The following is a 144179-nucleotide window of genomic DNA, read 5'->3' as shown; positions in this document are numbered from 1 at the left end:
GCTAGAAAGTTTTGCCCGTGGTCAGTGGCTTAGCCAGCCGAAATATGTGAGGGGCGAAAATTTTGAACTTGAACTAGTAAGAGTACTTCATTTGAAACACCGCTTCTTGAAGCAGAAAAAGACTAGACACCCTGAGTAGGCAAACTATCAACTTAAATAACTTGACACTAAAACTGTTACCTCACAGCGATAAACCGACTTTATATAAAACATAAACAAATAACTATTTACAACGAATCAGTAATGACACTACGATTAAAAGTCCATTAGTCGCTTCCCGCCAGCGAGGCTCGTTATAACTTGATTGCTTTGGCCATTGTATTAACTACCGTATCGAACACAAACAAAAATGCTAGCAAACCGTTTCGCGCAGCAACTGACTGAGTTTAACGCAATACTTAAAAGCCATTTAAAGGAAAAAAACAAAATGACTAAAAGTAGTAAAACTACATTAATGTATACAACAAACATAATAACTAAATAGTTGGTGACGTAACAGTGCTTGACAAATGGAGGTGTGACATGCTTGTAATCGACAGTCGTGTACTGCTCATAAAGGCTACAAAACAAATATTTAAGAGTAGAATATTCATAATTTCTTTGAGAGAAATAGCCCCTGTGTTCCCCTGGCTGCGCCTATGACCGTGGCCCCGCAATTACCTCTCCGTGGCCCCCCCAGGGGGGGCGAGGGCCACGGTTGAGAAACCCTGAACTAGAGCAATACATGAAAAGTGGGAAAGCGCTTGTACACGGACACAATGTTTTTCACAAAAAAATGAACAACCATACGGTTGTTCCCGATTTCTTTAGAGAAAATGTATTAGTTAATAGCAAACTTTGCTTGTGATCACTATTATATCGGAGATGTAATGTATGTGTGCTTGCCTATGGTTGCCAAAAACCTACAAGTTATTTGACTAAATAAAATATGCGTAGGTTTCTCTATGCTATAGATTGGATGGGATGCTCTATGCTCTATATCCTGCTTTTGCATCAACACTACCAAACGTTCAACAAAGAATGCAGATGCGAAATCCAGGTACCGCAGCCTATATGTTGTTGTCTTCACGTGCTTTGTTTGTGAATTCACCTGTTGTTTGACTAAATAAAATCGGCGTGGGTTTCTCTTTGTTGGTTTGCAAAACAACAGGGAATGGAAGGAATGACGTCTGCGAACGGATAAATCGGAAACTATAACAAAAAATTTTAATGAAAGCCTTTAATTTAAAACCAAGTTATCTGAAACAATGACTGAAGTCAAGTCAATTCATTTGAAAACAGTGACTTAAGTGCACTTAAGTCAAGTCATTGAAGTCAAGTCATTGACTTAAGTCATTACACACTACTGTAAATTATTCCATCACAGAAGGTCGAGTAGAGGGGAATCGAAGAGACGAAAGAAAGTGTTCTGGCCTAAGCGAGAGACGAGGTCGGTTTCTCTCGGAAAGAGGAAGTGATATAAGTAAAAACCTCTCACGAACTTTCCAACCTTCATTTGACACATAGTGATTCTGCTGGTTGAAACTTGTCCTGTTCTTTCTATACAATTCGGTCGCTACCCAGACGCGGTCTTCACGTGCTTTGTATGTGCTTTCACCTGTTGTTTGACTAAATAAAATCGGCTTGGGTTTCTCTTTGTTGGTTTGCAAAACAACAGGGAATGGAAGGAATGACGTCTGCGAACGGATAAATCGGAAACTATAACTCAACTAAATATAAAAAAACGCATTAAACAGCTAGCAAATTGTTTTATGTGTAAAAATTAAATTAAATAACCCAATTTAAATAAAAAATTTTAATGAAAGCCTTTAATTTAAAACCAAGTTATCTGAAACAATGACTGAAGTCAAGTCAATTCATTTGAAAACAGTGACTTAAGTGCACTTAAGTCAAGTCATTGACTTAAGTCATTACACACTACTGTAAATTATTCCATCACAGAAGGTCGAGTAGAGGGGAATCGAAGAGACGAAAGAAAGTGTTCTGGCCTAAGCGAGAGACGAGGTCGGTTTCTCTCGGAAAGAGGAAGTGATATAAGTAAAAACCTTTCACGAACTTTCCAACCGTCATTTGACACATAGTGATTCTGCTGGTTGAAACTTGTCCTGTTCTTTCTATACAATTCGGTCGCTACCCAGACGCGGTCTTCACGTGCTTTGTATGTGCTTTCACCTGTTGTTTGACTAAATAAAATCGGCTTGGGTTTCTCTTTGTTGGTTTGCAAAACAACAGGGAATGGAAGGAATGGCGTCTGCGAACGGATAAATCGGAAACTGGTGGGATTGTCAATATCTTGCACTTTCATCAACAAAGCTTAACGTTCGACAAACAATGTAGATTCGATATCCTAAGTAAAATGTGGTGGTCTTCCAAACCCCATAACTATAGGCTAGAGCAGGAGTTCCTAAACTTGGATTCGTAAACTAGTTTTAGGGAGTCCATGAAGGCCCCATTGAAATTTTAGTGTAATATTTGAAAAAAAGTAATACATTTTTGAGAAAAAATAAATAAAAACAAACGACTCGCGCATACCGCCAAACGATTGCATTTACGTAGTTAAAACAGGCAAACATTATAGTTAAGGGGTATTTTAGGGCATATCATATAACGTTTAAGCTATTGCCGACTACTGGTTTACTGTTAACTTGTATAGTTTAACAGTTTTGTAAACAAGTCATTTCAAAATGACTAAGTCCAAGTCAAGTATTTTGCTAAAATAACAAGTCAAGTCCGAGTCCAAGTCACCAGATGCCCAAGTCAAGTCCCAAGTCATTTTGAGAGCAAGTTAACTTCAAGTTATGTCATTGACATAATAAATTAAATGCTTAACTGTTAAAATTGGCAAGGTCGTCCAATTATATACAATAACTCAACTAAATATAAAAAAACGCATTAAACAGCTAGCAAATTGTTTTATGTGTAAAAATTAAATTAAATAACCCAATTTAAAAAAAATTTTTTAATGAAAGCCTTTAATTTAAAACCAAGTTATCTGACACAATGACTGAAGTCAAGTCAATTCATTTGAAAACAGTGACTTAAGTGCACTTAAGTCAAGTCATTGACTTAAGTCATTACACACTACTGTAAATTATTTCATCACAGAAGGTCGAGTAGAGGGGAATCGAAGAGACGAAAGAAAGTGTTCTGGCCTAAGCGAGAGACGAGGTCGGTTTCTCTCGGAAAGAGGAAGTGCAAGTGATATAAGTAAAAACCTCTCAAGTACTTGCCAACCTTCATTTGACACATAGTGATTCTGCTGGTTGAAACTTGTCCTGTTCTTTCTATACAATTCGGTCGCTACCCAGACGCGGTCTTCACGTGCTTTGTTTGTGCTTTCACCTGTTGTTTGACTAAATAAAATCGGCGTGGGTTTCTCTTTGTTGGTTTGTAAAACAATAGGGAATGGAAGGAATGACGTTTGCGAACGGATAAATTGGAGACTGGTGGGATTGTCAATATCTTGCTCTTTCATCAACAAAGCTTAACGTTCGACAAAACATGTAGATTCGATATCCTAAGTAAAATGTGGTGGACTTCCAAACCCCATAACTATAGGCTAGAGCAGGAGTTCCTAAACTTGGATCCATAAACTAGTTTTAGGGAGTCCATTTATGACGTCAATTTGTTAGGTCATCTCAAAAAATTTTATACCGACCATGGTGCATGATACCTAAAATTATTTTTAGGGTTCCGCGTTAATAGTTCAGCATCCCCTGGACTAGAACAGTAATCTTCATACTTGCATAGCTTCAACTTAATAATAACTTCGTATTCCTCACAAACAAAAATTTACAAGGGTATGACGTCACGAATTCACATCATAACGTGACTCCATAAAACCAATATAAGCTTAACCTGCTGTTCGCGGCCAAAATGGAGTCTAAATACATGAAAAAAGGGAAAACGTCTGCGCGAAACGATAAACATTTGCCAAATTTTTGTTTCATAAAAAGCGAAATTTATCGTATGAAAAATATTATTTGTAAGCCATTTACAAAAAAACACCGTATCAATTTTCTCCAGGCGCAAAGAATCGTACAATGCCTTTATCTCCCTAAATTTGAGAGCTGCTTAATACGATCAAAAGCTAGATTCTTGAGAAAAAGAAAAAATAGTAAAACTTACGCACAGCTGGGCTGAACATGTGTTCTTAATTTGTGTCGACGTATAAATAAAAATAAACGATTCGCTTCGGCTCTTAATTTCCTTAATTTAAAACCACGTTATCTGACACAATGACTGATGTCAAGTCAAGTCATTTTGGTCAAACGACTTAATTCAAGTCAAGTCATTTGAAACAGTGACTTAAGTGCACTTAAGTTAAGTCATTGACTTAAGCCATTATACAACACTGTAGTTTATTCCGTCACAGAAGGTCGAGTAGAGGGGAATCGAAGAGACGAAAGAAACTGTTCTGGCCTAATCGAGAGACAGGTCGGTTTCTCTCGGAAAGAAGAAGTGATATAAGTAAAAACCTCTCAAGTACTTGCCAACCTTCATTTGACACATGGTGATTCTGCTAGTTGAAACTTGTCCTGTTCTTTCTATACAATTCGGTCGCGACCCAGACGCTTCATACGTTCCACATTACAAAAGGCGCTATATTATCTTGCCCGGCACACGCGATTCTAATTACAGTAAAGGCTTGTTAGGTTGATTCGTCTGTTGTAAAACAAAGAGTTTTTCTTTTTCTTGTAAAACTGCAACGCAATTTAGCACCCTGGGAACTGATAGGGTTTATTAAATGAACAAAATGAGTCATCTACATACTGGAAAGAGTATAGGGCGGATCCAGAGGGTGCGTTATCTTGCTATGCCGAGAAGAAGGCAATGGATACAATACAGCAGGAGTATGACCTATGTGGTTATAAACAAACCTTGCACCAAAAGTAAAATCAGTTTCCGTAAAAGCTTGCTTGCGATCACTAATGGGTTTTAGGTGTGCTTTGTTTTCGAAGGGGTGGTTAAGTTTAAAATGGCGTTAACTAAGTTAGCGGTTAGTCATTTGTATAAGCCGGATAACTGTAAAGATTAAAAAAAATCACGGGCCCAATACCTGTTTTCACACAGACTTTACTAGCTTTTTCGTTTTTTATTGTTTACCTAAAAACAAAGCTGAAGAATGAAGATTATAGCTTTTCTGCTGGTTACGATTCTTCTGTGGGAAAGCACCCAAGGTAGGAACAATTACAGATTTTTGATTTTGTTTATTTTTAAGATATTTCAATTATGAGTTGCTGCTTTTTTAATACGTCACGTAACTTTAATTGAATGGCTTACTATTCAAAGATTATTCTCTAAATTTGTTGACCCACATTTTTAGATTTACCGCAACTTATATTATATCCGAACCGGAACTTTATGAACCGGTTTTAAAATAACGATGGTTGAACCGGAGCTGAACCGGAACTTTTAAATTACTCCGAACCGAAACCGGAACTGAACCGTATTCCTAAAAAATCCTTGAACCCGAACCGAACGTGAAGCGGAAAGTAGAAAAACTTTCTTACAGAAACGCAATAACATTTCAATAACGACGTCACAAAGTTACGTCATAAAAGGACGTCTAAAATAAGAAACTTACTAAACCTGAGGTTATTGTTTGGCGACGTGCACTAATACTAAATCTTAGTCTAAATACAGTCAAGTACGTGGAAGAATCATTTTTTATTTGAAAATAAAAAAAAATTGATAATTCGTTATAAAGATTTGTTTTAATAAATTTTAATAAAACCGTTCCGGACCGTTACGGCTCACTCGTTCCGGACCGTTACGGCTCACTTTCACCACTGGCAACCACAGGTAAAAAAACATCCTACTTTTTTCGAAATTAGTTCGATTAAATCCAAATAATGTTACATCTATCGCGTATACTGTTGTTAAAACTACAGGTGCAAAATTTGTTTCAGGTCAAACTTGTTCAACGACAAATACAGGACGGTTAAAAAGCACCTACAAGAGCCCAAACTACCCCTTTAACTATCCCCCGTCGACGCAATGCTCACTTACAATAACTGTACCAAGCGGAATGGTAAACTTCGTTTGTAGCTTGGTATCGTAACGTTTAATTAAAAAATAAATCAGCTGTAGGAGCATAATGGTTGGAAGTTGTAGTAAGACGTAGCCCTAATAAGAATATCAAAGCCCATACAGAAGTAGATAGCATTTTGAACGTTTCAAGAGTTATTCGAAACGTTCAAAATGTTACCTACTTCTGTGTTGGCTTGGATATTTTTAAACCTGCTGTAAAAACGTGTTTTCGGCGTAGGATTACAGTCTAAACAAGCATTGGTTTTAATTTTGATTTATAAATTATAGTATTCAAAGAATGGATGTGCGATAATATCGGATCGGAGCCGATTCTTTTATATTAGTAGGCCTACTCGTCCGACCAGGGTTCAGGGTGGTATCGGTGCTGATCTGACGCTAAGTTCATATATGCTATTCAGCCATGATTTTTAACAAATGCAGCGGTTCTACGCTAAAAGATAAACCAAACAAAACGAAAAAACTTAGATTTTTAACGCTAACGAAAATTTTGGCCTGATAACCTGAATTTTTTTTCCTTTGAACGTTTTAATTTCATGTTTTTGCTAGTTTGCAATTAGCTACGACGCCATTTAGTATTTTTGTCAAAATAAACTTTTGTCAAAAATATCGGTTATCAGTTTAGGAATAAAAAACATGTAAACATAGATAACTTGACTTGCTTTCATGATATTTAAGGGGTTCAACAATTAGGAATATAGACAAAAAGTAATAAAACATTTCGGTTGGTTGGTATAAATGTTTCCTAATTATCCATAGTCTTATACCCGTTGTGTTTACTACAAGCATCAGTATTGTACATAATTATGGAATGATGCACGAATAACTGTGAAACAATTTTTGGGTGGATCGTTTTAAATTTTTTATCTTTTTAATTATGAATGTATTATACAGTTGGTAACCGTCGGATTTGATTCGTTCATCTTGGAGGATCCAACTGGCCTGATCTGCCACGATTACGTCAAAATCTACGACGGTTTAACCACGGTAAGCTAACTAACATATTTCACTGTCGGGACAGTAAAGCAGGGCTGCGGAGTCGGTTAAAAACAACCCGAGTCCGACTCCGGCCAAATGTAAGATTTTGTCGAGTCCCGAGTCCAGCTCTGACTCTACAGCCTGTATTTTACCCATTTACGCAACCAAATAAAGGTGTATTTTCTGCAATCCACTCATATTGGTGTCATAATTGATCCACACGCATTACATGGTTTAAAAATATTTCACCATTTGCTATTACACTTTTACAACTTACATTTTGCCGCCTTAACAGTTTTAAAACTTGATACTGTGCATGCGCACGTCGGACTCGGGAATTGGGTAGTTTTACGCGGTCTTACTCGAGTCCCGAGTCTGACTCCGGCAAAACAAATCGACTCCGTCGAGTTCCGAGTCCGACTCCGACTCAGCAGCCCTGCCGTAAAGGGTCTGAAAAACCCTTTTTAGTAAACGACCACATGATCAATATATAAACTGTTGCTACCAGGAATAGTAATATTAATCAAAAACAGCTCCTCTGGTAACTGCAATTGTTAATCAACGCTTCGGTGACCTATTCGATCGCCTACGTTGGTTAACAATTGCAATTACCAGACAAGCTGTTCTTGACATTTTGACAATATTATCTATTAGTATAATTTTATTACCATGATATGAGCAATGTTTCATATAGGCCTACAATATAAACCAGTCAAATAGCGCGTTTGGTGTGCGGCATGTCCTAAAAGGGCGCCGACAACTTTGTGAGACAAATGCGTCAATTTAAAAATGATCAACCTAGTCTATTAATATTAGTTATTTACGTTGAATTCAATTTTTCTTTTATAAAAAAAGAATTGTCTGTCTCGCTGCAAATCGTGAATAACAAACAATTCTGATCGAACACGCAGTAAATAGAAAGATATTATAATGACATGCTTATAGGAGTCAAGTCCAATTAATCCTTTTAAATATAAGCAAATTAATTTATGAGATTTAAGTTTTGCCTTGGTTTGATATAATTTAGGTTTTTAGTTGTTTTTCTCTTTTTCTTTTTTTAGTGATTTTTTTACGTTGTGTGTCCCATTTAGAAGCAATGTGTTCTTTATTTTTTCAACAAGGTCGATATTTTGGGCGATTTTTGCATAAGGTTAGTTTAAAAAAAAGTTTATTATTTGAATAAAATTGACCTTTGAAAAGGTCGATGTTCGAGAAGGACGTTTTTTTTAAGAAGGTCCATCTTTGAATAGGGTTCATTTATACAAAAGTTGATTTTTAGTAAGCTCTCTTCGTTAGGCTACCTGTGTGTTTAAGCAATGTGTTCTGCTTAAATGGGTGTTCTTGTTACCGCTACCAAACCTCTTTTTTTGGATCGCTTATGCGTAGTAACCTGGTTATTCGACGATTCAAAGTTAAAAAAGCCAGGCAACTCTGTTTTTAGGTGCTTGGCACATTCTGCGGATCTGGTCTTGTACCGGCCCAGGTCTCAACTGGCCAGGTCATGAAGATTGAGTTTAATTCCGACTCTACAATCAATCGACAAGGCTTTCATGCCTTGTATGAAGCAACAGGTGATAAACTAGCGTACAAACAGAATTATATAAAAGGGCGTATCTTTATGGAATCCGAAACGATTTGAAACCAATTCTGCTTGACGATTATCATTACGCTAAAGAGAATGTAAACAATGAATTCAAAGTTTAAAAATTTAAGTGAAATGCAAGATCGTATTTTGTCGAACGAAATATATATTTGGCCTAAAACGGCATCTTCAGTTGCTGTAATGACAGTAAAATAGATGTAGGCTACATATGGCAAAGATTCTCATAACCAAGAAATATTAAAATTATTAGTGTACTTTAGTAACGTTAGTTTGGTTGATTTTAGTTTTTGTTTCATATTTAACCGCAATATGTAAGGCAAAGAAAGCAATCGTTTTCTTCTCACATTCCCAATCTTTTATTGCCTTTTGTCTACCAAAAAACAATATTACAGTACTTCAATCTTTTTTAATTTTAGTCTTAGCTGAAGTCTGATATTGCCATTTAGCCCACGTTCAATTTATTTTACACTGGTGAGACAACCTTTTTTTCTACTCGTGAATTGACTTTCCAAATGCAGATGCAACTTGCGGAAATGCAGTGTTGAGAGGATCGACTAGCGGATATCTCCAATCACCAAATTATCCAGGCTCCTACCCTGCCGGTTCCCACTGCGTCTGGAGAATCGAGGCAGCAGTGGGATCTGTGAGTGCATTTTTTATCATCCCTAGCTTTTATCGATATTTTCTATAAGTCCGCTTAGGTTTATATCAGGGTAAACCAAACATTTTCTTATAAAGCAATGGATAACTGTAGCGTATTTTTCAGCATTTTTAAGGCTACATTGTAAAATGAAAAATTTCTCACGCCATTTTAAATCGTCGTAAAGCGTGGGGCGGGGGTCAAGCAACGTGAACACTTCTAAACTCTGCCAACCACGCATTTCTATACGTACGCGCGCCTCCTAGGGGCTTGGTCAAAAATCGCGCTTAAAAAATCCTATTTTCATTTGTGGGGGGCATAAACCTACTCAACTACTTAACTTCGAAGCTACTGTACCGCATTGCTATGTTGCCTGGAAGTTTATTCGCTAACCGACTTGTTTGGCCGGAAAATATACAAATCATAATATTATGTTATAAGTTTAGACAAAACTTTAGCTGAGAAGGACATTAGCGTCAGAACTCATGTTTATATAATATAACTTTTAATAACGGTAATGTTAATAATAATATTATAATAAAAAACGTTATAATAACTAAAAGGCCTTACGATTACGGGCCTGATATAATATTTTATGTCGAACTTTATTAACTAGATAAAAAAAAAGGAAAAAAAAAGTTTTCTTCAGTTCTAAGAATGCCACCTGAACCTGCCTGTAACAAAAAATGCAGTTACCTTTAATAAATTGTTATATACAATTTTATCATAATTTTGTTGGAAATTGCACCGACAACATTTCAACTAAGCTTAATCTTAATTAGAAAACCAAGCTACTGGTCGGTAGAATTAACTCTGCGGACCGGATCCGGCCCGCGGGCTAAAATCCTAGCGGCGACGAAAAAATCCCGAATCCGACTCCGGTCAAAAAATAAACCCGAGTCCGACTCCGGTCAAATGAGCGATTTGTCGAGTCCCGAGTCCGGCCCTGACTCTACAGCCTGTATTCCAACAACTTACGTAACTAACATAACGTGGATATTCAGCAATCCACCTATAGGGGTGTCAAATAATTCATTCACTCAAAATACTTGGTTGGAAAATATTCCACCAAATAATATTCCACCTTTACAATTTGGCGGCTAAATCAGTTTGAAAATTTGGTACCGCGCATGCGCATGTCGGACTCGGGACTCGGGTAGTTTTACAAGACCTTACTCGAGTGCCGAGTCCGACTCCAGCGAAAACAAACCGACTCCTCGACTTCGACTCCGCAGTCCTGCTTGTGGTATAGGGCCAGAGTTGGACTGCGCATCGGCAGAATGTAAACATTTCAACATTTTTTATGGTGGAGGTAATAATATGAATATAATATGAAAAGAGTTGTAAGTGTTAATTTTTATTACAGTAAAGATCTGAGTATTAATTTTTCTTACAGTATAGATGTGAGTATTAATTTTTTAGTATCTACCGACAGAAAAAAGGGTAAATGAAAATTTGAATCACCCTAAACATAAAAATATAGATGTAGTTTGGTGAATTTTAATCAAAAACAGGCTAGTGCCGCGTTTTGAAACAAATTGGGAGGTGTGGTTTCTGCACGTTTGCCACACCCCCTTGGTGATGTCACCGTAATCTATTTCTGCCGTTCATGTTTTTCAGGTGATACAGCTGGAGTTCCTCAACTGGTCGTTGGAGTCGGGATGCTCTTTGTTTACAAATCGCGACAATGTAACAGTTTACGACGGAGAGACCACGGTAAGGCTACTGACAGTTTGGAGATCGAATAACTTTAGTAACTAGTCCAGTGGTTCTAAAACTTTTTTTCGAATTCCTCCCTTACAAGCCCAAATACTATTAATTCGTCCCCAGAAATAAACACAAGGTATTCTATTATTGCTATAATGTAATTTGGACGCGCTAATCGTCTGAAAGTTCTCCTTGTTTAAACGTATTACGTGGGTATTAATTTTAAACCTATGTGAAAACCTGCAGTGCCAGTGGTGTAAATTTCTTAAATGGCTGTAACTGTGAATAAACAATAGACTTAGTCTAAGACTATGAGCCTAATTGACTTTTTACAACATTAATCATTACAGTTAAATAAGCTTTTTATTGGATTTAACCGATTAAATAATATCTTTTTTATCCATTTTTTCTCCCCAATTCCTCCCTGGAATAACCTTCCTCCTTAAGGGAGCCAAGTGGCTCATTTTATAAACCACTAAACTAGTCATTCATCCGGTTTAATTACGCTTTAAATATCAAGGCTGTAGCCAAAAATAAGTACTCATATCAGTGAGAAACTTCTGTATAGTGAGCAAACACCATAGGCCAGGGGTCTTTTGCACACCACCTGAAAATATTTTAATTCCCATACGTTACAAACAATGTGACAGAGTCGTTTTTTGATCAACCATAACGAAATCAGTCGATCAAGGTTAATCTGTCGAAGGCTTCCGGTACCGGTACTGTAAATTCCCTTAAATACGAGGTTGCTTGTACAAACAGAATGTAGCACGCATTGACGTAATATCTGTTTCTCGACTCGCTCCTGTTTGAGCCTGGGTAGCTCAGTTGGCATAGCGACGGTCCCAGGATGACCGAGGTCATGGGTTCGAACCTCACTGCAGCTGGCCATTTGCCTAGCCTTGCCTTGCTTGTATCTGAAACGATCGATTCGTCTAGTCTGTCGAAAACTTATGGTCTTGTGATACGTAAGCCGTTATCGTTGATCAAAAAGCGACTTGAAAAGGGCTAGAGCACAGTGTTGGTAGACTTATACGTGCATGGATTATTTACTGACGCCTGTAGTGACTGTGTTGACGAAAAAAACAGGTTTTGGGAACCTACTGCGGCTCTTCAGTGCCACCTACTCTTTCCTCTACCGGTCGAACAATGAAAGTGATTTTCAACTCCGACTCTACGAACCACGAAAGTGGTTTCCGCATAAAATGGAGCGAAACATCGGGTATCAGAATAGAATGTCAAGTATCGGACATTAAAACTACAAAGTAACAATTTAGGCCTATCATCCATTTAAAACATGATCCTAAAATACATCCTAGTTTAAAGCAGTGGTTCCCAAACTTTTTTGGCTCGCCCTTAACACAAGATAAACTATATGTAAATGTCCCAATATGATTAATTTGCAATAAGTTGTGCGTATTCAAGTCTAAAATGTTTGCGCGTATGCCTATTGGTAATACAAATACTCTATTTTCCGAAATTACAAAAAGTTTTGCGGCACACTTGGTAATCTCTCGAGGCACACTAGTGTAAAAACTGACATTAAATTACATTAAATTGAAAACTGACATCAAATGGCGGCCATTCTTAGTTCGATTAAAGCCAAATAATGTTACATCCATCGCGTTTACTGTTTTTAAAACGCCAGGTGCAAAATTTGTTTCAGGTCAAACTTGTTCAAAGACAAATACAGGACGGTTAAAAGGCACCTACAAGAGCCCAAACTACCCCTTGAACTATCCCCCGTCGACGCAATGCACACTTACAATAACTGTACCAAGCGGAATGGTAAACTTCGTTTGAAGCTTGGTATCGTAACGTTTATTTAAAAAATAAACCAGCTGTAGGAGCATAATGGTTGGAAGTTGTAGTAAGACGTAGGCCTAATAAGAATATCAAAGCCCATACAGAAGTAGGTGTGAACGTTTCAAGATGTTGAAAATAAATCAAGAGTTATTTGAACCGTTCAAAATGTTACCTACTTCTGTGTTGGCTTTGATATTTTTAAACCAGCTGTAAAAACAGGTTTTCGGCGTAGGATTACAGTCTACAAAAGCATTGGTTTTAATTTTTATTTATAAATTATAGTATTCAAAGAATGGATGTGCGATAATATCGGATCGGAGCCGATGCTTTTATATTAGTAGGCCTACTCGTCCGACCAGGGTCCAGGGTGGTATCGGGGCTGATCTGACGCTAAGTTCATATATGCTATTCAGCCATGATGTGTTATCAAATGCAGCGGTTCTACGTTAAAAGATAAACCTAACAAAAGGAGAAACTTAGATTTTTAACGCCAACGAAAATTTTGGCCGGATAACCTGAATTTTTTTTTCTTTGAACGTTTTAATTTCATGTTTTTGCTAGTTTGCAAATAGCTACGACGCCATTTAGTATTTTTGTCAAAATAAACTTTTGTCAAAAATATCGGTTATCAGTTTAGGAATGAAAAACATGTAAACATAGATAACTTGACTTGCTTTCATGATATTTAAGGGGTTCAACAATAAGGAATATGAACAAAAAGTAATAAAACATTTCGGTTGGTTGGTATAAATGTTTCCTAATTATCCATAGTCTTATACCCGTTGTTTTTACTAAAAGCATCTGTATTGTACATAATTATGGAATGATGTACGAATAACTGTGAAACAATTTTTGGGTGGATCGTTTTAAATTTTTTATCTTTTTAATTATAAATGTATTATACAGTTGGTAACCGTCGGATTCGATTCGTTTATCTTGGAGGATATAACTGGCCTGATCTGCCACGATTACGTCAAAATCTACGACGGTTTAACCACGGTAAGCTAACTGACATATTTCACTGTCGGGACAGTAAAGCAGGGCTGCGGAGTCGGTTAAAAACAACCCGAGTCCGACTCCGACCAAAAAAATACACCCGAGTCCCGAGTCCGACTCCAGCCAAATGTAAGACTTTGTCGAGTCCCGAAGTCCAGCTCTGACTCTACAGCCTGTATTTTACCAATTTACGCAACCAAATAAAAGTGGATGTTCTGCAATCCACTCATATTTGTGTCATAATTGATCCACACGCATTACATGATTTGAAAATATTTCACATTTGTCATTACACTTTTACATCTTACATTTTGCCGCCTTAGCAGTTAAAAAAATTTAATACTACGCATGCGCACGTCGGAATCGGTAATCGGGTAGTTTTACGCGGTCTTACTCGAGTCCCGAGTCCAACTCCGGCAAAACAAATCGACTCCGTCGAGTTCCGAGTCCGACTCCGACTCAGCAGCCCTGCCGTAAAGGGTCTGAAAAACCCTTTTTAGTAAACGACCACATGATCAATATATAAACTGTTGCTACCAGGAATAGTAATATTAATCAAAAACAGCTCCTCTGGTAACTGCAATTGTTAATCAACGCTTCGGCAACCTATTCGATCGCCTACGTTGGTTAACAATTGCAATTACCAGACAAGCTGTTCTTGACATTTTGACAATATTATCTATTAGTATAATTTTATTACCATGATATGAGCAATGTTTCATATAGGCCTACAATAAAAGCCAGTCAAATAGCGCGTTTGGTGTGCGGCATGTCCTAAAGGGCGCCGACAACTTTGGGAGGCAAATGCGTCAATTTAAAAATGATCAACCTAGTCTATCAATATTGGTTATTTACGTTGAATTCAATTTTCCTTTTATAAAAAAAGAATTGTCTGTCTCGCTGCAAATCGTGAATAACAAACAATTCTGATCGAACACGCAGTAAATTGAAAGATATTATAATGACATGCTTATAGGAGTCAAGTCCAATTAATCCTTTTAAATATAAGCAAATTAATTTATGATTTTGAAGTTTTGCCTTGGTTTGATATAATTTAGTTTTTTAGTTGTTTTTCTCTTTTTCTTTTTTTTGTGATTTTTTACGTTGTGTGTCCCATTTAGAAGCAAAGCGTTCTTTATTTTTTCAACAAGGTCGATAGTTTTTAAGTTTATTATTTGAAATAAGGTTGACTTTTGAAAAAGGTCGATTTTCGAAAAAGACGATTTTTTAAGAAGGTTTATCTTTCAATAGGGTTCATTTATACAAAAGTTGATTTTTAGTAAGCTCTCTTCGTTAGGCTACCTGTGTGTTTAAGCAATGTGTTCTGCTTCAATGGGTGTTCTTGTTACCGCTAAAAAAGAAAGGCAACTCTGATTTTTAGGTGCTTGGTACATTCTGCGGATCAGGTCTTGTACCGGCCCAGGTCTCAACTGGCAGGATCATGAAGATTCAGTTCTATTCCGACTCTACAATCAATCGACAAGGCTTTCATGCCTTGTATGAAGCAACAGGTGATAAACTAGCGTACAAACAGAATTATATAAAGGGGCGTATATTTATGGAATCCGAAACCATTTGAAACCAATTTCTACTATCACCATTACGCTAAAGAGAAATAAACAATGAATTCAAAGTTTAAAAGTTTAAGTGAAATGCAAGATCGTATTTTGTCGAACGGTATATATATTTGGCCTTAAACGGCATCTTCAATTGCTGTAATGACAGTAAAATAGATGTACATATGGCAAAGATTCTGATAACCAAGAAATATTAAAATTATCAGTGTACTTTAGTAACGTTAGTTTGGTTGATTTTAGTTTTTATTTCATATTTAACCGCAATATGCAAAAGGGCAAGAAAAACAATCGTAATTAACCACATTCCCAATCTTTTATTGCCTTTTGTCTACCAAAAAACAATATTACAATACTTCAATTTTTTAATTTTCTTTTTCTTTTTTTCAAGTCTGATAATTTTCAAGTCTGATATTGCCATTCAGTCCACGTTCAATTTATTTTACACTGGTGAGACAACCTTTTTTTCTACTCGTGAATTGACTTTCCAAATGCAGATGCAATTTGCGGAAATGCAGTGTTGAGAGGATCGACTAGCGGATATCTCCAATCACCAAATTATCCAGGCTCCTACCCTGCCGGTTCCCACTGCGTCTGGAGAATCGAGGCAGCAGTGGGATCTGTGAGTGCATTTTTTATCATCCCTAGCTTTTATCGATATTTTCTATAAGTCCGCTTAGGTTTATATCAGGGTAAACCAAACATTTTCTTATAAAGCAATGGATAACTGTAGCGTATTTTTCAGCATTTTTAAGGCTACATTGTAAAATGAAAAATTTTTCACGCCATTTTAAATCGTCGTAAAGCGTCGGGAGGGGGTCAAGCAACGTGAACACTTCTAAACTCTGCCAACCACGCATTTCTATACGTACGCGCGCCTCCTAGGGGCTTGGTCAAAAATCGCGCTTAAAAAATCCTATTTCCATTTATGGGGGGCATAAACCTACTCAACTACTTAACTTCGAAGCTACTGTACCGCATTGCTATGTTGACTGGAAGTTTATTCGCTAACCGACTTGTTTGGCCGGAAAATATACAAATCATAATACAGTTTTATATTATGTTATAAGTTTAGACAAAACTTTAGCTGAGAAGGACATTAGCGTCAGAACTTATGTTTATATAATATAACTTTTAATAACGGTAATGTTAATAATAATATTATAATAAAAAACGTTATAATAACTAAAAGGCCTTACGATTACGGGCCTGATATAATATTTTATGTCGAACTTTATTAACTAGATAAAAAAAAGGAAAAAAAAAGTTTTCTTCAGTTCTAAGAATGCCACCTGAACCTGCCTGTAACAAAAAATACAGTTACCTTTAATAAATTGTTATATACAATTTTATTATAATTTTGTTTGGAATTGCACCGACAACATTTCAACTAAGCTTAATCTTGATTAGAAAACCAAGCTACTGGTCGGTAGAATTAACTCTGCGGACCGGGTCCGGCCCGCGGGCTAAAATGCTAAATGCGGCGACGAAAAATTTGAACCTTTCTTTTTTTACGAACTAAAAGAAAGTAAAATGTAAAGGGTAAGGGAAAAGTGGCCTTATCATTTTGGCCAAAATGTAGGCCGGGAATATTTGAACATGTCAGTGGTAAATAATGATCAAACCAAGTCGTAGGACAATGAGTCAGCTTTGAGGAGCTGGTGCTGCTACTTGTGGTCAGGGATGCGGAGTCGGTTAAAATAACCCGAGTCCGACTCCGGCCAAAAAATACACCCGAGTCCGACTCCGGTCAAAAAAATAAACCCGAGTCCGACTCCGATCAAATGTGCGATTTGTCGAGTCCCGAGACCGGCCCTGACTCTACAGCCTGTATTCCACCAATTTACTTTACTAAAATAACGTGGATATTCAGCAATCCACTTATAGGGGTGTCAAATAATTCATTCACTCAAAATACTTGGTTAGAAAATATTCCACCATATAATAATCAACCTTTACCATTTTCATTTGGCGGCAAAATCAGTTTTAAAATTTGGTACCGCGCATGCGCATGTCGGACTCGGGTAGTTTTATAAGGTCTTACTCGAGTGCCGAGTCCGACTCCAGCAAAACAAACCGACTCCTCGAGCCGACTCCGCAGTCCTGCTTGTGGTATAGGGCCAGAGTTGGACTGCGCATCGGCAGAATGTAAACATTTCAACATTTTTTATGGTGGAGGTAATAATATGAATACAATTGCGAGTATTGATTTTTATTACAGTAAAGATCTGTGTAGAAATTTTTCTTACAATATAGATGTGAGTATTAATATTTTAGTATTTACCGACAGAAAAAAGGTAAATAAAATTTTGAATCACCCTAAACATAAAAATATAGATGTAGTTTGATGAATTTTAATAAAACACAGGCTAGTGCCGCGTTTTGAAACAAATTGGTAGGTGCGGTTTCTGCACGTTTGCCACACCCCCTTGGTAATGTCACCGTAATGTATTTCTGCCTTTCATGTTTTTCCAGGTGATACAGCTGGAGTTCCTCAACTGGTCGTTGGAGTCGGGATGCTCTTTGTTTACAAATCGCGACAATGTAACAGTTTACGACGGAGAGACCACGGTTAGGCTACTGACAGTTTGGAGATGGAATAACTTTAGTAACTAGTCCAGTGGTTCTCAACGTTTTTTCGAATTCCTTCCTTACAAGCCCAAATACTATTAATTCGTCCCCAGAAAAAAAAGGTGTTCTATTATTGCTATAATGTAATTTGGACGCATTAATCGTCTGAAAGTTCTGTTTGTTTAAACTTATTACGTGGGTATTAATTTTAAACCTACGTGAAATGCCTTCAGTGGTGTACATTTCTTAAATGGCTGGAACTGTTGTTGGATTTAACCGATTAAATAATTTATTTTTTTATCCATTTTTCCTCCCCAATTCCTCCCTGGAATAAATTTCCTCCCAAAATTAAAAAATTCCTCCTTAAGGGAGCCAAGTGGCTCACTTTGTAAACCACTGAACTAGTCATTCATCCGGTTTAATTACGCTTTTCAATATCAAGCCAAAAATAAGTGCCCATATCAGTGAGAAACTTCTGTATAGTGAGTAAACACCATAGGCCAGGGGTCTTTCGCAGACCACCTGAAAATATTTTAATTCCCATACGTTACAAACAATGTGACAGAGTCGTTTTTTGATCAACCATAACGAAATCAGTCGATCAAGGTTAATCTGTCGAAGGCTTCCGGTACCGGTACTGTAAATTCCCTTGAATATGAGGTTGCTTGTACAAACAGAATGTAGCACGCATTGACGTAATATCTGTTTCTCGACTCGGTCCTATTTGAGACTGGGTAGCTCAGTTGGCATAGCGACGGTCCCAGGATGACCGAGGTTGTGAGCTTGAACCTCACTGCAGGCTAGCTATTTGCCTAGCCTTGCCTTGCTTATATCTTAACGATCGATTCGTCTAGTCTGTCGAAGACTTAAGGTTTACTATGATACGTAAGCCGTTATCGTTGATCAAAAAACGACTTGAGAAGGGCTAGAGCACAGTGTTTGTAGACTTATACGTGCATGGACTGTTTACTGACGCCTGTAGTGACTGTGTTGACGAAAAACAGGTTTTGGGAACATTCTGCGGCTCTTCAGTGCCACCTACTCTTTCCTCTACCGGTCGAACAATGAAAGTGATTTTCAACTCCGACTCTACGATCCACTATAGTGGTTTCCGCATAAAATGGAGCGAAATATCGGGTATCAGAATAGAATGTCAAGTATCGGATATTAAAACTACAAAGTAACAATTTAGGCCTATCATCCATTTAAAACATGATCCTAAAACACTCATAGTTTAAAGCAGTTGTTCCCAAACTTTTTTGGCTCGCGGCACACTGAAGATTTATAAAATATTTCGCGGCACGTTTGACAATAGCCCTTAACACAAGATAAACTGTATGTAAATGTCCCAATATGATTAATCTGTAATAAGTAGGGCGTATTCAAGTCTAAAATGTTTGCGTGTATGCCTATTGGTAATACAAATACTCTATTTTCCGAAATTTTAAAAAGTTTTGCGGTACACTTGGTAATCTCTCGAGGCACACTAGTCTAAAAACTGACATTAAATGACATTAAATTGAAATCTGACATCAAATGGCGGCCATTCTTTCACAATTAAAAAACTATTATCGGCAATTTCCCATCACACCGTTTAACGTCGACTAATGTTGTATTCTGTTATCACGGTGAAAAGTCGTTAAAAAATACGAAAGTCGCCTTTTTGTGAGAAAGGGCCTGAAATTAAAAAGATGACCACTAAATTAAATAAGGGCTATTTTCCTGTTGACTTAAAAAAGACAAGGTGTGTCATATAGTTCAGGATAAAAATCTTATTTTTAGCGTTAATATTTTCGCCTTCTTTTGTTTTCATAGGATCCGGAACTGGAGGATCCGGAACTGGAGGATCCGGAACCGTAGGATCCGGGTGCAAACTGCGCTGTAACGCGGTTGCCATGGTGATTTTTCTACTCGTCGCTTTCTTGCGCAATTATGTCGCAATGGAGTGAGGCGCCAGACTAACGAGGAAAACGTTCAGATGTTCGTCGTGTAATGTTCAATTGATTAAACCAAAAAGTATTTTTTGCCATCCTTTCAATTAATTATATGTAGAATGCAAATTTTGCCTAAACATCCCTGTAGCGTGTTTTTCTTGTCATTTTGTCAACTGCGAATTCTAACTTTAATTATTAATTTGCGCCTTACTTTAAAATAGGGTCTAGGGACTTGGGTTCATATTTCGAAATGTATTAAACTGTAATATTGATTCTTATTTTGGTTGGTATGTGTTTTTAGTTGTCTGTTTGTGCACACGGCCCTTTTAAGCCAGCTTATCATTCTCTGCACACGGGACATTTAATGATGTCTTTTTCGTGAAGCTATTTTTCTAATCTGACCTCTGGCGATTCTCCACTGGACTTTTAAATTTAATGACGGCCAATCTCGTAAATAATGATCGCCTTGTTCTGATCTAATCTGTTGGTCGGCGCCAGCCGTCCTCGGACTGAAGAGTTAATTTGTTTTTTCTGCATCGCGTGCCATCGTTATTTTTACTATCCTTTTTAAATTGCGTACTTTCCTATAACTGAGTTTTTTCCGTCGACGCCCTTGTCGGCATTTTCAGTTCTTACGTAACTGCTGTTTAGAAGGTGTCTATATTAATCGGCGTCTGAACGTCTTTTTTGTCCAGTATTTGGGAAGTGGGCCATTGCGTTTAGAGGTCAGCACGTTTGTGTGGTGTTCTGTCTTGTAAGTAACTTTTGCTCATGTATTATAAGCGTTGGTGTGGTGCTTGACATTTGCTCATCTAATACATTTTGGTTGCTTGGGTTAAGTTGTGTGGTCTGTAGAATAAACTTAAGTATTGAGGCAAATTAACTCCCGATTATCTTTTTAAGAACTCATTGCGGTTGCGTCCTGTCGGACAAGTATAGGTTAGGCGGTAGATTCTAATATACTAGGGCGCGGCAGGGCGTAACAATCCCCAGTATTGTCATTGACTTGACTTTAGTCTACTTACAAATGACTTGACTTGGACTTAAGTCATTGGGTTGTTTCAATTTAATAATTTGTCGTTGTTTTTTTCCCACGAATTTCGACCTGTGAAACAGCTTGCTTTTTTGTTTTTGATATGTTACGTTTATGTTACGTTTATGTAGTTTGCAAATCAAAATATCACTCATGGTTGGACGAGTGTGCGAATTTTAATAAAGTTAACATATTTTTTTGGTGAACTTAACTTGGCATTTCAATTATTTGGATTGGGTCCTGGATTGGTTGGTAGCGAATAAATAAAATGAAATAACATGTTTGGTACTTAAAGTCGGCAAAAGTACGTTTGTGGGCGAGGGGAATTAGATTTCGGTTGCAACAAGCAAGTAATTACTTTTATAATTAAATTGCAAACAGACCGGATTTTTCATTTATTCTTGTTATGTATTAACCTGACTTGAGGATATTTATTGTTACTCTTCTACTTCTATAATCGTATAAATATAAGTTTTTATTTCATTCCATGACACTGTTAGTTCCAAATCCCGACGTTAAAAAAATTGCCTGTAATTTTACAGAGAAAGATCCACACTACTCGTAATAAATGTCCACACGAAAAAGCTTGCTTGATTTTGTATAGGCTAATGCAGCAGATAACGTACTGTTATTTCAATGAATTTAAAAAGCTTTTCGAGTTGGTGTAGTTAAAAACCATGTTTTGGCACCTATACTGAAAAACGTGTATTCGGTCAGTGCTTGTTTTAATGATGTCGGTTATGATTTGTGTCCTTTTAACGGTGTATTCACGAACTTCTATTCCTAAAAATAAATGTTTTTTGTGGTCACATGCTTTATTTTGTTGTTTACAAAGCAATCCGTTTTAAACTATAGTCTATAGCTGTAAAAAGTCAAAAAAAAAAAGAAACATGAGTACACAAAAAGAAACAAGTATGTAAAATCAAATTTGTTGAAAAACAACTTTAATAAAGGACTTGAATTTTATAACTGAATAACGCTTTTTGTAACTTCGTCCGATACCTAATGGCGTGGCTTGGAAAGGCTACGGTGAGTAGCAACTCTACAAAAATCAGACGAGTGAAAGGCTCACCGCCTTGATCGTCCTTTAGCGCGGCTTTCTATAAAGAAAACGAAGGGGCGTCAACGACAAATCAACACATGTAACAAGTTAAAACAAATACGCACCAAGGGGCGCCCGCAGAAATGGGATTTGCAAGATGTCATAAAAAAAACAGAAAAAGCGATCACGTGCGTCGTCGAAAATCCTGTCAGGCGCCAGCTGCGAAACCACAGTGTGCAGTCGTTAACTTCAGGCAAAAAAACAAACCAAGACCGTAAAATATGTGTGATTAATTGTGGTAGAATCGCACATAATTCGACATCAGCAGCGTAGTTTTCAAGTTCCATGAACGGGACTAGCGCTAAATTACAAGCACGCCTTTCATCACCTGCATTACTAAACGAAGAACGTTTTTTTCCGGGTGTTATTATGCCAGAATCAGCGCAACATCTGCGCTGACAAATGCCAAGTCAGCTAAATTACAAGCTGCGGTTGAGGGGAAATAAGTTGTGTCCATAGCACACTTAGCACGTGGTCTTAGAGTATGCTTAAAAACATAATTTTGTGTTAACTATCATTACTTAAAAATGGAGACTTTAAAACGCGCATGACAGTCACCATTATACCTCCTTTTAATCATCTGCTTCAGTTAAACGTTACACCAACATTGGATATTAGCGCAGAGACCGAACAGTGAGCAACATACTGCGCCTAACTCGACGTTTTTTAGCGAGAAAAAAATGAAAGAATGTTTGACTTAGCGTTGTCCATTGTCGAATACACACTTAATCAGTCAACACAAACAAATAACGAAAGAGAAAAACTATCCAGGGTTCACGGTCGACCAAACAAAATGCCTTCCGTAATTTGCAACATTGTGACGTAACATAGAGTTAATGGTCTACTTTGGACTTTATCGTACGTCACAATGCTGCAAGTGTTGTGCCCAACTGTTTAAAACTAAGCTACAACTTGTTTTAGTCTTAAACTTTAAGTTGTATGTGAAAAACTTCAATAGAACCACGTATAACACGTGTGATATTAATAAGACAGCAGCAAATTTCTCATTACATTGAAGTTTTCGTTATTTGCTTTTAAGTTGTATACTTTTGTTTTAATTACATTTTGGGTTGATTTTAATTTTTGGTCCACCGGTCGGCAAAAAATGTTTTAGTATTTTACCGGTCCCTAGGCAAAAAAGTTGTTAACACTTCTAGTAGGGTTGTTCAGATTTTAAAAAAATTTGAAAAGTTTAGCTAATCGAAGTTTTTCCCATGGTTTGCCCCTTAGAACTAGAATTGACCCAAAAAATTTAAATTTTGGTCATGATTTCGCCCTCCGCAAAGCTCCCAAAGTATGGGAATTCCCCTATTACGAAAACTTGCTAAATTGGCTCTGTTGTTACTAAACGATTACAAATAGTATTGTAAAATGTTATTTGTAATACATCAACAACAAATACACATATTCAACACAAAGAAGCATTGAAAATTATCTAAAAATATTTTAGTCTTTTAAAGTCTGGAAACTATCACCGGTGTTCTAAGACTTGCAGGAGGCTAGCATGCTGCTGTCCATCATCAGTGATATAAGCTGGGTAATCAGTGTTTAACTTGACCATTCTCATCATTAACAACTTGACAGTATTTACAAAATGTTTTGCAACTTGGTAGTCTTTATCTTGCGGCCAGTCACATATTGTTACCGTACCTTACCGACTATTTTGTTCCTTATTTTCCGTCTTGCCTGGTTTAATTTTTTTTATAAGAAATTGTTCCCCCTTTTTTGGCTACTTCGTCGAGTTTTATGTATTGTCCACTACTTCATCTGTTGTCTGTTAAAATTATTCGTTGTCTTTCATGTTTATGCATTGTCTGCTAACTTCATTCGTTGTTTGTCGCATTTATTTGTTATATTTGATATATATTTAATATTTATAAACCGTGGTCTACTTACATTTCTTGTATGTTCCGTTTTCTTTTTGTGCTTTTTCTCTCATTAGGCGAAATAAGTGTTTTACGGTCAGGCCATTGGATTTATTTATTAAAGTAATATTTCGGAAAACACCTTACTTGCTTAACCCCTGTATGATTTTTGGGAAAATGTCCTAATTGAACTAGCTAATGCATGAATTCGCCGCACAAATTGAGATTTTTGATTCCTAACAATGTAATCTACTACCGTAGACGCCGACTTTTGTTTTTGACAGGGGTGCTTAAAATTTTGCGCTAAGTATGACGTCATAAAATGCTCACTGACAAAAAAAGTTGATGAAAGAGTTAAACTGTTATTAGGATAAGGGACATGATTGACTAACTGTCAGAATTTATATGGAAATAGTACCTTAAATCGTACACATCACCAGAAATATCAATTATTTTGCATGTTTTTTTATTGTTTTAGGGGACTGAGAACCCAAAGTTTGCACTAGGGGTTCTTTTGTCACCCTATAGAAAACTAAGCGTCCTTGTATCATATTTTTATTCATTTTTTCTGATTCCTTTTTTCCCCTCGTGTTGTGAAAATCCTGAACAAATTGATTGTAAAGGCTTTCTTATTTCAGCCATTTAAACTTCACACTTGCTTATACGCCACTGAAGATTAATGTTTAATGGTTTAGTCGACATAAAATTGTCGATGTTAGACCCATTGCCCCTGATAGTCCCACACCCTCTCCCTACTGCTTTAGATCTTGTTGTGTGCTCCTATGTTTCCGATTTGTACCGCATAACGACTTTTCAAAAAAACACATAGATTTGTCATACATATGTGAATGAAGAATAAATATTGGATCAATTTGTGTTAAAAAATTGCGTTAGTTTGGTTTTGGGCACCTCTATAAGCAGGGTTACGATACCGTGCTTATTTCTAAGATTTGTGCTTGTTTTTGGTCGCAGTGTCTTATGAAATACTAATGTGCTTATTTCTAAGATTTGTGATTATTTTTGGTTGCAGTGTCCTATAAAATACTAATGTGCTTAAAGAAACGTGCTTATTTTTGAGTCGTGTGCTTAGTTTGGTTTATTTTAGAGTTTATTGAGCCTCAACAGTTTATATTGCATGGTTTCTTATATTTCTTTCGTTTAACAATTATCAAGCTAAAGTTTGACAAGAAATAATATACCTGGCCCGCAATCGTAAATCCACACCCCGAGTTATCAGTAGCGTGCTTATTTTTGCGTAGAAATGTGCTTATTTTTTAGTCTTGGTAGATGGTAAGCCTGTCTATAAGTGTTACATTTCTTGTTTACTTGTCGACGTAACAATCACCTTGCTTACGTTTGTCATTGTTACGTTAACTGTTTTTGTTGCAGGTTTTTTTGCCAGGTTTAGGACAGTGTTTTGTACTGTAATGAAGGTTTGCTGTGTTCCGTAAACGAAAGTTTAAAAAATACTTTACATGTTTTATAGGTCCTAGGAAGTAATAGGCTAAATTTTTATAGTAAAATTGACGACGACGTTAAACTGCTTGGCCTGACATTGCCGGTAAGAACTTGTTTAATACTTTGTTTATATAATTATGATTTGAAATAGTGGCTAACTGCCATTTTAACGCAGCTATGGTTATAGTTCCTTGCAGGGAATACTTATGTAATTTTGAATGATATTTATGCTGTAGGCCTAGCCTACAGAATAAAATGTCGTGTAACGCTACTATTGTGCGAAAGCACTGCTTTTCTTTACTGATGTTGTTTTAACTGCTTTGATTGTATTAACTCCAACGTAGGTATTTTGTGGCTTGGCTGATCATAGTGGGTGCGTATATGTTTTACTTGTCAGCTATCACATGTGTTGATATTTCGTTGACTCCCTTCATTTTTTTACTTATTTCAACTCGTGTTCTTTTTTCAGCTGTAGGCTATATTTAGTATATAGTTCCAAACAAAAAAATCGGATTGCTTAGTTCAGCGTGGTCCAAACCCAGGCGTCAGGATTTTGAACTCACATGGCCACAGTGTCGCGAAATGAAATAAATAACTTACATATATACGACTCTTGAATTAACAAAAATATCCGAAAGTCAAGGTAATACATACCAAGAAAAACAGAAAAAAACAAAAATATTTTTCCCAATGATGGAACTCAGTCTGTTTACACCGGCTTAATTATAAAAAGTAATTACTTGCTTATTGAAACCGAAAACAAATTTCGACGAAATCGCACATTTCACAAAAATCCTTGATCCGTCTCTGGCGTTCACATGCCATTAAATCATAAATAAAAGTCGTCAGTTAATATTAGGGCTGCGGAGTCGAAGTCGATTTATTTTGCTGGACTCGTGACTCGAAAACGCTATCTGAGCCCGACGTGCTCAACACCGAATTCGAATAACCACCACATTTTAGTAAGGTATAAATAAGTGTAATACAGAGTATAAATTCGTTGCCGGACTCGGCAGTCAGACTCGGTTTGTTTTTAATGGACTCCGCAGCCCTGGTTAGTAGTGAATAAATATTTAAAAACAAGACAATAAAACATACTTAAATAAACGAGACAATAGACTAATGTAATAGTGGTTTTAGGTTGTATTTTTACCTGGGAACATTTAAAAAACGGTAACAAATATAGGCGCGTTCGTTAACTCGGCCACCAGCCACAGCAAGGTCTAACTAAGTTGTTTGGGCTCCGGAAAACAAAATTAAAATAAATTAAAAACACCTTGAATAAAGTCTGTAGGCCTACACACTTTACATTGAAATAATTAAGCACAGCTGTGTCAAAATCTGTAGTTTTTAAGAACATTCTTGTACATTGTGTGTTTGAGAAAATATCATTTCAAGTCCAGGTGTAACGACTTTTTAGTTATGTTGAGAAACTTATGGTAGTATCCTATATTCGTTTAATAAGTAACAAAACTTAAGTCGCTAAGTGAGTTCTATCCGGGTAATTATAAATTCTATTCTGTCCTTAGGAATAATCAAACACCACAAATGTATCTCTTCAGTATATATTGGTTTAAGTGTAAAGATGAGCGTTAATAACTATCACAAACAAGAGTTAGCATTAATATCGGCATTACACAAATCTACTTACAATATTATTGTCAAATCATAACATTTTACTGCAATAACCACGAATCAAAACTGGCCTATTAGAACCGAATCGTTCTCAAATATATAGCACAAAGCAACACAAGCAAAGTCATCACGCTCATAATTCTATTTCTGGCCAAGTTGGTAATTTAGAAACACAAAAGTCCATCAGTCATTCAAAGACCTGCAGACGAGGCCAGCAGGAAATTGCTAAGTAAACAGTACACGGGACTGGGCGCCCAATTATCTCGCCTGAGTGACCATCGCTTCGGGCAGCGAATTTCGCTCGCACGCACAGGGTACATTAACATTCTATGCTCTAAATGACCGAAATAAAGTCTTGGTAATGTACACCTGAAAAAGATAGAAAGGAACAGATAATAACTACATTGATTTCGAAATGCAAAAACGCTTTCGCCCTCCTAAACCTAATTTAATAAATTCGCAAATAATTCCTAGTATTGACTCAAGCTCAAATAAACATTTTGGCAAAGTCATAGTTACGGTTTGTAGCAACATAAGTACGCTACACCAGGTCAAGTAATTTTCATAAAAAAATATGTTAAATTTAATAAAATTCGCAAACTCGTCCAACCATGAGTGATATTTTGATTTGCAAACTACATAAACGTAACATAAACGTAACATAAACGTAACATATCAAAAACAAAAAAAGCAAGCTGTTTCACAGGTCGAAATTTGTGGGAAAAAAACAACGACAAATTATTAAATTGAAACAACCCAATGACTTAAGTCCAAGTCAAGTCATTTGTAAGTAGACTAAAGTCAAGTCAATGACAATACTGGGGATGTTTAGGCAAAACTTGCATTCTATATATAATTAATTGAAAGGCTGACAAAAAATACTTTTTGGTTTAATCAATTGAACATTACACGACGAACATCTTAACGTTTTCCTCGGTTGTCCGGCGCCTCACTCCATTGCGACATAATTGCGCAAGAAAGCGACGAGTAGAAAAATCACCATGGCAACCGCGTTGCAGCGCAGTTTGCACCCGGATCCTCCGGTTCCGGATCCTCCGGTTCCGGATCCTCCGGTTCCGGATCCTCCAGTTCCGGATCCTCCAGTTCCGGATCCTCCGGTTACGGATCCTCCGGTTACGGATCCTCCGGTTACGGATCCTCCGGTTACGGATCCTCCGGTTGCGGATCCTCCGGTTACGGATCCTCCGGTTACGGATCCTATGAAAACAAAAGAAGGCGAAAATATTAACGCTAAAAATAAGATTTTTATCCTGAACTATATGACACACCTTGTCTTTTTTAAGTCCACAGGAAAATAGCCATTATATAATTTAGTGGTCATCTTTTTCATTTCTTCCAAAAAGGCGACTTTCGTATTTTTTAACGACCTTTCACCGTGATAACAAAATACAACATATTGTGAAAAGAATGGCCTTTTTAAAAATTGTGAAAGAATAGCCGCCATTTGATGTCAGTTTCCAAACTGTGTGCCTCGAGAGATTACCAAGTGTGCCGCAAAACTTTTTGTAATTTCGGAAAAAAGTGTATTTGTATTACCAATAGGCATACGCGCAAACATTTTAGACTTGAATACGCACTACTTATTACAAATTAATCATATTGAGACATTTACATATAGTTTATCGTGTGTTAAGGGCTATTGTCAAATGTGCCGCGAAATATTTTATAATAAATATATATTTTTAGAAATCTTTAGTGTGCCTCGAGCCAAAAAAGTTTGGGAACCACTGATTTAAACTATGAGTATTTTAGGATCATGTTTTAAATGGATGATAGGCCTAAATTTTTACTTTGTAGTTTTAATGTCCGATACTTGACATTCTATTCTGATACCCGATATTTTGCTCCATTTTATGCGGAAACCACTATCCTGGATCGCAGAGTCGGAGTAGAAAATCACTTTCATTGTTCGACCGGTAGAGAAAAGAGTAGGTGGCACTGAAGAGCCGCAGAATGTTCCCAAAACCTGTTTTTTGTCAACACAGTCGCTACAGGCGTCAGTGAACAGTCCATGCACATATAAGTCTACAAACACTGTGCTCTAGCCCTTCTCAAGTCGCTTTTTGATCAACGATAACGGCTTACGTATCATAGTAGACCATAAGTCTTCGACAGACTAGCCGAATCTTTCTTTTAGGATAGAAGCAAGGCAAGGCTAGGCAAATGGCCAGCCTGCAGTGAGGTTCGAACCCATGACCTCGGTCATGCTGCGACCGTCGCTATGCCAACTTAGCTACCCAGGCTCAAAGAGGAGCGAGTCGAGAAACAGATGTTACGTCAATGCGTGCTACATTCTGTTAGTACAAGCAACCTCATATTCAAGGGAATTTTTAGCACCGATACCACCGGAAGCCTTCCACAGATTAACCTTGATCGAATGATTTCGTTATAGTTGATAAAAAAACGACTCTGTCACCCCTGGCCTATGGTGTTTACTCACTATACAGAAGTTTCTCACAGATATGGGCACTTATTTTTGGCTATAGCCTTAATATTTAAAGCGTAATTAAACCGGATGAATGACTAGTTCAGTGGTTTACAAAGTGAGCCACTTGGCTCCCTTAAGGATAAATTTTTAAATTTTGGGAGGAAATTTATTCCAGGGAGGAATTGGGGAGGAAAAATGGATAAAAAAAGAAATTATTTAATCGGTTAAAACCAATAAAAAGCTTATTTAACTGTAATGATTAATGGTGTGAAAAGTCAATTAGGCTCATAGTCTAAGACCAAGTCTATTGTTTATTCACAGTTCCAGCCATTTAAGAAATTTACACCACTGTAGGCATTTCACGTAGGTTTAAAATTGATACCCACGTAATACGTTTAAACAAACAGAACTTTCAGACGATTAATTTGTCCAAATTACATTATAGTAATAATAGAATACCTTTTTTTTCTGGGGACGAATTAATAGTATTTGGGCTTGTAAGGAAGGAATTTGAAAAAAAGTTTTAGAACCACTAGACTAGTTACTAAAGTTATTGGATCTCCAAACTGTCAGTAGCCTTACCGTGGTCTCTCCGTCGTAAACTGTCACATTGTCGCGATTTGTAATCGAAGAAAAAAGCGAAGAGCATCCCGACTCAAACGACCAGTTGAGGAACTCCAGCTGTATCACCTGGAAAAACATGAAAGGTAGAAATGCATTACGGTGACATTACCAAGGGGGTGTGGCAAACTTGCAAAAACCACACCTACCAATTTGTTTCAAAACGCGGCACTAGCCTGTTTTTGATTAAAATTCATCAAACTACATCTATATTTTTATGTTTAGTGTGATTCAAAATTTTATTTACCTTTTTTCTGTCGATAAATACTAAAAGATTAATACTCACAACTGTATTCAGAGTATTACCTCCACCATAAAAAATGTTGAAATGCTTACATTCTGCCGATGCGCAGTCCAACTCTGGCCCTATACCACAAGCAGGGCTGCGGAGTCGGTTTGTTTTGCTGGAGTCGGACTCGGCACTCGAGTAAGACCTTATAAAACTACCCGAGTCCGACATGCGCATGCGCGGTACCAAATTTAAAAACTGATTTTGCCGCCAAATGAAAATTGTAAAGGTGGATTATTATATGGTGGAATATTTTCTAACCAAGTATGTTGAGTGAATGAATTATTTGACACCCCTATGGGTGGATTGCTGAATATCCACGTTATTTTAGTAAAGTAAATTGGTGAAATAGAGGCTGTAGATTCAGGGCCGGACTCGGGTTTATTTTTTTGGCCGGATTCGGACTCGGGTTATTTTAACCGACTCCGCATCCCTGACCACAAGTAGCAGCACCAGCTCCTCAAGGCTGACTGATTGTCCTACGACTTGGTTTGATCATTATTTTCCACTGACATGTTCAAAATTCCGGGCCTACTTTTTGGTCAAAAGGAAGAATAAGGCCACTTTTTCCTTACCCTTTACATTTTACTTTCTTTTAGTTCGTAAAAAAAGAAAGATTTACTTTTTTCGTCGCCGCTAGGATTTTAGCCCGCGGGCCGGATCCGGTCCGTAGAGTTAATTCTACCGACCAGTAGCTTGTTTTTCTAATTAAGATTAAGCTTAGTTGAAATGTTGTCGGTGCAATATAAGGCAACATAGCAGTGCGGTACAGTAGCTTCGAAGTTAAGTAGTTGAGTAGGTTTATGTCCCGCACCTCAAACAAGAAATAGGATTTTTTAAGCGCGATTTTGGACCAAGTCACTAGGAAGCGCGCGTACGTATAGAAATGCGTAGTTGGCGGAGTTTAGAAGTGTTCACGTTGCTTGACCCCCGCCCGACGCTTTACGATGTTTTAAAATAGCGTGAGAAAATTTTCATTTTACAATGTAGCCTTAAAAATGCTGAAAAATACGCTGCAGTTATCCAGTGCTTTATAAAAAAATGATTGGTTTACCCTGGTATAAACCTAAGCGGACTTATGACAAATAATGGACTCACAGATCCCACTGCTGCCTCGATTCTCCAGACGCAGTGGGAATTGGCAGGGTAGGAGCCTGGATAATTTGGTGATCGGAGATATCCGCTAGTCGATCCTCTCAACACTGTGTTTCCGCAAGTTGTATCTGCAATTGGAAAGTCGTTTCACGAGTAGAAAAAAGGTCGTCTTACAAACGGAAAATAAATTGAACATGGGCTAAATGAGAATATCAGACTTCAGCTAAGATTAAAATTCAAAAAGGTTAAGTACTGTAATGTTGTTTTTTGGTAGACAAAGGGCAATAAAAGATTGGGAATGTGTGAAAAAAACGAGAATAAATACCTATTGGTTGGCCTATTAGCATCTTCTATAACGGAATAAGTCCTAAATCCGTCGGAATAACAAAAACATTAAAAAAAGCTTTAAAAATAATTAATTTTTTTTTTCTACCGCGTTCTTGGCTGTATTTAGACTAAGATTTAGTATTAGTGCACGACGCAAAACTATAACCTCAGGTTTAGTAAGGTTTCTTATTTTAGACGTCCTTTTATGACGTAACTTTGTGACGTCATTATTAAAATGTTATTGCGTTTCTGTAAGAAAGTTGTTTACTTTCAACCTGGGGATCGCTATCAGGTTTAAAACAATTTAATTCTTTTAAAAGATTTCGCTGCTACAAAATTTCAATTTAGGTCTATTTTTAGGAATATGGATTTGCGTATATCTTTTCTAGGAATGTAGCTATGGGCAGTGTTTATTATAGAAATACAAAGCCGTATACTTTAAACTATGAGTATTTTAGGATCATGTTTTAAATGTAGGCCTAAATTGTTACTTTGTAGTTTTAATGTCCGATACTTGACATTCTATTCTGATACCCGATATTTCGCTCCATTTTATGCGGAAACCACTATCGTGGTTCGTAGAGTCGGAGTAGAAAATCACTTCCATTGTTCGACCGGTAGATGAAAGAGTAGGTGGCACTAAAAAGCCGCAGAATGTTCCCAAAACCTGTTTTTCGTCAACACAGTCACTACAGGCGTTTGATCAACGATAACGGCTTACGTATCATAGTAAACCATAAGTATTCGACAGACCAGCCGAATCTTTATTTTAAGATACAAGCAAAGCAAGGCTAGGCAAATAGCCAGCCTATAGTGAGGTTCGAACCCATGACCTCGGTCATCCTGGGACCGTCGCTATGCCAACTGAGCTACCCAGGCTCAAAGAGGACCGAGTCGAGAAACAGATGTTACGTCAATGCGTGCTACATTCTGTTAGTACAAGCAACCTCATATTCAAAGGAATTTTTAGCACCGATACCACCGGAAGCCTTCCACAGATTAACCTTGATCGACTGATTTCGTTATAGTTGATCAAAACACAACTCTGTCACATTGTTTGTAACGTATGTGAATTAAAATATTTTCAGGTGGTCTGCGAAAGACCCCTGGCCTATGGTGTTTGCTCACTATACAGAAGTTTCTCACTGATATAAGCACTTATTTTTGGCTATAGCCTTGATATTTAAAGCGTAATTAAACCGGATGAATGACTAGTTCAGTGGTTTACAAAGTGAGCCACTTGGCTCCCTTAAGGATAAATTTTTAAATTTTTGAAGGAAATTTATTCCAGGGAGGAATTGGGGAGGAAAAATGGATAAAAAAAGAAATTATTTAATCGGTTAAAACCAATATAAAGCTTATTTAACTGTAATGATTAATGGTGTGAAAAGTCAATTAGGCTCATAGTCTAAGACCAAGTCTATTGTTTATTCACAGTTCCAGCCATTTAAGAAATTTACACCACTGCAGGCATTTCACGTAGGTTTAAAATTAATACCGACGTAATACGTTTAAACAAACAGAACTTTCAGACGATTAGCGCGTCCAAATTACATTATAGTAATAATAGAATACCTTGTGTTTTTCTGGGGACGAATTAATAGTATTTGGGCTTGTAAGGAAGGAATTCGAAAAAAAGTTTTAGAACCACTAGACTATAGTTACTAAAGTTATTGGATCTCCAAACTGTCAGTAGCCTTACCGTGGTCTCTCCGTCGTAAACTGTCACATTGTCGCTATTTGTAAACAAATAGCATGCCGACTCCAACGACCAGCTGAGGAACTCCAGCTGTATCACCTGGAAAAACATGAAAGGCAGAAATACATTACGGTGACATTACCAAGGGGGTGTGGCAAACGTGCAAAAACCACACCTACCAATTTGTTTCAAAACGCGGCACTAGCCTGTTTTTTATTAAAATTCATCAAACTACATCTATATTTTTATGTTTAGGGTGATTCAAAATTTTATTTACCTTTTTTCTGTCGGTAAATACTAAAAGATTAATACTCACATCCATATTGTAAGAAAAATTTATACACAGATCTTTACTGTAATAAAAATTAATACTCACAACTGTATTCAGAGTATTACCTCCACCATAAAAAATGTTGAAATGTTTACATTCTGCCGATGCGCAGTCCAACTCTGGCCCTATACCACAAGCAGGGCTGCGGAGTCGGAGTCGAGGAGTCGGTTTGTTTTGCTGGAGTCGGACTCGGCACTCGAGTAAGACCTTATAAAACTACCCGAGTCCGACATGCGCATGCGCGGTATCAAATTTAAAAACTGATTTTGCCGCCAATTGAAAATTGTAAAGGTGGATTATTATATGGTGGAATATTTTCTAACCAAGTATTTTGAGTGAATGAACTATTTGACACCCTTCTGGGTGGATTGCTGAATATCCACGTTATTTTAGTAAAGTAAATTGGTGGAATAGCCTACAGACTGTAGAGTCAGGGCCGGATTTAGGACTCGACAAATCACAGATTTGACCGGAGTCGGACTCGGGTTTATTTTTTTGGCCGGAGTCGGACTCGGGTTATTTTAACCGACTCCGCATCCCTGACCACAAGTAGCAGCACCAGCTCCTCAAGGCTGACTGATTGTCCTACGACTTGGTTTGATCATTATTTTCCACTGACATGTTCAAAATTCCGGGCCTACTTTTTGGTCAAAAGGAAGGATAAGGCCACTTTTTCCTTACCCTTTACATTTTACTTTCTTTTAGTTCGTAAAAAAAGAAAGATTTAATTTTTTCGTCGCCGCTAGGATTTTAGCCCGCGGGCCGGATCCGGTCCGCAGAGTTAATTCTACCGACCAATAGCTTGGTTTTCTAATTAAGATTAAGCTCAGTTGAAATGTTGTCGTTGCAATATAAGGCAACATAGCAGTGCGGTACAGTAGCTTCGAAGTTAAGTAGTTGAGTAGGTTTATGTCCCTCACCTCAAACAAGAAATATAATTTTTTAAGCGCGATTTTGGACCAATCCACTAGGAAGCGCGCGTACGTATAGAAATGCGTGGTTGGCGGAGTTTAGAAGTGTTCACGTTGCTTGCCCCCCGCCCGACGCTTAACGACGTTTTAAAATAGCGTGAGAAAATTTTCATTTTACAATGTAGCCTTAAAAATGCTGAAAAATACGCTACAGTTATCCAGTGCTTTATAAAAAATGATCGGTTTACCCTGGTATTAACCTAAGCGGACTTATGATAAATAATGGACTCACAGATCCCACTGCTGCCTCGATTCTCCAGACGCAGTTGGAATTGGCAGGGTAGAAGCCGGGATAATTTGGTGATTGGAGATATCCGCTAGTCGATCCTCTCAACACTGCATTTCCGCAAGTTGTAACTGCAATTGAAAAGTCGTTTCACGAGTAAAAAAAAAGGTCGTCTTACAAACGGAAAATAAATTAAACATGGGTTAAATGAGAATATCAGACTTCAGCTAAGATTAAAATTCAAAAAGGTTAAGTACTGTAATGTTGTTTTTTGGTAGACAAAGGGCAATAAAAGATTGGGAATGTGGGAAAAAAACGGGAATAAATACCTATTGGTAGGCCTATTAGTATCTTCTATAACGGAATAAGTCCTAAATCCGTCGGAATAACAAAAACATTAAAAAAAGCTTTAAAAATAATTAAATTTTTTTTCTACCGCGTTCTTGACTGTATTTAGACTAAGATTTAGTATTAGTGCACGACGCAAAACGATAACCTCAGGTTTAGTAAGGTTTCTTATTTTTGACGTCCTTTTATGACGTAACTTTGTGACGTCATTATTAAAAGTTATTGCGTTTCTGTAAGAAAGTTGTTTACTTTCAACTTGGGGATCGCTATCAGGTTTAAAACAATTTAACTCTTCTAAAAGATTTCGCTGCTACAAAATTTCAATTTAGGTCTATTTTTAGGAATATGGATTTGCGTATATCTTTTCTAGGAATATGGCTATATGTCATTGGGCAGTGTTTATTATAGAAATACAAAGCCGTATACTTTAAACTATGAGTATTTTAGGATCATGTTTTAAATGGGCGATAGGCCTATAGGCCTAAATTGTTACTTTGTAGTTTGAATATCCGATACTTGACATTCTATTCTGATACCCGATATTTCGCTCCATTTTATGCGGAAACCACTTTCGTGGTTCGTAGAGTCGGAGTAGAAAATCACTTTCATTGTTCGACCGGTAGAGGAAAGAGTAGGTGGCACTGAAGAGCCGCAGAATGTTCCCAAAACCTGTTTTTCGTCAACACAGTCACTACAGGCGTCAGTGAACAGTCCATGCACATATAAGTCTACAAACACTGTGCTCTAGCCCTTCTCAAGTCGTTTTTTGATCAACGATAACGGCTTACGTATCATAGTAAACCTTAAGTCTTCGACAGACCAGCCGAATCTTTATTTTGAGATACAAGCAAGGCAAGGCTAGGCAAATAGCTAGCCTGCAGTGAGGTTCAAGCTCACAACCTCGGTCATCCTGGGACCGTCGCTATGCCAACTGAGCTACCCAGGCTCAAAGAGGACCGAGTCGAGAAACAGATGTTACGTCAATGCGTGCTACATTCTGTTAGTACAAGCAACCTCATATTCAAGGGAATTTTTAGCTTCGATACCACCGGAAGCCTTCCACAGATTAACCTTGATCGACTGATTTCGTTATAGTTGATCAAACACAACTCTGTCACATTGTGTGTAACGTATGGGAATTAAAATATTTTCAGGTGGTCTGCGAAAGACCCCTGGCCTATGGTGTTTACTCACTATACAGAAGTTTCTCACCGATATGGGCACTTATTTTTGGCTATAGCCTTGATATTTAAAGCGTAATTAAACCGGATGAATGACTAGTTCAGTGGTTTACAAAGTGAGCCACTTGGCTCCCTTGAGGAGGAATTTTTAAATTTTTGGAGGAAATTTATTCCAGGGAGGAATTGGGGAGGGAAAATGGATAAAAAATGAAATTATTTAAACGGTTAAAACCAATAAAAAGCTTATTTAACTGTAATGATTAATGTTGTGAAAAGTCAATTAGGCTCATAGTCTAAGACCAAGTCTATTGTTTATTCACAGTTCCAGCCATTTAAGAAATTTACACCACTGCAGGCATTTCACGTAGGTTTAAAATTAATACCCACGTAATACGTTTAAACAAACAGAACTTTCAGACGATTAGCGCGTCCAAATTACATTATAGTAATAATAGAATACCTTGTGTTTTTCTGGGGACGAATTAATAGTATTTGGGCTTGTAAGGAAGGAATTCGAAAAAAAGTTTTAGAACCATTAGACTAGTTACTAAAGTTATTGGATCTCCAAACTGTCAGTAGCCTTACCGTGGTCTCTCCGTCGTAAACTGTCACATTGTCGCTATTTGTAAACCAAGAAAGAAGCGAAGAGCATCCCGAATCCAACGACCAGTTGAGGAACTCCAGCTGTATCACCTGGAAAAACATGAAAGGCAGAAATGCATTACGGTGACATTACCAAGGGGTTGTGGCAAACGTGCAAAAACCACACCTACCAATTTGTTTCAAAACGCGGCACTAGCCTGTTTTTTATTAAAATTCATCAAACTACATCTATATTTTTATGTTTAGGGAGATTCAAAATTTTATTTACCTTTTTTCTGTCGGTAAATACTAAAAGATTAATACTGACATCTATATTGTAAGAAAAATTTATACACAGATCTTTACTGTAATAAAAATTAATACTCACAACTGTATTCAGAGTATTACCTCCACCATAAAAAATGTTGAAATGTTTACATTCTGCCGATGCGCAGTCCAACTCTGGCCCTATACCACAAGCAGGGCTGCGGAGTCGGACTCGAGGAGTCGGTTTGTTTTGCTGGAGTCGGACTCGGCACTCGAGTAAGACCTTATAAAACTAACCGAGTCCGACATGCGCATGCGCGGTACCAAATTTTAAAACTGATTTTGCCGCCAAATGAAAATTGTAAAGGTTGATTATTATATGGTGGAATATTTTCTAACCAAGTATTTTGAGTGAATGAATTATTTGACACCCCTATGGGTGGATTGCTGAATATCCACGTTATTTTAGTAAAGTAAATTGGTGGAATAGCCTACAGGCTGTAGAGTCAGGGCCGGACTCAGGACTCGACAAATCACACATTTGGCCGGAGTCGGACTCGGGTTTATTTTTTTGGCCAGAGTCGGACTCGGGTTATTTTAACCGACTCCGCATCCCTGACCACAAGTAGCAGCACCAGCTCCTCAAGGCTGACTGATTGTCCTACGACTTGGTTTGATCATTATTTTCCACTGACATGTTCAAAATTCCGGGCCTACTTTTTGGTCAAAAGGAAGAATAAGGCCACTTTTTCCTTACCCTTTACATTTTACTTTCTTTTAGTTCGTCAAAAAAGAAAGATTTAATTTTTTCGTCGCCGCTAGGATTTTAGCCCGCGGGCCGGATCCGGTCCGCAAAGTTAATTCTACCGACCAGTAGCTTGGTTTTCTAATTAAGATTAAGCTTAGTTGAAATGTTGTCGTTGCAATATAAGGCAACATAGCAGTGCGGTGCAGTAGCTTCGAAGTTAAGTAGTTGAGTAGGTTTATGTCCCGCACCTCAAACAAGAAATAGGATTATTTAAGCGCGATTTTGCACCAATCCACTAGGAAGCGCGCGTACGTATAGAAATGCGTGGTTGGCGAAGTTTAGAAGTGTTCACGTTGCTTGACCCCCGCCCGACGCTTAACGACGTTTTAAAATAGCGTGAGAAAGTTTTCGTTTTACAATGTAGCCTTAAAAATGCTGAAAAATACGCTACAGTTATCCAGTGCTTTATAAAAAATGATTGGTTTACCCTGGTATAAACCTAAGCGGACTTATGATAAATAATGGACTCACAGATCCCATTGCTGCCTCGATTCTCCAGACGCAGTGGGAATTGGCAGGGTAGGAGCCTGGATAATTTGGTGATTGGAGATATCCGCTAGTCGATCCTCCCAAAACTGCATTTCCGCAAGTTGGAACTGCAATTGGAAAGTCGTTTCACGAGTAGAAAAAAGGTCGTCTTACAAACGGAAAATAAATTGAACATGAGCTAAATGAGAATATCAGACTTCAGCTAAGATTAAAATTCAAAAAGGTTAAGTACTGTAATGTTGTTTTTTGGTAGACAAAGGGCAATAAAAGATTGGGAATGTGGGAAAAAAACGGGAATAAATACCTATTGGTTGGCCTATTAGTATCTTCTATAACGGAATAAGTCCTAAATCCGTCGGAATAACAAAAACATTAAAAAAAGCTTTAAAAATAATTACTTTTTTTTTCTACCGCGTTCTTGACTATATTTAGACTAAGATTTAGTATTAGTGCACGACGCAAAACGATAACCTCAGGTTTAGTAAGGTTTCTTATTTTTGACGTCCTTTTATGACGTAACTTTGTGACCTCATTATTAAAATGTTATTGCGTTTCTGTAAGAAAGTTGTTTACTTTCAACCTGGGGATCGCTATCAGGTTTAAAACAATTTAACTCTTCTAAAAGATTTCGCTGCTACAAAATTTCAATTTAGGTCTATTTTTAGGAATATGGATTTGCGTATATCTTTTCTAGGAATATGGCTATATGTCATTGGGCAGTGTTTATTATAGAAATACAAAGCCGTATACTTTAAACTATGAGTATTTTAGGATCATGTTTTAAATGGGCGATAGGCCTATAGGCCTAAATTGTTACTTTGTAGTTTTAATGTCCGATACTTGACATTCTATTCTGATACCCGATATTTCGCTCCATTTTATGCGGAAACCACTTTCGTGGTTCGTAGAGTCGGAGTAGAAAATCACTTTCATTGTTCGACCGGTAGAGGAAAGAGTAGGTGGCACTGAAGAGCCGCAGAATGTTCCCAAAACCTGTTTTTTGTCAACACAGTCACTACAGGCGTCAGTGAACAGTCCATGCACATATAAGTCTACAAACACTGTGCTCTAGCCCTTCTCAAGTCGTTTTTTGATCAACGATAACGGCTTACGTATCATAGTAAACCTTAAGTCTTCGACAGACCAGCCGAATCTTTATTTTGAGATACAAGCAAGGCAAGGCTAGGCAAATAGCTAGCCTGCAGTGAGGTTCAAGCTCACAACCTCGGTCATCCTGGGACCGTCGCTATGCCAACTGAGCTACCCAGGCTCAAAGAGGACCGAGTCGAGAAACAGATGTTACGTCAATGTGTGCTACATTCTGTTAGTACAAGCAACCTCATATTCAAGGGAATTTTTAGCACCGATACCACCGGAAGCCTTCCACAGATTAACCTTGATCGACTGATTTCGTTATGGTTGATCAAAAAACGACTCTGTCACATTGTTCGTAACGTATGTGAATTAAAATATTTTGAAAGACCCCTGGCCTATGGTGTTTGCTCACTATACAGAAGTTTCTCACTGATATAAGCACTTATTTTTGGCTATAGCCTTGATATTTAAAGCGTAATTAAACCGGATGAATGACTAGTTCAGTGGTTTACAAAGTAAGCCACTTGGCTCCGTTAAGGAGGAATTTTTTAATTTTGGGAGGAAATTTATTCCAGGGAGGAATTGGGGAGGAAAAATGGATAAAAAAATAAATTATTTAAACGGTTAAAACCAATAAAAAGCTTATTTAACTGTAATGATTAATGTTGTGAAAAGTCAATTAGGCTCATAGTCTAAGACCAAGTCTATTGTTTATTCACAGTTCCAGCCATTTAAGAAATTTACACCACTGCAGGCATTTCACGTAGGTTTAAAATTAATACCCACGTAATACGTTTAAACAAACAGAACTTTCAGACGATTAGCGCGTCCAAATTACATTATAGTAATAATAGAATACCTTGTGTTTTTCTGGGGACGAATTAATAGTATTTGGGCTTGTAAGGAAGGAATTCGAAAAAAAGTTTTAGAACCACTAGACTAGTTACTAAAGTTATTGGATCTCCAAACTGTCAGTAGCCTTACCGTGGTCTCTCCGTCGTAAACTGTCACATTGTCGCTATTTGTAAACCAAGAAAGAAGCGAAGAGCATCCCGAATCCAACGACCAGTTGAGGAACTCCAGCTGTATCACCTGGAAAAACATGAAAGGCAGAAATAGATTACGGTGACATTACCAAGGGGTTGTGGCAAACGTGCAAAAACCACACCTACCAATTTGTTTCAAAACGCGGCACTAGCCTGTTTTTGATTAAAATTCATCAAACTACATCTATATTTTTATGTTTAGGGTGATTCAAAATTTTATTTACCTTTTTTCTGTCGGTAAATACTAAAAGATTAATACTGACATCTATATTGTAAGAAAAATTTATACACAGATCTTTACTGTAATAAAAATTAATACTCACAACTGTATTCAGAGTATTACCTCCACCATAAAAAATGTTGAAATGTTTACATTCTGCCGATGCGCAGTCCAACTCTGGCCCTATACCACAAGCAGGGCTGCGGAGTCGGACTCGAGGAGTCGGTTTGTTTTGCTGGAGTCGGACTCGGCACTCGAGTAAGACCTTATAAAACTAACCGAGTCCGACATGCGCATGCGCGGTACCAATTTTAAAACTGATTTTGCCGCCAAATGAAAATTGTAAAGGTGGATTATTATATGGTGGAATATTTTCTAACCAAGTATTGTGAGTGAATGAATTATTTGACACCCCTATGGGTGGATTGCTGAATATCCACGTTATTTTAGTAAAGTAAATTGGTGGAATACAGGCTGTAGAGTCAGGGCCGGACTCGGGACTCGACAAATCACTCATTTGACCGGAGTCGCACTCGGGTGTTTTTTTTTGGCCGGAGTCGGACTTTTTTCCTTACCCTTTACATTTTACTTTCTTTTAGTTCGTAAAAAAAGAAAGATTTAAATTTTTCGTCGCCGCATTAGCATTTTACCCCGCGGGCCGCATCCGGTCCGCAGAGTTAATTTTACCGACCAGTAGCTTGGTTTTCTAATTAAGATTAAGCTAAGTTGAAATGTTGTCGTTGCAATATAAGGCAACATAGCAGTGCGGTACAGTAGCTACGAAGTTAAGTAGTTGAGTAGGTTTATGTCCCGCACCTCAAACAAGAAATAGGATTTTTTAAGCGCGATTTTGGACCAAGCCACTAGGAGGCGCGCGTACGTATAGAAATGCGTGGTTGGCGGAGTTTAGAAGTGTTCACGTTGCTTGACCCCCGCCCGACGCTTTACGACGTTTTAAAATAGCGTGAGAAAATTTTCATTTTACAATGTAGCCTTAAAAATGCTGAAAAATACGCTACAGTTATCCAGTGCTTTATAAAAAAATGTTTGGTTTACCCTGGTATAAACCTAAGCGGACTTATGATAAATAATGGACTCACAGATCCCACTGCTGCCTCGATTCTCCAGACGCAGTTGGAATTGGCAGGGTAGGAGCCTGGATAGCTTGGTGAGTAGAGATATCCGTTAGTCGATCCTCCCAACACTGCATTTCCGCAAGTTGTATCTGCAATTGGAATGGAATTTGTTTCACGATTAGAAAAAGTGTCGTCTTACAAACGGAAAATAAATTGAACATGGGCTAAATGAGAATATCAGACTTCAGCTAAGATTAAAATTCAAAAAGGTTAAGTACTGTAATGTTGTTTTTTGGTAGATAAAGGGCAATAAAAGATTGGGAATGTAAGAAAAAAGCGATTGCTTTCTTTGGCTTTTTACATATTGCGGTTAAATTTGAAACAAAAACTAAAATCAACCAAACTAACGTTACTAAAGTACACTAATAATTTTAATATTTATTGGTTATCAGAATATTTGCCATATGTACATCTATTTTACTGTCATTACAGCAATTGAAGATGCCGCTTTAAGCCAAATATATATTCCGTTCGACAAAATACGATCTTGCATTTTTACTTAAATTAACTTTGAATACATTGTTTATTTCTCTTTAGCGTAATGGTGATCGTCAAGCAGAATTGGTTTCAAATGGTTTCGGATTCTATAAAGATACGCCCTTTTATATAATTCTGTTTGTACGCTAGTTTATAACCTGTTGCTTCATACAAGGCATGAAACCCTTGTCGATTGATTACAGAGTTGGAATTAAACTCAATCTTCATGACCTGGCCAGTTGAGACCTGGGCCGGTACAGGATCTGATCCGCAGAATGTGCCAAGCACCTAAAAATAGATTTGTCTTGCTTTTTTAACTTTGAATCATCGAAAAACTAGGTTACTATGCATAAGCGATCCAAAAAAGAGGTTTGGTAGCGGTAACAAGAACACCCATTTAAGCAGAACACATTGCTTAAACACACAGGTAGCCTAACGAAGAGAGCTTACTAAAAATCAACTTTTGTATAAATTAAAAAAAAAAAAAAAAAAAAAAAAAAAAACGTCCTTCTCGAAAATCGACCTTTTTCAAAAGTCAACCTTATTTCAAATAATAAACTTAAAAACTATCGAACCTTGTTGAAAAAATAAAGAACCCATTGCTTCTAAATGGGACACACAACGTAAAAATATCACTGAAAAAAGAAAAAGAGAAAAACAACTAAAAACTAAATTATATCAAACCAAGGCAAACCTTCAAAATCACAAATTAATTTGCTTATATTTAAAAGGATTAATTGGACTTCACTCCTATAAGCATGTCATTATAATATCTTCTTATTTATTAAGTGTTCTATCAAAATCGTTTGTTATTCACGATTTGCAGCGAGACAGACAATTCTTTTTTTATAAAAGAAAAATTGAATTCAACGTAAATAACCAATATTAATAGACTAGGTTAATCGTTTTTAAATTGACGCATTTGTCTCCCAAAGTTTTCGACGCTATTTGGGACATGCCGCACACCAAGCGCGCTATTTGACTGGTTTATATCACCCGATCCGTTAGAAATCAGTGCATTTCTAAGCAAAAAGGTCTACGACAATCAGGGCATCCAATGGCAGAAAAGTCTAGACTTTTAGACCTTGAGGTCCTGGCAATGCACTGATTTGGACCTTTAGGTAAACTCCCGGCGTAGATAAATTAAAAATATTCATTAAAAGTTCAGAAAAGATAACAAAAAGTATGAGATAGGATTAATAACACTTGACCCACCTAAACCCTAACGCTAACCCGAATCCTAACCCAAATAATGTGCGTTATTTTAATAATTCTTTAAATGCTGGGGAAAAAGCCCAAACTCGGATGGTTTCTCGTCCATTGTATTTAAGATTATTACGTCACAAATTGAGGTATTGGGGCCTGAAGCGTTATAATTATTAAATTATCGCACATTATTTGGGTTAGGGCGCTGGTTAGCGTTTGGGTTTGGTTGGGTCAAGTATTGTTAAACTTAATCTTCTTATGCACATTTGTTAATGCAAATTAGTGCATTGTCCAAGACCTCAAGGTCTAAAAGTCTAGACTTTTCTGCCTTAGGATGCGCTGATTGTCATAGACCTTTTTGCTTAGATATGCACTGATTTCTGACGGATCGGGTGTTTATATTGTATTATGAAACATTGCGCATTTCATGGTAATAAAATTCTACTAATAGATAATATTGTCAAAATGTCAAGAACAGCTTCTCTGGTAATTGCAATTGTTAACCAACGTAGGCGATCGAATAGGTTACCGAAGCGTTGATTAACAATTGCAGTTACCAGAGGAGCTGTTTTTGATTAATATTACTATTCCTGGTAGTAACAGTTTATATATTGATAATATGGCCGTTTACTGAAAAGGGTTTTTCAGACCCTTTACGGCAGGGCTGCTGAGTCGGAGTCGGACTCGGAACTCGGGACTCGACGGAGTCGGTTTGTTTCCCGGAGTCGGACTCGGGACTCGAGTAAGACCGCGTAAAACTACCCGATTCCCGAGTCCGACGTGCGCATGCGCAGTATCAAATTTTAAAACTCTTAAGGCGGCAAAATGTAAGTTGTAAAGTGTAATAGCAAATGGGAATTTTTTTTAAACCATGTAATGCGGGTGGATCAATTATGACACCAATATGAGTGGATTGCAGAAAATCCATCTTTATTTAGTTGCGTAAATGGGTAACTCGGGACTCGACGAAATCTTACATTCGGCCGGAGTCGAACTCGGGTGTATTTTTTTGGTCGGAGTCGGACTCGGGTTGTTTTTAGCCGACTCCGCAGCCCTGCTTTACGGCCCCTACAGTATAAATTTGCTAGTTAGCTTACCGTGGTTAAACCGTCGTAGATTTTAACGTAATCGTGGCAGATTAGACCAGTTAGATTCTCCAAGATGAACGAATCGAATCCGACGGTTACCAACTGTATAACACATTCATAATTAAAAAGATAAAAAATTGCAAACGATCCACCCAAAAATTGTTTCACAGTTATTCGTACATCATTCCATAATTATGTGCAATACTGATGCTTGTAGTAAACACAACGGGTATGAGACTATGGATAATTAGGAAACATTTATACCAACCAACCGAAATGTTTTATTACTTTTTGTTCATATTCCTTATTGTTGAACCCCTTAAATATCATGAAAGCAAGTCAAGTTATCTATGTTTACATGTTTTTCATTCCTAAACTGATAACCGATATTTTTGACAAAAGTTTATTTTGACAAAAGTACTAAATGGCGTCGTAGCTATTTGCAAACTAGCAAAAACATGAAATTAAAACGTTTAAAGAAAAAGAAAATCAGGTTATCTGGCCAAAATTTTCGTTGGCGACCCTGGTGTCGGACGAGTAGGCCTACTAATATAAAAAAATCGGCTCCGATCCGATATTATCGCAAATCCATTCTTTAAATACTATAAATTATAAACCAAAATTAATACCAATGCTTGTTTAGACTGTAATCCTACGCCGAAAAAAGTTTTTACTGCTGGTTTAAGAATATTAAAGCCAACACAGAAGTAGGTAACATCTTGAACGTTTTGAATAACTCTTTATTTATTTTCAACATCTTGAAACGTTCAAAATGCTACCTACTTCTGTATGGGCTTTGATATTCTTATTAGGTCTACGTCTTACTACAACTTCCAACCATTATGCTCCTACAGCTGGTTTATTTTTTAATTAAACGCTACGATACCATTCTTCAAACGAAGTTTACCATTCCGCTTGGTGCAGTTATTGTAAGTGAGCATTGCGTCGACGGGGGATAGTTCAAGGGGTAGTTTGGGCTCTTGTAGGTGCCTGTTAACGATCCTGCATCTGTCGTTGAACAATTTTGACCTGAAACAAATTTTGCACCCGGCGTTTTAACAACAGTAAATGCGATAGATGTAACATTATTTGGCTTTAATCGAACTAATTTCGAAAGTTAACAACCAAGTAGGATGTTTTTTGACCTGTGGTTGCCAGTGGTGAAAGTGAGCCGTAACGGTCCGGAACGAGTGAGCCGTAGCGGTCCGGAACGGTTTTATTAAAATTTATTAAAAAAAAAATCTTTATAACGAATTATCAAATTTTGTTTTATTTCAAATAAAAAATGATTCTACCGCGTTCTTGCCTGTATTTAGTCTAAGATTTAGTATTAGTGCACGACGCTAAACAATAACCTCAGGTTTAGTAAGTTTCTTATTTTAGACGTCCTTTTATGACGTAACTTTGTGACGTCATTATTAAAATGTTATTGCGTTTCTGTAAGAAAGTTTTTCTACTTTGCGCTTCACGTTCGGTTCGGGTTCAAGGATTTTTTCGGAATCCGGTTCAGTTCCGGTTTCGGTTCGGAGTGATTTAAAAGTTCCGGTTCAGCTCCGGTTCGACCATCGTTATTTCAAAATCGGTTCATAAAGTTCCGGTTCGGATATAATATAAGTTGCGTTAAATCTAAAAATGTGGGTCAACAAATTTAGAGAATAATCTTTGAATAGTAAGCCATTCAATTAAAGTTACGTGACGTATTAAAAAAGCAGCAACTCATTATTGAAATATTTTAAAAATAAAAAAAATCAACGTTTTTTAATCAATATTCAAATTTGTTCATAAAGTTTTCAACATGGCATAACTTGAGTCTTTAAAATACAAGTTGTGACGTCACGCTGGAGCGAACAGCTTTTATTAACAGGTTCTGGTTCGGTTAAGGTTCATGTTCTTTCAAATTATTCGGTTCAGTTCCGGTTCGGCTCCTTAAAATCGTTTGAAAAACGGTTCAGGTTCGGTTCGAAACAAAATGACCCAAAACTGGTTTATAAAGTTCCGGTTCGGTTCCGCTTCGACTCCCTGCTATCAGGTTTAAAACATTTTAATTCTTCTAAAAGATTTCGCTGCTACAAGATTTCAATTTAGGTCTATGTTTAGGAATGTAGATTTGCGAAATATGTGTTCTAGGAATATGGCTATATGTCATTGGGCAGTGTTTAGTATAGAAATACAAAGCCGTTTTTAAGGTGAATAAAAGCGGTAAAAGTATTTTCTAAAGCAATAATTACCTATTTGATGTTCACACTTAATTCTTTTTTTGTAGTTTTAATTACAAAAAACAAAGTTGTTTTGTAATTGTGATCATTTTTCAAGGAGGGGTTACTATTTTTCATAAAAACGTTCAAAATCACAAAAGGTTCAATAGTAGTTTCATAGCAGCAGAAGTATTCGCCTTAAAGTTAAATTATTAAAAAAATATCTGTAATTGTTCCTACCTCGGGTGCTTTCCCACAGAAGAATCGTAACCATCAGAAAAGCTACAATCTTCATTCTTCAGCTTTGTTTTAAGGTAAACAATAAAAAAACGAAAAAGCTAGTAAAGTCTGTGTGAAAACAGGTTTTGGGCCCGTGATTTTTTTAATCTTTACAGTTATCTGGCTTATACAAATGACTAACCGCTAACTTAATTAACGCCATTTTTAACTTAACCACCCCTTCTCAAACAAAGCACACCTAAAACTCATTAGTGATCGCAAGCAAACTTTTACGGAAACTGATTTTACTTTTGGTCCAAGGTTTGATTATAACCACATAGGTCATACTCCTGCTGCATTGTATCCATTGCCTTCTTCTCGGCATAGCAAGGTAACGCACCCTCTGGATCCGCCCTATACTCTTTCCGGACTCCAGCCATAAGACAGAGATAAGAACAACACCAACGTCAGAATAAAACACAGTTCGGAATAAGGCCAAAATAGGACTAATACCTAATGGTATTACTAACGTCTAAATCGGAATAAGTCGTAAATCCGTCGGAATAAGACCTAAAAGGTCAGAATCAGGCCTAAACAACACTTTAACTAACCCCAAACCCCACCCCTAAGTACATCACTAACTCCCCAAATAATTTCAACACTAATTCATTTTCTAACCCCACCCATTACCCACCAATAACCCCAACTGGACCGAAAATCCGTTGCCAAAACAGCGACGCCCTGACGGCGCCGGTCAGACTATGGCGTCCAAACCTTGGCACCAAAACGGCCGATGCCAGACCGATGGCCCCCGATCGTACCATACCCTCTACCCACAGGTTCTGGCGTTATTATGGCCATTTAGGTCTTCTTCCGGTGAATTTAGGCCTTATTCCGATAAATTTAGGACTTATTCCGATGAATTTAGGCCTTATTCCGATGAATTTAGGACTTATTCCAATGAATTTAGGCCTTATTCCGAAGAACTTAGTCTTTATTCCGATGAATTTGGGACTAATTCCGACGAATTTAGACTTTATGCTGATGAATTTAGGCCTTATTCTGATGAATTTAGACCTTATTCCGACAGATTTAGGTCTTATTCAGACGATTTTGATCTTATGCTGTACGGGATATTACTGCGTATTTGGCTATATTATGTCGTTGGTCTTAATACTATGGTTTTATAGATTTTTCTGCTTTAGGTATTTTTGCTTTTTAGGTCTTATTGTGTGTTCCCCTCTTTCCAGTATGTAAATGATTCATTTTGTTCATTTAATAAACCCTATCAGTTCCCATGGTGTTAAATTGCGTTGTAGTTTTACAAGAAAAAGAAAAACTCTATAGTTTACAACAGACGAATCAACCTAACAAGCCTTTGCTGTAATTAGAATCGCGTGTGACTTTTGCTATAATTAGAATCGCGTGTGCCGGGCAAGATGACATCGCGCCTTTTGTAATGTAGAACGTATAAAGCGTCTGGGTCGCGACCGAATTGTATAGAAAGAACAGGACAAGTTTCAACTAGCAGAATCACTTTGTGTCAAATGACGGTTGGCAAGTACTTGAGAGGTTTTTACTTATATCACTTCCTCTTTCCGAGAGAAACCGACCTTGTCTCTCGCTTAGGCCAGAACACTTTCTTTCGTCTCTTCGATTCCCCTCTACTCGACCTTCTGAAAGGTTATATTAAATTTTTTTATTAAAATTGGGTTATTTATCTTCATTTTTGCACATGAAACAATTTGATAGCTGTTTAATGCGTTTTTTTATATTTAGTTGAGTTGTTGTATATAATTGGACGACCTTGACAATTTTAACAGTTAAGCATTTAATTTATTATGTCAATGACATGACTTGAAGTTAACTTGCTCTCAAAATGACTTGGGACTTTACTTGGGCTTCTGGTGACTTGAACTGGGACTTGACTTGTTATTTTAGCAAAAGACTTGACTTGGACTTAGTCATTTTACAATCGACTTGACTGGAACTTGAGTCATTTTGAAATGACTTGTTTACAAAACTGTTAAACTATACAAGCTGACAGTAAACCAGTAGTCGGCAATAGCTTAACGTTATATGATATGCCCTAAAATACCCCTTAACTATAATGTTTGCCTGTTTTAACTACGTAAATGCAATCGTTTGGCGCTACGCGCGAGTCGTTTATTTTTATTTATTTTTTCTGAAAAGTTTATTACTTTTTTTCAAATATTACACTAAAATTTCAATGGGGCCTTCATGGACTCCCTAAAACTAGGTGACGAATCCAAGTTTAGGAACTCCTGCTCTAGCCTATAGTTATGGGGTTTGGAAGACCACCACATTTTACTTAGGATATCGAATCTACATATTTTGATAAACGTTAAGCTTTATTGATGAAAGAGCAAGATATTGACAATCCCACCAGTCACCAATTTATCGGTTCCCAGACGTCATTCCTTCCATTCCCTGTTGTTTTGCAAACCTACAAAAATAAACCCACGCCGATTTTATTTAGTCAAACAACAGGTGAAAGCACAAACAAAGCACGTGAAGACCACAACATAATAGGAAACTCGGGTTTCGCATCTGCATTCTTTGTTGAACGTTTGGTAGAGTTGATCAAGAATCAGGATGTTGACAATCCCACCAGTCACCAATTTATCCGTTCCCAGACGCCATTCCTTCCATTCCCTATTGTTTTGCAAACCTACAAAAATAAACCAACGCCGATTTTATTTAGTCAAACAACAGGTGAAAGCACAAACAAAGCACGTGAAGACAACAACATAATAGGAAACTCGGGTTTCGCATCTGCATTCTTTGTTGAACGTTTGGTAGTGTTGATGCAAAATCAGGATACAGAGCATCCCACCAATCACAACTTACCTTTTCATGTCGCTTCCTATTGTTTTGCAAACCAACAAAGAGAACCCTACGCAGATTTTATTTAGTCAAATAACTCGTAGGTGTTTGGCGGCCGTAATCAAGCGCAAACAAAGCACACCTAAAACCCATTAGTGATCGCAAGCAAACTTTACGGAAAATGATTTTACGTTTGGTGCAAGGTTTGTTTATAACCACATAGGTCATACTCCTGCTGTGTTGTATCCATTGCCTTCTTCTCGGCATAGCAACGTAACGCACCCTCTGGATCTGCCCTATACTCTTTCCAGTATGTAAATGATTCATTTTGTTCATTTAATAAACCCTATCAGTTCCCATGGTGCTAAATTGCGTTGAAGTTTTACAAGAAAAAGAAAAACTCTTTTTTTTACAACAGACGAAGCAACCTAACAAGCCTTTGCTGTAATTAGAATCGCGTGTGCCGGGCAAGATAATAGAGCGCCTTTTCTAATGTGGAACGTATAAAGCGTCTGGGTAGCGACCGAATTGTATAGAAAGAACAGGACAAGTTTCAACTAGCAGAATCACCATGTGTCAAATGAAGGTTGGCAAGTACTTGAGAGGTTTTTACTTATATCACTTGCACTTCCTCTTTCCGAGAGAAACCGACCTTGTCTCTCGCTTAGGCCAGAACACTTTCTTTCGTCTCTTCGATTCCCCTCTACTCGACCTTCTGAAAGGTTATATTAATTTTTTTTATTAAAATTGGGTTATTTATCTTAATTTTTGCACATAAAACAATTTGATAGCTGTTTAATGCGTTTTTTTATATTTAGTCGAGTTATTGTATATAATTGGACGACCTTGACAATTTTAACAGTTAAGCATTTAATTTATTGTGTCAATGACATGACTTGAAGTTAACTTGCTCACAAAATGACTTGGGACTTGACTTGGGCTTCTGGTGACTTGTACTGGGACTTAAATTGTTATTTTACAATCGACTTGACTGGAACTTGAGTCATTTTGAAATGACTTGTTTACAAAACTGTTAAACTATACAAGCTGACAGTAAACCAGTAGTCGGCAATAGCTTAACGTTATATGATATGCCCTAAAATACCCCTTAACTATAATGTTTGCCTGTTTTAACTACGTAAATGCAATCGTTTGGCGCTACGCGCCAGTCGTTCATTTTTATTTATTTTTTCTGAAAAGTTTATTACTTTTTTCAAATATTACACTAAAATTTCAATGGGCCTTCATGGACTCCCTAAAACTAGTTTACGAATCCAAGTTTAGGAACTGCTGCTCTAGCCTATAGTTATGGGGTTTGGAAGACCACCACATTTTACTTAGGATATCGAATCTACATATTTTGATAAACGTTAAGCTTTATTGATGAAAGAGCAAGATATTGACAATCCCACCAGTCACCAATTTATCCGTTCCCAGGGGGTCGCGCGAAGACGACAATTATATACCAATCGCTATTATGAGAATTCCATTTATTACCATAACAAATTCACTATAATGATATTAGTGAATGTTCAAACAGTAGAATAAAAGTTGAATGTTCAAACAGTGAGCAGCCTTAAGCAATATGCCTGATAGGACTATTTTTTAACAGACAGGCTTACTATTGAGTTCCCCGTATTAATCATAGGTAGCCTACGGCAATGCTTGTCAAGAGACCCCACTTCACGTTTACTGAAGCAGTGGCGTAGACCGCAGAAAAGTTTGGGGAGGGGCAAAAAGTTTGAACTTTTTTGTTAAGTATACTAATAATAACTACATCGGGCCATTCTCCCCCAAATATCTGGGTATGGAGCCACAAATAAAATATACTATTTTAAAACTATTTACACTTAAATGCATGTTGTGCCATGTATTGTACACTCAAGTCAGTCATAAACCTGTTCATTTATATTTTGTACCCGATCATAGGCTTATTGTATTGTGGTACATTATCTCGTAGGCTACACCACTTCAAAGTGGTACACCTTTTACATTTGGGTTGTTAAAAAGGGTTGCAGTATAAAAAAGGTTGAAAACCACTGCTCTATAGTTCAAGGTTTTTTAGTTTTTTTTTTAAAACAGACTCCTTACAAGATATTTGTGCTCGCGTGTAGTATGGTCGACATGGAATTTTTAGAGATTACGCAATAAAATGACGTCGTAAAACAGGGTTACTTCAGAAACCTGCTGTTTTCGATCCAAAAAATGTTAAATTGAAATAGATTCGAAATGTACTTTTACGGAAAAGGCGCAAATGCGTATTTTAATTAGTATTTTTTCCTTTTGAGAAGTTCATTAATTTTTTTAAGTTTTTATTAATATTTAAAACGACCTTCATGGATCCCCGTAAAACTAGAATCCAATTTTAAGAAACCCTGCTGTACAGTCTACTGTTGGGTGGGTTGTGAAGACCACCATAGCAATATACCAGCTTTGTTGATGCCATAGAAAATATTGAGCATCCCACCAGTGAGTAATTCATTCGTTTTTTGTTTTGTAAACTAACACAAATGAACCCACGCAGCTTTAATTTAGTCAACCAACAGGTGTTCAGGAAGAAAGCACACACTACACACCTCCGATATAACAGTGCTCGAAAAACTTTTAATTAACTGATACCTTTCCTCTAAAGCAGGGGTTCCCAACCTTTTTACGATCTCGTACCACTTGGACGCTCTGTACGGCCACGCGTACCACTTATTGCAGAACAACTTTTGCCTAGCCTTGCCTTGCTTGAATCTTAAAATAAAGATTCGGCTAGCCTGTCGAATACTTATGGTCTACTATGATACGTAAGCCGTTATCGTTGATCAAAAAACGACTTGAGAAGGGCTAGAGCAGTGGTTCTCAACCGCCGGTCCGCGTCAACTTTCCTGCCGGTCCGCCAAATATATTACAATCTTAAATCTCAACTACAAAATGCAAGATGCTGAAGGCTTATCTAACAAATTTAGAACTTTTCCAGCTTCGTAATTTGCAACATTGTGACGTAACATAGAGTTAATGGTCTACTTTATCGTACGACACAATGCAAGTGTTGTGCCCAACAGTTTAAAAGTAGGCTACAGATCGTTTAAGAAGTCTTAAATTTTAGGACCAGTTGTATGTCATAAACTTTAATAGAACCACGTATAACACGTATGATATCAAAGAGACAGCAGCAAATTACTCATTGGATTTAAGTTTCCATTCTTTGCTTTGAAGTTGCATACTTTTGTCATATTTGCATTTTGGGTTGATTTTGATTTTTAAGGGTCAACCTGTCCGCAAAATTTGTTATAAAATTTTACCGGTCAGTGAGATAAAAAAAGTAGAGAACCACTGGACTAGAGCACAGTGTTTGTAGACTTACGTGTGTAATGGATTTTTCATTAATCTGTAACGACTGTGTTGACGAAAAACAGGATTTGGGAACATTCTGCGGCTTTTCAGTGCCACCTACTCTTTCCTCTACCGGTCGAACAATGAAAGTGATTTTCAACTCCGACTCTACGATCCAGGATAGTGGTTTCCGCATAAAATGGAGCGAAATATCGGGTATCAGAATAGAATGTCAAGTATCGGATATTCAAACTACAAAGTAACAATTTAGGCCTATAGGCCTATCGCCCATTTAAAACATGATCCTAAAATACTCATAGTTTAAAGCAGTGGTTCCCAAACTTTTTTGGCTCGCGGCACAGTAAAGATTTCTAAAAATACATATTTATTATAAAATATTTCGCGGCACATTTGACAATAGCCCTTAACACACGATAAACTATATGTAAATGTCCCAATATAATTAATTTGTAATAATTAGTGCGTATTCAATAAGTAGTGCGTATTTTATTTAGCCTATACCTAACTAAAATAGGGTGGATATTCGAATTCGGTGATGAGCACGTTGGACTCAGGTAGCGTTTTCGAGTCACGAGTCCAGCAAAATAAATCGACTTCGACTCCGCAGCCCTAATATTAACTGTTACGACTTTTATTTATGATTTAATGGCATGTGAACCCCAGAGACGCATCAAGGATTTTTGTCAAATGTGCGATTTTTTCGAAATTTGTTTTCGGTTTCAACAAGCAAGTAATTACTTTTTATAATTAAGCCGGTGTAAACAGACTGAGTTCCATCATTGGGAAAAATATTTTTGTTTTTTTCTGTTTTTCTTGGTATGTATTACCTTGACTTTCGGATATTTTTGTTAATTCAAGAGTCGTATATATGTAAGTTATTTATTTCACTTCGCGATACTTTGGCCATGTGAGTTTAAAATCCTGACGTTAAAAATTGCCTGACATTTTACAGACAGAGATCCACACTGCTAGTAATAGATGTCCACAAGAAAAACTTGCTTGATTTTGTATTATGCTAATGCAGCAGATAACGTACTGCTATTTTAATGAATTCAGAGAGCTTTTGGAATTTGTGTAGTTGAAAACCATGTTTTTCTTCTTCTACTTTAACACGTTCATTCCGTCAATGCTAGTTTTAATGATGTCGTTTGAGATTTTTGTACTCTTAACGGCGTATTCACGAACTCCTGTTCCTATAAATAAATGTTTTCTGTATAAATGCTTCATTTTGTTCATTAACTAAGCCCGCAAGTTCCGCTTTTTTGGCCCGCGAACTGATAGTCAGCTTTGATTCAATCTGGCAAGTATTTTGACCCCCCCAACCACCACCATTATATCCCGATAAGCCCAAACAGGGGGACAAATCCGGTGCCAAACTAGGGCGCCCAAACGTTGACACCAAAACGGCCGATGCCAGCCCATGGCCCCTATCGTCCCATACTAACTACCAACAGTTCCAGGCGTTATTTTGGCCATTTAGGCCTTATTTCGATGAATTTAGTTAGTCCTTATTTTGATAAATTTAGGACTATTTCTGGACTTATACAGGTTTGAGGTCTTATTCAGACAATTTAGATCATATTCTCTACTGGGTTACTGTGGCTTTATTATGTCGTTGGTCTTAATACTATAGTATTACAGATTTTTCTGCTTTAGGTATTGTTGCTTTTTAGGTCTTTTTGCGTGTTCCACTTTCAAACTAGATTGACATTACGTGCAGTTTTAGTAGTGCTCAAAGTTGTAGAACAGACAGCTTTCAATCCGTAAACACTACACAATAATTCCCCGGATATAACTATATTTTAGTTCGTTGAGAAAAAATGAAAAGAAAGTTCGAACGCAAAATCTCAAGGCACCGATGCACTTTCAGTGAGCAAATTAAAGTCATAATCTGTAGATTGTCACGATGCGTTTCAACCTGTTGCACCATTTCCACGTTCGTTGTGAAATTAAAACGTGATAAACACTACATGGGATGTTTAACTGTAAAATAAATCGTCGTGAATTGTAAGTAAAGTGTATCAGTAAACGGTGTGAAAGAAATTAATAATGTGAAACTTAGAAATGTTGCAATAATGATGTGCAGTTGATTTAAACCAGCGTTTCTCAACCTGTGGTTCAAGACCCAAAATAGGATGGCCGTTTATTGACTGTAGTAGCTTTATTCGGCCAGAATCATTAAGAATAGCAATTTTTTTTCAAATTTAGGAAAACTATAGGAGAAAGACATGTCCCACTTTAATTAAATTCGATTTTTTATATGCATGCCACTTGTTCAGCGTTCTGTCCCCTTTTAAAAAGTTCAGCGAAAAGATTTGGTTTGCCAAACCTTCGCTGTATTTACCTTAGTATTTGGAACAAAAGGTTGAGAAACACTGGTTGAAATCAAATCGCAAATCGGCCTTGTCGAAAAAAACAACAACAAAAAAGCCCACTAAGAGTGACAACAATAAAATAGGTCATTGCAAAATGAGCCTTGTGTGTAAAGAAAAACATTTTTTAAACGAAAAAGGAAAAAAACGTCTACAACAAAGACCAATAGGTACAATAACAACACAAGGGTACAACCGCAATAATTTACTACAAGTATAATCTCCACCAGGATTAAGTCAATTCACAACGTATCTCTATGGATCAAACTACAAATTAACGCAAACTTTATCCAGTAAATCGCATCAATTATTCTACACCAATACCAACTTTTTGCATATCGCATATACCTTGTCTTGCGGCTTAAGCGTGCATATAAGACAGGACAAAAACTAAACCATTAAACATTAATCTTCAGTGGCGTATAAGCAAGTGTGAAGTTTAAATGGCTGAAATAAGAAAGCCTTTACAAAAAACTTTTTGTTCAGGTTTTTCACAGCACGAGGGGAAAAAACGAATCAGAAAAAATGAATAAAAATATGATACAAGGACGCTTAGTTTTCTATAGGGTGACAAAAGAACCCCTAGTGAAAACTTTGGGTGCTCAGTCCCCTAAAACGATACAAAAAACATGCAAAATAATTGATATTTCTGGTGATGTGTACGATTTAAGGTACTATTTCCATATAAATTCCGACATTTGATCAATTATGTTCCTTATCTTAATAAAGTTACTCTTGCACCAACTTTTTTCAGCGGGCATTTTATGACGACATATTTAGCGCAAAATTTTGAGCACCCCTGTCAAAAACAAAAGTCGGCGTCTACGGTAGTAGATTACATTGCTAGGAATCAAAAATCTCAATTTGTGCGGCGAATTCATGCATTAGCTAGTTCAATTAGGACATTTTCCAAAACATCACACAGGGGTTAAGTAAGTAAGGTGTTTTCCGAAATATTACTTTAATAAATAAAAACCAATGGCCTGACCGTAAAACACTTATTTCGCCTAATGAGAAAAAAAGCACAAAAAGAAAACGGAACATGCAAGAAATGTAAGTAGAACACGGTTTATAAATATTAAATATATATAAAATATAACGAATAAATGCGACAAACAACGAATGAAGTTAGTAGACAATGCATAAACATGAAAGACAATGACACCACCTTGACAGACAACAGATGAAGTAGTGGACATACATAAAACTCAACGAAAAAGACATCACCTAAATACAACCACAAGTAATAGGAAACAAAGAGGTTTCAAAAATCATATCTGAAGAAACAAGATGGTTGCTTTATGCATATCTGTGGCTTGAAATCGTTTAGTACAGGGGCTAGCAAACTTTTCTCGTCAAGGGCCAGATAACTGTAAAGCATGGCCATTGTGGGTCGGATAACTGTAGGGCCTGGCCATTGCGGGCCAGATAAAAAAATTGTTGAACTTTGTTAACTTAGCTATTGCTATACGAGGAAATATAAATAACTATGCAATAACAACCGTAGTGGACCGTAATTAATTGTGCTACAGTTAAAAATTTCATAAAATTTAGATTTGAATTGCTCTCGACAACATTTCAACTGTATTTCGTCTGCATTAAGGAAATATGTTGAGGGCCGGATTAGTTGACCCAGCTGGCCAGATCTTAAGCTAGATGATTTGCGAAACTTACCCAGAAAGATAAATAGATAGTCAGAAAAAAAAGGAAATTCAGAATAACAAATGGGTGTGTATGGAAAGTAAATCTTCCTGAAATTTTTCAATTCGGTTTTTGTGCAAAAAAGGTAGTAGTTGGTGTATTTAACATAAGGGTTGAGTTTGAAATATAAACTTGATTGTTTCATTAAAAAAATCAATTCGTGCTGTGATTTGTAATCTGGTGAACAAGACATCGATGTGTATCGAAAGGGGAGCAATTGTGTCACAGTAAAGCAATGAAACAATTTAAAAACATGAAAGATACAACAATAAAAACACCGAAAGCGTATTTTGAACACTGTAAAAGAAAAAAAAAATGTATGTCAACCTAAGTTTTGTCGAAAGCTTCTTATAAGCAAATTTAACCGTGAAAATGTAAAAATAAAGAAATAAGGAAACATAATAGTCCAATGTGAAATAATTGTGCTTTCTTGTATACAAAGTGAACTCACAATGAAATAGAAAACCCTTGGCTGATTGGCGTTAGTGCTTCTTATAAGCAAATTTAACTGGGCAAGATGGAAAATAAGGAATAAAATTGCCTGTAAGGTAACTATGAGAAGGCTATACCCTAGGGACTCTTAAACTGGGGGCAATTGACCCCTTTGGGGGTACATGGACTTGTTTTAGGGGGTCGACAAAGGCATGATTGAAACATTAGTGTAATTTAATAAGTAAACAATTTTTCGACAATTAAGTTCAATTAAAAATAAAAAAAATTTTTCTTGAATGTATGAAGAGTCAACTTTTACATTTTTTGAACAGGAAACAGGAGATTTTTCAAATCTGTTTAAATAGTGACGTAAATTTATGAAGTAATCTCTAAAAAAGTCTTGCCTACCCTGGTCCATATAAAGCACAATTTTTTTTAGGGGTTTGCGGTAAAAAATAACAACCCCTACTATACCCTAATAAAGTATGGAATTTGATCCAAGTTTGCAGAGTATTTTTTGATCCACGTTCCACCAGTGAGGAGCTTATTGTTGATGACATCTTTCCACTTCCCAGGAGGAACAAAGATGCTACGCTCTTTTGTTCCCACCACAAGGAGAGGAGCAACAAAGAGATCTGGCCCAACCATGAACTGATCCTCCAACATCACAATCTTCCTCCGATCTGCATCACTCCTCCTGCTACAAAGGTGGTTGTTTTAGCAGCGTCAGAATCAGATTTAAAAACGTAAAGCATTACAACAAGAATATGTAGAAAGCTTTTTTTAAGGTTACAAAGAGCTACCACGTCTGGAGGTATTAAATCAGGTGAACGAAGGAGCCACAGACCACGCAGGAAATCACCCGATGCCCACAGACGTGACGAACTGCATCTTTTACTTGTGGGGCAAATTTAAAGGGTCTGTGTAGGCAGACAATTCCAATACCACAGGGCAATTAAAGGACAAAGAGTCATCCCAAGAATTAAACCTGATGATTTTGAACGTGTATTTGACATTATGCAGAAACGCTCCAATTTGTGTCAGCAAGTTAACGGCACACTTTCAATAGTTATTGTAACATAAGCACTTGATTGTGTATGATATTTAACCTAATGAGTTTACGATTCATAAGAGTAAGGCCTGTCTGTAATTTTCGCAATAAATAATTTGTTTCTGGGAAAGTTTATTATATCTCACCTCATAACATCAGGGGCCATCCACATTGGTGCAACCACAGGCTTCGTCCCATTAGTTTCCGCTTCTAGAATTGCCTTCCGTATTTTAGCTCCCACCTTGGAGTCTTGTCGGAGGGAAAGATACTTTTTTATTATCGTCGTAACTTCAGAGACGTCAACACCAGTTTTATTCATAACATTGTAATCCCAAGGAATGTGCATGACTGGAAAGAACGAAACCATCTCAATCCAACGAATTAGAGTCTCCTGTAATTGGTCGGCGGACATGACGAGCTGTTGGCCGTGAAACGGATAAGCTGGCACAACAAACGGATATCCGCTTAAACCTGCTGCTAAAACAGCCGACAGAGTTCCGTTTAAAGTAAGCGCTGGACTGAGCCGTAGAAATTGGTGCCGCGACTGCGAATCGTATGCGACATCAGTGAAAGTGCATCGCCCCACTGAGTAAGCAACATCGGTGCACAACGTCGAAAAGTGAGCCGGATTGTGAAGCGGATATGAAAGGTGGTGGTGCTCTGGCATCCAAGAAGACTGGCCGTAGTAAAAGTGGAAATAGTCGACTTTGCTTTGCGAGTGAAAATTCCTCATTTCCCTCCGAAACCATTCGGCTGCTGGCGGGTTTGTGAAATCCAGGACAGCCGGAAACAAGGTCTTGTTGCCGATGGTGACTCGGGTTAGCGCCGGGACTTCGTCGTCGAATATCACGAGTTTGCGATTCGCTACAGTTGTGAAACTTTTAGCGTCATAGTTCACAAACGGTGTGACCGGTAGCATGACTTTAAAATTTAGATCGTGAGCCCTCCTGACAAAATCTAAAGTGGAATTGGTGAGCGCATAATCCCCGACCCTCTTGTAAATACCATCGATAGAACCAAGATGTAAAGTGCCACCAATCGGTTGCAACACACTCAAATACGCATTTGTGAGTAAATTGTTCTGCTGTGGCAGCACTATGTCCCACAAAGGCAGGGTTAGAATAGACGAACAGCTTTCGGTAAGTGTGATGCTTGGAAGTTGCATTGGCGCAGTGTCAGTTAGAATTTGCTTCTCAATTCCACCTTCAAAATAAGCCCCGTCATTTATCATATCCTGAGACTGTACAGGAACTTCATGAGACTCTGTTACAGGTTTAACAAAATGTTCCATGGTTTCTTGGTGCGCGGCAGCCAGCGTGTCTCCAACGCAGATCATGTAGTCCAGGTGGAAACCTTCTTCTTCATCGCCATGGTGATGCTCCTCTTGGTGGAAATTATCAGGTTTTGAGGTGATGCAAATTCTTGGAGCGTCGCGGCAGATTTGCTGGGCAACTAGTGCAGTGTGATGAGTGCTTACTTTCACAGCGACTCCTTTCGAAGAAATCCACATGGGTTCGATAACATTTCCACCTTGATTTTTCAAGACGGTCTTAGATGTTTTTACTGAGAATCCTCCCGGTGTGTATGGAATCAGCGTGTCATCACAAGGATCTTTTTGCACGTCGGAACGAGGGTAAACACGATATACATGGGATCCAAACCAAACCGGCTGCTCCGCTTCTGGAATCCCGGATTGAGTAAGTTCGACACAATCAAGCGGTGTTCCCGATTGAGACATATTCCATTGAACCTTAACACAATGCATTTTATCGACATCGTCCGAGTCTCCGAAGCGAAATGCTGTGATGGACAACGAGGTGTTCCTTTGCGTCCAAGTCAGACAGGCACTGTCTGCAGTGGGCTGGTTACACATGTGCAAGTGCTGAATGTGTCCGGACACAGTTTGGTCAGTATCGAGGAGCAGAGATACAGCTTCGTTACCTTTATTATCGAGCACGGAAAGTTGACGTGTTTTGAAGTTAAACCTTGCCACGGTCTTGTACTTGTCTTTGATTTCCAGGACATGCTCGAGATGGTTGAAGTGCCACACTATTATTACCAGCAGAATGATGAGGAAGGCAAGCGTGACGACGAGGGCTTTGATGCGCCGATTGTTCAACCGACGTGACTGCTCGAAAGTCGGTGCTTTAACACTACAAGAAGAAAAAACAGTGTGTTTGCAAAAATGTTTTTTTTTTACAAAATTTACACTTGTAAACTAGTTTTAAAATTGAAAAACATCATCATATTAATGATAAAAGAGCTTTATCATTTTTTCTTTCGGCCCAGCTAATGTATACCACAGTAATTTTACGATAAATCAATTATAAGGCCTATAAAATACAAACTTGCAAGCATTTCAAACGAATTGCCTGTCTAAAAAAAAACTTCACTTTTAAGTGCGCCACAAGGTTTTAAAAGTACAAAGATATTAATAACAAAAAATTTGTACTTTAAAGTAAAAAGGAAGAATTGACTCAAACTTTACTTCAGTTAAATTTTGAAAAAAAAAATTCAAATTTTACTTTAGTTATGGTATTTTGGGAGATCGCTGTTTTTAGTTTATTTAGTTTTTTGAATTGACCATTTCAATTGTAGTAAGAATATCAACACCCATACATTTCAAGATGTTAAAAGTCGATAAAGAGTTATTATTTGAAACGTTCAAAATGCTACCTACTTCTGTAAGGGTTTTGAAATTCTTATTATATCTTGATGCACTGTGAGGCAAAAAGACTGGGTTCTAGATATGCCTATACAGATTGATTTCCAAAGCAATTTCCAAATGTTTACTCAATGGCATCACAAAAAACTCATTTGTATAGTGACACAAATCTTAAATTTCAGCTACCAACACAATATACTTGGCTAGCTTGCAATTATATATAGCAAGTTAACTAGTTGCGATACAGGAAAGAGCACAGCAAGCTAAATACTGTGTGGTGCGATGAGAGCTTGATTAGAAAAACAATGACACACAAAGGCTTGTGCTAATTAACATTGAATGAAGTGCTTACTCCATTCAAGGCAGTGTACCTAAGGTGTAATATAAAACCAACGTATGTAGCATTGTGTGCCAATGCAATTGGAATTGAGACAAAACAACGGAGGCAATGGAACAGATTATTTATTCCTTTAGAAACATAAATAAATTAATTAGGAAATAAAATACTGTGATCAATCCATGACACATATATATGCCTTCAGTAAATATATTAGTAAAAAACTAATTTTCTTAGAAGGGTTTTACACAGAAGCCTTCGACTAGATAAAAATCACCTGTCGTAAGATTTAAATTCACAAGCTCTACCAACTTTAAACTCATAAGCTCTACAAAATATTTTATGATAAATATATAGTATTTATAGTTTTTAGGGCATTATTGCAAGAAAAAAAAGGTGAATGCTGGCTTGAATAAAAATCAATGAAGAACAGATATATTCAATTTTGGAGTTTTAAATACAATATACAATGTTTTTACCCATTTTGTATTTGCTGAGAAGAACTTGGAGCAACAACAGTGTTAGTAGTGGGTTTCGGATAACTGAATTCAAGCCGAGATTCGGTTAATTCTTCTTTGTCCGGAGGATACTCTTAAAAAGGCACAAAAGTTTAAAATGTTGAATAAATGCACCAGGGTAAACGTTGAATTGAAGTCATATACATCACTTACTTAAGTTATAAAAATATAATTTAAAAAACTATAAAATACCAAAATAGTTTTTTAATATAATTTCTTCGACACACACATTTTTGAATATAAAATAAGTTTAAAGACTATTCAATGACTTTTGCAAAAACATAGGGTTAGTCGAAGAATTTTCAACGACTAAATCAATACATTTAAAGGTCAGAAGACTTTTTTGCATTAATGGAACATTAACATTTGCCTGAGTTTTTGCTATTTTTAAAAATTAGTAATATACAAAAATTTTAATAAACAGCGACAGCATGTGTAAATTTCGATAACAAATTTTTTTTTTTGCTTTCCTTTAAACATAGCAAGTGAATCTATCTGGTGTGGTGCCAGTCTGATTTGTTTGTCCGTCTTTAATGCCTGTTTTCAAATTCAGTACGAAATTTTCAGGTGTGTAGGTTTGCAATCAATGTTTTATGTTTAACTGAGATTTTGGTAAATACCTCAGGCAGTAAGCACTGATACTAACAAATTATAACATTGCTTTTAATTTGGCTGTTTGATTACCCTATTCAGGTGTGACACAATTACTCTGAAATATTTGGTTTGCACCTGCCAATGAATACAGAGTAGGTGGGGATAGCCATAGCCATACGCGGAAAACTTTTTAAATTTTAGGGCACTATTTGCTTGACAGTGCAAAATTGCTTATTAATTAGACGTAACAGTAATTTGACTGAACGAACAATAATTAGAAAAAAAAGTCCTACGAGAAATCCAGGGCGTCTAAAAACGCTCTGCACAGCCACGTTTGGCGCTTATGGATATATCAGTAGGAGGATAATATATTGCTTTTCAGACATAACTTACAGATAGCAGTGTGAAACTCTGCATTCTGTGACAGAAGCACACTAAATATTTTTTTAAGTAATGTGTATGCAAACCCCGGTAGGTTGATTGCCTGTGCAGGTAATTATGCCTGGTAAGCATAAAACATAACTAAGTGTATATATATAAAACTTTAATTGCACACCTCAAAGCTAGGCACTGCACATCTGCAAAAACTGCCATAAACTGCAAACTGCGCTGTGTGCCATGTGACAGACATATATTAACCAGCGAGTCATGTGTAGGGTTTAGTATCTTTTATTGTTAACAGATTAGTCATGTTACTTACCACTTTCAATGAGACCCAAATCATCTTCGTCTTTAGCAGAATTTAAAGGAGAAAATTTCACAAATCCAGAAGCCATCATAACATAACCACAGTGATGTTGTTTTATTTAACGGCTTACACCAGTTATTGACTGGTTTGTAATCAATTCCCACTAACACAGTGATTTTGCTGAACAAAATTTTGAAATCAAACAGAAATACCTGTCTAAAGCAAAACAAAAATACCATAAGAATACTGCATATTTTTTTAGGATATGTAAATATATATGTGTGTGGTTTGTGGATATCACAAATATAAGGACTGTATAAAAATTCAGACTTGTTAGCGGCACAACTTTTGGAGATATTGCTCTACAAATATCTCGGCACGCAAAGTTTGCCCAGTTTTTTGGGTCCTGGGTTTATATTGCTAACATTATTGGGTTAGGGTTGATCAGGCGAGTTAGCGTTTGAGTGGGTAAACTATTATTTTATATATATTCTTGTTTTGTTACTCAAAAAAAGTGGAATAATTCTGAATTTCGACCAGCGCCGGGTTTCGTTGTTTGCTCTCCGACATATTGCTGCAAATCAAATAACTTACTAGTTTTTATAGATTTAGGAAAGGCTACCCTACTCACCCGGAGACCATTTAAGTAATAGTTCAAATCAACATATAATCATTAACGGGTGAAGGCGTAAAAGAGCGATGCAATAAAGTAGCACTGATCTCTATAAAACAATAGTACAACAAAAATATACTTTAATGAAATAAAACCTAAATAGCCTATAGACATCTCCTGAGGCCATTTACTCAGCTAACAAAAGAATTAAAATCGACTCCTAAAAAAATCATTTAAATTGTGCAAAACTTGAAAAATTAAATCTAATAATACCACCACCCAAACCAAAATCAATAAATAATGAGTAATCGCTGCAGGGGTAAAAAAGAGAATCCGGTCAAATAACCACCTCCATAAATTTAACCAGAAGCTACACAGCACAAAAGCCAGCACAAAGAAATACAAAGGCAAAAATAAACATATTTACGACAAAAATTTAAAAAAAAAAAATTATACCACGATACTAAGAATTGTCTATACATTATAAATTTAATAAAAAATTATAAAAATATAAAGAAATATTAATATTCATAATTAATATTTGCAATAAAATAAGGAAAAAAAGCTTGATCCATTATTTTAACTAACAAATTCGGGTTGCGCAAGAAAATACCTTTCCAGTGATATAAAACTTGCTATAAGTTTAAGGGGGGAAAGTATTTAATAGCGCCGATAACCGATATTAATATTCATAACCGATCGCGGCCATCTTGATACTGCTCCAGACTGCTCGATTCTAATCTTTATCGCGGCGATTTTTAAACGGCTCCAGTCTAGTCAATTCGACTCGGAATCGAACAAGATTTTTACACGCTGCTTCTGTCTACTCTATCTTCTTAAGGAAAGGAATTTTGAAGAAAAAATTAAAGTTTAAAAAATTCATATTTACAACTACACAGACGAAATATCGTGATTTTTCATCCTGGTAACATCCGGCCAAAACGATTCGATATTGCCAACTGCCCCAATAATGACCTATATTAAGAGGAGGACAGTGGTCACACCTTTCTAATGATACCCCATTTGTTATAATTTTGGCTTGGATAAGTGGTTCAGTCGGCGATAGACGATAATCGATATTAATATTCATAACCGATCGCGGCAAATTTTCAAATGGCTCTAGATTGCTCAATTCAATTTGAATTTGAACGAGATTTTCACACGCTACTTTTGTCTACTCTATCTTCTTAAGGAAAGAAATTTTGAAGAAAAAAATTAAAGTTTAAAAAATTCATATTTACAACTACACAGACGAAATATCGTGATTTTTCATCCTGGTAACATCCGGCCAAAACGATTCGATATTGCCAACTGCCCCAATAATGACCTATATTAAGAGGAAAACAGTGGTCACACCTTTCTAATGATACCCCATTTGTTATAATTTTGGCTTGGATAAGTGGTTCAGTCGGCGATAGACGATAATCGATATTAATATTCATAACCGATCGCGGCAAATTTTCAAATGGCTCTAGATTGCTCAATTCAATTTGAATTTGAACGAGATTTTCACACGCTACTTTTGTCTACTCTATCTTCTTAAGGAAAGAAATTTTGAAGAAAAAAATTAAAGTTTAAAAAATTCATATTTACAACTACACAGACGAAATATCGTGATTTTTCATCCTGGTAACATCCGGCCAAAACGATTCGATATTGCCAACTGCCCCAATAATGACCTATATGCACGGGCATGTGCTCCTTCGACCAGCGGGCCGAAGGAAGTGATACCCACACCTGCGGTAAGTGTTTTTTGCAAAACTATTATTGGCCAAAACATGTTTTTAGTGGATCATCTAACTTTTTTTCTTGTAGAAGACCGTTGGAGCACGGGTGTCGGCTCCTTCGAGCAGCGGGTTCAGAAAGGAGGGCCCCAAGCCTGCGCTACCGGTAAGTGATGTTGCAAGTCTTTTGCTAATACTTGGTAGTTTGGATGCTACAACGGAATTTATTTACAGACGAACGTTGGAGTACTACCTTCGGCTCCATCGAGCAGTGGTGTAAAGAAGTTGGTACCAACCTCCGCGGTATGTGTTTTTTGTTTTTATATCACCTCTTACTTTATTGTGGTGGGTCATCTAACACATTTGCTTTCAGGCGATCGTTGGAGCACTGCCCTCTGCTCCATCGACGAGCGGTGTAAAAAGGTTGGTACCAACGCCTGTATTAGTTAAGAAGCGTATTTATGGCGGAGCTCATGTGACAGATGCCACAAGTTGTAAAATTTCGTCAATGAAAATCGCCATCGGATCATTTAACTTTGATCCTACGGTTGGCAGTTGTTGGAAAACTTTTGTAACAAAAATGAAGGCTAAAAAAATGTCGCAAAAACAACTTAATGACGAAGTTCGTGGTTTAAAGTCTTTTTATGCAAAACATGCCAATGAATTTAACAAAATCCGAGTAAACGATACCTTCTCATTTGAAAAAGCGCTCGATAAAGTACCATATATCAAAGCTGTAGACAGTGTTTCGCGTGTAGGTAGCGGTGGTAGTAATAATGTTTTGTCAGACGCCCAAATTACTGATGATGTGCCAGACACGGGTAGTATGAATATTGCGTTGATCACAGCGTTGCTTTAGTTCGTGAATTTAGAGATAACATTCGGTTGGCGCAAAAATCCAGGCGTAAGAGGGCAGTCGTCCAGCCACAGGAGGAGGAAAGCTGGGCAAAGAAACCCAGAATCGCAGGGCCAGATAGGACGGTTGGAAAATATCTTCGAGCTCCTTCAAAGGACTTGAGAAGCTCTAGTCCTAAAAGGCGCGGAAAGGCGCCGGAAAATACTAAACAACCTACAGACCACCAATGTAATTCACACTTACCTGTTAGTTGCTGGGGACGCCGTTGCTGTGGTGTAAAATATCAACCCAGTTTCAACATGGATCAAAATGACCATATGGAGTTATTGTCAAAAGACACTTGGCTAAGCGACAGGCATATTGATTCACTAATGCACATTATGGCCAAACAATATCCCGAAATTGGAGGGTTACAAAGCATTCATGCTTATGAGACCCCGTTTAATTTTCCTTCGGTACATTCTCCAGTTGGAAAGTTTGTTCAAATTTTAAATGTACATTCTAATCATTGGGTAACGGCGTCTAATATTTTTTCAACCAAGTGTAATTCTGTACAAATATATGACAGTTGTTATAGCGTATATAGTTCAGACGATTTATTTAAATTGTCAAAACTTGTTTACTTTAAAAATGATAAAAACATCGAATTCGAATTTCCCAAGGTATGCCAACAGAAGGGAAGCTCCAATTGTGGTCCTTTTGCAGTAACATTCGCAGTTGCACTACTATCCGACATCAAACCGAAACAGGTAATATTTAAAGAGGTAGCACTCCGCAGTGAGATTCAGAAAATGGTTTTTAATCGCACTGTTGCCCCTTTTTTACGCGTAGGAATAGATCAGGTTTACAAAGAAAGCCTTTAGCTATACAGACTAACATTTACTGTAATTGTAGATTAGCCGATAACAGAGCGCTTTTCTTAATAGAATGCAGCAGTTGTAAGGAATGGTTCCACAGGGAATGTGTTCAAACACATGTTCCTCAAGGAGCAATTGATAACAACGACGAACCCTGGTTTTGCAAACAATGTTAAAAAAACAACAAACGATGAACAAATATTTGGTAAGATTCTTCTTTATGAATTGTTTTAAAAAAATTGCCTAAAAATATTAACAATTTTTCATTTGGCTTCACAAAAAATAACAATAACCCAAATTTAAAAGTATGTTTGCTTATTTCTGTTAATATTTGGAAATAAGTGTAATATATCTTTTATATTTGTGGGAACTATCTTCAAAAATATAGACAGCAATCTAGAGCCATTTGAAAATTTGCCGCGATCGGTTATGAATATTAATATCGATTATCGTCTATCGCCGACTGAACCACTTATCCAAGCCAAAATTATAACAAATGGGGTATCATTAGAAAGGTGTGACCACTGTCCTCCTCTTAATATAGGTCATTATTGGGGCAGTTGGCAATATCGAATCGTTTTGGCCGGATGTTACCAGGATGAAAAATCACGATATTTCGTCTGTGTAGTTGTAAATATGAATTTTTTAAACTTTAATTTTTTTCTTCAAAATTTCTTTCCTTAAGAAGATAGAGTAGACAAAAGTAGCGTGTGAAAATCTCGTTCAAATTCAAATTGAATTGAGCAATCTAGAGCCATTTGAAAATTTGCCGCGATCGGTTATGAATATTAATATCGATTATCGTCTATCGCCGACTGAACCACTTATCCAAGCCAAAATTATAACAAATGGGGTATCATTAGAAAGGTGTGACCACTGTCCTCCTCTTAATATAAGTCATTATTGGGGCAGTTGGCAATATCGAATCGTTTTGGCCGGATGTTACCAGGATGAAAAATCACGATATTTCGTCTGTGTAGTTGTAAATATGAATTTTTTAAACTTTAATTTTTTCTTCAAAATTCCTTTCCTTAAGAAGATAGAGTAGACAGAAGCAGCGTGTAAAAATCTTGTTCGATTCCGAGTCGAATTGACTAGACTGGAGCCGTTTAAAAATCGCCGCGATAAAGATTAGAATCGAGCAGTCTGGAGCAGTATCAAGATGGCCGCGATCGGTTATGAACATTAATATCGGTTATCGGCGCTATTAAATACTTTCCCCCCTTAAACTTATAGCAAGTTTTATATCACTGGAAAGGTATTTTCTTGCGCAACCCGAATTTGTTAGTTAAAATAATGGATCAAGCTTTTTTTCCTTATTTTATTGCAAATATTAATTATGAATATTAATATTTCTTTATATTTTTATAATTTTTTATTAAATTTATAATGTATAGACAATTCTTAGTATCGTGGTATAATTTTTTTTTTTTAATTTTTGTCGTAAATATGTTTATTTTTGCCTTTGTATTTGTTTGTGCTGGCTTTTGTGCTGTGTAGCTTCTGGTATAAATTTAGCATAGTTTTGATACCAATAGCCATGATTAAACTTGGAACTGACTTGCTATGGCCTATAACAATGACTTTACTCGTTAATTATTAAAAATAACTAGACTTGCAATTATTATGCAAATGACTTGTCTCTGGGACTTTATTTTGAAACAACTCGTTTAGCTGTACGCAAGAGGGCAATGGAATGCAAAGTGGCAATCCAGCATCAATGTTAAGGCCCGTTTACACTACAGCTGTACTGAGCTGAGCAAAGCGTAAGTTGCATTTAAATTCTATCGTGGAGAGCGTTTCAAGCTTTGCTATACTCAAGCCCAGTGCAGCTATAGAAACACGTTTTGGAGCGATTTTTACGCCCAGCGCAGCTCACTGCAGCTGTAGTGAAAACAATTTCACTCCCAATGCAGCTGCAGTGTAAACAATTGCACGCCCAGTGCAGCTCAGTGCAGCTGTAGTGTAAACGGGGGCGCTGGTCTAGAATCCTACCACTTTTTTTTTTTTTTTTTTTTTTTTTTTTTTTTAGCGGAAAAAGGTACAGTAGCAAAATTTAATTTTTAAATGTAAATTCCAAAGGTAACAATAAAGCTGGTTAGGCTGGCCATATTTTTCCCAAAGGCGAAAGATTTTCCCAATAAATTTCTACAGGGGGGTGTTATCTTGCAAGTGGCGACACCTGGCGTATTTTATTGAAGGTCACGGTCATATATGTTTGCATTTTGCCCGAAAATTTAGAATTGTGTAGCTGCCCTTGTGCTGGGTCTACCCTAATGATAAACACACCGTCAGAAAGAGCCAACCCTCTTCTGTACAGCGAGAGCCAAAATAAACCCCTATATGCATGGTGCGACGCCTAGCGGAACTCTTAGCGTACCCTATATTAGAAAATACTTGCCACTAGGTGGCAGCACAGAAACTCTGGTCGAGTCTTGGGGTAGCCTTATTCTATTCCTAAAACGTAACTATGAGTGCTTAGTGCATTAGCCTTTCTTTACAGAGTCCATTCTTTGACGGTAATTTGGCTGGAATATCTACGGCCGCCTAGCATAGGAAATTGCATTGACGTGCGCAAGTCTAGAATCCTACCACAATATTTCGGCTTTTTGCCCGAATTTAGAATTGTGTAGCTGCCCTTGTGCTGGGTCTACCTTAATGATAAACACACCGTCAGAAAGAGCCAACCCTCTTCTGTACAGCGAGAGCCAAAATAAACCCCTATATGCATGGTGCGACGCCTAGCGGAACTCTTAGCGTACCCTATATTATAAAATACTTGCCACTAGGTGGCAGCACAGAAACTCTGGTCGAGTCTTGGGGTAGCCTTATTCTATTCCTAAAACGTAACTATGAGTGCTTAGTGCATTAGCCTTTCTTTACAGAGTCCATTCTTTGACGGTAATTTGGCTGGAATATATACGGCCGCCTAGCATAGGAAATTGCATTGACGTGCGCAAGTAAAAGTATTTTGAAGTTTATACTAAAATGTCTGACTACCTTATAATGGAACTTAGCTGTTGGATTATCTGTTTGACAGTGAAACAAAATTTTGCACATTTAAAAACTGTATTTAGGATTTCTGGCGATGGCTGCCAAAATGTCCTCAAAATAGCGATCCGGGTCGCGCTGCCGGCGCCACATAAACTCATCTAGGTAGCCTGGAATGAGATGTGCCGGAGCGCCGTTCACACTTTTTATGTAGCGTTTTGTTGCACACCACAAACTTTCGATATGGTTTGTGTGAACGCCAGCTGGTGATACAAATTCTATTGAATGGTTCACCGTCTCGTGCTGGAACCCTATAGCTGGAAAAAAGTATTATCTCATCAATTATTTTTTTATAAACGAATATAGCGCAGCAGCTAAAGCTAAAAACCCTACATTGTTTTGAACTTACAGGACAAGTTGTCGTAGGCGCGCCACATGTCGGACCATATTGTTGTGCCTTGGTCGATGTTTTCCAATATAATTGGCTGTAGGGTGGCGCGGTCCCGTTTTTCGACAATTTGCATGAAGCATTCTCTTGAAAAACATGAATAAAATGCAGTGATATCGCAACAAACATGTGTATACGGTAAGTTGATGGTATTAAATGAACTCACTTGGTATCAATGTCGACGCCGCCAAATACCCACAATTGGGGTATTGGCCGTGCCTGCGCATTGGCGCTTGGCTTACGCCGAGCCACCAGCGATTCGTCGATTGCAACGACGTGGCCGACGCCGCCTATCATGGTCCTTGTAGCCATTAAATCTTCTGAACAAATCTGTGAAAAACATAATTTTCATAAAACTTTAACACACACACACACACACACACACACACACACACACACACACACATCCAGACACACACACACACATACACACACGCAAAAACACACAAAACGATAAACATAGTAGTTATACTTCTCTCAAGAAATTTCGCCAATCTGTAACAGTTTGTTTTGACAGGGCAGTGTGGCGGAGAATATCTATAGTTGAAGCTTTAAATGACCAATGGTACACCAACTCAAAAAGTGTTTCCAAGTCGACGTTGGATCCTTTAAAAAAGGATCCTTTTCTCAAAGAGAAAATTGTTCTACAATTCTATAAAAAAAAAAAATTTGTTTACACTAACAAAGCGTGGTTTCCAAAGTACAGGTTTTAAAAATATAGTTTGGATACCGATGTAATTCATAACAAATTACTAGATATCAAGAACATAATAACATCGTTTAACAAAAGCATCCATGTTTTATTAGGATAGTGTGCGTAATCTCGTTATATCTAATGACAACCAATAATGCAGTTATTTGACACAATTAAATCAAGTTTAAAATATACGCTTGAAGAGTCTAACAACCACGGGCATTTAATAGTTATCTTATTAACTAACTTACTCGTTTTGGACAGCGCCAAACCAATCCGTCTTGGGACGATCGCAAAACTTTTTGTTCCATTTGGATCTTACAGCTTGGACATTCCATACGTTCTGCTATAATGCCCTTGCTCCGCGCCCACGCCAAGGCTGAATCGAAAGTTCGGAGAGGTCCATTAGAAAAAGAACGTAAGCTTAACATTGAACGATCCATGGTTCAAAATGTTTTTAACAAAATGATCGTCCTCGTGAAAAATAATTCACAAAGTCGTGTTTTAACTGTGACGTAATAAATGCTTATCGCATAGGTTTGAAATGCCGGATGCGTCCACAAAGAGCATTGTTGGCGATCTGTCTATAAACTCTATACCTAATAAACCCTGCAAAGCTAAAGTGACTACGATGCACATTTTTATAACCTCATTACACCGAGGCCTACCATATTTTCATCGTTCCAAAAGAAGGCAATTTTGCCAGTATGTAATCTTAAATACGAATAGGGTTTTACGTTTAACGAAATCTAACACTTTTTTTAATTAATTATATACATAGAGATCAAAAGTAACAAAATAAAAAAACAAAAATAAGACAACTCTTTTTGTAAGATTTAGACCAGGGTGGTCCAAACCCAGGCCCGCGGGCCACATGTGGCCCGCGACATCATTTTTTTATGGCCCGCGAAAAACTGTTAAATTATTGTAATACGTAAAGTTCAGGGTTTAATCAAAGAAATATAACTGACCGACGATCAGTAAACATATTGCAATTGTTTGGTTATAGGCCTAGTTACATTATTAAATAAATTAACCGGTTTACTATCGCCCATCAAGTTTTAATCCAGTGGTGCCAAGAACGCCTAATTTTGGTATTGTGTTAAACCGGTTAGAAAGTCGCAGTACGCATGGAACTTTCTGAAATAGCTGTTTTGCTAACTTGTAGGTTACGTTAGCGTTTTGTTTCACGTCTTTTTAAAGTACCGGTAAACATAATATAAAAAGTTCGACCCTATATAAATTTTTTTTTTGCCATTACTTTAAGGTAAATGAACGATGAAATATATAGCGCTTCGGCAAAGTATTGTTTTACAGGATTTCACTGGCATGTGACTAAAGCAGTGTTTCTTAACCTTTTTTACTTGGGGGCGCACCTAGAGACGTATGCAAAACGTGGCGGCGCACCTTACGAGCGAAGCGAGCGCGAAATTTTTGAGGTGTACCGATATTTCTCTCAAATTGCCTGCATTTTTTATTATATGGGTTTTACAGTTGCATATCTTTAAAGGGTCTTAAAGCATTTGGGACTAAAAACGCTATGTTGGCCATTAAAGTCTTATTCCGATTAATTTTGGACTTATTTCGACATGCTTTCTCCCTTCGCTCGCGGCGCACCTAGCAGCCTTCCATGGCGCACCACGCTGGACTAAAGGTTAACGCCCTGGACATTTCCATCGTTCAATTCTAAACAAATTTATCCAGTTAAAAAACATTGTACGCTTATAAATGCAGTATTCTGTTTCGTCAAATACGCAATTTTTTCGCGCCTCGCGCGCACCATTTTGCCAGTAGTCTCCTTATCGCATTACTTTTTGACGATGCTTTTTGTCGTCATCTTTAAACATTTCATGACCTAACGAAAATCGTCGATCGCTCCTAGCACGCATGCCGCATATATAGAAATAGCGAAAGCATTCTTAGAATTATATTTTTCCTCATGAAAATTATTTAGTGTCTTTACTTGACGAAGCTTCGAAGAAAAAGTATCTATTTCTTACCTCCTTGGTCGGTTCCAAAAGTGGGTCACGAATTTCCATTTTCAGGCGGTTGTACATGCATTACAGTCGCCTGCTTCAAAACAGCTAAATCGTAGGATAAAAAGTGGGTTTATCACATCAAAGTCAATTTTAGAGTAACAAAAGTACTACGAAAACAAAGTGTTGGCCAAATACCGGGTTATTTTATTTAACTACAGGGTTATTTTATATTTACATTAGGGTTGTTTGGTTCTTCGCATTTTTATTCGCGGTCTATAGTTTACTGAACAGCACGGTAGCGACCCAGTCTCGACTCCGCGTCCCATAACCCAACTGCGTGCATAACTTAGCGCAGGACGGCTTTAGTGTGTCGGCACCCGTCCCCTAGAACAGGGGCCCGCAAATACCTTTTGGCGCGACACAAAATTACTAGTACCGAGGTCTCGCGACCCGAATACTTCGGGTTCTTTTTAATAATATAGCTTTGCTAAAAAAACACAGTAACTTATTGTGTTTCTATTTATAAAGACAAATCTGTGTTATGCGTTTTGTTCATTTTAAAAGAGAAAGGGTTGTGCAACACAACTGAAAAAAGCCTTGGGCTTGACTACTTGCGATGTCTCATTCGGATGAAAATTTAGCAACCAATATGTGTTCCTGGGGTTGCAGCCCCACCAACTCCCAAAAGTTGCAGAGGTCGGCAACCTTGACCTAGTCGCGGGTAAAACCAAACTCAGCAAGTTCATGGCGGTCCGTATTAAATTTCCATTAAAAATTTTATTATAAAAATTTGTTATAAAGCACTTATAATTATTCTTAATCGGGGACGGCCTAAATGTTTGATCAGTTAAAAATGAGTCTAGCTATACTAAAACAAAAGGCAACGCGCGCATCGCAAAAAAAATGCGTTTGTTTGATTTAAATCGGCAAACCTTTTAATTTACAAAGAGGCGTAACGCAGTTGGCACACAGAAAACGAAACATCAGCATATTCATTATACTCTTTTTGTTAATGTTGAACACGATAGAATACATCAGCGAATTCATTTGAAAGAAATTTATCATGCGCACGTCACCTTATAACTCAAAGTCAAATTAGATACGCGCGGGGCGCGAACATTTTGTGCATTTTCGTATAGTTAAATTAAGACAGTTGAAAAGATCGGGCATGGCCTCGTGTACAGTTTGTAAAAAAGTTTGCCGGCCGGATGATTTTCACCGGTGGGCCGTAGGTTTCCGACCTCTGTTTTAGACATGAAGTTACATTAACACAAGGACGTTAAACAACCCTGCTTTGTACGGCCTAACTATATGCGCCAGGCGCAACCAGATTCGAAAACCTGTAAGTGTGCGCCCTAGTTGATACGGGTTCAGCAGTTACCATCATTACGAGAAAAATGTGGAACTGTTTGAAGGCAAAAGTTAAACGTAACTTGTCGAAGTGTCCCGAAACCCTGTCATTCGCCAATGCTGACGGCCACAAACTAAATATGGATGGTTTACTTCCAGTACAACTTACAGTTGCTGCTAAAGAGTTACGTATGAATGTTTTTGTTTGTGACTCTATTTCATTCGATTGCATTCTTGGAATAGATTTCCTAGAAACGCAGGAGTGCGCCGTTTGTTACCGCAACAAGACCTTGAAAATCGACAACAGCCGCGCACCTCTGCTCGATATGCCATTCAAGCTGGGAAGACGAGACGTCTTTTTTAAAGATAAAGTCCTGAGCTTACCGTCCACAGAGGTTTGTGTCCCAGCCTATTTTATTCATAGTTCTGAACGTCTCCAGTACCTACCCATTCTGTACTTATTGAAGGGAAACCCGAGATAATGGATAAATATGGTACAATGATTGGGTCATATTTAGGGACAACTAAAGGCTGTTTAGTCCAGACTCGAATAGCGAATTTTACCGACGACGCAATCGAGCTGCCTGAAAGCACTCGCGTTGCCACACTTTCGCCCATTTTAACATCCGGGAATGTCGCATGCATTCAAAGTGGTACTTGTGTCACAGTCGAGTCGTTACACACACATGTTATTGTAATGACCAGAGATGCGTTGACTTTTCTTGTCCTGCCCAACAGAGCGTCAGCTCCGTATACCGAACTTAAGAAAACCTGAAGGATTTTACAGACGAAATTGAAATTGGTGGCGGTCTTACAACAAGCGAGCTCGCACGGGTACAGACCTTGCTGCAACAATATCGCAGATCGTTCGCGACCCACTCAACAGAAATAGGACGGACTGATCTCGCCGAGCACGTGATTAACACCGGAGATGTTCGCCCAGTGCGACAACCCTTTCGTCGGATGGCACCACCCAAAAAGAAGAAAGTGGAGGAAATCGTCCACGAGATGAAGACCCAGGGTCTTATCCGTTTATCATCATCCCCATGGTCAAGCTCGATCGTACTTGTGAGGAAAAAGTCAGGTGAAACTCGTTTTTGCATTGATTATCGGGGCCTTAATAAGGTGACAAAGAAAAACAGCTACCCTATACCACGAGTAGACGAAAGCCTCGATCTTTTGTCTAACTCCACCTATTTTAGTACACTCGATTTAAAATTTGGGTATTGGCAAATTCCTGTGGATAAAAGTTCCCGCAAAAAGACCGCTTTCGCGAGCCACATGGGTCTGCTTGAGTTCAATGTGATGCCAATGGGTCTAATGCGTATTGTTTTAAATGGCAAGGAGTACTCGCTTAATTGGATGACACCATAGTGTATGGGCGCACCTTTCAGGAGCATCTGGTACAACTGGAGGGCGTGCTACAACGGCTTGCCGACGCGGGCCTGACACTCAAGCCCAAGAAGTGCGCCCTTTTCAAGAAAGAGGTATACATTTTTTTTTCAATACGATTTTAATCTAATGCATCGCCCGGGTGTCAAACATAAAAATGCAGACGCTCTTAGTCGAATAGGCGAAGACCAGTTGACCGATGCGCCGAAGGTTGCCACTATCGATGTTCGTGCCTCTAGTGGTTTGACAATGGGCGAGATTGCGTGTTACCTTGCGTGAACTAAGTCTCAAAATCCTTGCCTTACTTCACGATGCTAAACTAGGCGGTGGTCACCTGGGGATCCGTAAAACATGCGCCAAGGTCGCGGAACGACACTTCAGGCCAGGCTGGCGCGAGGAGACTGAACGGTATTGCATGGAATGTCGTGAGTGTGAATTCAACAAGAAACCCTCGAAAACACCAAAAGCCCCATTGGTACCATCTTGCGAAGAAGTCGACATCATGGGGCCGCTACCTTTAACCTGCCACGGGTACCAATATGTCCTCGTAGCATGTGATGTGTATAGCAAATATATTTGAGCTTGACCCCTGCGTACGCAAACAACAACATAAACGGCCAGCGTATTGTACAACTGCTGGATGACTTCATGAAGTTCCCGACATCATCCATTCAGATCGCGGCGGCAATTTTGAAAATACAATAAGTCCTCCTAAACGGGAATTATCATAACCTTAATATATTTCATTAGGTATATAGTCTCTGTTCTGCTTACAATAGATAGCATAATAAAAATCAATGTTTAAATAGATTTGCCATTTCCACTATTACCGCCTTTTTGTAAAATTCTTGAAGTTACAAATACCAAAAGTATACCCCCTTAATATTTCAGTTTCGTCATGTAGTTGTGGACCGCGTGATAGTGTTACATTTACTGTACTAGAGAGATCAGGTGGCACTGTATAAAGACAAATTGTATTTGATTCTCGACAAGCTTTCGCACATTTTCACTGTACTTTATTTTTAAAATGGAAAAAATGGACAATGTTTGACTGCCACAATGTTTGTTGAGCAACGTTTGTTAAAACTAAATAATACCATCATTTGTGAGCCAATGGCGAATTCATGATTTTTGTTTGGGGAAGCCATGCCAATGTGAAGGAACATCGTTACAAAGATACGTAAAGACACTTTCGTGCGCAGATAGGCAGTAGAAATCCAGTTTAATTGCACAAAATCTGAAAAAATTGCTTCTGTTTAGTTTAATTGACAAAACTTTCAATATACGTTAGTACAAGACTTTTCCATATTGCTCAACATAACGCCAATAATAGTTAAATTTATCAAAAATTATGCTCTTTAGAGTTTATATGTCACAAGGCGCAACATTCCGTGGAATGTATAATGCCTTAGGGCTAAATAGATTTTTAAAAACAGACTATAAACAAAGTATAAAGGCTAAAAGTTATTTTTTGTTGGAGCTATAGTCCTGGTGTGCTCTGACCATGTTTGTCACAATATTTAAAAAAAATCACTGTATGTTGTGACTCACACAAAAAACTAATCTGCAGACTCTGACGTAGCAAAAGCACGTCTGCGCATATTTAAAATGAAATTTTTAAATCAAAACACGTTATAACATGCTCGCGGTGCTCGGGCGTACGAAGAAAGCATAAAAGGTTGTGCAGCCGTATGTTGTGTTGACCTCGCCGCAAAGCATCCGGATTTTGTAACAGGTCTATTTGGACTGTATGCAAAAATTTGTTACTTTTCAAGTATTTAAACTTTTTCCAACCTAAGTTACGTTTTAACCAGCGGTAACCCAACTACCGTCCGAGTAAGTTCTCTCTCGTGGTTTAAGGCTAAATGCAAGTTGTGTTACTGTACAATAAAAAAACTAAATTTCGATTTTATTGTGAACTGAACGACATATTTGTAAAGCACAAAATATATGCTTTACATTTTTTATGTGTGTCAAGTTAAGTAATAATCAAGTCAATAAAATACGATACAAATTTTAAATATTAAGCAATGTTTTCCATTATTATACTAAAACAGCCTTTCATAAATAAAAACGTTTAGTGACCCCTTAAGAGGAGTTAACTTTAAGCGTTTTTTTTTCAGATGAACATTAAGCGCAAGAATACAAAACAACTTAGTACAATAAAAAACATATTTTTTTGCATTGAATTATAAAACATTGCTGTGCTCTCGGCTGGTTGTAATATTAGCTCGTTTACTTACCTGGTGCATTTCTGTAGGTTTTCCACCAAAAACGTTCAATCCTGACGGAGGGCATTTTGATTTTTCGTCAGTCCTTTTTAAAACATTGAAGTGTAAAACGACAAAATAAGCAGGAGAATTACTAATCAACACTTTTAGCGTATTTTAGCATATTTTTTAATACGGGTGTTGCAAGAAAACTAGATTTTATTTCTTTTATTTAAAAGACGTTTAAGCTTCACAAAATAGAAAATATGTTGTGTATTTATGCGTCCCTTTCCATATCCAAATTCTCTGAACCTGCACAATAAATACAATAAACCAAGGCTGCTGATTTAATATTGGACTTGGGACTACGGATTTCAGTTAAGATACGTTAGGCTACGTACGACTGTAATGCGAATTTATGAACTTTACTTTGCTTTGTTATTTAGGCCGAAAACTTATTTTTGGAACATATCTTGTTTTTGTCGCTATTCCTTTTTGGCTTGCTATCGCTTGTTTCAGACCGAGTTTTGTCCGAAGCTTTATAGAAATGGTAGACATCGCCGTACTTTCAATATTTAAGACATGACGTAGAATGGTATCCAATGGTAGGATTAGACTTGCCCATGCGTCGATGCAATTTCGTATGGTAGGCGGCCGTAGATATTCCAGCCAAATTACCCTCAAAGAATGGATTCTGTAAAGAAAGGCTAATGCACTAAGCACCCATAGTTACGTTTTAGGAATAGAATAAGGCTACCCCAAGACTCGACCAGAGTTTCTGTGCTGCCACCTAGTGGCAAGTATTTTATAATATAGGGTACGCTAAGAGTTCCGCTAGGCGTCGCACCATGCATATAGGGGTTTATTTTGGCTCTCGCTGTACAGAAGAGGGTTGGCTCTTTCTGACGGTTGTTTATCATTAAGGTAGACCCAGCACAAGGGCAGCTACACAATTCTAAATTCGGGCAAAAAGCCGAAGTATTGTGGTAGGATTCTAGACTTGCGCACGTCAATGCAATTTCCTATGCTAGGCGGCCGTAGATATTCCAGCCAAATTACCCTCAAAGAATGGACTCTGTAAAGAAAGGCTAATGCACTAAGCACTCATAGTTACGTTTTAGGAATAGAATAAGGCTACCCCAAGACTCGACCAAAGTTTCTGTGCTGCCACCTAGTGGCAAGAGATTTATAATATAGGGTACGCTAAGAGTTCCGCTAGGCGTCGCACCATGCATATAGGGGTTTGTTTTTGCTCTCGCTGTATAGAAGAGGGTTGGCTCTTTCTGACGGTGTGTTTATCATTAGGGTAGACCCAGCACAAGGGCAACTACACAATTCTAAATTCGGGCAAAAAGCCGAAGTATAGTGGTAGGATTCTAGACTTGCGCACGTCAATGCAATTTCCTATGCTAGGCGGCCGTAGATATTCCAGCCAAATTACCCTCAAAGAATGGACTCTGTAAAGAAAGGCTAATGCACTAAGCACTCATAGTTACGTTTTAGGAATAGAATAAGGCTACCCCAAGACTCGATCAGAGTTTCTGTGCTGCCACCTAGTGGCAAGAGATTTATAATAAAGGGTACGCTAAGAGTTCCGCTAGGCGTCGCACCATGCATATAGGGGTTTATTTTGGCTCTCGCTGTATAGAAGAGGGTTGGCTCTTTCTGACGGTGTGTTTATCATTAGGGTAGACCCAGCACAAGGGCAACTACACAATTCTAAATTCGGGCAAAAAGCCGAAGTATTGTGGTAGGATTCTAGACTTGCGCACGTCAATGCAATTTCCTATGCTGGGCGGCCGTAGATATTCCAGCCAAATTACCCTCAAAGAATGGACTCTGTAAAGAAAGGCTAATGCACTAAGCACTCATAGTTACGTTTTATGAATAGAATAAGGCTACCCCAAGACTCGACCAGAGTTTCTGTGCTGCCACCTAGTGGCAAGTATTTTCTAATATAGGGTACGCTAAGAGTTCCGCTTGGCGTCGCACCATGCATATAGGGGTTTATTTTGGCTCTCGCTGTACAGAAGAGGGTTGGCTCTTTCTGACGGTGTGTTTATCATTAGGATAGACCCAGCACAAGGGCAGCTACACAATTCTAAATTCGGGCAAAAAGCCGAAGTATTGTGGTAGGATTCTAGACTTGCGCACGTCAATGCAATTTCCTATGCTAAGCGGCCTTAGATATTCCAGCCAAATTACCCTCAAAGAATGGACTCTGTAAAGAAAGGCTAATGCACTAAGCACTCATAGTTACGTTTTAGGAATAGAATAAGGCTACCCCAAGACTCGACCAAAGTTTCTGTGCTGCCACCTAGTGGCAAGAGATTTATAATATAGGGTACGCTAAGAGTTCCGCTAGGCGTCGCACCATGCATAGAGGGGTTTGTTTTTGCTCTCGCTGTATAGAAGAGGGTTGGCTCTTTCTGACGGTGTGTTTATCATTAGGGTAGACCCAGCACAAGGGCAACTACACAATTCTAAATTCGGGCAAAAAGCCGAAGTATAGTGGTAGGATTCTAGACTTGCGCACGTCAATGCAATTTCCTATGCTAGGCGGCCGTAGATATTCCAGCCAAATTACCCTCAAAGAATGGACTCTGTAAAGAAAGGCTAATGCACTAAGCACTCATAGTTACGTTTTAGGAATAGAATAAGGCTACCCCAAGACTCGATCAGAGTTTCTGTGCTGCCACCTAGTGGCAAGAGATTTATAATAAAGGGTACGCTAATAGTTCCGCTAGGCGTCGCACCATGCATATAGGGGTTTGTTTTGGCTCTCGCTGTATAGAAGAGGGTTGGCTCTTTCTGACGGTGTGTTTATCATTAGGGTAGACCCAGCACAAGGGCAACTACACAATTCTAAATTCGGGCAAAAAGCCGAAGTATTGTGGTAGGATTCTAGACTTGCGCACGTCAATGCAATTTCCTATGCTAGGCGGCCTTAGATATTCCAGCCAAATTACCCTTAAAGAATGGACTCTGTAAAGAAAGGCTAATGCACTAAGCACTCATAGTTACGTTTTAGGAATAGAATAAGGCTACCCCAAGACTCGACCAGAGTTTCTGTGCTGCCACCTAGTGGCAAGTATTTTCTAATATAGGGTACGCTAAGAGTTCCGCTTGGCGTCGCACCATGCATATAGGGGTTTATTTTGGCTCTCGCTGTACAGAAGAGGGTTGGCTCTTTCTGACGGTGTGTTTATCATTAGGGTAGACCCAGCACAAGGGCAGCTACACAATTCTAAATTCGGGCAAAAAGCCGAAGTATTGTGGTAGGATTCTAGACTTGCGCACGTCAATGCAATTTCCTATGCTGGGCGGCCGTAGATATTCCAGCCAAATTACCCTCAAAGAATGGACTCTGTAAAGAAAGGCTAATGCACTAAGCACTCATAGTTACGTTTTAGGAATAGAATAAGGCTACCCCAAGACTCGACCAGAGTTTCTGTGCTGCCACCTAGTGGCAAGTATTTTATAATATAGGGTACGCTAAGAGTTCCGCTAGGCGTCGCACCATGCATATAGGGGTTTATTTTGGCTCTCGCTGTACAGAAGAGGGTTGGTTCTTTCTGACGGTGTGTTTATCATTAGGGTAGACCCAGCACAAGGGCAGCTACACAATTCTAAATTTTCGGGCAAAATGCAAACATATATGACCGTGACCTTCAATAAAATACGCCAGGTGACGCCACTTGCAAGATAATACCCCCCTGTACAAATTTATTGGGAAAATGCTTTCGCCTTTGGGAAAAAATGGCCAGCCTAACCAGCTTTATTGTTACCTTTGGAATTTACATTTAAAAAACTAAATTTTGCTACTGTACCTTTTACCACTAAAAAAAAAAAAAAAAAAAAAAAAGTGGTAGGATTCTAGACCAGCGCCTAAACGGGCCTTTACTGTTTAAACTTCAATTTAATAGTTTAAGTTTGGAGTTTAGGTCTCAAAGCGAGCTAAAATGTTAATTAATTTACAGAACAATTAAATTGGCGTTTGATTGTAAAAAACGAATTAACAACACTTATATTCGTTACGGGCCAATAGTTTTGCTGGAATCGCTTTGGTTTGTGATTTCAAGTTTTCAAAATGCATTTTTTTCCCCTAGCGGCACTTGCCATTATGAACGACCGATTTCTAAATCTTAAGATAGACAAGTAGAAAAAGTTAAACCAAGAACCCTTTTATTTAAATGTGCCCGGACACTAAATAGTAGGCTAAATAAAAAATGCTAAGCAGCAAAGTGGGTAAATCCAATACTGTATGATGCAGACCAAAGAGATTTAAACCAATGAGTGGAAAGTTGAGGAAAATGGCGAATTCGTTTGGTCGTCTGTCACGCGCTGAAGCATATGAAGAAACAACGAAGTTTCAAGGTCGTAGAGTACACTCGTAGTTCCGTTTTATGTCATAAACAGCCTCTGATTGGTACAGGGTTAAGCACCTTTTTTGCCTGGGATCGCCAAAAATTGTTGAAAGCTTTTCAACCCTGATTTGAGTTTAGGCTAAGTCATTTAGGAGCGGTCTAGAATCCTACCACAAGTCTACAACGAACAATATTTGGGTTAGGGTGTGGTACGGGTTAGCGTTTGAGTTTGGGTAGGTTAATCAGCAATATTGTTAATTAATGAGAATACCGTAACACTTAACACGCCATCAACCAAACACTAACCGACACCCTGATCCAAATATTGTGCTTTGTAGAAATAATTGTTTTAACGCTGTGGTAGGATTCTTGTCCAAAACCGTACCACATCAAAACGAGTTAAAATGAAAATAAAAATAATCTTCCACAATTTTGTCCGGGGCCAGGGGTTATATTGTTAACATTATTTGGGTAATGGTGAGCGCTTTGTTGGGTGTATTTTTAATATATTTATTCTCCCATATTTATTTCTTGTTGCAATTTTTATTGCCCAACTCGTTTCGTTACTGTAAAAAACTGGTAGGATTCTAGACCAGCGCCCATTTTTTTCTCAAGAAACTGTTTTAGTTCAATATATGTAAATAGTTTGTCGTGGAAATACCTCACAGGCTCCAAGTTGACTACCTAATCGAAATGTGTCTTGGCCCTGTAAAATAGTTCTCAAATAAACGCTGGTGTACGGCACCAATAGTATGTATCAGCAGAATATACCCTAATGTTACTTTGTATGATAGAAATATTCACATTGAAAAATTATGTCACAAATGTGCTGTCTGCCAAACTGTGACAATAGAACACCTGTTGTGTCGCTATTTTATGTCCCTTGCAAAAAAAATTGTAAAAATGATCAAGTTGAATGGGCTGCTAACCTGGAAAAGATCATACGGTATTAGGATTTCGGAACGACTGTCATATCTTGGGTTTATATAAACGAGATGCTGTAAGGATTTGTTCTAGTCACTTTCATTCATCTGATATAATATCAAAGTAAGCAAGCTTGTTTTTTCGGTAATTAAATTTTTTTATCAAAAATTATGTGTAATGTAAATAGGATCTTAGACATTTGCTAATCTTTTTGAGTTATAAAATCAATTAATAATATTTTTTACTATTATCTAGGAGAAAATAGAAGGGAATTGAAAAATGGAGCCATTCCAAAATTACAATTGCCAATAAAACAAATTGGTAATTCAGTACCCAAAGAACGACCTGCTCCTAAGGCGAGAAGCACTTTGCCAACTATTCATAATCATACGTTTGCTAATCTTGTTGGTAAAACCCAAAAAATCTCCTATGGTTGGAAAAAGTTTGTGGAATCTGATTTTGTTTCATTTAAATTGGAGATGGCCATGGTCAGTTTAAGTTTTATGTTCAAGTTGACATGAACCTAAATTTATATGCCAGTTATTATGGGTGGGGTGCATCACCAGAAAGTAATGTCAGACTTATTTATGTTACAAAAAACACTATTTACGATTTTTGTACCCTGTTTCGGAGTATAAAATATGTAAAGGTGTCACTCTTGAGTCTGATATTACTGCCCATCATATCACAGTGGCGGACAAACCATGTGGACCGAAACTATCACCAGAAGTTTCAATAATACTGTTTGATTCAACACTGTATAATGCAGACTACATGGTATGTGTTAGTAAAAACTCTGTACCTCTGTCTAGCGGTTACTTTATCTACCGAACGATGTTCCCATATATTATATACATTGCGTTCTTCTTGTGTCTGCTTATATCAGGGGGGTTCCAAACCAGTGGTGCGCGAAGGTTTTTCAGGTGGTACGCGAGTAGCTTCGTTTTTTCACAAAACCGTGGATTTAGAACTTCATATTTTGTTCATCTGTCGATAAGGAGCGCAGTTGCTTTGTAAAGCGTAGAACGCTGTGGGACAGTGGGCGTTAAATATGTCAAACGATTGCTCTTGATAGATATAATCTACTGTCTTATAGCTTAAGCTACAAATGGGGTTAAATAATGCTAGTTGTAAGCTAAAAATGGATAAAAATATGATTCGATCAAATTAGTTGTTCTGTAAAAAGTGTTACGCGTGATATTACAGAGCGTCCAAGTGGTACGAGATAGTAAAAAGGTTGGGAATCCATGGCTTATATGCTCTATCTACTGTCTCTCGCACAGAACAGAACAAACACCTTTGGTATCTCTCTTTCCCTTCTATTGCGACCTTCTGTTATGGAATAAACTAAACACATGTTCTTCAGGATGAGTTAATGATTACTCGAAACTTTAAGTATCTTTATTTGTTAAAGTCAAAAGCTGTAGATCGGATGACACTTTAAAGTTTAAACAGACAAAGTTTGACAAAGCTTCTTGAAGATGACAAGATTTCGAACTTCGTTGCCTAAAAATGAAGGGGTGAACGTAATGGGCTACTGTTTTCTAATTCGTAGCGCAAAAACATTACTGTTTTTCGTAATAATCTACAGTCTAATTTCTGCTTATTTACTGGCATTTAATTTTCAGGGTAGCGTTTTTGAATTGTGATGCACCTGGGGGTTTATAGATTTCGACCACCCAAACTATAAGTACCTTGAAAGACACCTTGAATGTAGTTAAGACCAAATTGTGCCAAAATTCCCTATCCTTGACGAATGCGTCGTATGTGCAACAGGCGCAACGATTTGAACAGTCCAAAACCCAAGGATGACTGTTTATATAATACAAATATAAAAAAATAAAAATATCTTTTTCATTATTTACTTAGGATTTTGAAATTTGAGTTTTTCATGTTCAAACATACGGGATAACATTAGCAGGCAGAAACCTTCTGTCAACGGCTTGAATTAGTCATACAAAGACACAGTATTACACCGCTCGCAAGGTAGGCTATGCCACACCGGAAATATTACAGTCGCGCAACCACGTAGGCTATTTCATCTCATACAAATCACATGTTGGTTTGCTTGTAATGAACAAATCGGTCGCTTAAAATGGGCGTCGAGCCGTCGACGACATGAGGAATTCTGTATCTCGGATTGGATGTGGAGCTTTGACTGAGTGGAAAATACAACGGGCCGCTGGCTGACAGCTGCGTTGTTAAGTTTGGTTGAGCTACTCCGCCATTTACTCGATTCGAAAGGTAGTCCTCGGCCCACGATGAACATGAATCGTAAGGTAGGTTCAAAAGGCTTTTACAAGTCGCCTCGTTATCTACTTTGAACATTTCCAGTTCGGGGAGGTTCTGTGGCCGCTGCGTGAAACAGGTCGAAGCGGTCGAATCGTCCCCATCCCGGTGGTGAAAATTCGGCTCCACAGCGCCACCGCCGTCCGAAAGCACGGTCTCGGTCATGCGCAGGTTTCGAATGTTCCCGCCTCTTTCGGTCGCAGACAGCTTTCCTTTTTCGCACGCGTTCTTGACTTTGAAAGACGACGGCTTTGCCAACAAGGGGTTGCGAGCCTGGTAGTATAATTAAGGATTAATCTAATATGCATTGTTTTTTTAAAATCAATTTAAATTTACTTAGGTATACGTCAGTGGTCGGCAAACTGTGGGCCGCAGAGCCATTTTTAGTGGACCGCGAGTTACTTTTGAATAGTTTAGTGTTATAATGTAGTTGTGGGCCGCGTGGTAGTCGTACATTTATTGCACTTTATATTTAAGTTAGAGTGGCATAGAATTCTTAAATTGTATACCGAAAAGCCATCGTGTGTGTCTTTCATCAATTCTCAAATTGGTTCATCTTGGAAAGGCTCACCAAATGTGGTACTGGGAGCCTAACGAACTATATTTTTTGCCAACTTAAAGCTTGTGTCATTACATTTTTTATGGCAGTGTTTTGGGCACGAATGCGGTGTGTAATATTTTACCTTTAAATCGAATATCCTGAATACGCCACTTTTTTGTAGTGGGCCGATAGCTCTGAAAAGATTACTTTGGGCAGCAACGAAAAAAAGTTTGCCGACCACTCGTCTACGTCAAGTTCATTTTTAACAAATAACAAAAAAGTTCTCAGACTACGTTCCTACTGGCATTTCAAGTAAAAACACTTGCATTTCATTGAGTTTAAATTGTTTAGAAGCAGAACTCTTTTATTTAAGGCAATTTTCTAGGCATAAACTTAAACTAATAAATAAAGCAAAAATCTATTCTTGGCTACAAGGTTAAGCAAGTAAGACACTTTAACAAAAAAAAATAAAATCAATTTAGTCAAGTCATTTGCCACATGTCCAGGGCAAGTCATTTGCTGAAAGTTATTTGATTAAATAAGCTGTGGCTTAATCGCACGTAAATCACTGGATATATTTAAATCATTAATGACCGCTAACTTTACAGAATAATCAATTTAATTACGTTCAATATGGTACCGATTTACCACTATTTTCAAACTGTCGTTTTTTTTCTTTCTTTTGAATATTCTTCGTGGCCAAACGTTGGGCAACGTTTCTTCTGTCTTTATAACGCTATCCTCGTCTTCTCCAAGGTCAAAATTTGTGACCTTGGAGTCTTTCTTGCAAGAGCAAACGAAAGAAACCCTTTTGCTTATCTTAGGTTCTTGGTTATCCTGGAATACAAAGAGCTTTATAAAACATGCATAACTTTGCCAACTCAATTATATATAGATAACAAGAACTAATCGATAAATAGGATAAAATAAACGATTATTGTTTCGCAAATCGAAAAACATCTGTTACAACGTAATAAAGTATATCAAGAAATTATACTATTTATCTCCCTCAGTTTAAACTCTGATTGTTCTTTACTATGATGACCCCAAAAAAGTGTTTGAATGTTCTTTAAATATAATTTATGTTCAATGAAATACTTAATTGAAACCACTTCTATTACTCCCGAAAAAAAGTGTTTGTTAAATCTCCCATCAAGATAAGAAAACCAGTCCCTAATGAAAACATGTGTGTTTAAGGTAATGGTAAATCTGTAGGCCTGCAAAGCTAAAGCAGTTATACAAATCATAAAACAGCTCCTCTGGTAATTTTATTTCTAAAAATTACCAGTTTTTTTATTTGTATTAATATGCCTGGTAACAACAGTTTATATATTAAAGCAGTAAGCCTTATATTTAGACTCATGCCAGACTGCCTGTAGAACTAAATACCTCTTACAACACTAAACGAAAACCCTTGTCCTTTAAAGTGTTTAGTAGAACGGGTATACCTTTACATCTCAGTGATGCTTATATCAAAAACAGAACAGCCAATGGCATGACGTCACTTATGACGAAACTGACTTACCACTCGTTTATGTACGAAGACAGTGGCCTCAATTAGGGCGGTAAATATGGCTGCCAGGGCCCCCACTACAAGAAACAGGAAAGCCCCTCCGAGGTTAGCGATGGTCAGTGATTGGGTCGTTGACTTATTTTCCTGCAACACAAAAAGGGTTTTTATTTTGCGATCGTTTTGAAAGACGGCTGGTGATTTCTGTTCGGGTTCGGGTGGGTCAAGTATTATTAAATTTAATCTTCTTATTCAAATTTGTTAAGTCAAATTAGTGCATTTTGCAAGACTTCAAGGTCTAAAAATCTGATTTTTTTAAACCATGCCCTGATTGTCGTGGACCTTTTTGCTTAGAACTGCACTAATTTCTGACGGATGGGATACCATGATAACCCATTGACGTTGAAATACGTAATTTAATTCAGCTGAAGTGTTTGAGGGTAAAAATCGAAAAGCGCTCTGGACACCATGATATTGAGTTATGGGTCTGTTAACGAGTCCTAATCTCATCCAAATAGATATATTGAGATTAACCACAGTAACTTAACAACGATTACTTGTTTTATAAAATCTAACCAAAGTTTTTAATAGTAAGTACTGGCAAAGATTCTCCTGCGAAAAGAGTAAAACCTGAAGTGTTTCCGTGAAATAAAAGATTAAAGCTTAAAATAATTTAGTAAAATAGCAAAAAAGGAACTACCCTAAATTTTATAAGTTTGCACCAATTTACAAAATAAATGACCAAATTAGTTCGAATTACATCAATTTGATTTTTTTTAGAACATTTAAAAAAACTACTTTATTCAAAAAGCGTAAGTCGCCAGAACTTTCACTCCTATCCTTATTTCAGTCAGTCTAAACGAGCCGAAACGCAACACTTTGCCTTATCTCAATTGTTTTTAGTCGTAAACTCACAGTTGGGCATTGCGAGGAGTTGTTCTTCCACCATTTGTGCTTAAGTTGATCCAAAACTCCATCTTCCTGCAGCTTAAGAATCGAAACGCTCAACCTATCTCGAAGGACAGGGTCTAGAAACAGCAAAATGTGAATCCAAAGAGAATGCGATAAACATACCACTGTTTAGCAATGCTTCTGTTCTGAGTTTTCTGTTCTTTCTATGATTATCCCGTCTGGAGTTGTACTGACAAACGACAACGGCGCATATTTGCAACTTTACTTGTTTGTCGTGGAGGAAAACGGTCTTTACTTTAAAGTCAATGCAGATTTGTATAAAAGCTGTGCATGGATGCTTTTTGAATAATTTTTTGTGAATACACGCTAAGTTTAAATGATGGTTTGCCATTATTATGTTTAAAATACAAATTTAATTTCTGGTTAGAGTAGAGCTTAATTCTGATAAATTCTTTCGTTAATCTGTTATTTCTGCTATTATATCTCGTCTGCCATGAAGCAAGCACTACCAGTCTAACAGGTCGATCTTTATACAAAATAGCTCTAACAAAAAGTATATAAACAAAGTAAAACCGGTAATCACCTATCGTATGGCATTAAACGTTGTCTACTATATCATGTTGGTAAACCTAGCCTTTGGTGAGGTACTTAGCGATGGAATTAACTTGGGAATAACTGATATTTCCAACGCGAACTCTATTGGCGATGCGGGAAATGTCAAACATGAGTCTTGTTTTTTCCCAATATTTACAATCAATTGGTTTTATTTACTAAAATCTTTGATTGTGAATGGGTAATCTACACAAAGTGCTATTTAACCTAACAGGCAACCTTCTCATTTAAGGTTTCTGTATGGCGATATTGCGTCTGTAATACCTTAACGAAATCACTATCGTGTTTAACTTTTTTTATAAAAACTTTTTACCAATAGGTTGCTTACCAGCACATCATTTTATTATTTAGATGCGGAATTGAAGTATTTTGCATTCCCAGATATAAAACCAATTACCTTAAATGACAATTTTATGACCAAAATTACTCTTCAAACTTGTTACTTTTATTCGCAAGCATAAGTCGAGTTTAATATGCTGTTGCTGCCAGGCAGTTTTTCAATTGTATAAATGATAAATCGAGTTGTTTTTTATTCGGATTTTCCAGTTTTGGTTAGTCGGCATTACAAAAGCAAAAACGCTCGCAAGAAAATAAATAACCACTACAAAGATAAAAAAAAGAAGCAAGAACTGAACACCTCTCACCCATGGTGGCGATTCCGTAACCCCTGGCGTCCAACAGGCCCCCTACTTGGGTTAGATTGCAGTTCTGCTCGATGATATACTCCAGGGTGGTCGACTCCATTAAAAAGGCATAACCTCCTACACATAAAGCAACTACATCATATCGTGGTCCCACTGTACCAGGTTGTTCCACGTTTCAATTACAAAAAAAGTGAAAATAATTACTCCGTGCTTCACATACACATTATAGCAAGGGTTCTTAAACTTTTTTTACCGCGGACCCCTAATTTTTTTTTTTGCTTCACATGGACCCCGGTAGACAAGAAATGCTTGAAAATTACATCATAAATTGACGTCACAATACAAATAGACTTCATAAATCTGTTTATTTCGATCCGAAAAATGTGAAAGTGAAAAAGGGTCTAACTATACATTCAGTGCAAAGCGTTTTATTTTTAATTAAACTGTTTTCTTTGAAAAAATAATTACTTAAATATACACCAGTATTTTAATTAGGCCTTCATGAACCCCCAAAACTAGTTCACGGACCCCCAAGGGGTCCATGGACCCCAGTTTAAGAACACCTGCACTATAGTCAGGCTAACGGCCACGTGATATCTCATCGCTTCCCAAAGAAAACGAACAACGTCGAGCATTATTGAAACTTTAATTTTCTCAATATCAATGTATTGAGCCAAAATTTTAGCAAATTACAATTAGAATTGCACAGAATTAAAATGCCTCAATTACATTACAATTTCATGAAAAAAACTACAAAGTTTACAATTGATTCAATTCTTTTTGAAAAGGTAACAGATTTGCAATAATCTAGACCAGTGCTTTTCAACCTTTCTGCTGGAGTGGAACCCTATGGAATCATTCCACTGGCTCGAGGAACCCCAGTTCAATCATTTCACTGGCTCGAGGAACCCCAGTTCAATCATTCCACTGGCTCGAGGAACCCCAGTTCAATCATTTCACTGGCTCGAGGAACCCAGTTCAATCATTTCACTGGCTGGAGGAACCCCAGTTCAATCATTTCACTGGCTGGAGGAACCCCAGTGTAATAAAAACACCTCAATTAGTTAAACAATTTAGAAATTGTGGAACCCCTGGACTGTACTAGCGGAACCCTGAGGTTCCGCGGAACCCTGGTTGAAAAGCACTGATCTAGCCAGTAATGTCGTCGGTCAAGGCGTTTCTTCAACGCTGAAGCAATTTTTTCCAGGAACCTTGATAAAATTATCTTTAACTGTTTCTATTTCATATATTTTGCTTGTTTTCACATGGTAATGACGTCATTTGTTATGGGGTCGGATCGCGATAATTTTTGTTCAAAATATCGGGTATCAGTATCGGGATAATTTGTCAAGTACCATCCATCATGTTGGGGCGGAATTCGTTAGAAATAACTAGTATACTTGTGAAGTAATCAATTTATACAAAAAAAAATTTAAATAAAAACAAAACGGTTTTGCACTGAATGTATTTAGACTTCATTTCACTTTCCCATTTTTGGACCGAAATCAGCAAACTTATGAAGTTTATTTGTACTGTGACGTCAATTTATGACGTCATCTTTGAATTTAGTTGCCTACAGTGGTCCGTGCGAGCTAAAAGAAAATTTTAGGGGCCCGCGGTGTAAAAGTTTAAGAACCCCTGAGATAACACGTTAACCAAGCAGTCAAAGGGTAGATCAGTGGTTCTCAACCTTTTTTCTTTCGTGGCCCATTTACGTTGCAAAACAATTCTGTGGCCCAACAAATTACTGTAAAATAGGTTTAGAACAAAACACAGCAGAACATATTTGCAAACAGATTATTTATTCAATCGTGCATTAATGAGATAGTTGCGGCTGAACAATAAATTTACATTCCTTTTTAATTCCTCCTCAAACCATTATTCCTGTAAAATTAAATATAGTGACAAAAACGAAACTGTAAAAGTAAAAAAAAATAGGTAAGTGTAGTGGCTGGGTTCTTCCCATTGGCTAACAAGGAGGCCGAGAATTTCTGATCTTTAACCCAGTCTTCTGGCAACCTCCAGCTACAGAGGTAGGCCCCAGTTAAAACTGCTCAAGGCAGAAGGTAAACATTTTAACCTTGTGTTTTTGGTGGTGGGTAGGTAATAAGTAGTAGGTAATTTTGAAATGTTGTCGGCTGGCTACGCTACCGGTGGCTGTGCTTAAAAAATCTCCTTTTGTGGTTGTTAAAGAAAAACGTGACTTGAAAAAATTAGTGCAATTGTGAAAATGTTTAATTATTTTGGATTAAAGTTATACTCCCCCCCCCCCCCCCCCCAAAAAAAAATGGTTTTCCTAGGAAAAAAATGAGGATTTTTCTGAATTAGATAAGACTCAAATGAAGCCAGTTACCTCATTCAAATGGAATAAAGCTATCTTCTGGGTTTCGCGACTCTTCTAACCTGTAAGATATTTAATGTGGTTTCGTACCTTGAGTAACACGCTCCACCCCATCATGGTTGGTCCTCACGAACGCATCTTCACTCTGGTTGATGTAATGCCACATGGTGGCGTAAGTCTTTATCTTGGAGTTCTACGAAGAATAGTTCACGATTGGTGATGATAATTATAGATGTGCCGGCATTTATTTGATCATTAATTATGTTTGATCGAAAATCATAAAAAAGAGATAAGTGTTGGAAATTTAGTTTATCCTTCATCTTGTCAAAACAATATAGGTTACATAACTCGTGAAGACGATATAATAAAGACGAAAAGGCTTTTGTTGGAAATTCCAAAACGGATCTTTGTTTGATAATAAATTGCAAAGCCAAAAAGGCATTATTTTGACCTTCAGGTGTTGAACAGGTACAGCGGTGTTGATAAGGTGTCAACGTTCAGTTTACAAGTTCGTATCGAAACGTCTTTATCAAGATGCTGTCGATTTACTCGACCTTTTTGGCTTTGCAATTTATTATTAAGCTACATTACAGATCCGTGCATAGTGTACCCAAGTATATTTGGATCTTTGTTGTTCTGTTATTCGTGAAAGTTAAAAGCAAAAACAGAGCCTACGTAGCATAGTTGGTAGAAAAAAGGTCCCGGTATGACCGAGTTCGTGAGTTCGAACCTCACCACAGACTAGTTTTACAAACAAGATGTAGTAGGAAACGGTGCTATGGTTGTTACTAGACTTGTTCCCCTCTGAGCCTGTGTAGCTCAGTTTGTAGAGCGACGGTCCCATTTATCACTCCCCTAGTTGAAATGACAAGATGTAGGGTTCATTTGGTTCCTAGTGAAGTGATTGATGTGATTGTGGAAGCGCTTGTCACCACTGAGCTTTCAACAAGGCTTGCTTTAGAGGTCGTCGGGAAAGCAGGTTGCGTTATCAAAAAGATGCAACAAACGGTTGTTGAACCTTACTGCAGGCTAATTGTTTTTCTATCCTGCCGTTGCTTGCATCATTTGATAACGAAATCCTTAACTGATCAACTGATTTCGGTGTCAGCCCTAATAATTGCTCCCGGTGTGTACAACTAGTCAAGTAATAAAAGTAAAAGTATGTAAGAAGTAACAAAGATAAGCTAACCCGGAGGAAGGATGCTGTCGATCCGCCTTTTTGCGTTCCATACTTGATGGCGGTCTGCGCGGCGAGGTCTTTAGCAGAAGAGATGTCCACTTCCATCCGTGTAACGGTGAGGAAGGCCGCCAGGTTTGCAGTGTAAGAAGATATAAAGATCAGACTGAAGAACCACCACACTATCGATAAGAGTCTGCAACGCAAGGGTTAACACAATCTATGAAACTTTGTTTTATGATTCGATAGCGATACACACAAAGCCGTACGAAATATAAAATTGCCCCATTGCATTCATTTAATTATTAGGGTTAAACTAACTTAATAAGATAAATTAGGATAAATGTAGGGTTTCGTAACCATTTTATTGACATATCTGTTTTCGCGTTGAAAAACTTTTTTTATCGTCAGTTGTAAACTTACAATTTTTTCAAAAACTATTATTAACTATTTCTTTTTACACTGTGGATAAATTAGAAAAAAAGAAAAGGTTAAATTAAAAGTAAATGTCGCGTTAACAATGCGATTCATCCTTAGTTTTTTTGTGTTTGGAGAATAAGTAGGCTTGGTATTAAAATTACTTTTGACAAGCAAATAATGTATTTGATCCTCACAGAATTAATATCAACTTATTTAAGTCACATAATCTCTTTTGCTATTTTTTGTATTTGCCTCGTAAATCCATGAGTGTCAAGACACCTCAAAGTTAGATCTAATTTAGAGTGAATATAGCTTTTAAAATTTAAGCTCCGCTTTAAAAAAAAAATAAATCTCTATACATATGCATTTCCCTTACAATCAGTCACAATTTATTTAGTCAGCGACAACGAAGGTTAGCTTGTGTTAACACATTTCAGTCGCCCATAATTTTACGAAAACACCCAATAATTTACCTTGACGACATTGACTTTGGACTTAGCTCAGAACCCTGCTGCATTAGAGCACCAGCCCCGTACCACAAACTGTTGAGCAGATTGAAGGACTCTGATTGGTCGGTCGGATGGGTGTGGCTCTCATACGGACTCAACCTGACAAAAAAGAGAAATACGCAATAAACGACGAGACACACGGGACTAATTCGACCATTTTAGTCCTAATTTTATCAGCATCTTGTACGTATATAGCAGATTAGCAGTGTTGCAATGATCTCAGTCAATGACTTGACTTTAGTGTACGTAAGTCACTGTTTTCAAATGACTTGACTTGACGTGACTCTTTTACGCAAAATTACTTGACTTGACTTAAGTATTTTGGACACTGGTGTATAATTGTACATATGTGTAGACTATGCAATGTGTCCCTGCGTTGATCAAAGGTTTTATGTTTTATCATACGTAGCGTATAATGCCACTTTTACGACTTTATTTTACGAAACTAAATCTGAACGTATACTCAAACTACGCAAAAGTAAAATTGATTACATCTAAATACGAAAATTGCAGTTTATGTGAGCAAATTTTTGTTTAACAAAAACGCAAAAAGGTAGAACAATATACAGACAAATGTCAAATAATATTATCGTTCATGATTCAACAGGAGATATCCAGGTTTTATCTTTGTAACGTGAACAACTACCTAAACAAATTACCTTGCTATAAAGTACATTGTGAATGAGACCGCCAAATACGAGGCTAGAACCAGCAGCCAGATCCGGAGCGACAGGGGACTGAGAAAGGCAAACAAAGCGGGTCCTCCGGCTGTGGGTTTCCGGTATAGAATGCTCACACCGAGACTCATGTAGGGTTTTGTAAAGCTAGTTGCTCGTTCTCTATCAGAGGTTATTGTCAGCGGGGCAACGGCCACGTCAGCGTGCTGAAACAAACCGCATTGTTGCGTCATAAACATTGTTGTGATTTAAAAATTACGTTTGAACTTAAATGGCCATTACAGGTTTACCGACCGTAAGTGTGGCTTTGTAGAAAGTTTTCTCAGTAGTTAGTAAGTTAAAATCATATCAGAATGCAAACTAAGTATATTAACAGTTAAAGAAAATAAACTAAACAAGATATAACTTCGCGTGAAAGTTACAACAAATTACCTAACTCTTCTGTCTTTGAATTAAAACACATCTGTCTTTGAATTAAATATGTCGAAAGTATGAACCTCAAATACGCCTGTTTCTAACCCCATACCCAATATTCCATAGTACTTTTCTGTTTGCACAGTATTTTGTCCTTACCCCGCAATTTCAATAGAAATCCACTAAATTCAATCCCAAATCAAGCTACACACTCACTGCTAATATCTCTAGTCAAAGAGTTCGCATAACCCTGGATTTTGGGGCTTACTTAAAATGAATCAACTTTTTGTTAAGTTTTAATTCGTTTAATTCATCATTTAAAAAAGTAACATTTGTTAGTTAATGACCTAACGAATTTGGGACTATTTCCTTTTTGTGACTATTTCCCTTTTAACAATTGATCCCTGTTGTTCAACTAGAGTCGTAATACGTTAACAAAAGATTAATTTATAACGAAGCTGATTACCCCGAACATTCAACTCACCCCATTCCTGAGTTCCCCAATCATTCCGTCCCAGCTTCCATCTTGCCTTAGTGAACCATACTCTCCATCTGGGACCTCTACTATCTCGTAAGCGAAGCCGAGATCATCTGAAAGAGCCTGGAAAAAAGTTTGAATGCTATGAGGTAAATTCCAATGTTTGTTAACCTGACAGTGAACGTGTTGCAAGCAAGGCATTTTGAAATGACTGAAGTCTTTTTAAAAAATAACAAGTTTCAGTCCAAGTCATCAGTTACCTTAGTCAAGTCCTAGTCAAGTCATTATTAGGGCCAGTCATTTCCAAGGCAAATCAGTGATATCAAAATAAAACCTTCAAAAATCGGCGAACTATTCCGAAAGCAAATCTGGAGCAATAAGTCAACAAAAAATAAGAAAAATACTTATAGTAATTTGATCGTTTTACGCGCAACCATTGAGATGAATAACTGAACTATTCAACAAAATGTTAAATAGAAACACTTAATTTCAACCACAGTCATTTGTCTTAACTGACTGAAGTCCAAGTCAAGTCCTTTGTCCGAAAGATTTAAGTCAAGTCAATTTACCAACACGACTACTTAAGTCACTCCAAGTCATTTGAAAACTGTGTTTTAAGAACACCTTAGTACACTAAAGTAAAGTCACTGTCAAGTCACTGTCGAGTCACTGTCAAGTCACTGTCAAGTCACTGTCAAGTCACTGTCAAGTCACTGTCAAGTCACTGTCAAGTCACTGTCGAGTCACTGTCAAGTCACTGTCGAGTCACTGTCAAGTCACTGTCAAGTCACTGTCAAGTCACTGTCAAGTCACTGTCAAGTCACTGTCAAGTCACTGTCGAGTCACTGTCAAGTCACTGTCAAGTCACTGTCAAGTCACTGTCAAGTCACTGTCGAGTCACTGTCAAGTCACTGTCAAGTCACTGTCAAGTCACTGTCGAGTCACTGTCAAGTCACTGTCAAGTCACTGTCAAGTCACTGTCAAGTCACTGTCGAGTCACTGTCAAGTCACTGTCAAGTCACTGTCAAGTCACTGTCAAGTCACCGTCAAGTCAATGACTAGTCTCACTTAAGTCATTACAGCACTGTGGCCTGAGTCAATAACTTGGTGGGAATAACTTTTTTCTAATTACTCGAAATTACTGTAGTAATTTGGACAAACAAATAAAATGAGTTAAAATTGAAAACAAAAATTGTGGCAAATGCCCAAAAATAGACTTTATTTGACATGGCAACGGTTTCTTAGACTTATGTTGCAAGTTGTTTACGACATGACTTGGACCAACATTCCATTGTAAATATTTTGGCTATTTAGGGCGTAAATTATTTTTAAGTGGCATTTTTACAACACCGGTGAAAATTTACTTTATAAGTATATCTTATTGTGATGAATCGGGGTGTTAGTGAAATGCAACATGGTGTTAATACAAGATGCGTTAACCACCACCTTAAGTAGATCGATGCAGTATCCGGAATAGACCGGACCATCCGCTGTTTCACTTTTAAAAACGTACGGACTCTCCTGTAGCAACATACAACCCAGGTTAGGCAACAAACATGAGTTAAATGTTGTCGATTTACAGAAAAATCTGCAGTGTTTTTGCATTGTTTTAGAAGCAAAGGTATATTAAAAAATAACTCAAGCACATTAAATTGTCGCTTATGATATTTTTACATTTAGAGCAACTCTTAAAAAATCCGCGGTAAAAGTATTAAAAAAAATAATTGATATTTATATATTTTTTTGTACTTTACAATATACATATATTGGCAAATGATCCGTAAGTGTCCTTTAAATTAACTTATGTTTGAGTGCTGTTGTTAATACGTACGACAATGGTGGTAATGATAAAGCTCTTGTTTTGCAAGGCCCATGTTGCGTTGGCTGGTGCTCGTTCGACCTCCAGCGACATCCTCAACCGTTGTGACGAATTGGAACTCTCCAGATCGACCCAATCTCCAACCTGAGAGTGAAGCATTCGGGGTACTTCGTTAAAACTAACCAATGTTGTAAACAAATTTCTAAATGACTTAAGTTCCAGTCAAGTCGTAATAAGAATATCAAAGCCCATACAGAAGTAGGTGTCATTATGAATGTTTCGAATAACTCTTATTTATTCGAGTTGAGATATTGCCAATAAATCTAGCGAGTCTATTAATTTTTAGTAGTTCAAGTTTTTTTTTAAATGACTTGAATTGAAATTGACTTGCTGTAAGTATGACCTGACTCGGACTTGTCTTGTGATTTATTAAAAAATACTTGACCGGTTTGTTTTAGCAAATACGATTTATAGTGAAAAGCGTAAATCAACGACGTTTGGCTTTCGAGTTAGGATCGCAATTGTGTCGTTCCGCCAGGACAGCTTGATTTACGACAGCCAAGCCTAAAGGTCCATTTGTTTTTCGTTTCAATAATGTAATACATCTCGCCGTCTTGAGTTTGCGTAAAACTTAAATCATTTTAAAGTGGCTTGTTTAAAACGCTGTTCAAAGCAAACGGACGCAAAAAAGGTCGCCAAACTTTCAAACCGCTTTCAATCCACTGTGGGTCATTTTACATAAAACAATTTGCTTAACGTATGTTGCATTTTTGTTATTTCAAGTTATTGCTCGCAATTTTAAGTTTTATGAAAGGGAATTGACTTGTGATTTATTTAACATGACTTTTTGACTTCGACCTAAGGTATTTTATAAACGACTTGACTTTGACTTAAGTAATTTTACGAATAACATGACTGAAACTTAAGTCATTTCAAAATGGCTTGCTTACGACGCTGTTTACAACGGACGCAAAAAAAGGTCCCAAATTTCCAAACCTTCTTCAATCCACTGTAGGTGACCTTCATCACCTCAAGCCTGACGTTTCTCCTCGTGCCTCGATCATTGAAGCGAATTGGTCCGGTCAGGCCTTCCATGTCAGTCTGAATTTGCAACACAAAACGTCAGGAGGGCAGAGCGATGGGCTACACACCACTGCACACGACGCGGGTCGATGGTTACATTGTTACGTCAATAAGGGTTACGAGCACGTGGTGTCGGTGTGTTGTAGCACACCGAAATAAGTAATGCTGGTGTTTTAAACATTAATCACATCTATGGAGCAAAATGCTTGGAGGTTTCATTAAGACGTAGTAAGAATATCAAAGCCCATATAGAAATAGAAAACATTTTGAACGTTTCGAATAACTCTTTATTGCCCCAAAATACTTCTCATATTGTTACATATAATGTGATACAGTTGATGTGAAAAAGTTTCCTAAGAGTTTTGTTGATCTATATGGCTTATTCTGTTATTCCAGCTATTTTTAATTGTTAGACTTTGGCTTTTCCAAAACTTCCAAGCTTGGTGTAACGCACGGGTAAGAGCCCGCAGTTTTTACGCCGCATTTCGATTCTAGCAGTGCCGCAAAGACACCGAATCCGTGTTGAGGCGACGGACAACAGGATCCAAGATCGATCGCTACATCGCTTTCTGACAAGCACAAGCCTAAACCCCCGGCGTCGAATCAATAAAAGCAGCGAAAAATCAAAGTCTCGATCGGGAATTTTACCGACAGTGTCATAGCTTGGGTTTTTATTAAGGGGGCTAAGGCTGAGTTACATCATTACAGCGCTCCCGGGGGGTTTGGCGTGTTACGAAACGTCACAGATGTTGTTCGGTAAAGTGCCACTGAGTGTCGCAATCAAGCCCAAGTTGTACAAAGTTTTTGTTGCAGAGCTTTGGTGAAAAATCGTACAAGATTGAACTTTGAAGCATAATAGTTGGGAGGTTGTAGCAAGACGTAATAAGAATATCAAAGCCCATACAGAATTAGGGAGCATTTTTGAACGTTTCGAATAACTCTTTATTCATTTTTCTCTTAGAGTTATGCGAAACGTTCAAAATGATACCTACTTCTGTATGGGCTTTGATATTCTTATTACGTAAAAGAATGATTTATAACAAAATGTTTTGGTTTGATAAAATGAGTCACTTTAAAGTTTAGTTTAAAGTTTAGAAATTTTCATTCAAAATCTGTATAGTATAATCAAAATACTTTTGACGACAAAAATTGTGTGTTAAAATTACGTGTAAAGGAGCACCACCAAGCAATATACATTTAAAAAAGACTATTTTAACAGACGTAGAATGAATTATACAATCCTATGTCAAATTATTTATTCGAAATGTCAACATGCTCCCTACTTCTTTCTGGGCTTTTATATTCATTTTACGTCTAATTACAACCTCCAGCCATTATCTTAAGATTTATTTGAAACGTTCAAAGTGCTTCATACTAAAACTAGTCCACGTACCACCAAAGGGTTTACGGACCCCAGCTTAAGAATCCACCACCGATATAAGCACCATTTTATTATTAGCAAAACGATATAAACATTTTGTAAAATTAACGGTAGAAACTTTTGTGTTTCAAGTTATTAAGTACATTATGTACTGATCTGTATAATGTAGCCTTGTAATGAATGACAAAGCCGAAATAGTCGAGTAAATCGACATTATTGATGCAATTTTTGGATGTTGAGAAAAAACGTTTTACTTTTGGCTTTGCAATTCATTACAAGGCTACATTACAGTTCAGTGTATAACGTACTTAATACCTATACACAATTTTTCTTCCGTTTACTTTACAATATGTTGGTTTCATTTTATTAATAATATTTCGAAGCTAACGGATGGTTGATTTTAATACATCTGCTTAACCAAAGAGGAATTTTTTTGGAATAATACCGAAAAGAAACCACAACAAGAGAGCAACGAATAGGGCCAATAAACAATTAGGTTATTAATTTCAAACATTTATCAAAATGATATCCATTTACACGATTTTTTTGGCTTTTTAAGCTACATTCCAGATCCTTGCATAGTGTACTTAATAACTTGTTTATAACACAAAATTTCCTTTGCATCATTTTACAACATGTTATTAATTTAACCATTTACTGTTAGCATAAAATTGCTGTACTCACCATTGCAATAGCTTGAGCCAATTTGGGCCCAAAGTGCCAGCTCTTATCTCCCGAGCAGGGCAGACTTCTGTGGTTGAATGTGAACGTGTTGCTGTTGTATATGCGAGCCAGGGCGCTTGCGTAAACCTGCAGTGCGTCGTACATGAGCGCCACTCCCACCTGTCAATCAAATCGAATGCAGATTAATATGTAACCTTACATTTATCTTCGTAGGTTGTTCCTTGCTTGGGGAACGGCGAAAAAAGATCTGCAAGTGGATCATTGTTGAAAGGGAAAACTGAAGGAGGCGACACATCGCTCAACAAAATGTATTTTCGAGCAAGGGTCTTGACATTAATCTGCTAACTTTTTTACTGTACTGTTGGAAACGAGTGGCTGGTATTTAGCTTTAGTTGGTGTATCTGTGTTTAGGAGACGTGGTAATGACTTCGCGACAGAGTTAATCTTACTATACCGTAATTTCCCACTTACGTGTACTTGAAATAAACATTCCTCGATTCTCTGAAATGGGAAGGAATTTTTTGTGTTTATGTAAACTAGTTAACTAATTCAGTAAATTAAATACTTAGGCCTTATTCAGTTATTTTCAATTAATTCAAACGCCCTTCAAAAGATTCATTCAAAACGATGAAAATTCTGCCTATTTTTGTAAGTTCTCGACAGGACGGATTCTCTGTTAGAGTAGTGTAGCGGCCCTGTAATTTCCTACTTGCGTGTACACCAAGGGAACATTTTTCTCTTTTCGCTGAATTTCGAATTTATGAAGGGGATTTTTGTATTTTTGTAAATTAGGTAAATTTAAATACTTTTCGTCTTTTTCATTAATAGCTTGATTGAAAGTTATTTTCAATCAATTCAACCGCCCTTCAAAAGATTTATTCGAAACGTTCAAAATGCTACCTACTTCTGTATGGGCTTTGATATTCTTATTACATCTTACTACAACTTTCAAACATTATGCTCCAAAATCATAGGTTTACTTTCCCAATCATCGGACCATCCAAATTAAATATTATGGACTATTTGCCTGTTTGTTAAGTTTGATACATAAATTTAAAGTTTTACTTGTATTACCGTAAACTGGTCATCCTTGTCAAAAGCCATTCCAGACAGGACGCGGAATTTTTCCTGAGCCTAAATAAAAACAGAAGTTGAAAACAAATCTTTCGAGATTTAAACTGTATAAAAAACAGACGCCAAGTCTTGTATCTGCGTGTCTTGGCAAAAAGTAAATGTATTTATGTACGCTGTATTATAATTTTATAAATCGTAATGGTATTTTAAACAATATTCTTTGGTATGTACACACATGTCGTTTAACAAAGTGTTTACGGTGTTTAACTGCAAAACTTTGACGACCCAATTATATTCGCCTAACTTTTAATCGGTGAACAAAACACAAGAAAAATAGCATAAATAAATTCGATATTAATTAATAAGAGTCATGTCGAATTAAACATGAACACACATATGTGTGTTAACAACTGAAATCTAGCCCTTCTGAAGCTGCTTTTTGACCAACGATTACGGCTTACGTATAATTAGTACACCGAAAGCCATTGCAGACTCTTCACCGAATCTGTCGATCAATGATGCGGGCAGGGCAGGCTAGACCGGAGGTCGTGAGCTCGAACCTCACTGCAGGCTAGTTGTTTTTCTAGTCTGCCCTGCTTGCATCATAGATCAACAGATTCGGTGAAAAGTCTGCAATGGCTTTCAGTATACTAAGAGTTATGTCTTCATATTTCTTCCACAGTTTTGTTAGATAAGAAATGTTCCTCTGGGCCGTTCGGAATAAATCTAACCATGGTGACTACTTTAATTGGCGGCCCAACCAAATAAAACGTAGTTTTATGTTGCGACGCATTGCTTAAGAAACACTTCTTTAACAATTTTGCATGAATACTTATAACGTGGTTTTCTGAAATCTTTTAACCCTGACTCTTTCGGTTATCTACTTCGGTGTTTAGATTTGTGCCCCAACTAAATTTCGACTATTACATTTCAGTATCAAGTATATTTCTGGAAAATACTTGATAATAATAAATGTAAAAAAAAAAATTTTTGTACGCCGCTTTCAATTTTGTTTTATATGTTTTACTGTGTTAAAATTATAACCTTAGTTGTATTTGTTTCAACACACAATTCTAGATTATCGACATTAAGTCAAAAAACTTCAGAAAACGAATTTACTCATTCCGGACACGAGAAAATTCACAAAAATCAAAATTGGCAAATAAAATTGACGAATTTTTGACATTTTTTTTTAATTTTTAAGAATCATAATTATATGAATCCTTTCTGTCTAAAAGTTCTGTTTTTTAAATTTTATATGAACATTTTTTAGTTTCTAAACTATAGTTAGACTCACAACTCTAGCGCTGAGGAATGCGTTCCAGTCGGACTTGATTTGACCAAGTTGGTTCACGCCACTGCGTTGCCCGGTCACGAGGTTTAGGCACGTGATGTTGCAATGACCGAATATGTAGTTGTGTCGACGCAAGAGAGCACAAGAGTCCTGTAAAAAATACAAGTTCGTTAGGACTTGGTTGTTCTCACGTTGGATTGTTTAATGCCTGTACTAAATGTTACTATTCATGTTTTCCTAATCTAATTGTTCTCATTATTCAAATATGTGCAAATCAAATATCTAGGACAGTGGTTATCAACCGGGGTGCCATTTCTAATGCCCAGGGGTGCCGAGGGATATTTGAGAATCTTAAAGAATTTGATTTTTGCTCTACTCTTACAACTTTTGTGTAAGATTATAAAACAGTGGAAAACTTCCAATGTTGTGTAGAGTTGATATACGTTGTTCCAGTTCCGCTTATTGTGACAGTCGAGTGATTTACCTGCGGAAAAATATTGTAGGGGTGCTGCAATCTATTTGTTATTCCTGAGGGGTGCCGCTAGCCATGAAGGTTTTCGAACAACTGATCTATGAGCTTGTAGGCATCTTACTGACTTGTTTGGGAGTGATAATACAAAAGGAAAATAACCAAGAAATGAGAATAAGAAAATCTTACCAAGTCAAAAAGCATGTATTGGTGTGTCAGTTTGAAAAGATCCAACTCCAGCGCCTAAAAAAACACAGCCATAAACATTTACAAATCTGAAGTTAAATAAACTGATTGGTTGAAGACAACATTCTGGGGTTTAATCATTTGGTTCCAGAAAAATGATTTCTGTTTTAAACCCTAGGTTTGATACCACAGCCTATATATAATGTATACTTAACCTTTCACTATATTTTGTAAGAGTGTTTCAACAACGGAAAATACTTCTTAAACGGTACAAAGGTTAGTAGATGAAGTATGAGGTACAAAAACTCCCAGGATAATATAGAAGTAGGTAGCTTTGTTTAAACCAGGGCTGCGGAGTCGGTTAAAAAAAACCGGAGTCTTACTACGGCTAAGTGTTTGAATTCGTCGAGCCCCGGGCCCGGATTCCGACAGTAGCATTATCGCAAAATAAATTTAAGATATTTAGATGCACCTTAAAACTTCTTCACAGACCCGAGGGTAAGAACAACTTCACTTCTAGGTCGCGAATCTCTTTCTGGAAGCATCCTACTAGGGGTGGGCAACATTTCCTATAGCCGTAGCCCAAAACCAAACTAAAAAAGGTCTTCACCAATAAACGTTACTTAATTAGCTGGATTTTCAGCAATCTCCTCATAATAGAAGTAAATAATTTACTCACTCACAATTCCACCTTTACAAATTACAGTTGACGGCGATATCACTTAAAATTTGGGACTGCGCATGTTGGACTCGGGACTCGGGTAGTATTACGTAGTCTTACCCGAGTCCGACAACAGCAGACCAAACCGACTCCGCCAAATTTCGAGTCCCGACTCCGACCCGCAGCCCTGGTTTCAACCATTTTTGTGAGGAAAATTTTCATATACAGACAATTTGTCCAATGTTTATGAGGTTCAAGAATGTCAAGAAAAGCCTGTGGGTATAAGCTAAGGACCATATTAGGTCAAGAGCGTTTGTACAACATTACAGAAATCTTCATTCTATAGCAGGGGTGGCCAACACGCGGCTCTTTACCCAGATATATGGGGCTCTTATGTTCATGTTGCATTTATGATTGGTTAAAATGTTTCGATTTCCTTTGGTTAAGTTATGGAATATTGCCGGTTCCGACTTCGACTGTTCGTCTAAAAAGGCTTTTGTATTTAACACTTTTTAAACAAGATAAACTCAATATACCCAAATAACATTGGTAAATGACATTATATCGAGAAATTTGTATTTTTTTATTCAGTGTGTGGTGTTTTCTTTAAAATTATTTTTTTCTATTTAACGAAATAAAGAAACTTTTTTTTGGGCTTCGTGCGATCGCTTCGTAGTAGTAAGAAATGGAGTAATAGGCTGTTCTTTTCGTTCCACGTGTGAGGTGTGGCTCTTTGCGGTTAACCAAACACCAAATGCGGCTCTTGGTATCTGATTGGTTGGCCACCCCTGTTCGCTTTCACAAGCGTTAGGGTTCGAACCGGCAACTATAGGATCTTGTTTTAGTTGTTTCCATAAGTATAATCTAATGTAAAAACGTTTAAACTTTCCATAATGAGTAAAATATCCTGAATACACGTTTTTTGACGTATAGGACCAAAAATAAGCAATTACCTTCTTGAGTATTTCGAATAACATTCCGCTTGGATAACAGTCCACAATCACGTTTGTTATTCTTCGTTCTTTAATTATTTTCAGCGATTGTTCGATTGAATCGGCCGATTCTCGAACGTACACCATTGTTATCTGTGCATTGTGCTGAATCGAATCAAGCAGGGCCTGGTATTTTTCGATTGCTGCAATAATTGGATAACATATTAATTGCTCTTGTGAGGAATATTTTTGGTAATAAATGTACCGACATCTATAGATTAAAATAAACTTACAACTGAGCAAAAAAGATGTATAGCAACCAAACAACAAAGAAATAAAACTATGGAACAAAGCTATAATTGTAAGAAAATACCACTAACATGAACATAAGTGGATTACAACAAGTCCGGTTAAAACATGACAACAGTTTGCAATCTTCATAATTGCATTCATAGGCGTAACCAGGGGGCTTTATAAAAAAAATTATAAATAATCTACTCTTAATAACTTGTTTTTTTAGCATTTATGAGCAGTGCCACAACAGTCGATCACTTTCATGCCACACCTTCAGGTGTCATACATTGTTACGTCACAAACGATGTAGTTAATATAACGTTTGCTATACAATAATGTAGTTTTACTACTTTTAAACAGTTTTTGCTCTTTGACTGTTTTTTTAGTACTGCGTTAAAACTCAGTCAGTTGCTGCTCGAAACGGTTTGCTAACATTGTTGTTTGTGTTCGTTACGGCAGTTAACACAATGACAAAAGCTAAACCAAAAATTCTAAATTTTTGGCCACCCTCCAAATAATTTTCGGCTCGCTACGCCACTGATTGCATTTACGTAACAGTAATTCTTTTAAAGCTTTAAAAAAATTATATAGCAAACAGAGTAGATCGACCTTTTGGGCTTTGACATTCATTATCAAGCTACATTAGAGATCCGTGCATAGTGTACCTAAATGTAGTTCTTGCAACGAAAAAGTTACAGTATAAAGCTTAGGGTGGGCCGTGAAACAACTAACAATATAAAGATAGGAAAAGTGAAGCGACACCTGATGAATCACAGTAAAGCAGGGTGAAACTCGGCCACTTGCGGCGCTCTATCACATCTCGAACTGCGCGACAAACCGTTCGCGAAGTAGGGGAAACACCAAATGAGTAGGACGGTGGAGGTGTTTTCTGTGAAGAAATAACAGACTTTCTATAGATGTAACGTAATAAGAATATCAAAGCCCATACAGAAGTAACAGCAAAATAATCTAGCAAAGCTAGCAATTCAGGTCAGACACATTAACCAGATCTTAAAAAGATATATATATATTTCGCCAACTAAGGCATCGTCAGTATATCTGAATAAAAACAAACGCAACAGTATAAGAATGAGTCAGAAACATTAAAGATTAAATAAAACAAAGTAAAATAACTAAAATAGCTATGTTGAAAATTTTAGCTATGTTGAAATGAATAAAGAGTTATTCGAAACGTTCAAAATGCAACCTACTTCAGTATGGGCTTTGATATTCTTATTACGTCTTACTACAACCTCCAACCATTATGCTATATAGATGAGACAGTATGGCTAGTCTATTGCTCTAAATTAGCCCTTCTTAAACTGGGGTAAATTTACCACAAGGGGCAAATTTCCTCGTTTTAGGGGGTAAATCCAAGGATAGGTATTCAAGCTCTGAATATTATTGTTCCGTTTCTTCAACTAACCTATGCGAAGTGTCCTGAAGTCTGATATTCGTTGTGCGTTATCTACTAATTTACCTGACATTGAACAACTCGTTGCCAAAAGCAAGGGCAGCCGTCGCACTGAATATAACTAAAGTAATTTGTTACTTTTCGAATTGGGGGTAGATCTCTAATTTATTTTTGGTGAAAGGGTAAGACATACAAAAAAGGTTAAGACACCCGGCTCTAAATCTATTTGTGATTCATAAAAATATTAAGTTATGAGCTGAAAAAAGTGCACTGGCATTTTTTTTTAAATCTGGCGAAGATTAGACACCAAAATCTAGACAAAAATCGGTAATTTTTTTTTATAAAATTAAACCTGGTAAATGATAGTTTACTTAAACTAAACCAACATTTGGAAATTTTCAAATATATATCTTTAGATCCTCTTTTTTCACCCGTGGTGCTGGTGTCGCCACACTTAAGGTAGGGCAAGAGTTGTATCGGCAGAAGGTTAACGTTTTTAACTTTTTGTTTATGTTGTACGTAAAGTGCCAAGGTAAATGTTAATGTAATTTTACTTTTTAACGACCAAAAAAACGGTGTTACCCTAGAAAAAAATGGCAGGACGCTACCTGCAATGATCAGAGAATATCAGCGTCAGGTAAGTACGAAAACTTGCCATTTTTTTCCTGGGTCACACCGGATTTTGGGGGCAGTAAAATACTAAAATTATACTTACACTATACATTACTTACACAATAAACGAAACGGTAAAAATGTTAACCTTCTCCCGATGCGCAGTTATAACTGAGGTCCTACCTCCAAGTGGCGGCACCATCTCCCTTTGGGAGAATGGTTGTCCTGAGGACTTGGCTTAAATCCATTAGTGACACATTAGGCATTTCTGGCCTCCTTTTTGGCCAATGGAATGAACAAGCCACTATCCCTTTTCTACCGTTTACTTTACACTTGCTTTCTTTACTTTGTTTTAGTTAGTAAAAAGCGAATTTATGAAGCCCGACTTACATTGATCGGTCCTTTTGCCTGATCAAGTCCCGGCCTGAGGTATATGTAGGGCATTTGCTTCGCCACGCTCACAGACTTTACGTAAGAAGATTCGTCCACGCTCACTAGCGCTGCGACACCTAGTGACAGCTGGCCACACGCTGAAAAAAATATGCTGTGAAATTTAACTTCAAACATTAATGTTTACTAAACTCCAGCTCCTCCGAAAAGCCTCAGTTCAAAAAAGTAAACCTTAGGTAAAACAAAAATTATTGCGATCGAAAATATGATTCAAAACTTTGAACAAAAAATATTTAGTTATTTACTCTTATTTAGCAAACGCGAATATTTTTGCAAATCAACCTAGGAGCTTCTATTGATCGCAAGTGCATGATGGTTTCATTAAAAGCGTAATTGCCTTGAAACATAATAATAATTTGGTTTTGGTGATGCGTCGAGTAAACACAAAAAATGGTCTGGCTAAAATCTAGAGGTATTATCGTTTTACGTACTTGATATTGATTCTATGCGACAAGTAGAACGGAACAAAGTGTGACGTCACACATACTTATATTACGTCACAATATAAAGCTTACCAAGCTTCGCGACGTTGAACTCCCTAAGGGGTCCATCCCCGAAGTACACGATGCTGCTCGTGAAGGTTTTGTTCAGAATCAAAGGTTGGCGGTTCAGTTTCGCTACAGCGAACTGGAAAGCCAGCGCGGCCGGCTGCTCAGCAACCCCACCTTGCGGTCGGGACAGTCGGGCGTCGAAGCTCTGCCAGCCCTGGGCCCCTGGGACCTGGGTTACGGGGGTGTCGGCGGGCGCGCGGTACTTTTCGTGGAATATTGCACCTGGAAGAATTCACGGCATGAACATGGACGTTTAGTGAAAAATAAACGTTGTTTTAATCAGGGCTGCGGTTTCAATTAAAAATAGCCCGAGACCCAACTGCCGAGTCCGACTTCGGCCAATAAAATAAACCCGAGTCCGACTCTAGAGTACTGAGTACGACTCTGGCCAAGTGCGCAATTTTGTCGTGTGCTGAGTCCGGCTCCGACTCTACAGCATGTATTCCACCCATTTACATCACTAAATTAAGGTCAATTTTTACCAATCCACTCATGGGGGTATCATGTAATTCATTCACTCACAATGCATGGTTGGAAAATATCCACCATATGCTATTTCGCATTTACGATTTATAGTTTGCTACCATATACAATTAACGATATGGTACTGCGCATGCGCACGTCGGACTCGGGTAATCTTACTCTAGTCCCGAGTCCAACTCCAGCAAAACAAACCGACTCCGTCGAGTCACGAGTTCGAAGCCCTGGCTTTAATTTCAATTAAACATAGCAACTTTGAAACATGTGCTATGATAAAATAAAAGTTCGTCAAAAAACAGAAGTTCGGTAAAACAAACAGTCAAATATATAAAAGTAGGGATGGAATTTTGTGGTTGTTTTGATATAAGAATTAGAAACAACTATGGGACCGCCACGAAAATGAACATGAACCATATGATGCGTGGCTAATATAAACATAAGAGATCCGCCTATGAAGATTAAAAGCAGCGCATCTCATGAAATCGTCCACTTTACGTTTACAAAAAAATTTTGAAAATGATTGGGTCGCCAAAGTCCGTGTTAAACTTACACTAAGTATTCGCATCGCCGCGAAAAAAATGTTGAGAAACACGAAGCTATACATAGGCCTATATATGTTTGTATACATATATATATATATATAGGTGGCTGAAAAAGCGTAAGCAAGCCACTAAACGCAGCGCGTCTCCGAACATCTGTTATTAGATAAAGGCTCTCGGCTTCATCGATTACTGCAGGTTAGGTGCGGAGTTCGTCCCTAAGCGTCGACCGACACACGATTAAGCGGAGAGTGCGGACAAGGCTTCTAGGATGGCGTGCTGTCAATATTTAAGTAAGACGCATGAGCCTTTCTGTAGAAAGTCAATCGATTTCAACCCAATCAGCTTTAAATAATAACCAAGCCGCGAAAAGTTTCGTTATTTTAGTTTAACCAAGCGTAGCATCACTTTGATATCATCACTGACTCCATTTATCCATAGGTTCAGCCGGCAATTTAATTTACTTAGCGGTACAACTCTTGTTTTGCAAGACTGTGATAATGTGGGGTGGAAGAGTTGTTAATTTTTATTGGATGTTTAAAAAATGGATTGTTTTTTACCATATTCACAGTTTTTGTTATATCCAAAAAGTTTTTTTTTCATAGCGGAACTTTTTTTAAATGTAAATTGAGTTAACCAAAAAAGTTTGCGAAAGTAATTGCTAAACCAGTAGCCATAAAATACATCAATTTTATTACCCTTATGTTCAACAACAAAACGCAAAAATAAACAAGTACCGCATAAAAGTAAATAAAAATGTATCTCATACTTTCTGCGATATGGTTGGTGTTTTTTCACGCCCCATATGTAGCGTACCAAATACCAAAATGACGAGCATGGATTACAACTTAAAGTAGTTTTAATATGCGAACTTATGAAGTATTAATAGTCTGTAGTAAAAACAAAAATAAAGTTTTAGAAAATTATTTGATTTGCTTACTAACAAACCGAATAAGTCACTATACTATCTCTTGAAATAGAAAAAGTAGATTGCGTTTTTTTTAAACCAGGGTGGTCCAAAGTTGACAGAATGAAGGGCCGCAAAAAAAATTGAGAAAGCCTTGCGGGCCGCAGTCGGGGAAACTCCAAAGTAATCAATAAACTGCAAGTTTTACTCTATATTAAATAAGCGAGTTTACCGAACTAATTAGCCAAGAGCGGTGTTTTTTTACATTAGGGAAATATGGATAAGGCACAAACAAAATAACAAAACAATTTATTATTTCTTTCTTTTGATTACTGCTTCAATGTCAGCATTGATTTCAGTTGTCGACAATCGTAAGCAGGCATTCAGCGTTTCATCAGCTATTCTGTTTCGTACATCACTTTTTATCCGCTTCATAATTGAGACAGTGCTTTCGCAAATGTTGGTACTATCAAACATGGAACACATCTTCAGTGCAAGTTCTCTTAAGTGTGGAAACTGCTAATAGCTTACAAGTTTCCAAAAGGTGTCGTAACGCTACTCTTTTCTTGACAAAAGAAAAGGATCAGATTGCAGTTCACATAATTCTTGTTGGACATAAGACGGTTGAGACTTAGTATCTACTTCCAGTGGATTATTGAAAAGCTCCAATTCTGCTTTCAGTGAATCAAAGTCAGCGAATCTGCTGCTAAACTCGTCAATAATGTCACGTATTTTCTCGGAAAACATGACGAAATCAATATTTTTTCTTCACCAAGTAATTCACAGCATGAATGAAAATGAGTTGCAAAGAAGTCTTGAATAATAGAAGTTTCTTGCGAAAAGCTTCAACGTATCCCACCAATTGAGATATGTTTTGTTTCTTACCTTGCAACTTCATGTTTAAGGTGTTTAAGTGATTAGTAATATCAGTCAAGAAAGCCAGTGAACCTATAAACTTATCATCATTCGATTGAATCACGTATTCAGGAAACCCTCCTATTTCATTCTGGATAAAAGTCAAAATTTCTTTTCTCAAAGAAAAAAAGCATTTCAGTGATTTGCCTGCACTTAACCATCGGATGTGGGAGAATAGTGCTTCTTGGTGAAGGATGCAATGAAATGTTAGGCAGTCCACACAATGACTTTTAAGAATGCCAACCAGGCCATTCTCCTTCCTGCAGACTTGGACAACTAGATAATTCTAGTTTTCTAATTCAATGAATTAGAGCAAAATGCGCTTATTCTAATTCTAATTTAATTTGGGAATTGCTTGTGTGCTCTAATTCTAGTTCTAATCTAATTCGGATTTTACCAAAAATCCTACTTTGTTTACCGACATTTTTAGTCTGTTAGTGAAAACAAAGAATTTCAATTCAAATTCTTCGGTTGAAACGTAATTTTCACGGTCTAACAATCATATGCTATGCTAAGTAAGTAAGTAAGTAAGTAAGTAAGTAAGTAAGTAAGTAATGTTAAAATGCTTAAAAATTAGCACACACATAATTGACATGCACATTCCTATTAAAATACTTCTCGATTTAAGTGTTATTGATTGTGAATAATAAAATGTAATTTTAGTTTAAATTCTAGTTCAAATTCGTTTTTTTAAGAATTCGGTAATTCTAATTCTAATCTAGTTTGAGAAAAGTCAAAATGATCTAATTTGAATTCTAATCTAATTTTAAAAAGCTAAAATAAATCTAGTTGTCCAAGTCTGCCTTCCTGTCATTCCCTGGCACCATCTGTTGCAACACATGTACATTTCTCAAAACCTCCATATGCATCAACGACAGAGGCGAGGCTGTTATAAATGTCCAAGCCTTTTGTAGTCCCATGAAGTGGAACTGTCTTGAGCAGTTTTTCGCAAACAACAAAGTTTTTATCAATAGTGCGGATAAAAATTAGGAGTTGACTAATGTCACTGATATCAGTACTTTCATCTAAGGCCAGAGAGAAGAACTTGCACTGCTGAACAAATTCTTTTAATTGTGAAGTAACATTGTCGCTTAACTCAACCACTTTTCTCGCAACGGTTTGATAGGATAAAGACACATTTCCAATTATTTTGGCAATTTTTTATCTCCAAATGCAAGAGCTATGTTAATTGCACATTATTTTATGATCTCCCCGTCACGAAAAGCCTTACCATGCTTAGCGAGCGTTAATGTAACTTCATATGATACTTTCATGTTTGCGGTTGAATCATTTTTGGCAAAATTGGAAATCATATTTTTTGTTTGAAGAAGTTACCCTTCAGTTCTTTTAAAATTGCTTCCCGAGAAGTCCCGTGGTATTTTCCGTATTTTTCCTCATGTTTGGTTTTTCCGTATTTTTTCCTCATGTTTTTTCCTCATGTTTTTTTTTCAAATTTAACTCTTTCGGAACAGATAATACTTGAAAGCACACCAAACACTGTGGTTTACCATTGTTGTCGCCAAATAAATACTTTTCCTCCCAGTTAGAATTAAACACTCTGTTTTCCTCTGTCACCTTTCTTTTAAGACTCATTTTATTAGGAATTGTTGTACTTGGCTAATTTTATAACTTTCAGCGTAAGTAGGCCTATTACTATCGTCAAACAACAACAAATCCTGCGTAAGTTGCGATTGCTGTCACATGTGATTGTAGCTAACTGTGTTCAAGTACACTACCTTACCCAACTTCTAATGAAAACTCATTTTATAGCACTGTTACGTCATACATGCCAAAAACAGCTGTTTACAGTACTGGATTATCATGATGTAAAGAATCGTATCTCTAGAAAACATGGCGATCGTTCGGCAATTAATGAACGAAACTGAAATTTTTCTATGTAAACTAAAATTATTCTGCGGGCCGCATGCGGCCCGCGTGCCAGGGTTTGGACCACCATGTGTTAAACCATTTATACGCATAGATTAAACAGTTGACTAATGGCGCCTATAGCCCGAGAAATTTTTCGGTACAAATATACTGTAAAGGGCGTCATCAAAAATACAGATTGACGAAATAAGGACGTCATGAACTTGAAGTGAAACCCCCCTGAAAATTTTTTTTCTCGCCCCCCTGAAATTTTTAGGCTGTGCACTTGTCTAAACGAGGCCACACTGCAGATTATTACACAATAAAGTCGGACTTATTCTGGCAAAACGGGAACCATACCTTGTTTTACGAAGGCCCAGTGTGTGTTGATAAATTCCCACTAATGGAGTTTCCGTGTTTTGAGAGGCGGCGTTTATTTTCTGCTGATATATTCGCTGACCAGTGGGGTCAGTTGCTTGACCTAAGGTCGAAAGTGAGCGTTGGATACCCCAGGGAAATTATAGATATCCCAAACTGCACACAGATACCTGTTGTTGCCCACCTAGTCGTTTATTGAATTTAAAGCGTTTAGTTTTTAGTGTTGTACGAAAAACGAATTAAAAGTTCGTTTATTTTCTGCTGATACATTCGCTGACCAGCGGGAATGGGTGAGCGTTGGACACCCCAGGTGGAGTAGTACAAATCTCAAACTGCACACAGATACCTGTTGTTGCCCACCTTGTCCACGTAACGCGGAACTTCGAGTTTCTGGAGTCGAGTTATGCTCAATATGATAACATACCTAGTTTTCCAACTTAAAATATAAAGATGGGTACACTATGCACAAATCTGTCATGTAGCTTGATAATGAATTACAAGCCAAAACGGTCGAGTAGATTAACAACATCGTGACTATTAAGACGTTTCGATACGAGCTTGTATCATCTTCAGTTAATTTGGCTGTGAAGTAATTCAAGCATCACTTATAAAAGGTGGGACGCAATTGTTGTCTTTCTGAGTTTCTATAGTCGGAGCATTAATATATAAAAGATCTTACCATGATAAATAGTTTCCGGCGCTGGTCGCAATCCTACCATTATTTTACCGTAAAGAACAAATATAACAGTGGTTCTCAAAGTATGGGTCGTGACCCAAGCATGGGTCGCGCAGGGTCAAAAAATGGGTCGCTCTATGGTGATTCAATCCTGCGCAAACTAACTTTTTTTTTTTATTTCATTTTTCAAATATTTTCAATTCAATCATGACTGAGTTATTACATCATAAGCTTTTCATGTGGCTTTAACTCTGTAACCTTGTTGGCTTTAACTCTGTAACCTTGTTGGCTTTAACTCTGTAACCTTGTTGGCTTTAACTCTGTAACCTTGTTGGCTTTAACTCTGTAACCTTGTTGGCTTTAACTCTGTAACCTTGTTGGCTTTAACTCGTAAGATTGTAACTGTGTAGGCTACTATATCTGGTTGTCTGTGTCTTTTCCTATTTCATGTATATCAGAAAAAATATTTTTTTTGTGTTTAAGGCTTGAATCGTAAGATGCTCATAAAATCAAATTTGGGTCGCGTTCAAAAAAGTTTGAGAACCACTAAAATATAACAATAATGCTCAACCAATCATACCTAAACGCTAACTCGCACCCTAACCCAACTAAAGTTAGCAATATAAACTCCTGGACGAAAATGTGGTTTGATTCTTGACCAGCGCCAGAAGTTTCGTTTTTTTCTCTTTTTTTTGTCTTTCTTATTCAAGGTACCGGTACTATATTGTCGGCCGTAGCGATGCATCAATTTCGATTCACGGCCAACGTCCTTTATTTTCCTATTATATATAGGAGTGATTCTCAACAGCCGGTCCGCGTTAACTATCCTGTCGGTCCGCCAAATAAATTACAATCTTATATCTCAAGGACAAAATGCAAGATGCTGAAGGCTTGTCCATCAAATTAGAACTTCGCCAGCTTCGTAATTTGCAACATTGTGACGTAACGTAGAGTTAATGGTCTACTTTGGACTTTACGTACGACACAATGCAAGTGTTGTGTCCAACTGTTTAAAAGCAGGCTACAGATAGTTTAAGTTAAATTTTAACACCAGTTGTATGTAAAAAACTTTAATAGAACCACGTATAACACGTATGATATCAAAGAGACAGCAGCAAATTGCTCATTGAATTTAAGTTTCCACTTTTTGCTTTTAAGTTGCATACTTTTGTCATATTTGCATTTTGGGTTGATTTTGATTTTTGAAGGTCCACTGGTCCGCAAAATTTGTTTTGAAATTTTACCGGTCCGTAAGATTGTTTTCTTTTATCGAAATTGCACGACAAATTTTCCAGTTTTATTCTAAAAAGCCTTGAAACGTTAACCGACTTTTCTAAACTGGCATTTTGCGCCAAACAATGTCCAGTTATTGTGCCTTTGCTGGTTTTTCACGATCATCTAAAACCTATATTTGACCACAAAGCTGTAAAAACATACCAAAAGATCCGCTTGACTTACCGATTCTGATTTGGGACGTTGGTCTTGCTAGCAATAACATCACAACAGCCAAACAGCTGACACAGGTGTGCATTATTCAAAGACAAATCAATTCGATTAGTTCATAGATATCATAACAATGCCTAGAAAGTATTTAGGAAGCGAATACTGATTATAAATAAATCTAGTTTTATGAAATTAAAATATTGTAGAAGATCCAAATATCTGCATTTGTATAACAGCATCGTATGTTGAATAATATTACCAAATTTAGTTTCGGTGGGAAAATCAAACATCCCAAGTGTTATTATAATCCATGGTATTAATACATTTTATTGCAATAGAATTGTATACCCATCATCATAATAAAGTACTAATCATCATCAAATAACCACCATCAAAAAACGAAAACTACAAACTTTCTAAAAATTTACAAATAAAATCCTTTGAAATCAAACCACTTGTCTAACAATGTGATGTAAAACAGATAAACTATATAACAAGTATTTCTTTTTCTCATGTTTATTGTCTGCGGGGATTCATTAATCTCAAAAGTGTTTCAACCTGTCCTTACGGCTGTTAATAAAGAACAGTATAGCTTACTGCAAATCGGAAAATAAACCCAGAAAACGCCCACGTTCGTCCCACTAAATTTAGGCATATTGCCACATTCAGCTTGAGTTGCTCTCTCTCCTGTAATCGCACAAGTGACAATATTAATCTCCAGACGTGCCAGAACACACTTTATAAAATCTCGTGCATCGATTTTAGAAGCGCGCCGCCGAAGCGCGATTCCGCTAATTAAAATCCAATAAACGGACAGAACGCTAGGGGCACAGGGCAGGAAGTGAGATTGTCACATTTTAGATTGGTTGGAAACACTTAATTAGCCTCGTTTTAAGCTGCTTGGCGTTTTGAGCTATTTGAAGTCTGTCGTTAATTAAAAATGTGCGGTTAATACACATGTGAGTCCAACTCGAAAGTGTGGCTAATACCTAATAATAAACGATGTAGAGTGGCGATTTAGTTTGTTTAAGTTACTGATTCTTTATAGTTCTGACTCTTCGTAAAATCAAGTCAATATATGCCTAGATCAGTGGTTCTAAACCTTTTTCCTGTTGCACCCCTTTCAAATCACCAACCAATTCCGACCCTTTTATAGAATTGCCTAAATAACAAAAAACGTAAGTAAAGATTTCTTTATATCACAAGTCGTAACAGTGTCAATACATTTAACTTGCAAGCGTACCCCTAGGGCAGTGGTTCTTACTGCACCCGTTTTATACCACCAACCAGTTCTTGCAACCCTTCTAGAATTGCTTAAATAACAAAACCATTGCTTAAATAACAAAACCATTGTTAAATAACAAAACCATTGTTAAATAACAAAACGATTGTTAAATAACAAACCCATTGGAAGAGGTTTTCAGAGTTCTAAATGTGTATTACCTATGTCACAATGAGTTTAGTTTGAAGCATACCATGGTAATAAAAAAACTTAAAACGAATACAACCATAATTTCAAAGCCCTGAACGTGTTTTTAAGATGAACTGGTATTTCTATTTTCATACATTTTTTAACAGCGAAAAAGCCAGGAATCATTTCGAAATGTTTCATGCAGTGAAAATCCGCATTCTTCGTTAACAAAGGGATATCATTTCATTTATTTTAAAGCGTTTTACAATAATTTTGTTATAAACTAAAAAGCTACACTTTTTTAAAACCGTAAACAACCAATAACTCAAGGCAAGTTGAAAACCTAAGGTGCATAACGCAACTTGCTCGTTTACGTTGAATTTAAAAGTAAGATTCTGTCTGAATTTTTTAATAAAATACAAAAAGCAAATTTTTTAAACAAAAAGGTCGCAGCAGGTTCAGCTCACCGAGCCAGGCAACTTAAGCCGTAAATCAAGTTTCGGGACTAAAAGGATTAAGTTGTTACCCGGATTTATCGAATAAACGTTTTGTGGATTACACTGGAAGCGTTCGGTAAAAACTATACCGGAAAACAAGGTTCGGGTTCGTTCAGAAGAGCAAAAATCAATAGCAGACATAGTCATTATATTTTTCTAATAGTAAACATTCAGAATTACATTAAATCTAGAAACATCTAGGTTTTTCACAAAAGAATCTAAAAAAAAATATAAACATATTTTTGAAAAAACACCTATACATCTTTGCAAAATATATACTTTGTATAAGCATAATACCGTATAAAGTTACATTAAGGGCCTTGCTAGATGCCTTAGATCTAAAATTTTCCGTTTTATAAAACACTTACTAAACATGAGAGGATTAAGTTGTTTCCCGGATTCGTCAAATGAACGTTTTGTGGATTACACTCGTAGCGCTCAGTAAAACTTTATCGGAAAACAAGGTTTTTGCAGTGGAACAAGAATAAATAGCAGAGCAGCAGGGACGTGCGGTCAGGGGAGGCAGTGCCAACATCTGGCAAAGCAAAACGTATATTAAAGAGATGGTTATCACAGAACATATATTAGAAGTATAGTACATATTGCATGTTTTTGGGTGCTTTAATTTGTATGAATTCCTGTAGCCGATACTCCCTCTCCCGCAAATTTTACGTTTCTATTCCTATAGCTTGCCCTATTTTTTTTTCCCATTTCTGTTGCGTTATTATATCAAGCGTCCAAAATCGTTGAAATACGCGAAGAGAGGCAGCGCCAAGCCGTGCCTCTATCAGATCACAAAAGTGCCATACACTGCATTATGCGTAGGTACCTTTTTCTTTCCCAATTCTCTCGGAAAACATGATGAACGATTCAGCTATGATTCGAGGCATGCCTCAATTGTGACGTTCAAGCTATGAAACCTTTCTACATTGACTTCTTGCATTGTAAAGGATGTTTTTTTAATAAAATTTAACTAACATGGAGGAAAATTTACGCTTTCAATCAATCTAAAGTTAGAGTTATAACTAAACTTAAATCTGTTTTACATTTAAAAGACGACTAAACAAAAAAAATAACACGCAACTTTCAAAGAGATTGGTAAAAAAGGAGTGACTGTGTGACTGTCATAAGCTCAGCCAGGGGGCCACAGAGGCCATAACCCCCTAAAAATTTATAAATATTGTACTCTTAATAATATTTGTTTTGTAGAATTATAAGTAATACCACAAAAGTCGATCACAGGCATGCCAGAACTTCAATTGTCATGCACTGTTACGTCATAAACGATTTAGTTATTATTAAATTTGCTATACTTATTGATGCAGTTTTACTACTTTTAGTCATTTTGTTTTTGCTGTCTTAATGGTTTTTGAATATTGCGCTAAAACTCAGTAAATTGCTGCTCGAAACGGTTTGCTAGCGTATTTATTTGTGTTCGATACGCAGTTAATACAATGGCAAAAGCTAAACAACAAAAGTTTAAACTTTTTGCCCAGCCCCCACCTCCATGGGCGCCCGCAGGGGGGGGGGGGCACTTGCCCCCCCCTGGAATTTCAAAATGCGATTATTAGTATTATTTATAAGTGTAATATGTATTACTTATGAAGGTTAAAAATATTATCCAATATCCATTGCCCCCTTATCCAATATCCATTTTGGCGTATTCAGGTGGGCGGGAGTTCTTACCCCCTTTTTGTAAGTGATATTATCGTTTTTTGTTCGTTTTTGTCATGGTTTAACAAACTGTTCGAAGCGCGAAACCAAAATCGAGTGCAAAACGCCGTTTTTCGTCTTTTGTTTGGTCGACCGTAAACGCTGGAAGTTTTTCTCTTTCGTTATTTGTTTAGGTTGACTGTTTAGCAAGTGTGTATTCGACAATTGACAACGCTCAGTCAAACCTTCTTCCCTTTTTTGTCGCTAAAAAACGTCGAGTTATACGCAGTAAGTTCCTCGCTGTTCGTTCTCGCGCTAATATCCGATGTGGATGTAACATCGACATTTAACTGAAGCAGATTCTTAAAAGGAGGTATAATGGTGACTGTCGTGCGCGTTTCAAAGTCTCCATTTTTAAGTAATGATGTTTAACGCAAAATTATGCTCTTTTAGCATACCGTACTCTAAGACCACGTGCTAAGTGTGCAATGGACACAACTTATTTTCCCTCAACCGCAGCTTGTAATTTAGCTGACTTGGCACACAGCTTGGCGCAGATGTTGCGCTAATCGTGGCATAATAACACCCGGAAAAAACAATCTTTGTTTTAGTATTGCAGGTGGTGAAAGGCGTGCTTGTAATTTAGCGCTCGCTCCGTTCATGGAACTTGAAAAGTGCGCTGCTGATAGTCGAAATATGTGTGAGTATGAACTTTATAAAATATGACGTTTGTAAAAACGTCATGAAAAGCTGTAACCTCGGTTTATTCCCAGATATAATATCTTCTATTGAGAAGATTTAGGTAACTGACTTGTTGTCATTTACTCCATAGCTGCACAGAATAGGCGTAAAACATGTTTAATTGTTCGAAGGTGTTACTCACAATAAAATAATCTTATTACAAAGATGTATACATAAGAATACACATAATTACTAGATTTACATGGGAAGCCCGTACTGGAGAGATTCTGAGATCACGCGGCCCTGGCCCTGGTAATTTAGGCATTGCAAGAAAAAACAACAGAAGTTTATAAAGTGCGTTAAATTCTATCGTTCATCTAGTTTAATGTTGGCAAAATTGTACTTTAAATCGGCCTATAGAGCTTTATATTACTGATGCCGTGTTATTCCGCGGGAAATGCTTGAACGAAATGTCTGACTTATTTAAAAATAATTTTGTGGTATAATTGAGTATGTTTTCTTGCAACGAGTAAAGCACAACAAAATAAAATATAGATTAAATTAAACTTGTACGGATAGAATGTATATTTGCTACTGGACATTAAAAAAAAACAGTTCTATTTTATTTATTCTATTGAACCCCCCTAAACCATACTAATATTCGTAATTCTCTAACCTTTAGTTAAAAAAAGAAATTTTAATACATAAATGTTTGCACTTAAAAGAAAATTAACGCGGATAAGCACTTTAGGTTCAAAATATTGTAGCAAATATAGTTCTAGTAGTGGGTCCTAAACACCAAAGCGTTTGTCAGAAAAGACTTGCAAAAGCGCGCAATTTCCTGCGGTGCAATCAAGCATATCAATTACGCAATACATAAAGGTCATTTCCTAAAAAGGTAAGCTGACGTGGTTCAAATATTTACGATTTAACGAGATTGCTGGTAAAATCAAGTCGAGGAAAGGCAATACAGACTAAAAATGCACCCGGCTGCAAACTTCAAGTTGCTTTGTGTGCTGGCGCTTTTTAATGCCTTTTTGGCGTAGATTCTTAGACGGGGCTTGAAATTAGCGAATTGAAAGTAGGACAAAGAAAATATCTTAGGTCAGAGGCTGGAGTGTTAAGTGATGCAAGATCAGCATTGGGACCCCAGGTGAACACAACTAGCGGACTGTTGACTGGTACGACCCTTTCCAGAGGTACACGCCTTCTATAGCGTTCCCTACGCAGAAACTCCTGTCAGGTCAGTAGCTACAGGTAATATGTACGTTCTTCAATACCCTTGATAGATTTTATTTAACGGTTCCCTATACAGAAGCTCCTGTCAGGTAAACGGATAGTTTTTGTATATATTGTCTGTACGCCTTGGTCGGATAACATCCTTTCCTGAAAAGGGTAATAGTCAATAATTGACATGAATGTATACTCCTAAAAACGTTTGGCTGTATGTCTTTTGACCAAAAATTGCGAATGTTTGAAATAAAGGATTTAAATACGTTTTACAATTTTAAGTTTTTTTTTCACTTTTCCGCCTGCTTATGTCTAATGAATAAAAATGAACTAAGAAGGTATTGTACGTAAAGTGTTGGAAAGTCCATGTCGCTTTTTAAACAAATTAGAGCCATGACAAAAAGGGACTTTGCAGTTTGCAAGTAAGTAAATGTATGGATTTTTTTCGTAAATGACCAATACCATTAGTTACCCGCTTATTGGAAGATTATATGAATCCGTGTTTTGACTGTCAACGTGATTTTGTTTGTCAGGTTTATGAACCCGGAGCCGATTTCTTACCGCGGAGAGATAAACGCTGCCGACCCGGATTATGTGAGGTGCTATGAACCCGACTCGACTTGCAACAAAACAGAACATTGTGAAGCCAACGTGGGTGGAGGTGGTAACAATTGTTAGGGGTGTTAACTGGGTCAATTGCTTTTGTGAGCTAATAGTTTAACAAATATGACACGACGGTAGTTATGACCACCGTTAGTCTTTGTGTCATATGAAATATTCAGAAATTTTGGTTTAAATTTCATTTAATTTTCAATACATGAAATAATTATTTAAAATAGCCATATGATCAAATATAGAAACAAATTTTATATGACCGTTTAGTTTTAGCGAAGTTATCCAATAGTGAATAATACGAGTAGAAATTGTAACTTGGTTTCAACCAAAATTCGTTTGATTTAAATTATAATTTGTGTTTTTTAACCTTATTATTTTTTAACTAGAAATTCTTTAAAAAAAAGTACTGCTGTTTGATAATTTATTGTTACTAAAAAATACCCTAAGTTAAATAAAAATGTTCTTCTTTTTAGTACTCTGAGGATTGTCTTGTGTTGAACATCCACTTCCCCGCCACAACTGACTCCAAAACCCCGGGGAATCCCCTTCCCGTCATGGTGAACATACACGGGGGTGGTTTCACGGCTGGGTTGGGGACAGAACTGCAATACGAGGGGAGATGGTTTGTCAACGTCACAAATACGATCCTCGTGTCGATTAACTACAGGCTAGGTAGGTATTTTTAATCAGCATCATTGTAAATTGCTTACTTTGTTTTTTTGTTATTTTTAGTTGTTATTCCTCATAATTGGACAAGTTTACTTGAAATAAAGTTATATTTCAAATGATTTGAATGGGACTTAAATCATATCAATGTAATTTGTTTACAACATTGCAGAGTAAGAAACTAAACACATAAAAATAACAAGCAAGTCAACTATTACGAGAAAAAACAACCGTGAAATACAAATGAACATAATTTTAATTTTTAGTAAAGCTTTTTCAATTTTTAAATACCCAAGGCTAACTAGAAGCTACAAATAGCAAAGGGTTTTTTGTGTTTACGGTTTTGTACAATGTATTTATATCAATGCTTTTGCAGATACAACAAGACAGAGGCTAATAAGTATGTTGAAGATAGGTTCAGCTACTTTTGGGGAAACTTTGCAACGACTGGTTACCCAGACACAGCACACAAACTTTTACAGCCTTTTTATCGTAGTTAAACATCGTATGCTTGCTCTAAGAACCTCCGAAGTTTTGAGAGCGTGGAATTTGAACTCATGGCCTCGGGAAAACGCGTCCAGTACATTACAAACTGCGCTATCAAGCATATTAAGTTGTTTAAAACGATGTGTGTCATATTGCTGATAATCCAGCCTAGTTTCTAATATTTCTCCACTAAGATCGACAACTAGCCCAATGTTCGCATTAAATTCCCACAAACTGAGATCGAGTACAAATACCTGGACAAATATTGCGACTTCTGGGACTCAATCGGGTACTACGTCAACGAGACGTCATCAACTACTACGTCACCAGATGAAGCGACAGAAACCACTACCGCCCAAACTACGAGCGGTTGCAGTGTGGTCGCTATTCGGAGTTGGATTGTTACATTTTCACCATTTGTTCGTTTTCACCATTTGTTTTTATCATGTAATTTCAACGTGTTGGCAAAAGTAATTCATTTACTACAATCTGTTTTTAACCGATTTATGTAATTGAAATAAGGTGAATATTCAGAAATTCACTCATAGTGGTGTCATATAATTCATTTACTCGCAATAAACGGTTTGAAAATATTCCACCATATGATATTTCAATTTTACGATAGTTCGTTACGGCCTGACCGGTTTTGAAAGTTGGTTCTGCGCATGTGCACGCCGAAATCGGATTGCTTTAAATAGGTAACAAAACTACTAGCCCCTTAGTCCTGGGACTAACATAACCGCTTCGGATTTATGATAAAGCTGGCATAATTTTCTCCCAACCAGTTATTTTCGATCCGAACTAGCTAAAGAGAAAAATACGAAATTGCTTTAAACAGGGCAAGTGGTACTTTTCGAAGTAGTTAATAACAGCTGACTTGGTGTCTTCTAAGGGTAAACCAAAAAAGCAAAACTCACAGTAGAAAAGGGCATGCAACCGCTGCGAGCTTGGAATTGTAATGATTTGGTTTAGATCAAGAGTTTTTAACCTTTTTATGGTGGTGGCCCACTTTTGTTTGGAAAATATTCCGTGGCCCACTTTTTAAAGTTCTGCTCAAATTGGTTTTAATCAACTGAAATGTAAGAAATCAAGAAAAACTTTATAGTGTAAAAATAAGAACGTGTAATAAAAACCCACGCATAACGCAACTGTTAATGCGAAGCTTGAGAATGTACTGTAAAATGAACTGAAGAATTAAACAAATAAACCTTAAATTTTCATAGACCTAATAATTTCCAAATGCTCCGTGGCCCAACAGTGGGTCATGGCCCAGCGGTTAAGAACCCTTGGTTTAATCCGATTCTTTTTATCTGTTGTAATATTTAATTTCTTAATGGTGATAAAATTAATTTACCGTTTTTTTTTGTAAGACTGAATATTGTGATTTGAATGCATGGCTATTGTTTTGTTTATATTTAAAACACAGTAGATGTTAGGCGCAGAATAAATCCTAAGTTTGACAACTTTTATTACAGAGAGCCAAGGTACGCACGGGATTTTTGAGCTAAAGGTTTGGCTCACAACGAGCTGAGCGATATTACCTCATAATCAAATTGGATTTGTACGACACGCGATAAAGTTTTGATTACGCGGCTCAATTACGTGAAAAAATACAATTTGTAAAGGAGTCATGGCTGGTTGCAGTTTTAATCATAACAATCATGTTTAAAAAATAATAGCTTAGATATATCTGTGAGAGAATTCCTTCTTTGAAAGAGCCATATATTTTCGACTGCTGTTGAAACCCAATTGAGTTAGCAGTTAATGTAAATATGGAAGTTATTGGAAACTATAGGGAATGAATTGGCGTAACACAGCAACATTGGAAAACATATATGTGGTTAAAAAACGTCTATATATGGACGTTAATACACGGTGTTTCAATCCTTATTCGAACCTATACGGATTTCAGAAGTTTAAACATAGTTTTAATACTGTATGCTGCATAAGGGTAGTTAGTTGTAATCAATATGATATAGGTATTTGTTCAAATTGTGTTATCAGTTTTCGGAGTGTTTACCACCAACTTGATAAATGCTTGGTTGTAGGTTCCTTTTTGGCAACGGTATTACTAAACTTGTTCGCTTACATTTAACGTACAAGTTAAAAACGTATAATTTAGGTGTCGCTTTTATATGAGAAATAATCTTCAGAAATTTCGGCTAAAAAAACAAAGCCTGCCAGCCTTTTAAAACCTATTCATCTGTTCAAGATGACATTCGCAATATTCTTCACTGATGTGTGACGGAAGCACGTAGGGATGGCGACAAAATATCGGGGTGAAAAAATGTAATGTCATTGTTCAGAACAGGACTCAATTTGAAGACCGCCATTCTCATATTACCAACAGTCTAGCTTTGCGCATCGTTGTGCCTCAGGCGTATTTCTATTTTGCCGGAGGTTAAGAAAAAGCTTGTCCCATAATTTGTGTTTTATTCTAGGTTTAAGATAGTAGAGTACAGTCGAATGCAGCAGTAAATCGCATACGGTTATAACTACGAATTAATTTGTTTGAAGTCAAAGAACACACAAGTATTTTGAGGAATAGGATAGCATAAATAGGTTAAAAGTCAAAAAATGGAAATACTTCTGCACTTTTTTTTAAATTTAAATCTCAAATTAAAAAAGAGTAAATATATAGGTTGATTTAAAATAGTGGTTAACAAAAATGTGTTTGTTTAAAAACTTTAATTTAGAAGGTGACCGACCGTATTGGTATACATACAATAAAGATGCACATATTGCTTATACTTTCGTTTGTAATATGTTTATCTGAATAAATATAGTAGCCTCAGAACATTTCTACTTGAAAACGCTTAGTGCGTTTGGGCTAACAAGAATAACTTAAAACACCAATATAGTCAAAAATTAATTTAATTTACAATTATTTTGTTAAATAAACAGACATATTATTATGTGTATACCAAGTTTATTTATTTTACAGAAGATTAGCGCAAAGTGCGAAATATTGTATTAGTTTAGCCTATGCCTATAGTAAAACCAGCCAAACATTTGGGCTAGTGCTAGTTTGCAATAGAGGTCGCGGGCCGGAAGATTTCAACCGGTGAGGCGGTCCGGCCCGAGGGCTGTAGGTTTCTGACACGTGTTTTTATAGTCTTTTTAACTGGTATAAGGCAGGGATGTCCAACACGCGGTACGCGTGCCAAATGTGGCACGCGACCTAACACAAAATGGCACGCAAGTTAATGTTTTTCATGCGTAAATAAACGTTTTTTATTTTTTGCGAAAAAAGCGCTTTTAAGTTTAAAAAAATTTACGAAACTTTGGCACAGGAAGAAGTTATAAGACAAAAATGGGCACGCCGACATGTTTGAGTTGGACACCCAAGGTATAAGGTATTCAGCCGACCCGACAGGAAATAGTGCTGTTCTAAGCAAAAAGGTGTACGACAATTAGTGCCTAAAGCGTTTATGCAATTATTAAATCAACGCACGATATTTAGGTCAGGATGTTGGTTAGCGTTTGGGTTCGGGTGGGCCAAGTATTATTAAAAGTAAACTTCTTACGCAGATTTGTTAGGTAAAATTAGTGCATTGTTCAAGAACTCAAAGTCTAAAAGTCAGACTTTTTTGAACAGTACTTTCCAGAAGCGCGATATATTCTATCGTTTATAACTTCCAAGTTGTAAAAATTGTCATTTATGCAGGTTTGTACTTTTTATGTTATGTTTTTATTAAAAACACGGAAAACAAAACGCAAATATAACTTAAAATTTCGCAAAACAATCTAAGTTCCATATATAGGACGTACGGCGACTTTCATACCGGTCTAACACATACCAAAATTAGTCTTTCTTGCCACCCCTGTATCCGAACTTGATCAGCGATAGTAAACTGATTTAATGGTGGAACCAGAAATGTTATCATTACCAAATAATTTGAACACGGTTGCTGTTTGTTGGTCACTTATATTTCTTTGATTCCAGTGTTTCGCAACCTTTTTTGGCTTGCGTCACCCTACATAAATTATATATAGTTCTCGACACCGTTGCTCGTATTTTTTTGAGTGGTTACCTGTAACGTTGCAATAAGCGAGATTGTAACAGCACAGCAACTGAGCAAAAAGGTTAAAAAAAACGTTTAATTTTTGGCACACTTATTTTGCCTAGGTTTGGACCGCCCTGTTTAAAGCTATGCTTTTGTGATCTGGCGCTTGGTAATGAATCTTTTCCTCGCCTTTTTAGTATGCACCTTAAAGCAGCGTTACGTATAACACTGTTAAATAGTTAATTAATGTCAAGTTTGACATAAATCGCTATGACGTGTTAAAATGACTATTTAACAACGAAAATTATCATTTTTAAAGACGTAAACATGCACTAATGATTATGTCTAACAAGAGTTTATTATGCTGAGAAGTAGCCTAGTTTCCTTGTGCTATCTAAAAAGTTTAAGTCTGCACCTACCGGGTAAGTCCGCACAAGCCTATAAGATTCAGTTTGCGGACTTAACCGGGAGATTACTGTACTAACTCCCATATAGCAAAGCGTTCGTAACAAAAGCCTAGCGGAACGCACCATTGTCAGTGGAGCAATCAAGCATATAGCGTTTGCGGAAAGTCATTCCGACCAAAGTGTATTAATTTTTTGGTTCGACTGAAAGACGAAAAATGCCTTTGGACAAAGTAGTTTTTTTAGGAAAGTCCAAGTTAGATTAGAACTAGATTTAGAACACACAAGCAATTCCTTAAATAAATTAGACGCATTTTTATCTAATTTATTGGATAATAAAACTAGATTTATATAGTTGTCCAACTCTGCTTATAGTCCAAAGATTTTTATTGACTAATTTAAAGTTTGTTGTCAAATAATTGCAGCGGCGTTGATATGATCCATTTATTTTCTCATTGGACAGTTTTGCTTTGCAGGATCTTAGATAAATAAAAAGGCAATACACCTTAAAAATGCCATCAACTGCCAACTTCAAGTTGCTATGTTTGCTGGCGCTTTTTCATGCCTATTCAGGCGTCGATTCTTCGATGGGGCTTGAAACCAGCAATAGGAGAATAGAACCCAAAACAGCATTGGTTGAGGCTGGAATGTCAAGTCATGCAAGCTTAGCACCCCAGGTTAACACCACTAGCGGACTGCTGACTGGCACAACCTTCCCAGAAGCACACGCCTTCTACAGCGTTCCATATGCAGAAACTCCTGTCAGGTAAGTGGCTGCATGCGATGTATACGTTCTTCAATACCTTTGGCCGATTTTTATTAACGGTTTCCTATGCAGGAACTCCTGTCAGGTAAACTGGTCAGGTCATTTTCATATTCTGTTAGACCAGTGGTCGGCAAACTGTGGGCCGCAGATCCATTTTTAGTGGGCCGCGAGTTACTTTTAAATAGCTTAGTGTTATCATGTAGTTGTGGGCCGCGTTATAGTCGTGCATTTATAGAGTTGTTGTGGCATAGAATTTTTAAATGGCTTGGAAAGGCCCATGAAAGGCTCACCAAATGTAGTCCTTGGAGCCTATATTTTTTGCCAACTTAAACTGTATGTAATTGAAAAAAATTTCGCGCTTCGCGCGTATGTTCTTCGTTTTATAGTATGTTTTTCATTATAATATGGCAGTGTTTTGGGCATCAAAGGCGTCGTGTTATATTTCACGTTAAAATCAAAAATCCTGAATCCGCCAACTTTTCTTAGTGGTTTTACGTAGTGGGCCCTCAATAGCTCTGAAAAGAGTACTTTGGGCCGCGACAAAAAAAGTTTGCCGATCTCTGTGTTAGACTATGCACGGATCTGTAATGCAGCGTGATAATGAATAGCAAAGGCAAAATGTTAGAGTTATTCAACACCTAAAGGTGCTAAATTATGCTCCAACTTCAGAAACTCAGACTGATAACAATTCCGTCCCACCTTTATAAGTGATGCTTGAATTAGTTCTTAGTCACATCAACTGAAGATGATACAAGCTCGTATCGAAACGTCTTAATCAACATGATGTCGATCTACTCGACCTTAATCATTCTTTCTCAACCTATGGGTCGCGGCCCGAAATTCGCTCATCGTTTAAATTGTTGGGGTCGCCGACTACAATAGTTAGCATCGTTAGATTTATTGAAATCTGTTCAGAGAAACATTTCAACATTTCCTCAAAATATTAAACAACTATATGAGAGAGATACGAAGCCTTGGCTCAAATCAATAAATTCGAATTGATTCATACAATTTGTCTTACTGTCATGGAGTTCTACAACCGTATGATTTTAGTACGTGTATTTTCGTTATCGCACTCCATACATCATGCACGCCTTGTGCACGCCTTGTACACGTGTTCCTCGCGTTACTATTTCGCTAGCGTCCCTAAGGCGCAGTAATTATTGGCTTACGTTGGAATGGTGACTGCCTTCTGCGCCCTATATAACAGTGTGTTTGATTCGTTCTTTTTATTCATTCTGTTTTACTTCTACGGCTAACTCCGTGTGTAAAAGGCCCATAAAAAAAAAAGTAAATCTTTCGCCTTTTACTAAAGATTTCCGTGAAGTGGGACATTGCAACGAGTCTTTAGTTATTTCTTGCATCTGCAGACAGGTTCTGCAGTTCAAAAAAAAAATGAGGGGACTTGTTTTTTATCTAAAAAAGGAAAAAAAAAAAAAAAATAAACAATAAACCTTCTACGAACACAACACTTAGTTTTGTTCACTTATTATAAGTCTGACAAACAAAATTTGAGCCGCCAAAGGCTTGCTGGTTTATTTACGCTTATTATTCGGGTCCCTAAGCGTGTTTTAGGAAAAATCATTTTGATTTTAGAAACACTTGGCGCAATGTAAAGTAAACTAATCACGTATTCTCTCCTATTTTAATTGTATTGGCCCTGTTTAAAAAATCGTAAAGAGGTCTGCGCCCTTGCCCGACGATTTTTTTCTTTTATTCGAATAGTGATAGCTGTGTGTCTTTTTTAACTCAACTTTTAAATCTCAGAAAAAAATGTTGATTATGCAATATATATTCATTTTTTGTGTTATCATATGGGCAACGCCTGTTGAATGAAAGGTGAAAAAATTACAAGGAATTAAACATATATCGGTCTGTTCTTGTATAAACAAACTTAAATATTTTTTGTTCCTTGCATAAACTTTGAGAATTGTTTTAAGTTAAGTTTGGCGAGCTTATTCCAAATCTGTTGTCAGATTTTCTTTATCACATTAAGTCTTGATGCTGTCCGTATGTGCCATTTTTTAAAATGGTAGTCTACCCGAGTCGACCTTTCCATAGTTGCAGTACGGCAATTTGCTTGCTAATGCAATGGCCAAACAGCTACATTCCCATTACAATACTAGCATTTACTCTGGCAGGACGTTATAAGTTGTAATAGGCTTTATAATAGGCCTATACCCTATGATTGAGCCCCATAAACTTACAAATAGTGTGCGGTTAAAACGCAGTAGGGGAAGGGCGGAGTCATCACTCCATCAATCAAAGGCGCACAATCGACGTCTCCATTTAGTGTGTGTCTCTAGCATACTATAAAGTCACGTTTTGGAACCAGGACAAAAACTGGGGTGCCTTAAAAGGTTTGCACAGCTTGGATTGAAACGCTACGTTTGCGCTCAAAAGAGACAAATTCACAGGGGCTGTAAGGACAAGTCACAGGGCGTTGAATCTCTGTCAACCATCTCTGTATAGTCAATCTCCTTAGGGGTAAGTGAACTAGTTTTAGGGGGTCCACGAAGCCCTAATTGAAATCTTAGTGTATTTACAAAATATTAATTTTTTTCCAATTAGGAATAAAACCTTTCGCACTGAATGTATATTTAGACTTTGCGCTTTCACATTTGCTGTACGAGAAACAGCAGATTTTTGAAGTCTATTTATACTGTGACATTAACTTATGACGTCATCTCTAAAATTCCTTGCCTACAATGGTCCACGCGAGGCAAAAATAGTTTTTAGGGATCTGCGGAAAAAGGCTTAAGAACCCCTGGTCTAAAGTAAATGATCTTTTTGTTAATTAAATTTGCCTAAACAAACAGCTGATCTGTTGGTTTCCAGACTGAAAGAGAAAAATCGTTTGCGACATGGTAAAAGTTTCTCATTCATGTAGGTCACTCAGTAATCACGAATGGTTGATTGGTAAAGACCTAAAAATGGTTAATTTATTTTGAGCCAACAAGGGTACTTTCCAAATAGATAAACTTCTTTTCCTACTAGGCTAGGATAGCCTAGAAGGAACACTGCGCAAAAAAGCAATGGCCTTTAAAGAGCAATTTGATACCTTGGGACAATAACGTAATTAACGAATCACTGGCTGACCGCAAAACATCACTCTTCCATCAATCTCGCCATTGCACTTTCAAACTCGGATTGATGGAGCATGTAGTTAAATCTCTTGATCAGGATACCGACTATTTTGCTTACTGTTTTTCTGGTATTAGCGACGAGCAGAAGGGGGTTGGGATATTCGATGGACCGCAGATTTACGTTTCTTAGAGGCAGTGACGTAGCGAAAATGTGACGTTATCGAAATTTTTTTTGGGGGTACAAAGTTTAAACTTTTTTGTTTAGCTTTTGCCATTGTAGTAACCGCCCTAACGAACACCAATAAATATGTTAGCAAACCGTTTCGAGCAGCAACTGACTCAGTTTTAACGCAATACTCCAAAAACATTGAAATAGCAAAAACAGACAGCAAATGTAATATTAACTACATGGTTTATGACGTAATAGTCGATGACAATCGAAGGTGTGGCATGCCTCTGGTCGAACGTTGTGATACTCCTCATAAAATGCTACAAAATAAATTATTAAGAGTAAAATATTTATACATTTTTTTGGTGGGGAGGGGTATGACCCCCTGAGTTATCATTAAGATAGTTTAAAAAAATCCATATACCGCATCTAAAACTTGATGTGATAGGAAAAAACTAATAACCGATTTGGAAATCAGTGGCCAGAAGCGCACTAGAATCAGTTGGAAAACTCTGTTCAAAAAAAATTGTGCACAAAAGTCCGATTACCAAATAGACATCGCCATTGACACAACGATTTTTTCTTCGGCAAAACGAATATGTATGAGATATTTCTCAATTTATTCTGTAAAGATGTAGCTCGGCTTGTTTAAAGAGTATAACTACACAATATTTTGTTTATAGCGGAGTTATTCGTTTTATTGTTTTGCGTTTCTTTTAACATTTGGTAAACAAGACACATTACTAGATTCTAAAAAGTTTAAAAGATCCAAAAAGAGATATAGGCAGGGTTGCCATACCGTGCTTATTTCTAAGATTTGTGCTTATTTTTGGGTGCAGTGTCTTAGGAAACACGAATGTGCTTATTTCTAAGAAACGTGCTTATTTTAGAGTTGTGTGCTTAGTTTGTCTTATTTTAATTTCTAGAAAGTTCTTTATCATTTTTTTACATTGTCGGAGGAGTGAGAGACTTTATTTATGTATATTTACCAGGTTATTTGACCCAGATTATAACAACAGTGCATTAAATTTCATAATAACAATGGATTTTAATGTTTTTTTCTAAAAAGTACATTGTAGCCTATAGAAGTGTGGTAGTTTGCGTTAGCAATCAAAAAAACTTTTGGCTTGATGTGAGGACTGACATTTTAGGTCTAGGCATACGTGTGTCAGTACAGACAAAATATTATTAAGAGAATGAGTCAGCATATGCACGTTTTTTTGTGATAAACATGAAAATGAATTTTTAATGTCAGACGAAGCCGAAAGGGAAAGAGCTATTATCATTGCTGTTATTGTGATTGTGAACTCAGCCCAGAGGCTATGGAAAACACAATGTTACAACAACAAAAAATTGCTAGAAGCATTTCAGTAAATCATTCAATGAATAATTTTATTACAAGCCAAACTCCGCCAAGTAAACCGAACTTGACTACAAGGCAGGCAGGGTCAGCTGCAGGCGTTTCATGCTGTCATGCACCACGTTTTAAAAGGTGTACAGGTACGCTCTAATGCAAAATAGTTAACAAAGCTTGCATTAAATATTAGTGATAAACTTGCCAATTTCAAGCAAATAAACGCATTTTTTCGTTTAAGCTACGTTTTGCGCATACAAAAATAGATGTTTTTAAGTTTTTATTTTATTTTATGACATTATTCCTGAAAGCTTGGATTTCACCTCGCAATCCTGGATCTGGTCCTGGTTTTCAGTAACGCGCTTATTGTTTTGGGTAGAGTGCTAATTTTTTGGTCTGAGCAGATGGTAACCCTGGATATAGGCCTATATATTTCGCCAGCAAATCGTCAGTACTATATATCTGCATAAACAAACGCAACAGTATAACTAGTAGTCAGATACAACAAAAGATAAATAAAATAAAGGAAAACAAAAACAAATCATAAAATTGCATTTACATCCAACATGTCCCTGTCCAAAAAGCGTTACCGTATTTTACAGACAAAAAAGGGAGCACCCGATTGTAAGGCGCACAATTAATAAATTGCTTTGATTAGATTTTTGTTCATACATAAGGCGCACCCTTTTTTTACTTGTTACGTAATAAATGTAAGCTAGTCACAATAGTACAATGAGCAATAGAAAAAATGAGCCCAGTAAATATCACAGTTGCTCAGGGTTGCCAGTTTGAATTTTTTAAAGCCAAATTTGAAAATTTAGGCTTTTTTTTGAACCTCTTGGGATTTTTTATTTTCGAAAAAAAATCCGAATGAAATTTGGCTTTTTTAGGCTGTTTTTGTTTCATTTCAAAATTTCATGAGTTTTATGCTAAGAAGAGATTAAACTATCACAAAAAGAGAAAGATTGCCAAAAAAATGTACAAAAAGAGATAAAATACCAAAAAAAATTACAAAATAAGTTTGTAGTAGATTTGGCTTTTTTGGGCTTTTTTTAGGTGAGTTTGGCTTTTTTATTTTTTCCATCTGTCTACCCTGCAGTTGCTAGTTGCTTTTACCGTAGTTTATTGTGTAAGATGGCGGTTTATTTATATAATAATAGTATTGGATTTAATCTTTAATGTTTCTGACTCTTTCTTACACTGTTGCGTTTGTTTTTATTCAGATATACTGACGATGCCTTAGTTGGCGATATGTATATAAATATATACCTTTTAAGATCTGGTTAATGTGTCTGACCTGAATTGCTAGCTTTGCTAGATTATTTTGCTGTTACTGATCAGGAATTAAAGTTGACATTTATCTTGCAAGGGTCAAGGTGATTTCTATTATTCACATATTCAGTGCAACAATAATAGTATCGGTACTGGTTTTAAGTGTAGGCAATAAAGTACTGTACTTGATCCATACATTAGGCGCACCGGCTTATAAGGTGCACGATCAATTTATGAGGAAAAAAAGGATTTAAAGTGCGCCTTATGGTCCGTAAAATACGGTAAGTTAATTTCCATTATCACATAATTCTTCTGCTGACAGAAAAAATGCAATTTGCAAGCTTTTAGTAAAAATGCGGATGGCTATTTTTGCAAAAAATGCCTTCATTGCACAAAATATTTCTTTAGTACCGATTAATGGAAAACCCATACAATATACGTTTGTCTAAAATCATAAAGTAAATTAGAGACTTGATTGTAATGCATGTTTTGTTTAGCAAAAATGGCCCAAATGCCCTGCAGTAGTTTTTGTTTTTTTACATGTATTTTGTTTGTCAGGTTTATGAATCCAGAGCCGATTTCCTACCGTGGAGAGATTACCGCTACCGACCCGGATTATGTGCGGTGCTTCGAATCGTTTTCACCTTGCAACAACACAGAATATTGTGAATTGAACGTGGGTTAAAAGGGTTAATATCGCTGAATATTAATATTCATATTTGAATATTAATTTTTTTTCAATAAATTTCGCCAAAAGTTTGATTGCTGGAAAGGTGTAGGCAATACAAGACTGTGTAAAAATTTCAGCTTTGTATCGTCACTTTTAATTGCTTTTTGCGCACATTAATTACGAAGGGCATTTTTTAAACTTAGGCAGTTATGAATTTTCAAAGAAGAAGTAAATACCCGCTCCGAATCAATTTAAACATGATTTATGACTCATTTTGAAGGTGGTGCCTCCTAGTTTATATCGTTAAAATTTGAACTTGTTGGCTCAACAGTAAAAGGTTAATATCGCTGAATATTAATATTCATATTTTTGAATGTTAATTTTTTTTCAATATTTGTCGCCAAAAGTTTGATTGCCGGAAAGGTGTAGTCAATACAAAGACTGTGTAAAAATTTCAAGTTTATATCGTCACAACTTTTGGAGATATTGCCCAAAATCCATCCCGGCGCGCCAAGTTCGCCCAGGTTAATGGTTAGGGGTGTTAACTAGGGCGATTGCTTTTGTTGCAGAAGCAGTGTTCTAAAGACTTAAATCAACGACTTGACTTAAGGACACTTAAGACACTGATTTTAAATGACTTGACTTGACTCAAGTCCTTTAGACAAATGACTTGACTTGAACTTAAGTCTTTGAGTCAAATGACTTGGGTTGAAATTAAGTGTTTTTATTTGGCACTTTATTTTTTAAATGAGCAAGTTATTTTAAGTTTTGTAAGTAAAACGATTAGACTGCCACATGGTGATTTTAGTAAGTTTTTAGTTATAATATATTGCTCATAATCGGACGGGTGTACAAGTTTTAATGGTTTATTGTATTATTCTGTACTATTCCTTTGCCTATTTTAATTTCGTAAATTCCAATTGTTTGCGCCCAGTGCGAATCTGACTTTGTTTCCAGCAGGGCTGCGGAGTTGCTAAAAATACCCGAGTAACCCGAGTCCGATTCCGGCCAAAAAAATGAACCCGAGTCCGGCTCCGAACCCATTTACTAAAATGGAGTGGTTATTGAGCAATCCAGTCATATGGAGTCATCTAATTCAGCGGTCGGCAACCGCCGGTCCGCGAGGAGTTCGTTACCGGTCCGTAGCAGGGTTGCCAGATTAAATATTGATGTAAACCCAAACTGTACGTAGAATGCCGGAAAGAACACAAATTAGTAAAAAACTATTGAATGTAGTTTTATATTCAAAACTCATTAACTATTGTTTAACATACCCCATGGTTGATTGATATGATAAAAAAATTTCAATTATGCTAGTATTGGGCACTCGTGAGGTTCAAAACAAATCAGTGTGCTGTGGCTGTTTTAGTTTGCAAAAATGGTTTATTATTATGATGTTCAGGCAGGAAAGTTTTCGAAACAAACGTATGCATTTTAATTACTTCATTTAAAAAAAGTTGTAATAAATTGCCTTTCCTGAACATTTGTATTTTTTAAGGCCGGTCCGCGAAAGTTTTTAGTTTCAAACCGGTTCGCAGGGCCAAAAAGGTTGCCGAGCCCTGATCTAATTCATAGTGGTTTGAATTGGTGATGACTTGCGCTAATAATAACTTGACAGGGACTTGACTTGGTCAATAGATGACTTGCAATGGAACTTGGCTAGTTACTTCAATAAAAATATAAAAGCAATAATATTTGATAAAAGCGACATTTCGCAATTCACAGACGTTCCAGCAATAAAGTCACTTGATTTTTACACTGATGATTGCATGAGTTATTGCTGAAACGTCTATAAATTGCGAAATGTCGCTTTTATCAAATATTATGGCTTTTATATTTTTATTGAAGTTGGCTAGTTTTTAAAAAGACTTAACTTGGACTTAAGTTATTTCACAAATGATATTTGACTGGGACCTGAGTCAATTCAAGCTTGTTTACAACACTGGGTAGAGGGACGTGCTATTTTTAAATGTCTGATAACATGCATTTCAAGGAGTTTTCCATATCTTGCGTTTTATGAAATAACTTGTGATTGTTCGCTTTTTTATACGAAATTGTACAAAAAAGAAGCTAGTCTGCTATTTGAAGACATTCTTTATAGGTGGCCGAACATTGGATAAAATACTTAAGTAGCAGAATAGCTTCTCTTTCGGTACAATATTCTTGGTAGAATATATCTTGTTTAAGATATTGCTACAAAAAAGAATTTTAACAAAAAAAATCTTCTTTTCAGTACTCTGAGGATTGTCTCGTGTTGAACATCCATGTCCCCGCCACAGCTAACCTAAACACTCCGGTAAACCCCCTTCCCGTCATGGTGAACATACACGGGGGCAATTTCTACCTTGGGTCGGGAACAGAACCACAGTACGAGGGGAGATGGTTTGTCAACGTCACAAATACCATCCTGGTGTCGATTAACTACAGACTGGGTAAGTATGCAGCATATAGTTGTAACAATGCTACAGAAGTGTAAGGAAGTGGCCGGAGGTTTGTATTAAGTCAAACTTGGGACTTTCAAGCTTCAAGTGACAAAACGTCCTAAAAAGTGAAGGACAGAAAGCAAAATGCTTAATAAAACATTTAAGTTGACGATGTTTTTCGCATCTGTGCTCAATTAGTTGAGAAACCACTCTCGTCAACATTTAAATACAACTTGTCAACTGTGCCACTTGTTTTCAGTTTTTGAATAAGACAAGTACTTCAGCTAACAATTTCACGTCGCAGCGACGTAGATTTTTGGTTTAAGTTTGGTCGATAAACGTAACTTCATTTTCACGTAAAAGCGTCGACACTTTACGACGTAGATGCGACGTTGAAAATTACGTTATTTATACGTTTATCATGAACGTTATTTTTACGTAGAAACGTCGACACCAAACTTCGTTTGAACACATTCCCACAACGTTTACTTTTTTAAAAAAAAACTCCGAACGTCGAAAAAACGTTGTGTGTTAGCTGGGACGGCTATAGATAATTTAAGGGTTTATCGAAGAAAAATAATTTAAGGGCTTTTCGAAGAAAATGATTAGCTAACGATAGTTTTATACAGGGAACCAGGTCGTTCAGTGAAGATAATAACGACACATACTCTAAATGTTTTATTGAAGTGTAGAAGAAATAAAAAAAAACATAAGGTGGAAACAAAATTGGCAACAAAGTTTAATTTAACTATTGATTCCTACAGTGATTTAACTTTTAAGTAAACACAATGTGGTAAAAATAATAAAATTTCGAATGATTTTTCCACAACTGTAAATGCCCGTTTACACTACAGCTGCACTCTAAGCTGAGCTGAGCTGCACTGGGCATGAAATTATTTTCACTTCAGCTGCAGTGAGCTGCGCTGGGCGTAAAAATCGCTCCAAAACGTAATGTTTTTCTATAGCTGCACTGGGCTTGAGTTTAGCAAAGCGTGAAACGCTCTCCACGATAGAGTGTAAATGCAAATTACGCTTTGTTCAGCTCAGTGCAGCTGTAGTGTAAACGGGCCTTTAACGTTGTTTCCGATAAAACGTCCGAAAATTGTGTTGAATAATGGTTTTGTGCTTGTGGCTAAACTGGCTCACATCATATTGTTTTAACGCCAGGTTAAAGTGCCGCTCGGATTCTTTGTTTACAAAGATGAACACGACCTTTAATGGAACCCAGAGACACCTTCTTTAATGGTATTAGTTAGTATTGAACAGTTTGCTTAAAACATATTTAAATCGCTAAACAGAAATGCCATGTTAAAGTATTTAAAGTGTCCTTTTAATTTCCCAGGTCCACTCGGATTTCTCGCTTTCCAAGAAGGGGACACGACCTTTAATGGAATCCAGGGTTTCTTGGACCAGCAACTGGCTCTACGTTGGGTCCAGGACAACATTGAGGCGTTCGGCGGTGACAAGTCAAGGGTAAGCGTTTTTTTTAAGTAAATCAATAAAAGTTCAGGGCGTTATAGCCCGCGACTTATTTTTCAAACTGGTCATGCCTAAAATTTTTTTCACTGTTTTAACCTTACTAAAAAACAAAAAATTATAGAATCCTGTTCCACTTTATGTCATTTTTCTTTTGAGCGAATCTTCTTATACTGTACCAAAGGGTAGTGCGTTTGAAAACTGGGAAAGCTATTCGTAGCATGGAACTCTATAAAATTAAACTTTCTATAACTTAATCTATATAATCTTTTTTCTGATGTATTCCGTCTTTTATGATTAACATATAAAAACAAGAGTGTAAGTAATATGTAAATATTTTACCTTGCGCGTGCACAATGCATCACATCTTCTTGTAAATTAAAGGGTTCCCTAATTTAAAACAAACAAACGCTTTTTTTTCGCTGCTACTTTTTTGGTATAAATTTTCTTTATTTTCAATCGCATAAAACATTTATGCCCGGTTCTGATTACGAGAGCCTAAAAGCCGCACGTTTTTATAACAAAATTGTTAGTGGGATTTTTTTACGAGAACTTGCTATGTTTGGTTCGGCCCGCGAGTAGCAAAAGTTCGCCGACCCCTGTCTTAGCATATACATTTTAAGGGGTACGTTTAAACGCTCACTGTTTAATTTAACCACGGTATTCTATGTTAATCCCTCAGAGAAACTTTTGTTGATAAGGTGTTTTCTGCGACTTGGCAACCCATCCGGTCAGAATCAGGGTCAGGGGTCACCAAATTAAGGCCTCATTTAGGCCGCAGATTAATTCTACTGGCTTGCGGAATATTTTTTGATGGATGAAGTGCAGTTAAAATGTTATAAGATGCAATTGAAAACTAAATTTTAATACCATTGTAAACTTAGACGACAATTTATTTAGGCTCAAAACAGGCTTTGTTGCGTATTTGCTAAATATTCGGGCCGCGATTGCCAATAATATTGTATTTTGCTTTGTTCAGCTATGTCAAAAAAACTGAGCCAAGTCCCCTCTATGCACATTTACGTTGAGTTTTTGTTTTTTAGAGGTAAATTTAACCTCCGATTTCATGTTACGCCAAAAATCTACTCTTCCTGGGCCAAAATATGTAATAATTCATTGCAGGCGCGGATATAGGATTATTGTTGTTCAAGGGATGGATTTTTTAAGAGATGACAGCATAAAGCTACGTCATATCGTGAAGTCATAAAGTTACGTCAAAACGTGACGTCATAAAGAAGTAATCTTAAGAACACTGCGCCATTAGTTTATTATTGTCGGTAAGGTTTTTACATTCGATTAACAAGCTATATTACAAAGTTTTTAACGAATAAACGCCTTAATGTCGTTTCAGTTGCTAAAAAATTATTGTAGATGGTGCGATAAAACGCACTGCGGCTTTGGGCTAAAACCAGATCACGAAAAACATTACATTAACTTAGGAAACACTGGCTAAAAAATAAATACAGTTTTGGGGACATGACCACGCACGCTATTTTTTTCGCAGGTCACAATTATGGGCAATAGCGCTGGTGGACAGTCAGTGATGCTCCATCTCGTTTCATCGAACAGCGGCAATCTTTTTAGCCGAGCCATTATTCAAAGCGCCGCAACTGCCTTCGGATTTCTAACACCAGAAGAAGGTAGACAGATGACCAATAGACTGATTGCGTGGCTCAACTGTGGTACTACTACCACTGGACTGGACTGTTTGAGGTACGACCTAACTATTTAAGGTTTTAGCGAAAAAACATGTTGTAAACAATTTTTGAGTAAAAAATATTCGCCCTAGTGAAGGCTGTGGTTTTTAACCGGGGTCTGTTGACTTTTGGGGGTAGGCGGAATGTTAAGGGGTCCATAAATGCCGAAAAATATTGTGTAGATTTAAAAAAGGGTTATGTTTTTAAAATAAGTTCTATTGAAATAAACCGCCCTGATACTTTCAGCTCTACATTTGCTGGACCGAAAACACCATTTTTTTTATGTCTCGTTTTCTTACGACGTCAGCTCTAAACATTAATTGCCGACTCTCGAGGTTCACGATAAAAAACGTTAAAGAACCCCTGCTCTAAGGAATGATGTAAGCAGTCATGCACTAATACCTGCTCTAAGCAGTAAGTAATGATCGCTAACTTGAAGCGTAAGGTAACTTGGCAAGGTTCAGTGAAAACAATTTCTTAGATGACGTCACATTTTTATGTCATAACATTACGTCACAAAGATACGTCAAAGAACACTACACGGCTCGTTTATGTTGTTAACGTTTGAGGTTGAAGAGATATTACTTTTAATACCAAAAACTACGTTAAAAATATATTATTGATTCAAGCGAAAAAAAAACGCCTTTATATTGTTTGAATTGCCCAAGCTTTAATTTTGCGGACGCAGACACCTTTGGGATTAAATAAAATAAAATATATAGGATAGGGGCATAGGGAATACTAAAACGTAATCCAGATTGGGGAAATAATTTGAAAAAAAATACATTTGCCACCTCCTTTCGCTCAGATCCTCTCAATGAGTACGGCGCATAAAGCACGAAAGTCGTTAAGCAATTAGCATTCAGGCACTAGAATGCGCACTGTGCAATTACATCTGCTGCAAAATAAGATATATGCTAGAGGCGAATTTGCAGGGCTAAAGTGTGTTTGTGGAGGCTGACGCTAATTTACGCTAATATTGAATCCACCTCCATTTGTTGAGATTGTGTGCTCCAACAGCCAGGAATAGCTTTAAGGTCCATACTGTACTAACAGTACAGCAGCATAATAACTTCTGTCCGTTACATCATGTTAATTTGGTGGGTTGTTCGATTAAGTTCCACATACTATTAAATTCAGTTAGTTTCCGTTGGCTTATCGTCTATTCTTTCGTACATATCGCCTGGCCATAGAGTAATTTAGCAGAGGCGTGTTAACGGGTAACATCTCCGTGTTACTTGTTCTATAGACACGGTCAAATGTGTTATGGTCATTGGGTCACGTCATAAAGTTTGGTTTTAAAACTAAATTTCAGTTATAGCAACAAATAATGAAATGTCCACTACATCTTACCTATCACTTTAATAATTTCACAACATTCAGCTTTCAATCTATTCAGAAACGCTGACCCCCTGCATATGCTTACGTTGGCCCCGACACTTGGTTTTACCTTGTTTGGGCAAAGTGGCATGGACGACATATTTGAGCCTTTTCGACCTGTCATCGAGGGGTCAGAGTTCAAGGGTCAGCCGTTTGATCTTTTCCAGTCGGGTCAATGGAACAACGACAAGCGAGTGATGCTGGGAACTAAGACGGACGAGAACGGAGGATTTCCTCTATTTTTTGCTGGAGACAACCTTAACGCTACTTCCTACGCTGTGAGTTTATAAGCGTTTTCTGTTATCCATATTTAGTCATAGAAGTATTAGTTGTCACACAAAAACCTGAACAGGTAAAACTAAGCTGAAACACTTATGTAAAAAATCTCAATAAAATGTAAAAGAAAGATTCTTGTTTCCGCATCAGATGTTTTCTAAACAGTCTTAGATCACGTAAAACTAGGTTAAACTTTTTTGTTCAGTGTTTTAAAGTGTTAGCAGGTCAATATGAAATGACTTACTCCTCAGTTAAGTCCATTATAAACTTAAAAAGTCCTGGTCAAGTCTTTTAAAAAAATATTCATCGATTTTAAAATCGTAAAGTGAAAGAATAATAAGTGTTTAAATAGTTTACACATTTTTGGCTTACTTTTTTAGTAAGACTTTTTCCTTATAAAGACAAAAAAAATAATATTTTTTGCTAAATTTTTTTGTTTTCCACCTTATTTGAGTCCTCATGCTTTCAGGAATTAAACACGATACTATTTGGTCCAACTTACGGACCCCAAGTGACTTCTGCCTATGAGGCTTTCTATGTTGATGGAGTCCAGAATCCACCGAGTTATCTGCGTGTAGTCGAGCATCAAATGAATCACGTGCTATTTGATTGCTCTACTCGTACCACAGCAAGGTGAATATGCGAGTCACTATACACGTCGTCATCGCTCTACACCAGTGATTCCCAAACTGTGTGCCGCGGCACACTATTGTGTAATTTCGAAAAAATAGAGTATTTGTGTTATCAATACACGCAAGCATTTACACTTAAATACGCACCATTCATTACAAATAATAATTTTGAGACATTTTAGATATAGTTTGTCATGTGTAAGGGCTATATGTAAAATTACTCCATTGTTGTTCTGTTAAAATTGTGCCGCGAAATAGTTAAAAAATTTTGAGTGTGCCGCGAGCCAAAAAAATTTGGGGACCACTGCTGTAGACGGTACTCGAATATTTTTACTCCTTATAGATTCATTATGTAAAGTATAGTCTGGTAGCCTACTTAAATGTAACAAAAGCTTTAAATACAGAAAATCAAGTTTTCTTGAAATT

The 144179-nt window shown here is 37.1% G+C and overlaps 6 protein-coding genes, 1 long non-coding RNA gene and 1 other non-coding gene across 9 annotated transcripts in view; 5 read left to right on the top strand and 3 right to left on the bottom strand.

Moving 5' to 3' along the window:
- The first annotated feature begins 4913 nt into the window (after positions 1–4913).
- LOC146146616 (tolloid-like protein 1) lies at positions 4914–20695 on the top strand. 2 transcript variants are annotated; one of them, XM_083388410.1, is made up of 14 exons: positions 4916–5180; positions 5913–6034; positions 6946–7038; positions 8471–8600; positions 9151–9275; positions 10893–10988; positions 12069–12201; positions 12646–12767; positions 13692–13784; positions 15163–15292; positions 15853–15977; positions 17831–17926; positions 18931–19063; positions 19742–20695. In XM_083388410.1, the coding sequence occupies exons 1-14, from the start codon at positions 5126–5128 to the stop codon at positions 19873–19875; spliced, it is 1587 nt and encodes a 528-aa protein (XP_083244536.1). In that variant the 5' UTR covers positions 4916–5125; the 3' UTR covers positions 19876–20695. The 2 variants fall into 2 exon arrangements, with proteins under 2 accessions (XP_083244537.1, XP_083244536.1); XM_083388411.1 differs by lacking the exons at positions 12069–12201; positions 12646–12767 and having other exon boundaries at positions 4914–5180.
- A 6178-nt stretch (positions 20696–26873) lies between these two features.
- Positions 26874–47551, bottom strand: LOC146146615 (cubilin-like). Its single transcript, XM_083386453.1, has 17 exons — positions 47340–47551; positions 45812–45933; positions 44914–45006; positions 42769–42898; positions 42098–42222; positions 40716–40823; positions 39497–39629; positions 38619–38743; positions 37076–37183; positions 35846–35978; positions 34968–35092; positions 33437–33532; positions 32269–32401; positions 31411–31535; positions 29985–30092; positions 28808–28940; positions 26874–28171 (listed from the first exon to the last, which is right to left on the bottom strand). Exons 1-17 carry the CDS (start codon positions 47392–47394, stop codon positions 27903–27905), a joined length of 2121 nt encoding a protein of 706 aa, XP_083242579.1. The 5' UTR covers positions 47395–47551; the 3' UTR covers positions 26874–27902.
- Positions 47552–50639: 3088 nt separating this feature from the next.
- On the top strand, positions 50640–54669 carry LOC146146614 (uncharacterized). Its single transcript, XR_014494818.1, has 2 exons — positions 50640–50887; positions 53570–54669. It is a non-coding gene; the product is annotated as an uncharacterized LOC146146614 (long non-coding RNA).
- A 2808-nt stretch (positions 54670–57477) lies between these two features.
- LOC146146613 (alpha-galactosidase MYORG-like) lies at positions 57478–63953 on the bottom strand. The gene is made up of 4 exons (XM_083386928.1): positions 63878–63953; positions 62545–62656; positions 59210–61216; positions 57478–58712 (listed from the first exon to the last, which is right to left on the bottom strand). The coding sequence occupies exons 1-4, from the start codon at positions 63951–63953 to the stop codon at positions 58481–58483; spliced, it is 2427 nt and encodes an 808-aa protein (XP_083243054.1). The 3' UTR covers positions 57478–58480.
- A 22369-nt stretch (positions 63954–86322) lies between these two features.
- Positions 86323–112522, bottom strand: LOC146146612 (glutamate receptor ionotropic, kainate 2-like). The gene is made up of 22 exons (XM_083386922.1): positions 112510–112522; positions 109663–109920; positions 109088–109227; positions 107446–107560; positions 106399–106580; positions 104788–104841; positions 104133–104279; positions 102836–102895; positions 101762–101920; positions 99610–99714; positions 98626–98757; positions 98241–98315; positions 96801–96917; positions 95885–96108; positions 95190–95324; positions 94309–94492; positions 93210–93312; positions 90779–90895; positions 89526–89638; positions 88626–88757; positions 87806–87937; positions 86323–86832 (listed from the first exon to the last, which is right to left on the bottom strand). Exons 1-22 carry the CDS (start codon positions 112520–112522, stop codon positions 86323–86325), a joined length of 3207 nt encoding a protein of 1068 aa, XP_083243048.1.
- Positions 112523–122767: 10245 nt separating this feature from the next.
- LOC146146611 (esterase SG1-like) lies at positions 122768–125672 on the top strand. The gene is made up of 4 exons (XM_083386921.1): positions 122768–122796; positions 122908–123025; positions 123463–123661; positions 125617–125672. Exons 1-4 carry the CDS (start codon positions 122768–122770, stop codon positions 125670–125672), a joined length of 402 nt encoding a protein of 133 aa, XP_083243047.1.
- A 3348-nt stretch (positions 125673–129020) lies between these two features.
- LOC146146609 (crystal protein-like) overlaps positions 129021–144179 on the top strand; it is a 19068-nt gene continuing 3909 nt past the window's right edge. The window contains exons 1-7 of the mRNA XM_083386528.1: positions 129021–129318; positions 135758–135875; positions 138103–138301; positions 139635–139765; positions 141273–141481; positions 142865–143123; positions 143591–143754. Of these exons, the coding sequence (XP_083242654.1) occupies positions 129065–129318; positions 135758–135875; positions 138103–138301; positions 139635–139765; positions 141273–141481; positions 142865–143123; positions 143591–143754 (1334 nt within the window). The 5' untranslated portion in view covers positions 129021–129064. The remainder of the gene's footprint in view (positions 129319–135757; positions 135876–138102; positions 138302–139634; positions 139766–141272; positions 141482–142864; positions 143124–143590; positions 143755–144179) is intronic.
- LOC146146610 (U5 spliceosomal RNA) lies at positions 130584–130702 on the top strand. The gene has a single exon (XR_014495254.1). It is a non-coding gene; the product is annotated as a U5 spliceosomal RNA (small nuclear RNA).

Source organism: Ascidiella aspersa, chromosome 4 (assembly GCF_963924565.1).
Source record: "Ascidiella aspersa chromosome 4, kaAscAspe10.2, whole genome shotgun sequence".
NCBI classification, from domain to species: Eukaryota; Metazoa; Chordata; class Ascidiacea; order Phlebobranchia; family Ascidiidae; genus Ascidiella; species Ascidiella aspersa.
Note: the sequence above shows the minus strand (reverse complement) of the source record. Positions and strands in the feature narration are given on the sequence as shown.

Coding starts and splice junctions, on each gene's coding strand:
- LOC146146616 (XM_083388410.1), top strand. CDS start 5,126: ATGAAGATTATAGCTTTTCTGCTGGTTACGATTCTTCTGTGGGAAAGC. Junction 12,768..13,691: donor TAACTGTACCAAGCGGAATG/GTAAACTTCGTT, acceptor TGTATTATACAG/TTGGTAACCGTCGGATTCGA. Junction 15,293..15,852: donor TGCCTTGTATGAAGCAACAG/GTGATAAACTAG, acceptor TTCCAAATGCAG/ATGCAATTTGCGGAAATGCA.
- LOC146146612 (XM_083386922.1), bottom strand. Junction 107,561..109,087: donor AGGCAAAAGGACCGATCAAT/GTAAGTCGGGCT, acceptor ATTTCTTCACAG/AAAACACCTCCACCGTCCTA. Junction 99,715..101,761: donor TGGCTCAAGCTATTGCAATG/GTGAGTACAGCA, acceptor TTGCAAATTCAG/ACTGACATGGAAGGCCTGAC.
- LOC146146613 (XM_083386928.1), bottom strand. CDS start 63,953: ATGGCTTCTGGATTTGTGAAATTTTCTCCTTTAAATTCTGCTAAAGAC. Junction 62,657..63,877: donor TTTGGGTCTCATTGAAAGTG/GTAAGTAACATG, acceptor TGCCTTTTTAAG/AGTATCCTCCGGACAAAGAA. Junction 61,217..62,544: donor TCTCAGCAAATACAAAATGG/GTAAAAACATTG, acceptor TTCTTCTTGTAG/TGTTAAAGCACCGACTTTCG.
- LOC146146615 (XM_083386453.1), bottom strand. CDS start 47,394: ATGAAGATTGTAGCTTTTCTGATGGTTACGATTCTTCTGTGGGAAAGC. Junction 35,979..37,075: donor TTTACGACGGAGAGACCACG/GTAAGGCTACTG, acceptor GACGAAAAACAG/GTTTTGGGAACATTCTGCGG. Junction 32,402..33,436: donor TTTACGACGGAGAGACCACG/GTAAGGCTACTG, acceptor GACGAAAAACAG/GTTTTGGGAACATTCTGCGG.
- LOC146146611 (XM_083386921.1), top strand. CDS start 122,768: ATGACAAAAAGGGACTTTGCAGTTTGCAA. Junction 122,797..122,907: donor AGGGACTTTGCAGTTTGCAA/GTAAGTAAATGT, acceptor TTTGTTTGTCAG/GTTTATGAACCCGGAGCCGA. Junction 123,662..125,616: donor GTCGATTAACTACAGGCTAG/GTAGGTATTTTT, acceptor CTTTTATTACAG/AGAGCCAAGGTACGCACGGG.